General features: G+C 45.3%; 1 protein-coding gene across 3 annotated transcripts; it reads right to left on the reverse strand.

The window, feature by feature from the left end:
• Positions 1 to 8,336: 8,336 nt before the first annotated feature.
• Positions 8,337 to 117,142, reverse strand: KCNK10 (potassium two pore domain channel subfamily K member 10). Of its 3 annotated transcripts, none has more exons than XM_080683034.1 (7): positions 116,113 to 117,142; positions 73,472 to 73,806; positions 55,187 to 55,304; positions 44,761 to 44,921; positions 17,225 to 17,411; positions 11,720 to 11,862; positions 8,337 to 9,808 (listed from the first exon to the last, which is right to left on the reverse strand). In XM_080683034.1, exons 1-7 carry the CDS (start codon positions 116,153 to 116,155, stop codon positions 9,188 to 9,190), a joined length of 1,608 nt encoding a protein of 535 aa, XP_080539160.1. In that variant the 5' UTR covers positions 116,156 to 117,142; the 3' UTR covers positions 8,337 to 9,187. The 3 variants fall into 3 exon arrangements, with proteins under 3 accessions (XP_080539160.1, XP_080539161.1, XP_080539159.1); XM_080683035.1 differs by lacking the exon at positions 116,113 to 117,142 and adding an exon at positions 113,297 to 114,958 and having other exon boundaries at positions 8,344 to 9,808; XM_080683033.1 differs by lacking the exon at positions 116,113 to 117,142 and adding an exon at positions 112,427 to 112,886 and having other exon boundaries at positions 8,344 to 9,808.
• Between the last annotated feature and the right edge of the window lie 27,037 nt (positions 117,143 to 144,179).

The following is a 144,179-nucleotide window of genomic DNA, read 5'->3' on the forward strand; positions in this document are numbered from 1 at the left end:
AGAATGTTCTTTAACACGTAGGCAAATGCCCTATGTAAAATATTGAAATGCACAGCCACAAATTATGCTAGCATTATGTGCGTTTCTATTTCTTACATCTGCAACTAATGTTGTTGATTCCAGAATATTAGGGTTCTCAAAGGTTCCTTTTTCAAAGCACATTTTTATCTCACTGAACTCTTGCACTTTCTCTTTGTCTCTGGTGCTTGCAAATAATTCAAAAGAGCCATTGAACTAGGCAGTTAGTTGGTAGAGAACAACACGGATGACTATATTGGAAAATAATTTAATGGTATCATATTCCAAGTGTGCAAAACTCTTATTTATGCTGCATGATTTCACGTAATGAATGATGACCTTTAAATCTCTTTCAAATAGTGAGATTTTGACTACTTTTTGCATTTCAAACTGTGGGACATTTAAAAAAATATATATATTTTATTGATTTTTTACAGAGAGGAAGGGAGAGGGAGTGAGAGTTAGAAACATCAGTGAGAGAGAAACATTGATCAGCTGCCTCCTGCACACCTCCTACTGGGGATGTGCCCATAACCAAGGTACATGCCCTTGACCGGAATCGAACCTGGGACCTTTCAGTCCACAGGCCGACACTCTATTCACTGAGCCAAACCGGTTAGGCTCAAACTGTGGGACATTTTAAGTACTCTTCTTTTAGTCTTAGATCCTTACAGTGCATTTTAAAGTTTATTTCTAAGCACAAGTCATGCAAATTTGAAATATTTCCCACAAAGGCAATGGAAGGATGTTGACTTATTTGCCATGTCCTACAGCCATGCACACACGGGCATTTCAAAACCGGGAGAGCTCTGTGGTAAGGGTGTGTGTGCCACTTGGTGTCTGCGGTTGATGTAAGTTCACAGAAGGGGCCGGGTTCCAGTTGCCATTGGGGTCAGTATCTTGTCCCTGGAAACCTTCCAAGATACTTTCTATTTGCCTGGGTCCCTAACGACCCTCTGCCCTGGGATGCCCTCACACAGGGCCACCTTTTACCCTCCCCTGCAGCCCACCCAGATTTGGCCTCTCTTTCTCTGCTCCTACTCTCCCCCAAGGCCCTCTACTCAACACATGGTCTCAGATTTGCTGTTTGTCCAACACATATCTTTTGAGCTCCTATCATGTTCCATGCACTGGGCTAGGTCCATGAGAACGAGGAGGGAAAGAGAGCTCCCTCGAGGAGTTCTCATTATGGACAAGATGAACAGTTACCAAAATGGAGTGACTGTTGTTACCAAAAAATCATTGGGAGGCCATCTAATCATTCCTGGATGAGGGGGGGGGGGGTCCTGGAAAGCTGATCCCCATGGTGCGGTGGCCAGGAGCCAGAGCCTCCGTGAGACCCCTCAGGGCTACCTGGAGAGGAATCTGAGGAGCTGGACCACCCCAGAGCAGCTGGGCAGGGCCAGAGAAATACCGTTTTACGGCTGTTGTTAGATCCATTCCTACGAGGCCAATCAGAAAGCTCCTTCCAAGAAAAAGATCTAGGTATTCTGGGGTTCTCTACGAAATGCAGGTTCACGTACTATCATCTTGGAAAATTCTTTCCAGGGAAAGGTGTCATATGATCTTGCCTCTGTTCTCTGAGTGACTAAAGCTACTCAATTCTAAATACCGTACATACGAGAGAATGAGAGTGGAAATGCAAGTAATGTCTTAATGTTATTCTCAAAACGGTTCTGACCTCATGGATCCCATGAAAGCATCTCGGGGATTTACCAGGGTGGCTGGACCATATGTGGAGAACTACTCACCTCAACTATAGCGTTAAAATGCATTCTGAGCATGCACCTGAGTTAATGGGGAAGACATTCTGTGATTGATAAAGATACCTGCCTTGGGCACGGGAGTAAGGAGTGGTGACATGTTTGTCATACATTTGACACCCCCTTGAAGCATAATCTCATATTTCATTAAGTTCATGGACATTCAACCTCTCTATGATAATAATAATGGTTTAAAAATAAATCTTCCATTATCTATACATCAAAATGACAGTTATTCTGCAGAGCAGTGATCTTCAGGGGCTAGTTATTTCAACAACTATCACTGGGATTAAAATGTTGCAGTTATTTGTATACCCCAAATGCAAATCAAACTGATCACTTTGTAGGCAAACTTGGTTTTGACCAAGATGACACTTCGGAGCTGGATAAATTACTCCACCAGTCGTGGCTTCACATGACTTCCAATTCGTGAACAAATAAAATTGGCCTGGAAGGATGCACACACGCTATCAGTAAAGGAATTAAAATTATTTCACCAATAACCTGTGTGTCTATATTGTATCAGTTGCTGTGTTCAGAGCAGGAATGGAAAGAAAAGGCATAATTCCTGCCCTGAGGAGTTTATAATCTGCATCCGACAGACAAGGACACCAGCAGTTAAAATCCCGCATAGCACGTGTGATAGTTGAGGGGAAGGCAGCTAACTCTCTCTGAGGGGAGGGAGAGGAGTGAGCTCAACTGAAGGACTTGAATGCGTCAGGTGGCGGTGGAAAGGGGGAAGGTGGCACCTCAGTGAAGGGGGTTTTCAAAAGGGAAGTCCTGGAGGTGGAAGAACCTGGAGGCGGAAGACGAAAGCACGGGGCCATCTGCACACCTTGCTGGTAATTCAGCAACGCTGGCGGCAGAGGCTGGTGTAGGAGGCAGAAACTCACACAGGCCTGGGGGGGGGGGGGGGGCGGGGGGGGCGGTGGTCCAGAGTGCAGATTCCAACCCATCCGCTGCTGGGTTTTATCTGGAAGGCTAAGGAAATTCATGACCCGTTTGCATTTTAGAAAGATCACTCTGAGCTCCTGCCATGTGCTATGTACTGTGCCAGGTCCATAAAAACAAACAAACAAACAAACAAACAAACAAACAAACGAAGAAAATGAGCCAGATCTGTCCCTGCCCAGCCCATGGTCAGTGGTCATGCTGGGTCAGCCCCGGTGAGGCTCTTGGCTTTGACCCCTGTTAGGCCACTTGATCTGGCTCAGTCCCACAGCCAGGCATTCACTTCTGACATCAGGGCTCGCCTCTCTGACAGATAGGAAGGGAGAGACAGGGAGGACAAGTCAGAAAGCACCACGCCTGTCACCTTGACTGGAAGAGTGGGCAAAGCACACGCCCCACACAGCTGCACACCTGGTGACAGAAACTCAGCTTTGGAGCTGATTCGCGGGGGTTGGACGCTTCTGATTCCCTCTAAGCCTCAGAGTGTTCATCCACAAAGTGGAGAAGTGCAACTTGCCTCACTTGGGAGACTAACTTTACAGACTAGTCTGTAAACTGCCTAGCACAGTGCCTCTTACGTAGTAGGTGCTCAAAAATGGTGGGCGTTTTCTCTGTATGACGTGTTATTCCAAGCCCAGGGCTGGTGGACACACGGCAGAGGGCAAAACCAAATACAGCTTGGAAATGTGGGCACCCGAGGAGCTGTCCATTTTCTATTGGCAGGCTTATCACCATGTCCAAATTTAGGGTTTTGCCTAGATGGGGTGACACCATGCTGTCCAACCTCCAGGGACATCCAATCAGGATCAAATAAAACTGTGGAGGAGGTGCAAGTAACTCCAATACGGGGTTGTTTTAAGATGCTCTTTCAGGGTTGTGGCGGGCTCCTGCGCCTGCAAGACCGCGAATGTCCCTAGGCTCCGCCCGATGAACCCGTGTGAGTGCCCAGCCAGGCAAGAAGCCTGTCCCCAGGGTCGGGGGTAGGGATGGGGGGGGGGTGGGGTGGTCCAGAGTGCAGATTCCAACCCATCCGCTATCACCCGCACTTGGCCCCCACAAAAGAAAGGAAAACAGGAGAGACATTGGATTGGGTCTTCCAGAAGGTCTTTGTTGCAATTTTCTCCATCATTGAAAAAAAAAAAATTACATCATCAAATAGACAGTAGCAGCACGGCGTATTGAAATGTCACAAGCAAATTTGCTTTTGTACTTTTCCTAAGAACATTATGAAATTCCCTCCTCCCCCACCCCCACATTATTTTCTGTAAAATGCCTTTTTTTTTTTTTTTTTAAAAGCACCATGAAATCCTAGAGAGAAAAATAGGTGAAACACCTCCACTCATGGGTTTATCGTTGTCGTCTTCGTCGTCACCGGGTCCCCTGCCTGCGACTCTGGGACTGGGACGGGAAAGAGGCCTGAGGCTGGCATGTGGGTGGGTTTGCATATCTCTTCTCCCTTCAAGCTCAGGCACCTGACGCCAAAGGAGAGGTTTGTCAATTACCTGCTACAGCACAGGTCTGCGATGGAGCGGGAGTCCGCGCAAGGTTTTTTTTTTTTTTTTTTTTTTTTAAATGCACAGGGAACTACTTGAGATTTTTCTCTTAAGAACCGAGAACAGAAAGCAGATTCCAAATCTCTTAGGCACCTGTGAAAATGGTGACGATCAGTAAAATCAGAGACCCCTCTCATTTCTCCTCCATGCCACTGTGTTGGTGTCAGGTGACTTGGGGCCCGCCCTGGGGGGACTGAGGTTCACGTGGAGGGGGGACCGGTGGGTGAGGTACAGGGCAGCTGGTTTTTGGTGCCGGGACAAAGGGCAGGGCATTTTGGGCGGCCACGCCATCGGCCCGCTGCTGCCGAGTTTCCTTCTGCAGAATTAACAGAGCCTACAATGCCGAAGTCAAGTCCCCTTTGCTTCTGAGAGTTACCGTTTGTGTGTTTTTTAAGGCCATGACTAACTCGCTCTTATACCCCCAGAAACTCGCTCTGCTCACGCAGCCGCTGCTTTGCACACAATTGCATCATCACTGTGAGAAGGCATGACCCCCACTGGAAACGTGAGCGGGATGCGGAAAGCAGGGACATGAGATGCAGGACTGGCTTTTTCTCTGCTCTTTCTTCAGAGTCTCCGCAGGCTTGTTGGCTTTCCTAGGCCTTCCCTATGGGTCGAACACCGTGGCGCCCACTGGATGGTCTACATTCTTACCCCGTCCAGTGAGCAAACACCCGTCCTGCCCATTCTGGCCACACTCTCATTTATCCCCAAAGCCAAGCCCACACATAGATGAACGGCCTGGACTCAGCCAGGAAATGATACCATCTCAGAGAGAGGCAAGGGGGCGGTTGGCTAATGTCTAGCACAACTGGGGCGTTCAGTGTGAAATGGTCACCATTTCCTGTATGTGTGTGTGCACATGTGTGTGGATGTGTGAGCGAGAGCTGTCTATAGTAAATGAATTCATGAAGCAACCAAGGGGAACCTTGACTACAATTGACTGCAAATAGCAACAGCTTAAAATTCTTCAATTAGTCTTAACACCATGCAAAAAAATCCCGCATAGCATGAGCCCTCCGGGTGACAGTGTGCTGTGAGGGAGGGCAGACTGAGCCTACAACAGGGCACACTCCTAATTTGGACAGCAGGCTCTCAGATGCATCTGGTCTCCATCAATCATCCAGAACACAAATCCCAAAGAGCAGGAGATTAAGCTCTCATGTTAGCCTAAAGTGAGTGGGCCCACTAGTCAGTGTTCATAAATCCAGCTAATAAGCATGCTTAAGACATTTAAGTTGTAGACCAGGGACTGTTGGTCAGAGAACTGCAGAACTAAAAGGGACCTTGACAATGATCGTTGTTCAACTCCCCAGATGTGCTGATGAGGTAACAGAGATGTAAGCAAGGGGACAGGGGTCCCCACAAACCCAGGCTGGGTCCGGTAGAACACAACCAGATAGTCCCACTCACCTTAACTGTAGGCCAGGGACACCCCTGCCTACACACCCATTGAGGCCTGACCCCCAAAGTGATAGATTTCTGGAGTCCCAGTTGGGTTAGGACTGCGTATTGAGCTTCAGTCTCTTCGAATTACCCCTTGGCTCTCACCAGTAAACCTCCAGATTTGTTTTGGAAGAAAAATTCAGGACCTAATTACCAGGTGAAGCAAAAGACACTGCCAACTAAAGACCCTGAACAGGTGCCCTTTCTGTGTGCAGAATCAACACGTCTATTCCAGGTTTACAGTGGGGTGTGGGGTGGCGGTTGGAAGGGCAGGGCTGTGCTGCTGGGCGTTAAGACTTTGTAGCAGCTTTGCCTTATCCACCTGTTTTCTACATGCTGTTTGACCCCACCTTTGAAAAGTAACATTTGAACAACTTCCAAATAACTGGCCACCCCCCACGAAGAGGAGTCCAACCGCCTATTCCCTCTCAGTGTCTCCTTTGGAGGTCACGTTGTAGTTTGTCAAACACTTTGCCCACATGTGTTTAGTTCAAACTCCCTAGGGGAGGGCTCTTCTTTGATTTCGTTCATCAGGGTTTTGGCCTCATCTGTCCTCAGGGAGAGGGTTACATACATGGGGGATGTTCCCACTCTCAGTCAAGGGCCACTGCAATCCCTTTATCTTACTGTGATTTAGCGCAAATGGGGAAGCATCCATGCACACACCATCATCACCTGTTCCATTTGGTTAAGTGTGCACTTTAGTGCTGTGACCTGTTTATTCCTGCTGTGTGCAGAGTTTCTGCCTGGTAAGTGAGTAAAGTGCAAAAGAGTGCTTTCAAAGGGCATTTTTAACAACACAGAAAGGGTGCCACACACAGGATTCCCACGATCAAGGCCAAAAGAAGGTACACTCAACGCTGCAAGGCCAACACTTGCGGCCATTTTTACACAAAGACCATGTATGCTCTTGGTGGTAGAGATCGCCCCACCTCTGTGTGCTGTGTCCATGAAACTAGAAAGACATACACGCACAGAATGCACACACACACGCACACGAACACACACTCACAAGGGTGCATTGTAGCCAAGTCGAAAGCAGACTTTGGTCAGACAGGCTTTGAATAGCAGCTCTACCACTTCCTTGCTGTGTGCCATTGGGTAAGTTACTTAGCCTTTCTGAGCCTCTGTGTCCTCATCTCTACAAGGGGTTTGCAAACACTTCCCACAGAGCGTGGCTATGATATTGGGATGGTTCAATGTCTTTAAAGTGCCTAATCTAATGCCCGGCCCATGGAAGCCACTGGATAAATGACAGGGAAGCCTCTTTGCCAGATTTGGCTGTCGGGTCTAGAATTTTATCACACCACTCTAAAGAAAGTACCAAGTCATAGAGGGTGGATACCCAAATGAATGACATCCGCGAACAGTTGGATCAGGAAGCTTTTAACTTGACAGAATGAGCAAGTCCCAGTCATCCACCAATTTCTTAAAACACATCTCTTCAGGCGGAAATGATCCCAGGCTAAGAACCATTGCCCACACCCAGACAAACATCGCTTCCCAAGCGCCTGTTTGTTACTGTGGGGACGCAGGAGGTCACCAGTGAGCCGATGCTCCAGCCCCACGGAGGCGTTCCCCCACGCCTGCCTCGGACAGGAAGGGCCTCATCAAAGTTGATCTTACTGGGCAGCTTCCCCAGAGCGATGCCCAGCTTGAGAGCCTCCAAGCTTGGGCACGGGGCGAGGGGGCTGCCTGTGCTCCGGGCAAGGGAGAGCTGTCTCCCACGGTACCAGTGGTCAAGGACGGGGTGGGTATCATTTTCCCTGGAAGTCTCCGCTAGTCCTGGGATCTTTTGATACATGCACCTGTGTGATAGTCATGTGAATGCCCCCAAAAGGTGCCACTGAGCAGCGGAGGCCCATGACCATCCAGGTCCTGTGCTTGCCAGGTCCCAATGCTTAAGTGTGAGGCCCACATAGCTAAGTCTGAACCAGTCCAAGAACCAGCTGATCAGGGAAAAGGCTGAGGCTCTCACCGGATGGTTCCGCTTTCAGGTAAAAATCCATTTAAAGCCTTCCTCTCAAAACATATGCTAGCCATCCCCCCACTTTCCTTCACTGAGGTTCTCACCTCACGGAGCAATTAGGTATCGCGTGTTGGTTATTGTTTGCCTTGAAACAATCACCTTTGTGTTCCAATTGGTGTTGCCATAGCAGGTACTGGATAAAGAAACGAGCAAGGAAAAGGAAAGCTTTCAAAATAAAGGAATGCCCAAACATAAAGGCAAAATATTTAAAATACTTCCTTTAAGTATCATTTTTTAAAATGGCATTAATGGCACTTAAACTGCAAACAAAAACGACTCAGTTTTCTTGTACAAGGGTTGGTTGAGGGATTAGTTTTCCTCCTGTTTGGAGACAGCAAGATTGGCTCTTGTAACTACGTCTACCCTAAGACACCCAAAGGGACAAAAAGCCCTGAGATGGAATGATGCCATGGTCCCCCTTGGTATGTCTCAGACATGCAGGATGTCTATTTTTATAAAAATTTAGGATCAGCTAGACAGAAGAGCAAGCTGCTGGCATCATGCAAGGCAATAGTTTTGGTACTTTCTCCCTCCTCCTATCAAAACAGGTAACAACCGAAGTTCTACTAGAAAAGTGAACGTGAACATTTCAAAACCAGTTTATTTCACCATTGCACCCACTGAGGAAAATGCATGATTCTTTGCCTGTAACCACACAGCGGTTGAGGTTGAAGTTTCACCAAGGCCTGCAAGTCCGTTTGGACTACCTACCCCTGCGAGAAAGACCAAGTTCGGTAGGCTTCTGGCCTTGGTTGAGGTGATATCCACAGTGTGATGTTTGTGATTATTTTTCTTCTTTTGTGATGAGGAAAGCAACTGCACCTTTTAATACGTGTGCTCTGATCCATTTCCAGCAAATTGCGGGAGCTCTCAGGCCCCGCGCACACTCACTGGAGCTGAGAAGGGCTAGGGATGCACTGCGTGGCTTGGATCAGAATTCAAGCTCAGAGCAACATGCCCAAATGTCAACTCAAACCCTCCTTACCGGTCCCAGGTCACCCCCAATCCGGTCCCCTTCTGGATGTGCGTATATCACAGACGGTAGCCTCAGGAAGTGAGACTCCGTGTAAAAGACACCCCTGCTTCTCTCCGAAGGCTGGTCTAGGGAATAGCTGCCCTTGTCTATGTGCCCTCCAGGGCGGCGCTGCCCAGGGGTACAGCACCACCGGCCACTCGGCCTTGACCCTTGGTGGCCGTGACCTCCAACGCTGGCAAACACTCCCCGGGTGTCCTGCGGTTGCTCATCAGAAGCGAAGTCCTGGTTCTTTGATCCCTTTTGGCAGAGCAAACTTTCTCAGTCCTTTATGGCACAGTGAAATATATTCTCCAATGCTATGTAATTCTGGACTAAGGAGAAGTCTGTTTAAGGCACGTGTCTCGGGGTGAATATAAAAACAACGCTTCCTCCAGCCCGGTGTTCCGGACCTTTAGCTCCTGTCTTCAAGCAGCGCGTTGTTCTCGTGTTCCCTGTCTTTGGTGTCCGCGGGGACCATGCCGTTCTCCACCGCGGCGGGCGGCTGCGCGCAGTGGGTCAGCATGGCCGTGCTGGAGTGGTCCGAGTTGCATATCTTCTCCGTCTCCTCCTCTCTCTTCTCCTCGTCCAGGGAGTAGTTGCGGAAGGTCTTGTAGATCTTCTGAACGTCCTCGGGCAAGGCCTTCTTGGTTTCCTTGTTTTTCCTCTTGGTGAGCTTGGCGCTGGACCCGAACTTGTTGATGATGTTGTCCTCGGAGGCCCCCTGCCCGTGCTTGTGGAGCGGCTCGGGCCCCCGGAGGCGCAGGTTGTTGGGCCGGTTGTTGATGCTCTCCTGGGACGAGGCCTTGGCGCGGCCGGCGTCCAGGGCCGCGAACACGGAGCGCTTCTCGGGGGAGAGCATGTCCAGCGAGTGCGCGCGCTGGTCCAGGCCCAGGCGCCGGCGCTCCATGCTGCGCAGCGTGGCCGCGCGCTGCAGCTTGTCGTGGATCTCCACGCTCAGCCGCCGCCGTGTCTCCCGGAACTCGGCCGTCACGTTGGCCTTCCACTCGGCCGCGTGGGCCTTGATCTCCCCCACCTGGCGGGACACAGAAGGGCAACAGCACGCTGAGAGATCACGCCTTGTCCTGCGCCCCCCAGCGCCCACCGCCCTTGGGTATCCCCACGGGAAGGCCCAGAGGGGGCGCAGCAAACGCCCAGGGCCAGGGGTGGATGCTGCCTCTGCTCTGGTCTCTCTCGCCTAAGTACCGTCTCTAAGGGGCTCCTGGCTGATGTGGCTCAGGGAGGGGCCTGTGCTGGGGAGCAAGGGAGGCTTGGGATTTGGAGATGGGCCTGGGGGAGAGGCGGGTGGCATTGTGGGGGAAGAGCGCAGTGTGCTGAGTGAGTGAGGACAGGCGTTCAGGGTACCAGTGATGTGCCCACCGCCTTTTCACAGGATGGTCTCATTCCTCGGACATTACTGGGGTAGTCACCTCTAGCTGATGGTTTTTAGTGTTCCGTCAGAGAAAGACGTGCACCTAGCTCAGCCCTGGGCACAGAGCAGATTGATGTTCAGATGGTCCTTTGCCCTTCCCCGTCCCTCCGACGCCTCTCTGGGGAGGGTGACTAGCCTGTCCCGAGTCACCTGGGACTGTCCTGGTTTTAAAAGGGAGAGTCTTGTATCCTAGGTCCCCGCTCAGCACCGGGCAAGCTGGGACTGTGGTCGCCCTGCATCTGGGCCATGCTGTGGCCATGCGCCGTCAGGCTCATCCTGGTTTAAGAAGCCCCTCCAGGGCACCGGGTAACCAAATTTCCCTGGCGAGGGAGCAGGAAGGGGGCGAGCTCACAGTCAAGTTCTGCATGGAGCTCGTTATCAGATCTCTGGGCTCTTACTCAGCACCACTAAGAGCACAAGTCCCATGTTTTCCTAGACAGACGAGGAACTCAGATTTCAGCATTGAGGAAAGTCAGTATTTATGTGGTACTTGCTCTTTCGTGACAGCTGATTTTTAGCAGGCCGGCTAGCTACCTGGGGGGTCAGACTGCACGGAGACTGCACTGCTAGGGTTTCTGTAGGCCAGGAGAACTACATCGTGCCCAGGAGTGAGAGGGCAAGCTTCTCCACTCAGCAACCTTCTCCTGGACCCTTGCATGCAGAATGGCTGTACCTGGGAAGTACACAGCTTCCTTCAAGAGGTTGCCCTTCTTTTACTTATTTATTTTTAATTAATCTCATTTCCTTTCTTTACTTCTTCCCTTCTCCTTCCCTTGCCTCCTCCTTTCTTACTTCTTTTCCTCTCTTCCTAGAAGAACTATATGGACTTTCGTTTTTTAAACTCACAAAGAATCTACCTTTCCTTCCTAGACTTTCCCTTTCTCGCCTTTGTGTAGGCTTTCACGCACGTTTAGCTGCGGGAGTAAAGGCTGCGTGCTCTGGGATATACTTCTTTCTACCGATGGGACCGCCAGGAGGGGGTACAGGTGAAAGGAGCCCCTTGGGTCCCCTTCCCCGGGGCTGGCCACAGCTCAGTGATTTCAGTCTCACTCGGAATCAAGGCAGATTCATGATGTTCAAGTGCATTTCCATTCAGGCCCTGTGACCTGAAGGACAGGCGGGCTTTCTGAAGCTTTTTATGATTTTTCTAAGCCTCCCCATGCATTTGCTGATAGGGGGCAATTGTACACCTCCCTCGACCACAGTCTACCTCTGCTGACAATTTTTATATTTTCCTTTTCATTCCATTTTTAAAACGAAGTTGCTGTTTACTATTCTTTGCAGGATCTGTGGGCTGGTGACTGAGTCACCAGATTTTCTCACCTGCCAAAAAAGGATCCGCAAATAATTGCTATTCAATTTCACTTGGCTTTTAGGTAATGATTCCAAACAAGGAAGCCTGGTGAGCCTTCCATTTAGTAAGAAACACTCCAGCCCATAGAATAGAGGGAGGAAATTCTTGACATGAGCTCATCTGATCTCAGGAACATTCGTAGAATCTGGAAGGGGTCCTACCTCTTCTTTCGTCTTTTTGGACAGAACCCGTAGCCAATCTCCGATCATACTGAGAACCGCTGCAAAGTAGGCAAGGCCAACAAGGATCCAAAACCACACGAGGGGCTTATACCACTCCCGGTAATTGATGCCAGCATTTCCCCCTGAAAGCAACGAAACATTACTGTAAGCAGGATCCAGCACGTGGTCTTTGCAGAGCAAACATATTCTGGTCCTTGTAGCGGAGATGCCAGCCCATCACCACCTAATACTAAGACGTTAGGCCTGCTGTATAGGAGATGTGATGGGGGTTGGAAGACAAGGAAAAGATGTTCCCGTTCCTAAAGGAGCCTGACTTGTGGCTGAACCCCCTGTGATTCTTGACCACTAACTGTAGTACCCACAGCAAAAATATGCCCGTGGCCAACTTGATCCACCTATTCTCTCCCTGAGCTTGACAGTGAATGACTAGAGCTAGAGGACAGCAGATCAGGCCCAGTTGTCAATTGTTTTTCTTAAACTTCTTTAAATGCAATACAAAAAAACCCAAAAAACAACAACACACCATTAAATCATCCCTCATGGTTTGGAAGTCATGAAACTGTTTCCTTCTTAAGCGCACACGCATTTACCAAGAGCTAATTGCAAATTTAGACTTTATGGCATTCCTGACACTTTGATCCAAGCCATCGTGATTTAATGCTGAGGGCTGGTGTTTACATAATGCTAATCCAAAGGGTCAATTAAACTGAGTAATTAGAACCACCAGGCCACACTAGAACTAAGCGGGACCTCTAAGGCCAGCTAGTCAAATCCCTTTGTTATAAATAGAGATTACAGGAAAAATCCATCAACCCAAATTGGCCAGTTGCCTGATTGCATTGAATGGCTGTTGCGTTGAACTGACCAGTCATTTGTTCCAAAATAATAAGCCTATTTATTCTAGCCCTCCTGCAGGCACTGCCAAAGGTAACCGAGCAAAACAGGTTCCAAGCCCAGCCCCCTCTCTGAAAGAAGTGGGGATGTTCCATGAAATAATTGATGTCAGCCTCGTTCTCACTCTGTGAGATGTGTTACTCAATGAACCAGGCAGGTGGTGATTCCTAAGACAACCGACATTAGCAATGTGTCAGTAATTATGCTATTACATGATGAGTAATAACTAGTCTTTCCTCCTGGGTCATGGATGTAATCTCATCTAGACTGCTGAATCCATACGGAACTCTTACAGTATCAGCTGTACTTCCCAAAGGCAGCGGGCCAGGCGCTGTGGCCTGTGGTTCTTCTCAATGCAACCGAACCCACTTAAAAAATTTTTCATCCAGCCACTGTGGCTCAGTGGTTTGGTGTCGATGCCAACCCAGGAGATCATGGTTCGATTCCCGGTCAGGGCACATGTCCAGGTTGCGGGCTCCATCTCCAGTAGGGGGCATGCAGGAGGCAGCCGATTGATGATTCTCATCATTGATGTTTCTATCTCCCTCTCCCTCTCCCTTCCTCTCTCTGAAATCAATAAAAATATATTAAAAATATTTTTCCAATGGTGGCTTATTTTCAATATTATTTTGTATTGGTTTCAGGTATATAGCTTAGTGGTCAGACAATCATATACTTTACTCTGTTCCCTTCAATATTTCTAATACCCAACTGATACCCATACATAGTTATTGTAATACAAGAGGCCCGGTGCATGAAAATTCATGAACTGGAGGGAGGGGGTCCCTCAGCCCAGCCTGCCCCCTCTCACGGTCAGGGAGCCCTCAGGGGTGGGAGGCGACTCACTAATCAGGGGAAGGTGATGCCCCTATCACATCCAAGACTTGTCTGCACCTCAGGCCAGCCCTGGGCGGCTTGGCAGCCATCATCAGCGGCTTGCCTGTGCCTTGGGCTGGCCCTGGGGAGCTGGGAAGCCACCATCTGAGGACTGCCTGCACCTCGGGTGTCACTGGGCAGCCGCCATCCGAGGCTTGCCTACGCCTCTGGCATTGGCTGGGCAGCCGCCATCCAAAGCTTGCCTGTGCCTCGGGCCAGCTCTGGGCATCTGGGCAGCCGCCATCTGAGGCTTGCCTGCGCCTCGGACCGGCCCTGGGTGGCTGGGGGGCTGAGGGGACTGGGGAACTCCGGAGGTAGGCATGTGAAGCAGCCAGTCCTGCCTGGGGGCAGGCCCGGCCGTGCTGCGTGCCTGCCACTCCAGCGGGGCTGAGGGGACTGTGCTGCCATCTTGTGGCTGTGGGTGCTACCATCTTTGAGGGCGTGGCAGTCAATTAGCATATTCCCCCCTTATTGGCTGTGGGCACTGCTATCTTTGTGAGGGTGTGATGGTCAATTAGCATATTCCCTCTTTATTAGATAGGACCAGAGGCCTGGTGCACAAATTCATACATGGGTGGGGTCCTTTGGCCTAGCCCCAATCGGGGCATATCAGGTGGGCCAGTGGCAGGGGGGAGGGACTGTGGGAGGTTGGGCGGCTGCGGGGGATGGGCCATGGGAGGTTTGCTGTGGGAGCGCACTGACCACCAGAGAACAGCTCCTGCATTGAGTATCCCCTGGTGGTCAGTGCGTGTCATAGCAACTGGTTGACCGGTTGTTCCGGTCGTTCGGTCGTAAGGGTTGCTCAGGCTTTTATATATAGATTATTGACTGTATTCCCAATGCTGTACTTGACATCTCGGTGACTATTTTGTAACCACCAATTTGTTCTTAACACCTTCACCTCTTTCTCCCAGTCCCCTAACCCTCCTCCCCTCTGGCAACCCACTTTTCAATGCAGCCCATGAGATCTCAACAGCTACTGCCATTTTTTAAAATTAGAATTCCAAACATTGCTAAAGGGCTCCATGGCCAGACCCTCTGTTTGGTGGTTTGGTTTAGCTGCCTTTATTTTTACCCTTTATGTAACCCCTCCCCCCCACCCCCCCCCTCCCCGCAGCTTTCTCTAGGACGCTACTGGAGTTCAGGCAACATGAAGTGGTTTTTGAGCTTTCTCCTTGGGGCTATTATCTGAGAGCAAATATTTACCTTAGCCAGTCACCATCATCCAACAGGATTGTCACTAGGGTGTGCTATGGAGCAACACATTAATCATCCTTCTCCCTCTTTATCAGCGGCTTGTCCAGAGTTGGGAGCTTTCCCTGTGCTCCCAGTCGGAGCTGTGAAATGCTATAATGTTCTCTGTCCTAAAGTGAGTCAGCTACCCAGTAAACCAGCACTGAAAGCTGTGTGGTGATCGGTGCTCCTGTTATATTTTTAATAGAGTCGATACCTTGTTAAATCACAGCAACCATCAACTCTTGTTAGCACACCTTTGTAAACAACCGGGCATCCTTCCCCGTCACTCTGAGAGCATTGTCAAAAAGGTTGTGATAAGCTTCCAGTCTTTTAAGGCACGCATTCTTTGGACCAGTCTATGTAAGCCTGGGAACTGGAGAAGGGCCTGGCCGAATTGCAGCCAGCTCTGTGATTAGAAGAGATCCCTACCTGTGAAGACCTCAGGACACGGGAAATACGGCTCTGTACTCAGTGGTAAGGAAATTAAAACAGGACCATGTCTGTGACTACAGAGGTCACGCCCTTCCTAGGTAAGTAAAGATAAGGTCAAGTGCTGGTCTATGCTAAGTGCTTACAGTCCATGGTGCCTAACACAAATAAATACAAGTTGTAAAGTTTTAAAATCTCATGTTCCCAGGGCTCTGCTCTTTGTGCCCCCAGATGAGCAGATGGACAGATTGAACTGAACAATATTAGAGCAGGGGGTCCTCTAGCAGGCAGCCCGGGGTTAGCACGGCGCTCTGAGGCAAACTATGCTTGAGGGGAACGTAAAGATGTTTATGAAATGGTTCTAAACGCCAGCTGCCATGAGAGCCTTAATTGGAACCTCAGGTGAGTTTTCCCACAGACCAGCTCGGGAGGATGCTAAGGGATTAAGTGGACAACCGTTCCTCTTCCTTTTCTCTGCTTCTCTGTGGTTCCTCTCCAGAGCGTCAGGCCCCTCCCTAGTCAGGTGGCCCCGGGGGACTTGTCCCCCAGGGTGAGGAACTGCACAAGTGGCTGAGCACTGTGCATAAGGAAAGACGGATGGGCTCCCAGGCTTTTATACACAATGTTTAATCACTTCAGCTCTGCCATTCTTAGCCCCTAGTCAATAGAAAGGAAGACACATTGAAACTGCTATTTCTACAGCGGGGACATCAATCTTAGCCTGGCCGGTTGCAGTAGCTACAAGGTCACTGTGCTGGTTATCTGTATAACAGAACGGACCTGTTGAGGAGCCTTCACAACCCCCTCCCCAGACTCTCCTGTTCCCAGATTCCCAGGGACCAGGTCCCTGTCATCATGGGCACCATACACCATGGAGAGGCCAAGGCACAGCCAGGATCAAATGCCAAATGAAGGACAGTCGGCGGGGGAGTGCTCCCCTGAGCTGTCCAGGCTGCTGCTTACCCGGGGACTGATCAAGGCCACATAGACCACCCACCATTTTGAACTTACGATGGAGGTGTTCACTCAAAGCACTCACTTCTTGGGGTAAAAAAGGATCGGTCAATGGTCTGGCTCCCTGGAACTATCCCATTAGGAGGGAGTAGGGTGGCCTCCTCCTTCTGTTCCTGCCTTCCTACCACACTCTGGGAAAGTGGTAGGTACTTGGAAGAGGCCGGATCCCACCTCATTTTCAGCTCTCTCTGTCCCTAGAGCAGCCGTGGGCAAACTACGGCCCGCGGGCCGGATCTGGCTGTTCTATCCGGTTCTCTTGCTCTCCCCTCCGCTCCTTTACTTTGAATTTATATTAGTTCACACAAACACTCCATCCATGCTTTTGTTCCGGCCCTCCGGTCCAGTTTAAGAACCCATTGTGGCCCTCGAGTCAAAAAGTTTGCCCACCCCTGCCCTAGAGGAACGTGATGGTGGTTTTCTTTTGCTTCCATAAACCCAGCCCATGGGCATTTACGTTCACACTGAAGGCTATTGGTTCTGTACACATCCATGCAGAATCTGTTACCCTATGTTCCCTCAGGGGGCAGCTCTCAGCTCTCAGTTGCCAACTGAGTCCTGAGCCTTGTGGGCACACCCCGGACAACTTTTGCAGGTACAACGGCCCTCACCTCTGGTGTCGTAGGAAGCTTAAGCTGCAGATCATTGCAGGCTAGGCTCTGTGCTAATCTCTTCAGGGTTTCACATTTGCTGCTTGCTAATATAGCCTTTATCGATTGATCCAAGGAGCCTTAATACAATTCAGAAGCCCAAAATTCAATGAGAAATTCATTTCACTCATGCATCATTCATATGACGATAAGGGCGCTATGCATCCTGGGAGGAAGAGGCTGCCTTCCCTGTCACGGCAGAAGCCTGATGCTGCTTAGATCACAGAGGACCACAGCCTTGAAAGAGCCCGTGCACAGCGGCGGGGACACTGGGCCTTGGTCGTCTGCTCCTCTCACAGGTCCTTTTCTCATGGAGTTGGAAAGCACTGCCAACAATATCTCCACCACCCCCGGGGGCCCTGGTGACTGGGACGCCCGGGGGGCTCACCTGCCACATAGTCGCCAAAGCCCACTGTGGTGAGAGTGACCACCACAAAGTAAATGGACTCCAGGGCCGTCCACCCCTCGATGTATTTGAAAATGACGGCAGGGATCGTCACAAACACAATGCAGCCGGCCAGGATGAACAGGATGGTGGAGATGACCCGGATCTTGGTCTGACTCACTTGTTTTTTCTAGGAAGAGCAAAGGAGAAAGGCAAGTCAGTTTCATCACCCTGGAACCGGGAGACAGAGAAACAGAAGAAAATGTGTTCCGTCAGAGGCTTTTTAAAAACTGAATTTATTGGGGTGACATTGGTTAATAAAATTATAGAGGTTTCAGGTGTTCAATTCTAAAATACATCATCTGTATATTGTATTGTGGGTTCACCATCCCATCACCCTTTACTGCCCCCCCCCTTTACCCTCTTCTCCTGCTTCCCCCTCCCTCCGCCCTTACCCTGTAATAATCACCATACTGTTGTCTGTGTCTATGAGTTGTTTTTTTCTTAATCCTCTTACCTTTTTCACCCTGACCTACAACCCCTCTCCCCTCTGACAGCTGTCAGTCTGTTCTCTATGAGTCTGTTTCTGTTTTGTTAGTCAATCTTACCCTTTGTGACAGCATGGATGGACCTGGAGAGCATTATGCTAAGTGAAATAAGCCAGTCAGAGAAGGACAAGTACGATATGATGTCACTCATGTGTGGATTCTAATGAGCAAAATTGTCGGTGGCTTTTAACCTCTCTTCGGCCAGGGGCAGCTGTGAGAGAATTTGATGAAAGCCATGGACCTTCTCCTACAAAAACGCACATGCAGGTGTTTTCAGGTGTTCTGGGTGCTCCCAGGCCCCAGGAAGCCGGTTCATGGACTGAACCAAGGAACCCCGCTTGGCTCAGACCTCAGCTGCCCTCTGTGTGGCTCATGAGTGCAGCCAGACTTTGATCTCCCCTCCTCACTGGTGGAAAATGTAAGGAACTCCCAAGAGGGGCTTGCTGCCAGTTTTCATGGCGGCTGGGTTTGGGGCTCTCCACAGTGCTGGTGATGGGTGTCTCCCTGGTTTCCCTTGCATCAGAGGGATGCTGCTGCGAATCCCCCACCCACTCCAAAAAAAAAACCCCAAACAAAACACAACACCAAAAATACTGACCTGAAACAGGCCAGAATGTTTGGCTGAAGAGAAAAAACACAGCCATCCCCATCCACATTTGTGACGGACCCTAGGCAAGTCTCTGTGTGTGCTCTCACCCTCCTTCCCCTGCTGAGGTCAGACAGTTACACTTTTCCTTTAAATACACGTGTCTGAGCTGGTGCTGTGGTCATCGTGTTTGCTGCTGTATCACCCACAAGGGTCGGGACAGGAGTTGAAGTCAGGATGGCAGGGTCACTGTCTAAAATGGGTAGTAGGCAGGTCAGCTCACATCAGCATTGGAAGGCGTCAATAGTGAAGAGGTCAAAGTGCATTTGGAAGGGGAAGGACGCTGATGGAGGCCAGAGGTGGGTTAGAGGCATCAGTGGTGTTCCCCTGGAATGCACCCCGACAGCCTTGGCATTGCCTCCAAGCTGAATGACCCTGAAGGTCTCAAAGCTGCCGGAATTAGCACCGGAGACTGTCTTCGGGAGACCCTAGTATAATAACCTCACCAAAACCGTATGCCGTCATAAATACACAGTGAACACCAGAATGCATGGGCCTTGCCCCACTGCCTGGATTGATTTTCTGCAAAAGTCCACCACGTGGAGGGCAGTGGATGCAGGAAATCCTTACCAGGTGATCCTTTTTCCAGCCATTGCCCCCCGGTGAATTAGGAGGCAGACGGCTCAGAGTGCAGGGATCTGTGCACTCAGAAACCTCACTTCCAGATGCCAAAACAGAAGCTAAAAGGGGTGAAGGGGCTTGCATAGATGCTGCTGCTAATTAAGGGCAGAGCTGAGAATAGGATTCTGAGGTGATTAACTCAGTCCAGGGAGTAATGAAAGGAGTCCAGAAATAGCTTTTCAAGTCTTTCAACAACTCACTAGCTCAGACAAAGTTGCCAGAGTCGTCCCCTAACAAAAGAAACCAGACTAGCCTCCATGAGGAAGAGGCCACCCGGTTCCCTTGTGGGAAGGAAGATGGAGAATATAAAGTTGTGGCTGGACCACCTGCTCTGGAATTCCGAAGCTTCAGTCCTGGCAGAGACACCTGGACCAGGTTTTCCAGGACAGACATGGTCAAGAGGTTCTCCTACCATCGGCCACGTGGCTCCACCCCGGAAATGACAGCCAAGGAAATGACTAGGTCTCAGAGACAGGAAGGTTGCTTACGGTTCTGTGTCCCTTCCTCCCACCCCCCTCTTCCTCCCTGATTTTTTGGGAGAAACATCGGTGCTGCCTCTTCACTGGAAAGTTCCAATGAACAAGAGCTGAAGTGGTGGGGGGTGGGGGTGGGGAAGCTGCTCTCACCTGTGATGACACCCAAAAGACGCAGCCCCACTTGACCGGGGTCCTGAGTCCAGGTATAGTCAACATAGCAGAATGGAGAGGACAATGAAATGAGTAAGAACATTATCTGCACCAATATTATCTGCACCAATCTAAGTCAGCACTATTTATGCTCCAGTTCCCAGATCAATATATATTCCCTAAACATGCATAAGAAAAGCTAAAAAACGACAATCCTTCTTTATAAAAAAAGTCATGTGCTCTAACTCCCCAGAGGACACTCAGTATGTAGATCAGGGAACAATAATTGGGTTCGTGCTCTTATATAGGCCCCACCCATCCCTCAGAAAAGCCACCTGGGGGGAAAAAAAAGATATTTTATTGATATTTTAGAAACTGTATATGAAATACCATTTTTCCCCACAAATAAAAGTATCGTGTCAGGATAAATTACCTGAGAACCCCAGGGAATGTTTCACCCATTGTATAAATTTCTATATTGGCTATTATAGGAGGACTCTGTGGGGCAGCTGAGCCCCTCTGAGAATCCAGGAAGGTAGTTATGATTAGCCTCGTTTTGTTTGCAGACTTGAGCAAAAATCCAGATCCCCAAAGCGGATCGTACCAGAAGTTAAACTAATTGCCAGCAATGGGAACACTATTTCCCGCCCCACTTATAAATCGTCCTCCTCAAAAGCATAATGAAATTAAACAAATTAAATGTTTGTGAGACACCTGTTAGGTCACACATTAGGATGTGAATGCAACTGCAGATGAAATGAGGCGGAGGTCAGGGAAGGAGGACTGCAGTCTGGAGGAAGCTGGAGACACTCTCGGGCTCCAGGGGGTGGGCAGAGGGAAGGTGGCACCAGACGGGACTGGTTTGGTGGCAGACAGGGAGGTGTGTAACAAAGCCTAGACTGCCTGCTGGCGAGTTCTGAGCCAGGTACACGTGTCAGCACTGCTCACTGCCCAAGCCAACCAGTGCGTCTGTCCCTGGGCGGCTTCCTCCAGACACCTTGGGGTGATGCTCAGAGGCTTGGAGAATTTAATCACTGGGGTATTTTAGGGATTTAAGAAATCAAGTGTTGTGTGTGTGTGTGTGTGTGTGTGAAAATGTGAATACCCATACTTCAGTATAAAAGGAAGAGGTGTGGGTGTGGGGTTTTTAGCAATATATGTTATTCTAGATACTCGTGTTTTTGCTGCCCTCTAGATATTTTTTTAAAAAGTTGCTTTTATTTGAACATTTGAAACTGTGGCTTTCAGGATAGAACCACAGACTATCTTATATTTCATTCGGCGATCTTGGGCTTCTTAGTCTGGTTGGCCCTGCAACTGTCAGATATACTGTAAAGCGGTGCTTGAGGACCTGGAGTCTAGGGCCGTGGTTGGCAAACTGCGGCTCGCGAGCCACATGCGGCTCTTTGGCCCCTTGAGTGTGGCTCTTCCACAAAATACCACGGCCTGGGCGAGTCTATTTTGAAGAAGTGGCGTTTGAAGAAGTTTAGTTTAAAAAATTTGGCTCTCAAAAGACATTTCAATCGTTGTACTGTTGATATTTGGCTCTGTTGACTAATGAGTTTGCCGACCACTGGGCTAGGGGCAGACTGCCTGCCTGGACACATCCCGTCCCCACTGCTAAATAGCTGAGTGATCTCCGGCAAGTGTCTCAACTCCTCCGTGCGTCTTATCTCTGTGGAGAAAGAGAATCCATCTCATAGGACGGTTTGGAAATTACATAAGTGTGCCAACCCTTAGCACAGTGCCCGCTAAGTGCTCAATGATTGTTAATGACTGTTATTATTTTTTGTTAAACTTCACCTGAGATTATTTTTCCCATTGATTTATTTTAGGCAGAATGGAAGGGAGAGAAAGAAAGACAGAGACAGTGCGAGAGAGAGAGAGAGAGAGAGAGAGAGAGAGAGAGAGAGAGAGAGAGAATCGACATGTGAGAGACATATCGATTGGTTGCCTCCAGCACTCACCCCAACTGGGTCCGGGGATCGAATCTACAACCCAGGTACATGCCCTTGACTGGGAATCAAAACTACGACCCTTTGGTGTGTGGGCCGGCGCTCTAACCACTGATCCACCAGCCAGGGAAACTGTTTTTTATGTCAAAGTTCAAATATTTCCTTCGATGTGGATTATCCCAAACTGGATGCTGCCCTTTGCTATTGAGGCATGTTCCCTCAGGGCTGGCTTAAGATCGTCTTTGTTTAGCTTAGGAGGTCACTGTTGGTTGTCCCTTCCTGGATACATTTTCTCATGTAATTACTTAATTTTCAATAGGAGAAAAGTCTTTATTGGTTCTTCTATGCTGACTCCAGAATGAGCTGCCACACAGTTTTAGCTCACAATCTTAAAAGCATTTTTTATTTGCCTTTCAATTAATTTCCCTCTAGTTCTTGATCATTCTTCTGAAACTGCCCAGAATTGCAGATAATGTTGGTGACATCAGGAACCAGTGGCAGAGGGACCTGAGGGGTGGGCGTGGCTTTCCTTACCCCGCCCCCACCTCTCCCACCACTTAGGGAATCAAGATGCGTTTCCAAGGTGGGGTTGCTAGGCAATATCTCATTGCTTATTTACCAGTAAGCAGAGCCGCTGCAAAAACCTTGGGAGAGTCCAGATCTGACTGAGCTAATGTGTTCTTGGACTGACAAAATTGTTATCCCAGAAAAGATGGTTTGATACAATATTTGGGCAGAAGTGATGGGATTGTTGTGCGTATCTGTCCAAATCTTGTTTTCCCACTTTGTTGTTAGGCAATGTTTTCTTTCCGTCTCCTTGTGCAAACAGTAGTATACAAAACTATTTCCTGTGTTCCACTGATGTTAACTGTAGGGATTTTTGAAGTACTCGAAACCTGTCTTCTGTGGAGTTCACTTAATTCTCAAAATTACACATGCAATTATGTCAAAGAGCGAAATAAGCTTCATTAATCAGGAGGCAGGGGAGCCAGCTCTCAGAGCACCCCTTGGAGGAAGGGATGTATGCGCGGACCATTCTGGAAGTGTTGGCGTGTTTCAGACCTCCGAGGGCTGAGCCGCATGTCCAGCTCTCAGGAAGCATAACGCCCTGCCTGTGTTTGTTTACTTCCACGAGCTTATGTGAGAGGGGAAGTCTATTTCCATTCACCTGTGGGCTATTTCTTTACTTGATTTTTATCCCCTCTCCAGCGGCCATGCTTTTTTCTTCACTTTTATGTGATTTCTTAGAATTCTGAGAATAGCCACCCAAGCTGTTGTGTCTAGGTGAGAAAATGGTGCACTTGTTGTGGTTTTTAGCCAGACACTGGAGATTTTATACAGAAATAAAGATACCAGGGTGAAGGTCCTAGGACAGGAGCCAGGTGCGACCAGCTGTCCTTTACGGTTCGGGTTTGTTTTGTTGAAATGCAGACACGTTGCCAGCGTAATACAATTGAACTGAGAATAATTTTTCCAAATGGAAAGATAGTAGGAACTGCCTCACACAAGAATTGATTTTATTTTCCAAAATTGTGATGTTTTCCACAAATATTTCTTCTTAATAGGCCAGTTCTACTACTACTTTCAACATCACAACAAATATCCGTGTAGCACCACATAGATTATGAGACTTTTTACTTATTATTTATTATTATTTTTTTACATTAAAAATTAATTAATTAATTAATTAATTTAATTTAAATTCTTTATTGTTTAATGTATTATACATCATTCTCCTTTTTTTCCCATTGACCTCTTCCCGGCTGCCCCCAACTCCCAACACATGCCTTCCCCCCAATCTGTGTCCATTGGTTATGCTCATAGGCATGCATACAAGTCCTTAAGGTTGATCTCTTACCCCCTCACCTCCCGCCTTCCCTCATAGGTTGGACAGTCTGTTCGAAGCTTCTATAACTCTGGTTCTATTTTTGTTCATCAGTTTATGTTGTTCATTATATTCCACTAATGAGTGAGATCATGTGATATTTATCTTTCTCTGACTGGCTTATTTCGTTTAGCATAATGCTCTCCAGGTTCATCCATGCTGTTGCAAATGGTAAGAATTCCTTCTTTTTTTACAGCAGCATAGTATTCCATTGTATAAATGTACCATGGTTTTCTAATCCACTCATCTGTTGATGGGCACATAGGCTATATTCAAATCTTAGCTATGGTAAATTGTGCTGCTATGAACATAAGGGTACATATATCCTTTCTGATTGGTGTTTCTAGTTTCTTGGGATATATTCCTAGAAGTGGGATCACTGGGTCAAATGGGAGTTCATTTTTAATTTTTTGAGGCAATGCCATACTGTTTTCCACAGTGGCTGCACCAGTCTGCATTTCCACCAGCAGTACGAGAGGGTTCATTTTTCTTCGCATCCTCGCTAGCACTTGTCATTTGTTGATTTGTTGATGACAGCCATTCTGACAGGTGTGAGATGGTACCTCACTGTTGTTTTGATTTGCATCTCTCGGATAATTAGTGACTTTGAGCATGTTTTCATATGTTTCTTTTAACCTTCTGTATGTTGAGGAGATTTTTTAAATAATCCTTACCCGAGGATATGTTTCCATTGATTTTTAGAGAGAGGAATTGGGGGGGGGGGGAGAGGGGAGGGGAGAGAGAGAGAGAGAGAGAGAGAGAGAGAGAGAGAGAGAAATATCGATGGGTTGTGTGGGTTGTGTCCTACTTGTGCCCCAACTGGGGATTGAACCTGCAACTCTCTTGGTGAATGGGATAATGCTCCAACCAACTGAACGACCTGGGCAGGGCAAGGAGACTTTTAAAATATCATTTGCATATAATCTCCATGGTAGAGATACTGTAACCACACATTAGTGAGAATCATGCAGCAAAATCTCCGTGGAGACTATGGGAAATGTCCTACTCAAAACCTGAATACACAAATAAATAGTAGCTATTCAGAAAAATAAAGTTATAGCTAGCATCTGACTCTTTAACATTGGCCAACTCAGTATTTTGCTGGTACCATCATGCAGTTTTTGAAAACACTTTTCATAGGTGCTATTAAATTGCTTTTATCACTGAAATGCCAATATAGGTATATCTGGGATTGATAAAACCTTAAATCGACAAACAATAAAAATTCTCAGCTGTTCCATTCCAGGAACACCTCAATTAAAATCTTTGAAAGTTTTCTGTTCTCAAAGTCAGTGGCTTTTAGCATCTCTCTATATAAAAGGCTAAGTGACCGATCATACATCCGTCTGACCGTCTGACTGATCGACCAATGGACTGGCCAGTACATATGGCATGCACTGGCAATCCTATCTAATAAAGAGGAAATATGCTAATTGACCCTCACGCCATTGAAAAGATGGCGGTGCCCACAGCCAATAAGGAGGGAATATGCTAATTGACTGCCTGCCCTCAAAGATGGCAGTGCCTACAGCCAATAAGGAGGGAATATGCTAATTGACTGCCTGCCCTCAAAGATGGCAGTGCCTACAGCCAATAAGGAGGGAATATGCTAATTGACTACCCTGCCCTGAAAGATGGCGGCGCCCACAGCCACAAGATGGTGGTGCCCAGTCCCCTCAGACTTGCTGCGCACTTGCTTCTGGAGTCCCCCAGTCCCTTTAGCCCCCCAGCTGCCCAAGGCTGGCCTGAGGCGCAGGCAAGCCTTAGATGGCGGCTGCCCAGCTGATGCCCGAGGCGCAGGCAAGGCTCAGATGTCAGCTGTCCAGCTGCCCAGGGCCGGCCCGAGGTGCAGGCAAGCCTTAGATGGTGGCTGCCCAGCCGCCCAGGGCCGCCCGAGGCTCAGGTAACCAGGGCCAGCCGAGGCTTGCACTGCCTGCAGTGGCAGCAGCAAAGGTGTGATGGGGCGTCGCCTTCCCCTGATCGCTGGGTCGCCTCCCGCCCCTGAGGGCTCCCATACTGTGAGAGGAGGCAGGCCTGGCTGAGGGACCCCCTCTCCAGTGCATGAATTTTCATGCACTGGGCCTCTAGTTTAAAAATAAACATTGACTTGTGCATGCACAATACATATGAAGTTATCACTGGTGCCAATCATACGCATGTGTTGCTTTCTCTCAAGTTCAAAGAGCGTGTGATGTTAAAGTTAAAGTTGTAAATATGTTATCACAAGGGAAATTAGTCAAGCACTCTGAAAGTGTTTTTACTCTTATTGTGGTATACAGGGAGATATTAGAATAAGATTAATCAATTTATCATTCATTGTTTTTATCAATGTTCTTTTTATATCAGGTTTTTATATCATTTATTGTTATATCATGTTGTCATTATTTATTAATCAATTTATATATTATTTTCATATACATTTTACTAAATTTTTTTCATCTATGACACTTCTATTATAGAGAAAGGGCAAATAGCAATATTAAAATATTTCTTCTAATTAATTTCCTTTCAATGTGCACAAATCTGTGCACGGGGCCACTAGTTTGAAAATAATACTCTATCAACACACAAGATTTTGCATTCAAAATTCAACCAATTAATACAGCACATAGTTGCAAGGGACACACCAGTTTTTTAAAAAAGAAAAAGTTTCTTCATCCTGCACACAGTCTGTACACAAAGAGGGTGGGTAGGTGGGGGGCAGGGACATCTGAGTCTAGGGCTAAAAACGTGCTTTGTGGTGCTGTCCTTGGTGCCCAGCACTGGTCCAGCTATTGATGGCAAAGGTTAGTGCCGAATGACATACCACTGATTAGAAACATCACCTGAGAGAGAAGAAAGGAATATTCTTGCAGCTCCAGTATGTGGAACACACAAATATGCCAGTCCAATGGACGGTCATTGGATCTTTGTTAGCTAAGCATTCAGAAACTATGTCACATAAGCAATCGCACGATGTAGGAACCACCCAGATGTCACCTTGGCTGAATGGTCCTTCTCTCTCGCTGAGGTGAGAAAGGCAGACCCATGGAAAGGAGAGGGGGATGGGGCACCTCCTGATGAGCCAGATCAACAGAATAACTCCTGGCAATTCGATAGATGCCGTGCCCAGCTGCTCACCCACCCAAACCCCTAATTTATTTTACCCAGATGTCAGCAGTACTTGAACAATATCTCCACCCTAAAATGTGCCCCCCCACCACACAGACAAAATATTACTACAGTCACAGTGCTACAGACAGCTGAAAGGTACTCACTCTTCTCCCTCTGCTAGCTAACAAAGGTTCAAGGTCAGAGTTTGTTGGCCAAGCAGTCCTCAATAGTCAAGGCACAATATTCCACCAAATAGGATAAATGTTCCCTCCCACGCCTGATGTGTCTCTTCTTATGCAGGGAACCCTACCCACTATAACACACATGGACTCAGCCTCTTATTCTGGCCAAGGAACCAAGGACGGGCCTTTTTTCTCCTTCTCCTTTTGGGAGCAAGTTGCCCTCAAGAAGTGTGTGCTTCTAGTAATCGCCCGTCTAATTCTGGGCTGTATTAGGAAACCCATTTGTCCAGAGATAGACGCTCTATTCTCCAGTGTCAGAGGGACTAGAGTAATATTAGACTTCAACCACTGAGCCACACTGGCTGTGCCAGGGTGGCTATCTTGACATCCCGATAGATTGTCCTCTTTGTATCTCACTCAGGTTTCATACAAATGTCTCAAGGAAATTTCAGTTTCCAAGTGTGCATGAACTGTAGACAAATAAATGAATACGTAACCCATCTGTGTTTATTCATCTATCACTCACCTTCCATTATTAAGAGTAGCCTCGTTCTTTAATTTGATTAGAATGACTTTGATCAGAATGTGGGTTTGATTAGAATAATCAGACAGAAGCTTATTTAGATCACTGAACACACACGATGAATATCTTTGTGGTTAGTTAATTGGTACATTTTTTTTCCTCTTAAAAGAATTAACTTATATACAAACCTTTTAACGGAGCTCAATGTGATGACTAAAGTATACGTTCATCTTTCATGAAATGACCGGGCTGTTTCGCTATGCAAATGAGAGCAGGTGTGGGCATCACGTGCTCCATGAGACAAAGTAGGAAAGAGTGGTCTACCCTTAGGTAGGGTTGCATCCCTGCAGATAATATTTACTTAGAAAAGTATTCTCTTTAGAATATAGTTTTAGATGACTTTGCAGGGATGTTCATGGGCTCATTGGAAAAGTTCTCCACAGAGGACCAGAAACAAAGAGAGCAGGAAAGGACATGGAGGCCTCCTGATGCTCCCCTCAGGCTGGAGGGAAGATTAGCAAGTGGAATTGGACCAGTGCTGGTGACACGCAGCCTGGACTGCCCTGTTTGTGTCTGTCAAGGATGCTGTTTAAGGAACTATACCATCCTATTTGTCATGTTGTGAGGGAACTAAAGGAATGAGATGACTGGGCACTGTCATTTTAGAGGACACTGGTCATTCCTTTTGTCTGCCCATCATCTTAATCCCCTTCTTTGCTTTGGTGAAAGACAGAACTCTTCCCAATACAGAAGCTGAAGGATGCCCGCTACCCACTTTCTCAGCCTCCCCACTGCAAGGACACAAGCATGCCACTCAGGTTCCCCCAGCCGTGGAGACCTAAGTCAGGCTTTAAACCAAACACTAGTGCCCTGGCCAGTGTGGCTCAGTTGGCTGGAGCATCATTCCATGCACTGAAAGGTGGAGGGTTTGATTCCTGGTCAGGGCACATGCCCAAGTTGTGGGTTCGATCCCCAGTCAGGGTGTGTGGGAGGCAATTGATCAATGTTTCTCTCTCTCTCTCCTTCTTCCTCTCTCTAAAAAATATCAATAAACCAGACACTAGTGAGGCAGATGTGACAGACTTGGTCCTGAAGTATTCATCTGATGATTTTCTGTGTGTTTTCCTCTCCTTTTTTTCTCTCCTATATCCCAAGGGCCATTTCTAACTGAAGGATGGAGATTCTCAGATGCATGCCTTCAGGACCACTTTTTCCTTGCCCAGAGGGCTAGGGTGGGAGACAGACTAGCCACTCATCCTGGGAGGAAGGAACTGTGGAAGGAACTGCATCTCCTTAGGGTCTTCCAAGTGGGCCCTGCTGGCTGTGCAGACAAACACTGCGGTGGCTTCTTCCAGGACCAGCCTGTGGCATGATTTGGGTCATGGTTCTCAGCTGGCTGCTTTCCAAGTGTGGGTCTCCAATCATCCCAAGGATTTGGTAATGATCCATTATCCTTCTTAAAAGCTTTCTTTTCTGTGTAAATCGCGATAGTTGGTTTCTCTCGATTCAGCCAAGCTGCCTGCCCACAAGTGCGCCTCCTGGAGGTCAGGGGAAGCTGACTTTGGCTACTTGGAGGCAGGCAGGGTCACAGCCCCACAGTGGTCGGTTTGAAATTCTGCTCCAAGATCAGCCAGAACTGTAGCCAGATCTGATTTAACCACTTCAATGTCTTCAACATTCCTTATCTTCAGAAGAGTCTTATCAAAAATTATAGCTCATTTTGGCCGTGGTGTGGAAGGGGCTGTGTCCATTCCTGGGATGGGCAGAGGGGTCTGCCCCTGCAGGAGGAACCAGCAGCATTGCCGAGAGAAGTCAGCGGTTAGAGCAGAGACTGGCAATCCAGGGGCGTTCATGGGGAACACAGGGAATGGCCAGAACAGCCACGGGTGACATCCCCTACATGTCTAGCGGGCAGGGGACCTTGGACAGGAGAGCTGGGAGGGGCCTGCTGCAGGACCAGTGGATCAGCCGGGATTTGGGCTAAATATAGATGAACGAGAAAAAAATTCCCCAGTACAATTAGTGGCACGTTAGTGGTGGAATTCTTGGGATGATGGATTTTCAGGGGATTTTATTTGCTTCATTGTACTCTTCTGTGTTTCCCAAAGTCTCCACAATGACCACGCATTCTCTTTGTAATGTTTGTAATGGAAGACGAGGAAAAGGAGGAGGGGTGGGAGAGGAGGAGAGGAAGAGGAATAATGAAGAGAAAAGGGAAGGAGAAAACAACGAACATGCTCACAGACACCACGTGGTTCCCTCCAGAAATAGCACAATGCCCTTGAAAATCACACAATTTGTCTTCCTTTCTTTGGGAAAGGGGTGATGGCCATGTCCTTGAAGGAAAACCAGAAGAATGAGCGTAGATAGTCCCCACAGTAAAGTAAGAGAGATGGGCCTTGTCTGAGCCTTTGTAATCCCAGGGACGTTTGCCAAAGGTGGCGGTGGGAGCTGGGAGGCAGCCTTGTTCCAATTCAGTCATGGCATCCCGCTCGCTGCCAGGGCCACCTCCTCTTCCTACAGAAATCTGCACCTCCCTCCTGAGCAAAGTGCCAGGCGCCCTGCTGTTGGCAAGCTCTGGCCTTCCCTCTCCGTCTTGGTTATAATACTGGTTATTTTTGCACCTTACCCAAGGGACTGGGTCGTTTATTGGTGCCCAGATACAGCATCAGTCTATGCTTCTGTGCCTTTTTTTGTTAATCCTCACCTGAGGATATTTTTTTCCATTGATTTTTAGAGAAAGTGGAAGGGAGGGAGGGAGTGACAGAGTGAGGGAGAGAGAGAGACAGACAGACAGACAGACATCAATGTGAGAGAGACACATCAATTGGTGGCTTCTCACATGTACACCCACTGGGGCTGGGGATTGAACCTGCAACCCAGTAAGGCATCCTTGACCAGGAATTGAACCCGTAACCTTTGGTGCATTGGGTGACGCTCTAACCACTGGGAAACACCAGCCAGAGGATTCTGGGCCTTTTCAAAAGGCTGTCCTATCTGCTTGGATGTCCTTCCCCTTGCCATGCTTGCCAGACTCTTGTTTATTCCTCAAAACACAATTCCAACGTTGCCTCCTTCAGGAAGCCCTCCATCCTCTGGTTAAGTAACAGGGTCCTCCTCCCGGCTGTCTTCGTTTCTTGCATGTTCCCCTGTTGATCAACCAGCTCCTCCTAGTTTGCTGTCTACCTGCTTGTGTGTCGCACTATCTTTGCATCCTTGGGTGCCCTCCATGGCGCATTTTTCTACACCTGCTCCTTCTTATTTAGCACCCAGAGAAAATATGAGAGTAACTGTTTAAGGTCAACTGTTTTATGAAGGATATAAGACAAAGCTCTTTATCCAGCAAGAGATAAACTGCCAGGATTTTGTAACGTGGAATGCTAGGAAAAGCACAGGTGATGGAAAGGCACAGGGATGGACATCCCCACACACGCCCATGATCTGTACTTCTTGGATTGAATAGTAATACCACAGGCACTGAGTCAAGGGGAGTCTTGACTATTTGAACATGGCCATTGACACGAGAATAAAAATCACGTACGTGTATTCTGGAAAGTTACACTGGAGCTCCTGAAAGTTATTTTTTATGACCCTGTTTAGATCCTAACACCCTGGGAAGTGACGGGTCAATCTGTGAGGATGTTCGTGGTTGTCACACAATTGAAGGGACACTCCAGGCATGTAGTGGGTAGAGGTGCTGCCTGTAATACAAGACTTAGTGCCACAAATTAGAGAGTCATCCCAAATTTAGCACGAGTTATCAATGTCCCACTGACAAAATTTATGTTTATAATACCTAAGCTGAGAACTCCCTTTTATACACACACACACACACACACACACACACACACACACACACACACTCCTGTTTGGTACTGCTTCAATATAGGCTGAATTTTACAAGAATATGACTCCTACGTAAATTGCAAAAAAGCTGAATTTTGATTAGTTGGAGCCTTGCCAAGGATTGTTATATCACTCATGGGAAAGTCCCTGGTGGCATCTTAGTCATGGATTTGATGCACCTAACCAGCCTATGTTGGGAGCTATGGCATTTTACATATAGATGAAAGGGTCCCTCTGCTTCGGTAGGTCCCCTGGGGTTTCATGACTGAGCACCTATTACTGAAACATGTATTATTTATTGTAAGTGAGTTTCTTTTTTTCTTCTTCATATTGTAGCTAGAAAATAATGTTGAATTCTTCAAAATTAGCTGTGTAGGTAAGTTGCGCTATCCTATATAATAAAGAGCTAATATGCTAATTAGATTGGATGGTGGAATGACTTTCTGGAACGACCTTCCTGAACAACCTTCTGGAATGACCAGTGGGCGGGGCTGTGAGGCAGCTGTGGCTTCGAGGGCCGAGCCCCTTGCATGAATTTCATGCATTGGGCCTCTAGTCCTATATAATAAAGAGGTAATATGCAAATTTACCATCACTCCAACACACAAGATGGCCACCCCCATGTGGTCAAAGATGGCTGCCACAAGATGGCCGGCAGGGGAGGGCAGTTGTGTGCAATCAAGCCAGCAGGGGAGGGCAGTTGAGGGGGGGACCAGGCCTGCAGGGAAGGGCAGTTGGGGGGAACCAGGCTGGCAAGGGAGGGCAGTTGGGGGGGACCAGGCCTGCAGGGGAGGGCAGTTGGGGGGGACCAGGCTGGCAAGGGGGGCAGTTAGGGGTGACCGGGCCAGCAGGGGAGGGCAGTTAGAGGCAATCAGGCTGGCAGGGTGGCAGTTAGGTATCAATCAGGCTGGCAGGGGAGTGGTTAGGGGGTGATCAGGCTGGCAGGCAGAAGCGGTTAGGGGCAATCAGGCAGGCAGGCAGGCAGGCGAGTGGTTGGGAGCCAGCAGTCCTGGATTGTGAGAGGGATGTCCGACTGCCCGTTTAGGCCCAATACCACTGGGATCGGACCTAAACGGGCAGTTGGACATCCCTCGAGCGGTCCCAGATTGGAGAGGGTGCATGCTAGGTTGAGGGACACCCCCCGCCCCCCGTGCACGAATTTCATGCACTGGGCCTCTAGTATAATATAAAATTCATTTCAATGTGGTAAAAGGGCATGAAAAAGGATTGGTTACAAAAGGCAGTGTTGGATACAATACAATATAAGCATGATGTATTTTAGAATTGCACACCTGAAACCTATATAGTTTGTTAACCAATGTCACCCCAATACAATCAATAAAAATGTATTCACCAATTTTGAAAAAAGGGTGGGTATTGGGTATTACGGAGTTGAGAACCACTGGATACAATTAAACTGTGTATTGTGCTTAAGGAGCTTCTGGACGTTTTTTATAACCCTGTTGAGAAATCTATAGAATTACACTACAGGCATCGCCTAATGAGATGAAGGATCCTGAGCAGAGAAAGGCCACATGCAACAATCATTATCAGTGGACAGCTCCCCTACTGAAAAGCCCTTTCATTGAAATAATGACATTTCAAAGGTTAAGACTGTTTTTTGTTCCACTGACATTTATTTGCGTATGGTACTCCTTTTGGTCTCAAGGTCATTTTCTATATCAAAATGTCTGAGGTCATATCTACGGATGCTCATCCATTCACCAGGTCTGGGTGCCACGCCCTGACCTAGATAGACACTGCTGACCGGTCAGACAGAACCCCTTCCCACAGAACTCCCATGCTGATGGGCATAGTGGGCATCGAACACATGCTTCCAATCAGAGAGATGAATGCTGTTCTGGGTGTGCACGGTGTGCTGAAAGGGGGAAAGGTGCTGGCCACACCGAGGACTGAGTGAAACCTCCCTAAAGAACTGCCAACTACTCTGAGAGCAGGAGGCGGAGGAGGGCGGTTGGAAGCACCGCAAGCATCACCTGGGAAAGGCTGGAAGTGACGGGCTGTGACGTGTTCAGTGCACAGGCCTTTCAATTTCCCCCGCGGAAACAGATTCCTCCCCAAACACGACCCTCAAGGACCTCACTCCGGGAAAGAGTGCTAACTGTGAACACTTCTAAATGTTCGGTCAGTATGAGCGTTCCACAAAATCTGATCAGTGGGCTCATTTTCTGTTGTTTCCCTAATCAGAAGAGAGAATCTGAATTCAAGACATTTTAAAGAAAGATTATTAAAACTAAAGGCCTGTGCTAATTTCAAAAAATGGAAGCCCGGCTGGCATGGCTCAGTGGTTGAGCGTCAACCGATGAACCAGGACGTCATGGTTTGACTCCCGGTTGGGGCACATGCCCAGGTTGTGGCAGGCTCCATTCCCGGTGTGCTGGAGGCAGTCGATCAATGATTCTTGTCATTGATGTTTCTATCTCTCTTTCTCCCTCTCCCTTCCTCACTGAAAGAAAAAAAAGCAGAAAAGATGGAAAGCGTTTCCTAGGCAGAGGGCGATCGCAGCAGCCCTCTGCTCCCCGGGAGAGGCTCCCAGAAGCAGGTGGCACCTGTCTGTATGGCCATCTGGACAGGCCCCCTTCCTTCTCTCCCATGAAGAAGAGGTGGAAGCACCTCCAAAGGGTAGGCGGGAGAGAAAGAAACTTAACAGAAATGCAGAATCAAAGTGCTGAGGACAATTAAGAATTTTTAAAAGCGGAGCGGAGCAAGAAGCAAAGAGAAAAAAGAAAGCCAAAGAGAAAGTGGTAATAACTCTGCGAGAAGACCACATGGCATTTATATGCCACGCATTTCATTTTAAATGTCGCTATTTGCTTTCTCGTTAGCTTTGCTGCCAACTCTGTTACAGTACTCAGTAAAATTCATTTAAAAAAATCACACGGAAGCTTTCTCTACTCTATCCTTAAAATCAAACATAGATTCCTTTTTTTAACTGCATGATAATATATCTATATCTATATCTATATCTATATCTATATCTATATCTATATCTATCTATTTATAATTAACTCTTCAAACGAAACTGCAAAGCAGTGTTAAATTAGAAGGGAATGTCCTGATAACCGATAGGGGATGCCCAATGCATTGGTTTGTGCCAACTTGGTAGTAAAAGGGAACCTGGGGGGTGGGGGTGGATAGGTAGACGGACAATATTAATAATAATAATTTAACATGAGCCCTTTCAACCATTCCCCAGGCTCTGGTAGAAAGAGAGTTGATGTTTACAGTAAAATTCACTTCTGACAAGGAGTGGAAAAAACTAACTTAGGGGACATCGCTCCGTCTAACTGGCAGCAACGTGGCAAGAACGCAGCATCTGAACACAAGTGCAGCAAAACCCTCTTCTGAGGGTCCCCCTTGATATGTGAGGGCCAGTTTTCTTTTGGGAAGAATGTCTAGGCGCACATTAAGGCTTGATAAAAATATGAACTGGCCCAGGTGTTCAAGACCTAGTAAGAGCACCCACAGGTTGAGAGGCAACCCCCAAGCAGCTAAAATAAATTCTTTCTCATTCTCTTATCTTCCTTTTAGTAGAATAGTGGGATATCATGGACACATCTGTGTAAGCAGTTGTAGCCCATTAAGTGCAGCTGAGAAAGCGAGTACAACTTCCTCTCTTGCACAGAGGACTGGCCGGGGTACACTCAGACCTTCTGCATTCTTCTTGGCTGAGTCACGACCAATGCAACTTCTCCCAGGGCAATGACTGGTGATGGGAGTTGAGTCCCAGCCCCAAGTCCTTCCATGAGAGCAGCATCAGCAAACATCTCTTCTTCACTCGGGCTTGTCAGGGGAGCTGCACGGCCTGCACACCCTGTGTGTGTTAGAGGAATCTAGCCCATCTCTCTCTCATCCCCAATGAATTCGCAATCAATGAAGTATTTACTGAACACCTCCAAAGTGCTTGGCGCTGAGCAGGGGCACAGGGAAAGAGAGACATAGTAGGCCTTAGTTTCAAGACCCTCATGCTTTACTTAAAGAGAACAATCCATTGGCAACATAAGACAGGTGCATCACCGAAGATGTGTGCCATGTCAAATACGCAAGCTAGAATCCACAGTCCCTCCTCTGAGCTTCCACGGCTGACAGGTGCCTGTCATAGCCATGTTCACCACTTATTGAGTGCTGACCACATGCCAGGCATTGCTCATAAGCATCAGCTAAGTACCGAAAGAGGTAGCTACGGAATTTATCCTCATTTTTCAAACGAGGAAACTGAGGCACAGCCTAAGGTCACATGGCTTAGGCACTGAGGCAGTGTGACCTCAGAGGCTGCCTGCCCCAGACACGGTCTCACCAGGGACACTGGTCTTTTCTTTTCTTTTTTTTTTTTTTAATCCTTGATTTTTAGAGAGAGTGGAAGAGAGAGGGTAAGACAGGGAGAAATATCAATGTGAGAGAAACACATTGATTGGTTGCCTCCTGCACGAGCAGAGCCCTGACCAGGGAGGAACCTGCAACCAAGGTACGTGCCCTTAACTGGAATCGAACCTGGGACCCTTTGGTCCCCAGGCTGATGCTCTATCCACTGAGCCAAACCGGCTAGGGCAACATTGGTCTCTATGCATGCCTGTTTCCTTCTCGGGTGAGAAGACTGTCTCCTGATTACTGCCACATACCCCAGCGTTGCAATTGCAAAAGGTGCTATTTGATAATTGCTCATTAAATTGAGCTGGGAAGGGTATGAAGGAAAAGCTATGAGGGGGAGTTGGAGAGGGAATCATTATAAGGTAAATAAAGGGATTCCAGAGCAGTGTCAAGGCAAGGGGGACCCAGATGTCACCAGCGTGCAGAGGCCCAAGGTGGCCTGGCGTCCGCTGCCCTCCCTCCCAGTAGCTCTGCTGCAGTGCCAGAGCTGGAGCAGGATGGGAACAAGCAGGGGGCCTGGCTGGAGGTGAGGACAGGAGGGGGGCAGGTACCAGAGGAAGGCACAGCATGGGGCCCCGCCTCTTGCCTTTGCCCCCAGTGTAACAGAATGGCAGCTATCGGAGCAGCTAAAACATAAGGGACAATCAAAGAGCAAGTTAGCCAATGCTGTCTTTGTGGCCCATAGAAGCTGAAGAAGAAAAAAGAAACAGAGAAGAACAAGTGTTGGCGAGGCTGTGGAGAAATTGGCACCATTGAGCATCACTGGCAGGAATGTAACACAGTGCAGTGCTGTGGAAAACGGTATGGCAGTGCCTCAAAAAGTTAAACACAGACATACCATATGATCCAGTAATTCCACGTCTAGGTACACCCCAAAGAACTGAAAGCAAGGACCCGAACAGATTTTTCACACCCGTGTTCCTAGCAGCCTTATTCACAGTAGACAAAGGTGAAGCAACCCAAGTGTCCATCAACAGATAAATGGATAAACGAAATGTGGTTCATGTGTACAATGGAATATCATTCAGCCTTAAAAAGGAAGGAATTCTGACATGCTGCAACATGCACGAATCCTTAAAGACATTGTGCTGAGTGAAGTAAGCCAGACACAGAAGGAAAAGCACTGTGTGCAGTATCTGGGGCCGTCACATAAGTAGAACAGCGGTGACTGGGGCTGAGGGCCTGGGGAGAATAAGTTATCATTTCATGGGTACAGAATTTCAGTTTTGGAAGATAAAAAAAAATTCTGGAGATGGGTGGTGAGGATGTTTGCACGACAAGGTGAATGAACTTAATGCCACTGAACCGTATATTTTTAAACAGCTAACATGGTAAGTTTTATGTAATGTATTATTTCACCACAATAAAAAGTTAGGGATAAAGAAAAAGCTGAAGCAGGCTTTATAGCACCCCAGTAATTCCTGGGGTTACCTTAATTGAGAACCTCTTTGAAACTCTGTGACTATGGCCAGGACAAAAGCGATAATTCCACGGGGAAAAGAGCCCCCAAACAACACGGAAACGGTGCTGATGGGAAAAGCCAGCCAGCGTTGCTCTATCCCTTTGTACTCAACTTTTCCTGAGGATGGGAATCCTTTTTGAACATTAAAAAAATAAGTGCTCAATCCCCACAGAACAATAGAACCTTTGGTACTCACTGATTGTGAAAACATATCAAGAAAAAAAATATACTATCACCTTTTAAAATGAACTTAAGTGATGACAACCCCCTTCTATACATCAGGAAAAGGGCAGTACGTGTGTGAAGGAGACAGTCTTTATTCTCTCTACCAGCAATGCTAGATGCACCAAAGGGTTCTCGGGTCCTTTAAAACAGCACTTCAGGCCCCTGGGGACCCACCGCCCACAGAGGGAGAAACACAGCTCTCTACTAATGAGAGGCTAAAACTCAGCAATAAACTCCAAGACAGAGTTCAAAACCATTAGGTCAAAAATGCTGTGAAACACAAATGCAGCTCTTCTCAGAAAATAAAAAGCAAAGCATTTCCCCCCAGAATTACAGAGTGTATTTGTTCTACCTAGGCTGGATCCATGCTGGCAGGCAGCCCTCCCTTATACCAAGCCACCGGAGCCCGCTCCGCAGTGTGGCCAGGCTGTGCCCGGCAGGCTGGCACCTCCTATGGGAGCTGCCTCTTTGGGGTAAAGGTCCAAAACCCTGGCACGCCTCCCAGTAATGATGTCATCTAATAATTTTCCTTTTCCTAAAGCGAAAAGCTCTAAAGCTACTTTTTTATCAACTCCTGACATACCAGTCATTTAGAAACCTCACCCTAGTGTAAGCCTGTGGATCGTATACCAGCTCCGTGATGGGCAGACGCGACTCAACAGAGGCATCTCTCAACGTTTAGGAACCTCAGTTTCTGAAAGCTACACTAGAATGGTTTATTACTTGCTTGGCTGACACAAGTGGCATGGGGCTAGACGTAAGAGAAAAACCCGTTGTTGCTGTTTTACATTGATAAATGTAATTTTTTAAAAGTAGAGTTCTATAAGAGGGCAAAGGATTATTATTCTATGACGTCAGCGTGTCTTGCTGAGGACCCACACTGGCCTGTGAAGTGGGTGGTGAGGGGTGACGATGGGAAATTGTCCACCTAGTAAGCTGATTCTAGGATACTAACAGAAATGAGTGCTCGTAACATTCTTGCATCAAAATTGTAACCCAAAGTTTTAGAAACAGGTTACCATGTGGTGGATCAAAAGCATGTGGTGGCCCCCAAATGCAAAGATATAAGCTGCTTTAATTAATCAAACCCACGGAATCATGTCTTCAGTGGGTACAACCTTGGAGAGAACGAACCCAGGAATATTTCAGAGACTTTCCTCTAGTGGTTCTCAACCTTTCTAATGCCGTGACCCTTTAACACAGTTCCTCATGTTGTGGTGACCCCCAACCATAAAATTATTTTCGTTGCTACTTCATAACTGTAATTTTGCTACTGTTATGAATCGTAATGTAAATATCTGTGTTTTCCGATGGTCTTAGGCGACCCTGCTAGTGGTTCTTAACCTGTGGGTCATGACCCACAGGTTGAGAACGGCTGCTGTAGAGCCTACAAAAATAATTTCATGGTTGGGGGTCACCACCACATGAGGAACTGTATTAAAGGGTCGGGCGTTAGGAAGGTTGAGAACCACTGCATTGGGTGACAGCTTAGGAGGAGCTTCTCCACCACGTTCCTTGAGTTTAGGACTGAGGAAACACCCAGTGGGAATTAAAACCTTGGTGCTGACTCCCTCAAACTCCAGGTTCTCCACCCACTGAAGGAAGCTCTGAGGCAATCGGTGGGGCCCAGAAAAAGAGGTGTGGTTTTTTTTTTTTGTTTGTTTTGTTTTTTTAAAATATATTTTATTGATTTTTTTTAAAAAATATATTTTATTGATTTTTTACAGAGAGGAAGGGAGAGGGATAGAGAGCTAGAAACATCGATGAGAGAGAAACATCGATCAGCTGCCTCCTGCACACCTCCCACTGGGGATGTGCCCGCAACCAAGGTACATGCCCTTGACCGGAATCGAACCCGGGACCCTTGAGTCCGCAGGCCGACGCTCTATCCACTGAGCCAAACCGGTTTTGGCATATTTTATTGTTTTTTTACAGAGAGGAAGGGAGAGGGATAGAGAGTTAGAAACATCGATGAGAGAGAAACATCGATCAGCTGCCTCCTGCACACCTCCCACTGGGGATGTGCCCGCAACCAAGGTACGTGCCCTTGACCAAAATCAAACCTGGGACCTTACAGTCCGCAGGCTGACGCTCTATCCACTGAGCCAAACCAGTTTCGGCAAGAAGTGTGGTTTTGAGGGCATGACCAGCTGCCTGGGCTGCCCAAGGGCTTGGCTGCAAGCTGTGTTTCCTCTTACTGTCAACATGAGTGGGTTGTACAAAGTGGACAGAGTAGAGAATTCATCAATTTCTCTCTCGGAGGTGGGTCAAAACAAGTCAGCTATCGGGATAGCACAAGCCCCTTTTAGAAGCCCACCTTCACATTAGTCACATCGTGGACACGAGCAAGGAGGCATTTAAATCCTAGATTGAGCCTGGCCTTGGTGGCTGAGTGTCGACCTATGAACCCGGAGGTCACAGTTTGATTCCTGGTCAGGGCATATTCCCGGGTTGAAGGTGGCAGCCGATCAGTGATTCTCTCTCATCACTGATGTTTCTATTTCTCTCTCCCTCTCCCTTCCTTTTTGAAATTAATACAGATATATCAAAAAACTAAAAAAATAAATAAAATAAATCCTAGATGGATCTCCAGGAGTAGAGAACACCGAGAAAGAGATGTTTGCTAAGAACAACCCAGTACTGGGGAGACAGAACAGGTGCGTAGGAAAGAATCCGAGGCTATGGTCCAAGGCAACGTATCGCCAGATGACACAAGGCCAATATGAACTTGTTCTCATCTTTATCTGTCCCAGATCATACTAACCTTTCACAAAGTCTCTCCTGAATCACCAGATGCTACCCCTGCCTTACAAGAGAAAGAAGGAAGGAAGGAGAGCGGAAAGACTCAGTCTGGCTTGAAAATCCTCGCTCTGTTCCTTATGGCCTGGGTGACCTTGGTCAATGTGTACCTTCTGGTCTCATTCAATGAAGAGGGTGACATGGCCTTTCTGAGAGGGTTGTTGCACAGCTTACTCTCGGCAAAGCCCACAGCCAGCGTCTGGCATTGACTAAAACCTCGAAGCAGATTTGCATCTTATCTCTGGACTCGGAGACGGAGGTGCCATAGTATTCAGTCTGACCTCAGTCAAATCCTCTTGGACAAATGACAAATCCGAGTCTCCCTGCAAAATTCCCGACATACAGAGGTTTACGAGTGACTTCCCAGAAGTTCCACACACTTTCTGGGGCACTCGCAGCACACCGCCTGGCTTCCCCCCACACTTGTTTAGGGACAACCCTGATGTGCATAACTAATTCCTCAGGGAGCATTTCCACTACTATTAGGACTGGAACTTTGTACCCACCGAGCTGAAAATAACACCCAGTTTCCAAAACAAGGGTTTTGATCTTCCTGAAATAGTAATCTTTTAAAGTGAACCCCACTGCCGCTGGGAGCTAGCTCAGGACTCCTTGTGAGAAACAGAAGCCTCCTGCAAATGTGTCCTTCAAATCTCTCCTCCGCTCACGCCAGGCACATGGCAGAGGCCTCCAGGAGTCCTTGGCTTCCTCTGCCAGCCCCTTCCTGCCATCCAAAGTGATTGACTAGCCCACTAATTGAGCATCATTAGCAGATTGAGATCGTAGTCACCCGGTCTTAAGCACTTGGCAGGCTCCGAAGTCCCCAGGGAATCGTGGCACCAATAAACCTAGCATAATGTGTGATTATGTGTCAGCTACACCCAGGTTCCTTTGGCTTCAGAGGCAAATGAACATTTCCGCGGCGTCCTTGGGGGAAAAGGCCAAGGAAGAAAAAAGAGTCCCTTAGTTACAGAGGTAATAACAGAAAGCCTGCTGACCCGCCAGAGAAAGAGAGGCAGCTGCCTCCCACCAGAGGCCAAAGTCCGGCTCAGAGCAAGAAAACGGGATCCCGTCCAAAATCGAACCAGTTTTCCCGCAGCATCCTCTCAAGTGACAGTTGGTCTGGCCCCGCAAAGGAGCCAGCCCACAGCAGGGGACACAGAGGCTGCCCACTCCCCAAATCTGCTTTGGGACCCAAGATCAACCCTGCGGAATCCCAAATCATTATCCTTCAACCGCCAACTGCCCAGATTGCACGTGGAAACCCAGGAGGAATTATGTTTACTGTGTATGACATAAATACTTAAAAACCATCTCCAGGAATTCGAATGGTATATGCACAACACCCAAACTCCACGTTGGACTCATGGCGCGAGCTCATACCTCTGACAGTAAATATTAGTGGGCCACCTGGACGAGGAGGCAGGATTACTGGTCGGGGGCCAGGCTGCGCCCCCAACTCACTGTGTCGCTTCAGGCAAGTCACTGAACAACCCGCAGGCTCCAGTCCTCGGGTGTGAGATGAGTCTCACTGGAGTCGTGTTCCCCAAAGAGCCATCTACAGGCCGTCTGTTCTAAGTCCCAGGAATAGTCCCAGGGAACAGGCATAGGAGATTACTAGTGCTCACCAATTCCCCACCTCCGCCCCTTCCTGGAGATCAAACAAAACCTTTCAGGCCCCTTTGCAGTTGGGTGGGTCCATGTGACTAGTTCAGGCCAAAGGGCTGTGACTGGAGGCCAAAGCCCTTAAGAGCCAGTGTGCAATGCCTAGCTGCTCCCCCCTCCCCCTCTCCCCCAAACCCATTAAATCCTGGAGAGCTGACTGGGCCGCAGCAGACCCTGGCAGAGGGTGGATTCAAGGACCCCAAAGGTCACCTGATTAATGACAAATGGAGGGAGGACAGCTTCCCAGTAAGTGGCCTGTGTGGCTAGCGGCTGTGACACCTGTGGCCCATGCTGCCATTTGTTTCCCCCAACTTCTTTGCCGACAGAATTCAAATTTAGCTCATCACAGGGATGTGGTCAGCCCCAGAACTGTGACATAACAAATCCAATGGGTGTTGCTTTTTGAAGCCTCTGAATTGCTGATCATGTGCTGTACAGCAAGAGAAATCCAATGACGGGTGAGATAGTGAAAAGTCCCTCCATCACCAAAGCTAAAGCTACATCCTCTGATGAGCTTATCAGCAATAAAGTGGACATTTTAATCTCCATATGCTTGTTTCCATGTTTATTTCTCAATTAGTTCTGAGCTTCAGAGGACAAAAAGGTGTTTTCTTTTATTCACCCCAGGCTAACCCCAAGCATTTTGTCCCTCTGTAGCCAGAAGCATTCCTACATAATACAGACACCCTCAGCAACTCTTCAAAATGAGACTCAGATGTGGTAGAAGGCCCCAAATCCTGTCACTTCAGAATACAGGCAGCTGGAAGGCTGACTTTATATTTTATCTTTACTCCACGAAAAATCCTCTCTCTCCCCAAAAAACCACAACAGATGACGGGAATGGCTTAACAGTCACTGAGCAGGTGAGGAAACAAAAACAATGAGCCTTCTCCATGGGAACCAGAAATCCCCACCCCAAGTTTTGTTGTTTTCAGTTCTCAAATAATCACCTAAGAGTAACTGGCCTTTTAGATGTAGTTTAAATGAATGGCAAGACCTGGGAGATTTTCTAGCAAGGCCGCATGCAGCAAGCCAAATTGCTGTTTGTATCTCCAGGAAGTGCGCTTCTATGGCTCCTGGAACTCATCATCCCTGCCAACAGCGCCCTCCACTGGGCCGTAAATGCCTACCTTGTATGCTGCCAATTCCATAATACACCACCCTCAGCTTCCTGGAACTGAGTGGCATCAGCATAAAAATGAAATGTGAGGTTTTTGAGGCTGTCCCAGCGGCCGTTGAACTAAGCATTGAGAGGCAGCTTTCAGGGGAAGGAGAGCAGTCCTCTACTTGAAGTCCAAAATACATTAGGGGAAACAAAGTCCCCAGATTTGGTAGCTGCTGTCATCAAATGAGTGCAACCTCTTTCCTCGATTAGAATACAGTCCCTCATTTTTTTTTTAATAAAAAGAATTTCCAAAGCTCGTAGTCTAATCAGTTGTTTTACAAATAAAGACACCGTGATCTAGAGAAATTACTTAAATATAAAAATGCCGGATCTCCATTTCAATCCTGTTCGTCTGAGTGTTTGCTCCGCCAGATTTACTTTTCTGTAGCTGTGAGGGCTAAAAGGGCTCCTCTGAGAACTGTTCCTGGAGGTAAGGTTGCCCTGTCTGGTTCAGGCAGACCTGAACCTCTGAGAAGCAGAGAAACTGAGCTCTGGCGGTTTCCATGGTGACCACTGCATGCTCTAATGAGGCTGGCTGACTAGCCAGCACTTAGGGAGCAAAGGTTGTGGGGCATTCCAGGAAAAACCCACATGCCGCTGAGCTGCTCGGATGACATGTGAATGGGCGGCTACCCTGCCAACAAACACTTCGTTCAGGAGACAGATACACAGCTCGGAACTCTACGTGTCTGGCCCCATGCCAGGCTCTTTTCCATATATTAATTCATTTAATCATTACCAAACATTATAGAGCAGATTAGAATTCTATCCCCTTTTGCTAAGGAGTAAACCGAGGCAGCTCACTCAGGATCACGGAGCTTATATAAAGGTGGCTCTAAGCCTTATTCACCCACTCTGACAAACTGGAACTGTTCTAACAAAAATAAAATAGGGAACTCCCTGTATTCTTCTAAAGAAAAGCTGGTCATGATTGCTTGTCTCAGAGGGAAAAAACAAGTTCAGATTTAGAGCTAACCACTGACCTCTCTTTCCCATCATTGCTAGATTCTGAAAAAGATCTCAAAGTGTCATTTTAAAATATTAAGTCATGAGAAAAATTCCCTAAAGAAGGTTTGGAACACATAAACATTAGGTCAAACATGAGAAAAAGAGCAGAAATGACCCTACACCAAAGCAAAGCAGGTGGTCTGTGAAATCATATGAATAGGTGTGCATTAAAGGGCCTTGGGAACCCCAGTCCAATCACATCTATGTCACATAACTGTCATTGATGCCAGGAATGCCATATTTAGTAAATAAATTTTGCTTGAGTTGAGACTTTAGTCCCTTGTTTAAAGGTAAGTATTCTTAAAAGGAAAACATACGCTACGAACACAATAGCAGTCATCAGCGCCTTAGTATGAATTAGCACATCATTGTCCTATTGCTGAGGGAAGCAGCAGTGAAAGGAGAAAGAGGGAGGGGCCACGGGGAGACAGATACAAAGGTGCCGGGAAAAGACAGGCTCTGGAAGAGATCCCAGGAGCCAGGATCATCCTGAAGACACCGAGCTGGCCAATAAAATGGAAGGAAGACGTTCCAAAAACAAAATGGATGAATTTACAGTTTTCTACTTTATTGCAAATACACTAAGGACTCATCTTCATCTTTAAGAAGAAACGGAGTGTGCTTCATGTCTTCACAAAATCTGTGCTGGCAAATCCATACCTAACCCTCTGTGTTGTGATTCCAGAGATACCAACTCTACAGAAAGTAACTACCGAAGAGAAGAGTTTCGGCACAGTGCCTGTGACTACCATCCGCCACACAGGAAGTATGATCATAACATCAGACTATTCCCTTAAAAGTGGTAATGATATGACAAGACCCTGATGATCCCTCCTGGATCCCGCCGGGCTAAAGCCAATTGGATCTCAGAGGTCAGGGTTGACATAGAGGCAGTACTCACTCGAAAGACCTTCTCCACTCTTGCAATGCTTTTCCCAAAGATGGTTCCAAGTTGGTCTCCAATTCCAGCCAATAAGAAACCAAAGAGTGGAATTCCAAAGATGGCATATAAAATACAAAAGATTTTGCCTCCTTCAGTGCTCGGAGCAATATTCCCATACCCTGGTGAGAAATATTAAAAAGAGAGAGGGAGAGTGGTGAGGTAGCAGAGAAATCAGAGTACAGAACCAAAGATTCCACAGACCCTTCCAAACCTTCCTGCATCCCCACCCCCAATCTGATGAACTTTAGAAAGCAGCTCCTCATTTTAAAGGCCTGTAAACTTCAGAACACTGTCCCATGGCTTCCTTTCCTTCCTTCTTGTCAATAGTTTTAAGGAGATCCAGGTTTCCTGGATCTAATGTGTTCAGTTAGATTACTTTTTAGGAAATGTGTGGTCACCCAAAATTGCATTTCTAATGGAAAGTGGTAGTATCCATTTCAGAAACACCAAACATCCTGGACCCGTCTGGTCTAGGGACACCTGCTCACCTAGGCAGGGTTCGCCATTGTCATTTGTAGATTGGAAATGAGCCCCTCCAGACTGCGGCTGCCTTCAGCACTTGCCTTCCCAGCGTCATGGGGGCCCCGCACTAAGGAGGCTGTGTGGTTTAGCACAAATTCAGAAAGGACCCATGGGCCACACAGCCCGACCTGGGGAAGCCTGAAAACAGTCAAGAGTGCGGGAAGGACAGTGGCTCTTCTCTCTACTGGGAACCCTGCTTCATCTCTGAGTCCGGCCTATCCTCCCACCCACTTATTTTATTTTATTTTTTTAAATATATTTTATTGATTTTTTACAGAGAGGAAGGGAGAAAGAGATTTAGAAACATTGATGAGAGAGAAACATCGATCAGCTGCCTCCTGCACACCTCCCACTGGGGATGTGCCCGCAACCAAGGTACATGCCCTTGCCCGGAATCGAACCCGGGACCCTTCAGTCCATAGGCCGATGCTCTATCCACTGAGCCAAACCGGTTAGGGCAACTCCCACCCACGTCTTGCATCAAGGGATATCAAGTGCTAAAGAAATGTGTGTTGGTGGAATGGATGTTTACAGATAAAAGAAACCCTTCATAGCCAGGTCTGCTAGTATGTTTGTCAAATAATGTTTTGAAAACACCAACACCTTAAGACTGCAGCAATTACATAAGTAACTGAGGTATAGTGAATAGTGTCCTTACTCTATATGGATGGGACTAAAGACAGTGGTGTTGGAAGAAAATGGCTTATGGCAGTAGCACAGTTTGTATGGAAATCTAAATCATTGGTTATTTGTTTTCATGTCAATGAGTATCTAGGTAGTCACCTAACTATCCTCCGATATCAGGGTGACTCATGTGAGGTCTGTTTCTAAAGCCGTCAGTGGGTGAGTTATTGGGTTCATGGTTATCAGCATGTTGGGGGTGCAGCACGGTAAAGAACAGCGTTGATGATTGGTCCATCAATCCTCCTCCTATGCATGTGGTGAGCTCACTGGTGCTTTCTGCCCTTGAGCAATGAGTCACCTTGCTATTTTCCTTTTCAACTTTCCACTCGGATTCATTCAAACCTCTTATCACAAGCATCTAAATCACAGTTGCTGTTTCATCAAGGAGTGTTCAGTCAAGCCTCCTAAATCTCGCATTTCTGTGACTCACCACCATTTTGATTTAATGGTAAAAAAATCAACAACAACCAACCCTTGGAACTTTTTTCAGGTGCTTTCAGGAACTTGGACACAATCCTTTTTCTCAGCATCCCCCCTCTAGAATGATCCGATTTACACAGCATAGCCCTCTTGGAGAAGGAACAAATGTGCCTATACAGTTTCACATTATGCAGGTTTAAGGTTCCCTCTCGGAAACATTCTAGTAACTTCTGGAACATTCATTCTCTTGCTTGGCTGTCTCATAATTGCCTGACTACTATCAGGGGAATCTAGGTTTTCTTTTAATCTAATAACTCAGAAAAATATATGCTGCAGACACAGGCAAACAAACCTAGGCTTCGAACCTGCTGACTAGGCATCTTTGCAGCCCTGACCAGTGCTGTGCACCCTTCCTCTTCCTCTCAGAGAGGATCTGCCCCTACCCCTGGGTCAGGGGTCATCCAGGGTCATCAGGAGCATGAGAGAGAAGTAAGAAGACAGAGGATCCAGATCCAATTCACCTCACTCTACCCAGTTGTCCTTTGACTCCCTTAGCCACTGCAAACCCTGGTATTGGAGGGGTTCAAGGACAACATGGGGGAAAAAATCAATGAAGTGTCAAGTACCATATCAATGCAAAGTAGTATTATCATCATTGGCTCCTTATTTACTCAGTGCTTCACAGACAGGAACAATAAAATAAAATTAAAGCCAAGTTCTTAGGCGAGGGCACTAGTGAAGTGATATTTAAATACGTCTCTAAGCATACTTAAGGGCATCGTGTCATATCAGACACAAAGTAATCGCCATTCCTGAGTGACGCTGTACTTTGTGCATGGGTGTGCGCATGCGCATTTTGGTCCCCTGCCTCCAATGAACTCTCTGGGCGTGACTGCTGCAGTTTGTCAACCCTGTGACTCTAGAAACATCCTAGAACTTCCATTTTGGAACTTTGAGGAAACAGGAGGCCCACATTCCTGGATCCTTGGCTCCAGTTCTACCTGGCCTGTTAGACTGTCCTGCCCAGCCTTCTAGAATGCTTGGAAGAACTTTGAAGTGAGGGTTGAGGGTTGTACGTAGGCCCTAGAACTAGAGATAATGTGCATGCTTGTCTGGTTCTTCCGCTTACTAACTCTCGGATGTTGGCAACCTACCTAACCTTTCTGCCTCCTGCTCCTCATTTGAGAAGGGAGGCTATTTGATAGCACTCACCTCATAGCTACTAAAGGTGAAATGAGTTGCCTGTGAAGATTAAATACGTGTATGTGAAGCCTGACGCACAGGAGGCGCTCAGTAAGTATTAGCAATTATCCTCTTCTGGTTTCCAGTAGGAAGAAATCACTTCTGAGCCATATGTCTCCAGGAAAACGAAGCCCCAGGAGAAAACAGATGGTTGGCTCCTACTTTCCCTCCGGAAACTCTGCTGTTCTCCCACAGTGCCAGGACACGGGACAAAATGTACCTCCGGTGGCTGGCTCACTGACCTGGGCGGGCCCATGGCTGGATTTGGGGTGCGGGCATCTCTTGGTGCAGCAAGGGGCTGTGAAAGCTGGGAAATGAGAGGGGATACACAGCCACCAGAGTAGCAATCAATGAGGCAGACCTAGCCCAGAAGATTGGAACTGGATTTAAGTAAAACAAAAGACATCCAAGGAGCTACTCCATCAACTGGCTTCTGGTGACGTTCAAAGGAGATGAGCCCAAGTGAGGACAGTTTGCAATGTATGAAAAGGACCAAGGTGGGGCTTAGCTCCATTGACCCCAGCAAGGAAACAGTCCCATGAAGAGAAGGCCGATGTTCAGGGAGGACGTGTGCCCGGGAGCACACAGACGATGCTCCTATTTGCTATTTACGTGCCAAAGTCACACCTTTGCCAACCCACGAGCTATGCAGGCCTGGTGTGTGGTGACAAGTGTGCATTCTAAAACCAGAATGTCTTTGCACACAGGGCTGGCTTGATGGGTGTGCAACCGGTGCAAACAGAAGCCCCATTTCGAAGGGCCCCGTGCTGTGGTTAGGGCTCTGCTGTTGCCATTTTGACATTTTTACTCATTTCTGAGCAGGGGACCACATTTTCATTTTGCACCGGGCCCCGCACATTCTATAGCGGGTCCTGCTGAAGGAAGCTACTGAGCGCCATTGCTTCCTCACCGTGAGATACTGGGCAAGTTACTTAATGTCTCTGAGCCTCAGTCTTCTCATCAGTAAAATGAAGCTAATAAACAGTACCTGCCTCATGTGGTTAATGAGAGATTGGGAGAAGGCGTGTGGAGCACAGTGCCTGGAACCAGGCAACTGCTCAGTGAATGCAAGCCACAATGACTGCTATTTCCAAAATCATGGGTTAAACTTCCAATCAAGTGCTGGTTAATTAGAAATAGCTGCTCAGGTTCCTTGGCAGGCACAACTCTTAAATGAGGCCGCCAGGCAAGTAACACCGTTACTGGCTACCATCTGGAACCTGACCGCGGGCTCTCACTGATGTGGGTGGAGTCCGGTGACTCAATCCAAAAATGCCCCAACTACTAAACTCCAGTTGCACTCGAGAGCCGTTAGTCAGAATGCCATCACCTGTGGCCCTTCTGTTTGTGATGGTTTATGGGGAAGTCTCTGCACACAAGAGTGAGTGTCATGATTAGAAAAGCTAGTTACTGGGTTATCTACCAGCAGAGGCCACATTCAAGGACAGGTGGGGCTTTTTCACATCAGCATTAGTTACTGAGAAAGGGGACAGGACCTGTAACTAATGCTGTCCGACAGGTACAGGGCAACCTCAACAAAGGAGGAGCTGAGTCCATTCTTCCTCGTGGCGGGGCTCCTGGCTTGGAAAATGCCTAAATGTGTTCCCTTTGGCCATACACTTATAAATCTTTCTATATGTCTTAGTATAAGAAAAGCTTTCTACAAAAAAAAAAAAAAAAAAAGACAGCCTTGATCCATTCAGATAAAAGAGACTTCTGATTCTGAGTAGTATCAGTAGTATTGCTGCTTTTCAGAAAAGAATCTATTGTTCCTCCGATCTCTCTGCCTACATTCTAAGCAATGAACACGTTTTTGTGTGTCTGAAAAGTACATAACCTCATGAAGCCCATGAAAGTCTTTCTGGAGAGCAATTTGGTGAGCCTTTAAAAGGTCCGTGACCTTTGCCACAGCAATCCCTTGGGGATCTTTCCAAAGAAAACAACCAACGATGAAGACCACACTTCATGTACAGAAGTTTTCATGGTGATGCTAAAGGAAGAAACAGCTTCAGCCTCCAACAATATGGGGTCATAGTGTGGATGGTAGAAGCCATGGAACCCATCAAAGATTGTTTTTCAGAGAAGCTTAGTAATAGGGGGACACGTTACCAGTAGTATGTTGTATATGAACTCAAGCAAGCAGGCGAATGTTTGTGCTTCACAAACAATGAAAAGACAGCTCCTCAGCTCCAGCTTCCCCCTGCCTGCCTCCTAAACTGTGAAAAATTTCTCAGGAAAAACTAAAAGGATCAGTGAGTTCTGATTTTCCTTAGAAGCTTTGCTACCCCACATGTGATGAATGATGAAAAAACCATTATTTCCTCACCTCTTTATTCTACTAACATTGTACAATGGGTCTCTTTAGAATTCTCGAACTGTGTGACTTTATAAATATTCTCCCATTTGGAGTTAAAATTTAGCCATTTTTTAGCCAGCTAAATGGTGGCCATCTCACAATACATTACTTTTGCAATGTATTGAGAAAAAGGGACAAAATAGCCTTTTTTTCATTGAATGGAACAGGGACCCAATCTCTAGCCCTAACACCGAGCCATGAGGCTTATGGTTTGGAATTGGGTTTTATTTGTGTTTTTGTTTCATGCCTGTTTTATAGTCGTTTCTTGTTCAACATCCACCTTCCTTCAGATTTTGGGGAAAGGTCCCAAGCCTGAGCCTTGGTATGACAAAGTGTCCTGCCTCCCACTAGAGAAGCAGCACCTTCCCAAGCAGCCAGGACACAAGCACAGAAACCCAGAAGCTCATCCCATGGGATGCTCTGCCTACGACTTTAAATCTAGAGCAAGTGGCCCACAGGAGGTAGGCGATGGCAGCTGCAGTGTCCAGCAAGGTCAGGCACTGGCCAAGGAGGTCAGAGAATGCTGTCTGGCCCTCCATGATCTCTGACCCATACATGTGTATTAGTTTGTATTTTTCAGTGCTGGGTAATAGAAAACCCGATGCGGACTGGCTTAAGCAGAAAAGGAAATGCATGGAGCCTGGTAAACAGGAGATTTAACATTTATTTCTTAACACTTCACGGAAAGCTCCATCCAAAGCTCAAAAGATGTGAAAAGAAGCCTGTTTTTCACCCCCCACCCCTCGCCTTTTCTTACTCTGCTTCTTTAACTGAATTCCAGGCATAGCATTTCATCAAAGGAAGAAAATGACTGGCAGGGTCCTGGGCCTATCTCTTTCCAGATTTACCTCCAGTAAGACAGGAAGTCACTTCCTCCAAAGGTCAAGTAACAGTCCAGGAACTGAGTTTCTTATTAGGGTAATCCCAATGAGTTAAGAGATCTCAGGTCCATCTCTTAACTAAGGGTGGTGGTCACTCACGTGCAAAGTAATGGATTTCTTAGTCTAGACAAGGTGATTCTTCCCCTGAGACCTGGAGGCCAAGAGTGGGGAAGAGGACCATTGGGGAAATGGTTATCAGAATAAGTAAATGGATGCCAGGCATCAGAAACCAAGGACTACGTGTCATTTGCACAAACTCAAAGATTCTAGAATTAGCATATAAAAAGGGCAGGAAATGTTACATATCAAATGTTTCTCATTAGAAACACCATTCCTTTATCACATAAGGTCATGTGGGCCAATGAACACAGTTGTTCAAGAAACCAAGCCCCTGGTTCCTAAGGAGTGGACACAATAAGTACCATCAGCACTCATACCAGTGCAGCTGTAGTGTTTTTCAATGCATCATACAGACCCTGATTTAGCCATTTTATAAAACGAGAAAATTTGAATGTTTTTCCTGCTGGGGCTGTGAGGTTGTGGACTAATCTTGTCTGGAGAGTCTGAAAAGTCTTCTAGACCCCAGATCCTAGTGTAACGCACACCTCTAATATCTGTAATAGCTGATCTTAATAGATAAGCAGATTTGCAAGTGTGAATCTGACATATAATTAGACCAAGAGTCTTTTTAAAAAGAACAATTCTCTTTCATTCCCAATTTTCTTATGGCACATAACTTTCTTGATTGCACCAATGTAGAGACAACACAGGTCCTAAAGGCTAGGTCTAAACACAAAAACAAAATGCTGTACCTCTAAAACAACCATTAGCCTCCTAAACGTACACCAAGAAGAAGTGGATCATCAAAGCTGTGCATCCCCCAAGGGAGGCCTACCCTTAGGCACCTACTTAACATGTGGTCATGAAGGACAAGAGAGAGAAGAGCCTCCTTGATGGTGTAGCTGGTCTTGGAGAGCAGCAGATGGGAGAGCTCCTTGCAGGTGTCAATGAAGGAACCCACCCCTTGCAAGGGCAGAGGGGCCTCCCAATGCCTGCCCTTCATTTCTATGGATGGGCACTGCATTTTTATTGACTTCACTATTGTATTGGGGAAGATACCTGTCAAACTCATTTTCAGCAGAGCTGGGAGAGGGATATCATCTAGCAAGGGGATATCATCTAGCAATTCCACCATTTAGGAAAAGAAAATAAGGAGAAAAAATACAGAGAATGGCAAAAGAGCCCATCAGTTGCAAATCTCACAAAGTGCCAGCAAAAATCCAATGATGACGGCGAGGGTGTCACCTTAAACTTCGAAAGAGATGTCTTTGTTTGCAGCAGGTGTGGATATAGGTTGAAGAGGAATAGCAGCTTAAGCCTCCCCGCCCCCCACCCTCAACCCTCCCACCTTAATCTGGTCCAAAAAACAGGTGAGGCAGAACTATTCATAGAAGAACACAGATGGGCCTGCCATCGCTTTGGCAGCAGGAAAGGAGAGTCTTGGGATGAGCTACCTGAACAGCTAGCTACCTGCCTCTCCCTGCTCGCCTCTCCCCAGCCCCATTTAAAATTCAGCAGATAGCTGGTACAGGAAGATCCAGTTTGTTTGGTGTCAAGTATTTAAAAAAAACTGGCCCAGCAAAAATATTAAGCTTCCCTTTTTAAAAAGAATGTGAAAAGAGCAGCAAAACTTACCAAAGAATGGAAGACATTCAGTAGAAAAATGTCGCCCCGACCCAACAAAATTGTAACAAACTATGAAGTCATCGCCTCTGAGTATTTTCAGAGAAACCACAAAGCAGCAATGCAAGAAATGAGGAAAATAGTAGTGGGGTACCTAGTGAAGATGAAATGGGAGCTAATGGAATTCAGGAAAGGAATAGGAAGGGAAAAAATCCGCTAATGATCATGAAATGAAAATAAAATTGGAAGGAACAGATGGCAGAATAGGCACTGTGCAGAACACAAAAAAGGAATAGAGAGGATAAAATTACCAAAATGAAAACCAAATCTTAAGCGTTGAAAAGGCACAGAGGAAAATTACAGACATAAAATACAGGCAGAAAAGTGATAATATATGTGTAGTTGGGATCCCCAAAGGACAGAACTAAAACCATACAACAGAGAAAACGTTTAGAGATGACAATCAAGAAAACTTTCCTAAAATCAAAGGAACAAAACCTAGCAGTGTTATCAGATGAAAGATAACGACATAGTCTTTTGCGTAGCTGGGCAAAACATCAAGTCACTTACAAAAGGGAAAAATATTGGGCTGACATGAGATTTCTCCACAACAGCATCAACACCAGAAGAGAGTGAAAAACCTACCACACCTTGAAAAACATGTGAGCCAAGGATTTCATTTCCAGCCAAACTGCCATTCAAGGGGCAAGTTATTCTGAACAACACAAAACCCTAGGGACTATTACTCCCATGAGCCATTCTTAAGGCAACTATTTGAAGATGAATTACAGCCAATCGGGTAAGGATGAGGAGAACCGTGGCAAAAAGACTCGAGATGAATACTGAGGACATTTAACTGAGAACTACAACTAAAATAAATGTATCAGGAGAACAGACCGGAATGTAAATGATATACTCTGATGTTACAGAATGACACAGAGAGTAATAATTGATAGCGGAAGAGGCAAAGGAGGAGGATGCTAACTTCACCTTATATTATAGCTGAGAGCCAAGGGGTATCATCTAAAGAGGGAAAATCAGCTGAAGTATATTTAATAATTTAAAAGTAAACAGTAGAAGGATGGTGTCCAGAGGGCGATGTCATTGTGCATAATAGGGTGGTATTAGATATTGCTTAAAGATTAGAACACTAAGTTGTTACATATTATTATAATTATAAAGTTAATCCCTAAGATAAAAATACAAAACTCCCCAAGTATCAGAAAAGAGACACACAAATATTATACAACAAAAATTGCTGCAGGAAAGAAGTAATTATAGATCACCATATGATCAGTTGTGAAGAGCATTTATCTAGTCCAAGAAATGCAAATGTTCACTTTTGATCTAATTAAACGACAGTGGGAGGACAGGAGGATGGGCAGAGAGCAGTCTCCAGTGGAGCGGATGAAAGAGAACCAACTCCTCACCTTCCACCACAGGAAGTCAAGACATAATCCCTAAACCTGAACCTTCAGGAAGTGGCTACACAAGTGTGATATTCACAGGCATGGAGCTAAATATCGCAATAACCAAGCAAAAGAGAATAAAGTGGTTGCCCTGGGGAGGTGAAAAATTGCTGTTTTTCATAAACAAACTTTCTAGAACATTTATATGGTTCTTTCCTATATAACTTTAATAAAAAGTACAATTTTTTAAAAAGGAATTTGAGCACAACTGAGCAGTCTGAGTTCAACTGGCCTGATTCATATTTGAATTTTTTCACTTTAACCTTGTCATGAGGTCCTTTCATACTAAAGGCTTCTGAGTCTCTCACTGTTTTTTTTTTTTAAATTAAATATATTTTTATTGATTTCAGAGAGGAAGGGAGAGGGAGAGAGAGATAGAAACATTAATGATGAGAGAGAATCATTGGTCGGCTGCCTCCTGTACACCCCACCCTGGGGATTGAGCCCACAGCCTGTACACCCCACCCTGAGGATTGAGCCCACAGCCTGGGCATGTGCTTTGCCCTGGAATCAAACCCATGACTTCCTGGTGTATAGGTCTACACTCAACCACTGAGCCTTGCTGGTCAGACTGGTTTATTTTTTTAAATGATTGAGAGAGAGAGAGAGAGAGAGAGAGAACAATTTTCCCCCCACTTATTCATGCATTCATTGGTTGATTCTTTCACGTGCCCTGACTGGCCTCTGAACTGCAACCTCGGCTATCACCATGACACTCTAACCCCGTGGTCGGCAAACTGCGGCTCGCGAGCCACATGCGGCTCTTTGGCCCATTGAGTGTGGCTCTTCCACAAAATACCACGGCCTGGGCGAGTCTATTTTGAAGAAGTGGCGTTAGAAGAAGTTTAAGTTTAAAAAATTTGGCTCTCAAAAGAAATTTCAATCGTACTGTTGATATTTGGCTCTCTTGACTAATGAGTTTGCCGACCACTGCTCTAACCGACTAAGCTGCCCGGCCAGGTGCCTTTCATTGAAAGCCACGATGACCACTGTATTAATGTGACAGTGTTTCGTAAGCCTCCTTGCAGCCTTAAGCTGCCACGTATTCTGCGAGGACAGAAGTTTGACAAGCGCCATGCCTCAGGATGGCCTGCAGAGGAAGCGAGATTGGCAAGCAAACGGGTTACCTATGGTGGTGATGACAGTTCCAGCGAAGAAAAAGGCACTTCCGAGGTCCCAGTGACTGCTGTTGTTGGAGGAGTTTCCTATCGGACTCACTCCTGCGTTGTCAGCGTCAAGGGCATGCTGCAAAGAGAGTGAGAAAGCGTGAGGCTCGGTTAAAAAAGTTAAAGGAAAAGAATTTTCCTGCTCAAGAACCTGCAGTGATCCACAGGGGACTGGTTACGTGAATGAGGGTACAGTCACTAAGAGAAACACTGCACACCCACTAATTAAAACGAGAAAATGCGTTGTACATGGGGGAAAGTTAGGGTATAGTAACGGTGCCATTTGTGTAAAATTTGTAGGCACAGGTTTATGCAATCCAGCCCTGGGTTATGCAAATTGCATGCATATTGCTTTGCAAAGGCATAGAAGGGTTGTGTAAAGATTGTTACCCAAAGTGGTCATTCCTGAAAGACAGGCTTTCTGCTGCTTTTGACTCTTTTCTGTTCGTTGGAATGTCTTACACTGAGCTTGTTTCAGGAGCACAGGAGGCAAGAGCTTGGGCTACTGGCTCAGCCTACCCTGGCTCTGCCTCTTACTAACTTCAGAACCTCGCGGAAGCTACTTTAACCTCTCTAAGCCTAACTCTCCTCCTTTGAAAACTGGGGATGATTAATACCTTCCCCACACACTGGTGGGGAGGATTAAATGAAATGGTCCCACGTAACGTACTTAACTCAATGCCCTCCACCAAGTCAGGGTTAACTAACAGCCAATGTCATTTCACTGTCCCCCCCCCAACATACAGACACATATTGCTCCTTTTAAAAATAAACAGCAGTGACTCCTTACTGACCCACTGGATTTGGAATTCCATACACCTTAAAATTCCCCCCAAATTGGCCACATTGATGATACTGCTAAATCCTCCAGACCGGGCGGGACACTCCATGAGACACACCCTTACACTCCTGGACCTTTGCCCACGCCCTCCCCGAGCGTGCTCATACTTCAGGGTCTAATCGGGGTCTGCTTTTTCCGGGCGGTATGAGCAAAATAAAGTGAAAATCTCTCAGCAGCCCTTCTAAGCTGGACCTGGCCAACCCCTTTCAGGCCAGAGCAGCGGGGAGAGCAGGGAGGAAGAGCAAACAGGAGCTGGGGCGAGGAAGGGACAGGTGGGAGTTGCAGAGGGAGGTGACATAGAGTAACTTCTAGAACAACTAGAAATCCTGTTCCTGGCATAACCCAGGTGGAGCCTACAAGATGCAATTAAATATATATATATTTAATATATTTATATGTGACAGTATTACAGATGTCTCCCACTTTCTCCCTTTTTGCCCCCCTTCCACTCAACCCCCGCCCCACCCTAACCCTTCCGCAAGACACAATATTGACATGTGATTATATAGGGTGTCCTGAAAATGTATACACACACTTTGAATAATTATAAGGGCAGTGTTTATTAAAATACATTTCATTTTCAAAATTGAGCTAACAGCTATTAAAGAGGGTATACATTTTGGGGGGACACCCTGTATCTATCTTTAAATAATGCCCCTTAAGCTTTGCTAAAACAGACATGGTTGCCACTAAAACAGATCACAAGTGAAAAAGCGAATCACCCTTATATGTTGCCTTAATGAACCTGGGATATTTCAAACTCTCTAGACCAGGGATCAGCAACCGTTTTTCATAAAGCACTAGATAATAAATATTTTAGGCTTTTGGGGCATATTTATCTTTTCCTTTTACAAACCCTTAAATATGCAAAGACCATTCTTAGTTCACATGTTGCACAAAGACAGGCGTGGGCTGGACGACTGACTGGTCAATAGAAAAAAATCCCCTTTTGTTAAATCTTCAGTTGATTCTTCCCTTTCTTTAAGAACATGAAATACTGTGCTGGTCACTGTTTCTAACATTAACCCTGGCACCCCAGAATTTAAAATCCAGCTGCATGGGGTGCGTACAGGCTGTCTTTGCCAATGGTTTAAATCGGCCTAATTGACAACAATCATCAGGGGCTCTGCTCTGTTCTGCTGTAGAGAAAAGACAGATGGCGAGTCCTTTCTGCTAATAAGATATCCATTTTTCCTATGCTGTGAGTGCCGCCGGACCCAGCAACAGGCCCTAACTAGTGTTTATCTCCTCATTATCTATTCAGCGCTGATGGGCCCACCTGGGCATAATACCTCAGGAGCAGCTCTGGGTCTCAGGCACTTAGGTGATCTCACATCACGCCATCAATAACTAACATTTCCAACTTCTATGAAGCTGTAAAGAGAGCTTGGTTTCAACCAAGTCTCCCTGTGCTGAGTATTGCATACAAACATCATAAGCAGACCCCGTGCTGCATATAAAAATACAGATTTGCAGCAAAGACAAGCAGAGAGGATTGTTTCATCAAAAAAATCCAGATTCCTTTTCAGTCTCATTTTTCCCCCTGAATTATGCAATTTATAAACAAATAATTAAAGTATTTATAAATGCAATCTCTCTCTCTATATATAATCCTAATATGCAAATAGATCCAACGGTGGAACAACCGAACAACCGGTTGCTGTGACATGCGCTGACCACCACGGGGCACACGCAAAAGATGGCAGGTGTCGGCCGCACCGGGGTGGTGGAGCAGGTGAGTGAAGGCATCAGACCAAGGCGGGGTGCCGGTCGCTGTTACTGGAGCGAGCCTCTGGTGGTTACTGAAAAGTCTTTGCTCCCGTGCGCTGCGGTCCTGCCTGGCACTCGCACCCACTGCCAGCACCGGCCCCGCTTGCACCCAATGCTGACGCCAGCCCCGGTCCCGATTGTTTGGCGAGAGCAACGGCTGCCGGCCCCAATTGCCCCTGAGGGCTTCTCCACCTCTCCCTGCTCCTGATGAGTGATCGGGGCAGCAGCCGCCACTAGCACCCACTGACGGTGCCGGCCCTGCTTGCATCCACTGCTGGTGCCAGCCCCAATAGCTCCACGCTGTCAGCAGATGCGAGCGGGGCCTGTGCCTCTGTCAGCACTTGCGAGTGGTGGCGGTGGGAGCCGGGCTGCCAGCAGACAGGACTGCCGCAGAGGGAGGGGCCAGGCAGGGGCGTGGAGGATGGGCCAAGACCCGCCCCTGTGCCCACCACAGCCTCGTGGCCCACAGTTCCTTTCAAGGTGCACAAATTCGTGCACTGGGCCCCTAGTTTATAAATACTTTAAGGAAAGTATCAATTGAAAGGAAAAGAAACTAACATTTGTTGAGTGTTTGCATGGAGCCAGGTACTATAGAAGTGTGATTTCATTTTATCCTTTGCACTGTTTGTGTGTTATTCAATGTTATCCTTTCTACAACTTGCAGAAAAGTAAAATTATCTCCCACTTCAGTGGTAAAAAAACAGGCTCAGAAAAGTTAAGTAACTTAGCCCAGGTGACACAGCCAGGAAGTAGAGAAGTCAGGATTCAAAACCTGACTGGGCCAAAGCCATGGTTTTGCCTTTTCCTTTGCATGTGGTAACCAGAACACACTCCTCTCCCACAGCCATGCTGGCCTCCAGACAGAGACGAGGGGGAAGGACTGGCATCGTCTAAGAGTTTAGGCAGAAGGGACTTCTCAAGGGATCAGTTCTAATTAGATGAATTCCTTGAAGTGGAAGCACCAAACCTTATTTGGCTCTTGGAGCTGGTAACAGCTTAACTGTGTTGCATTAAAAGTTAAATTTAAAAATAAATAAAAAAAATTGGGACAGGTTGATTTTATACCCTGAGAGGGAGGGAACAGAAGAAAGAGAGAATAATCCCTGAAAGGGAGGAAGGAAAAAGAGAGAAAGGGGTGTCAATTGACATGTGGAAGGTTCCAGGTCAGTTCCAGCATTGCCCAGGACTTAATTTTTTTTTTTTTAATTTTAGAGAGAGAGAAAGGGAGAGAGAGAGACACACACAGATATGAGAAACATGGATTGGCTGCCCCTTGTACACACGTTGACTGGGGATTGAACCCCAAACCTGGGTATGTGCCCTGACTGGGAATTGAAGGCGTGACCCCTCGGTGCATGGGACAACGCTCAGCCAACTGAGCCACACCAGCCAGGGCTGCCCAGGATTTTTGCCAGTATCCAACTTTAACTATGTTGTAAATTCCTCTCTCGCTCCCCCAAGTCTTCAGTAAAGTGGGTCTACAGCCAAATGCCTTTGGGAAGCAGTTTTGTGGAAATTAAATATAAGCATTGTTATAGGCATAGTGGGGCCAGAGTGTGGTTTAGAACCAGAAGGAAGAAGGAGAAAGATAAGGCCTTCAGTGAGTCACTGAGCTCTTGCTAAGGCTTTATACAATCCCTAGGCCCAGGAATGAGGTTTGATTCTATCTAGATCTGATGAGTCAGAAAGACTCCAACAAACCACCAGCTTGAAAATGAATAAGCACACTTGGGTTATGTACATACAGGGAAAACCCAGCACGAACAACTGTTATCACTTGAATTAATAGCATCATTTTTAGTTCAATAAGAATATTCCTGATTGAGTTCATAGTTCTAACTTTAATCATCTTCTAAATGATTTTCAAATGAGCTTAATCGTTTGAACTCAAGAAAACATTTTAAAATTAAATGTATTTGCTTTTAATTTGCTTCTCCCTGCCCTGCCTCCCTCTCTGCATTCAGGCTGCAAAAGCAAAGATAAGCCAGCCCATTAGAAATGTCTGAGCACACAGATAGTGAAATGAGGTAACTGAGCTGTGTACTGTTTGGCTTAAAGATCAACCAAAACTCTCCCTCTCCATTCTCCCCCCACTACCCCTATGTTTTAGGACCACCTGGAAGGTATAACAGAAACTGCCACCTCTCCCAAGTGAGGCGGGCCTGAGGTTGATGTGAAGGAAGAGTGACAGGGGTAACAACCACTTGGACCCCCCTCTCCCTCCCAGCTGTCCCCAGTGCTGTAATCCTATAACTCGAAGCCTGGCTGCGTAAATCACTCTCCGGATGGCGTGAGACACCATCACGAGTGCTAGCTCGAAACTGAGATGAACAATGACCCACAGGGGACCACTAACTGTCTGTGGCTTTTCTCCTATGATCTGTGTACTCGGTGAGATCGTCTGTTTCCTTATGTGGCACCAAAAAGTGCTATCATCACTCAGCTTGTGTGAGACTGGCTTAAGAATGCCACCAATGGGTGCACACTGATGGCAAGGGTGATCATTTGATTTATGGCTCAGTTGAGGGTGCTTGCAGAGTACAAGTCGGCTCTGTTCATAATCATGTTGGGACCACAGGGCAGGTGCAACCCAGCATGTATGGCCACTTTCTTCATAGATCACACCATTGGGATGAAACGAAAAGACCCCTCATTGGAGGGCACAAAGGTGGCTCTGTGTGTACAGTATTCTTAGTCCCAGTCAGCAAAGGGATTTATGGAGTAGACAGCTAGCCAGGGGTTGAGGCAGGACGATGGGGTGGCTGTGAAAGTGGCTTCATAAATGTATTAAATGTGAGCATTCTTTCAGCCATTAATGGATAGAAGGAGAGCCACAGACCCTGGGAGGCAGACAAAGGCACATGCATTCAACTCAAAAATGCCACCTCAGAGGGGGCACCAAAAAAAAAAAAAAGTGCAAAACCCCTAATAATGCAAAACCCCAGCAGTATCCTTTTACCTCCTCACACACAGGGTAGGAAGGGCCTCGGGTAGGAAGTGGAAGGATGGTATTAATTTGGTTGCCACTGTTGCTTTTTATTTCTCCTGCTTCATAAGTGTTTCTCATATAAATACTTCACTGAAGCAAAAGTGAATATCCTGGTGTGGGGGGAGGGGCAATTTCACATCCACCAGCATGGTCCCGAGGAAAGTATATGATGTATGCCCTACTGTCTCTGCACTTTAAAAGGCCACATCATACTATTTCAAACAGGTTTGGTGGTAATGAACTCCTGTACTTCTTTCTTGTCTGGGAAGTTCTTTATCTGTCCTTTGATTCTAAATGATAGCTTTTGTTCATAACATCAAACCAGTATTATATAAAATGTTAAAAAGGTTTTCTTTAAGAAGATGAAAAAAAGAAAAAATATATTAACAATAAAATGGCAATGAATACTAGAAACAAAATAAGTGAACAAGCAGAACAGAAACAGATTCATAAACAGAGAACCATTTTGATGGTTGCCAAGCGGGTAAGGGGGATGGGTGAAAAGGGTGAAGGGATTAAGAAGTACAAATTGGTTGTTACAGAATAGTCATGGGGTTGTAAAGTACAGTACAGGGAATATAGCCAATAATATTGTAATAATGTATGGTGTCAGATGGGTGGGAGATTTATCGGGATGATCACTTAGTAAGTTATGTAATGTCTAATCACTGGGATGTACACCTGAAACCAATATAATAACATATGTCAGTTGTAATTAAAAACAAAAAATGATTAAAAATAATAATATTTCAATCAGCAGTGGGAGGGTGTCAGAGAGAAAGTCTGGACTCACCCCAGCAAGGCACTTCTGGGGCTGATTCCAAAAAGTCTTTGCTTCAGTGCGAAGAGGTAGAGCATGGAAGCAACTTGTGTTGAGACCATGCAAGTTACTCAACTTCTCTGAGCCTCAGTTTCCTCATCTATAAAATGAGGGACCTTCCAGCAGGGATTTTTAAAAAATGTGTATTTGATTTTGGACAGTGTGCCTTGTCATTTCATATCCTATATAATAAAAGGCCAGGGACCATAAGCGTAATGACTGGAAAGACTGCTTGACCAGTCGCCATGAGGTGCATTGACCATCTCTCGGTCCCTCTCCCACCCTCCCGCCCCTTGCTCATGGCAGTGGGCAGAGCGGCGCGTGGCTATGGGCGGGCGGGGCGGCTCGCAGCTCGGCGAGTGGGCGGGGTGGCTCGCAGCTCGTGGCGGCGGGTGGGGCGGCGAGTGGTGGCAAGCAGCGGCAAGCTACGTGTGCATGATTTCGTGCGCTGGGCCTCTAGTATAATAATATTAACAATATTACAAGAATATTTCCTGAGCCCTTACTAGTACACGGGCTTACTCAGTTAACCCTCATGATGACCCCTCGAGATGGCCATGGCTAGCATCCCCATGAGACACATGAACTTGGACTAGCGTAGTACCTTACCCGTGGTCACACAGCTTGTGGACACTATTAGAATTGTCAACAGGAAGATGGCCATCCTAAATGCTGGGAAGGCAGCTTCTCCCCACTCTCTGTGTTCTTCTTTCTCCCCATCTCAGACCCTCTGGGGAGAGCAGGCTGGCTCCCACCCAGGCTGGGCAGCTCCAGTATCTATGAGAGGTGAAGGGAGAAGAGAAAGGGCATTGATGCCCACGTGTCTTTGCCTCCCACCCAGGCAGATGACCTATGTGGTAGTCAGGCTGGGGCTGGCCAGAGTGGACTGGGCATCCTATGGCCATACCACCTCAGAGGCTCCCACAAATAAATGCTAAAAAAAATCAATCCAGGCCATAGACAAGCAAAGAGAAAGGCAACTTCAGGGCCACAATGAGTATTATGATGGTGTTTATTTTTCTGCTGTCCGAAGTATCAGTTATGTGTAAATATTAGCCTTTCATCAGGTCCCTGGGGGAGCCAGGAAGCAGGCTTTCATCAGAACTTCACAGCCTGGTTATGAGTCTATAGTAGAGCCCAGCTGCAGAGTGGACAGGATGAATAAGAAATCTGTTCGGAGAATATGAGAGGAAGAAACCCAAGGTTTCTGGATCACACATTCAGAGCCAGTGGTCTTCGACAAGCTCACTTTCCTTGTTACCACCAGGTAACTCTTTGGGGGTGAAATGTTCTAAAACTCAACTCATCAGCACCTACGCTCATGACTAATCTATCTAAACATTATCCAGCTGTATTTGGGGGAGCTCCTTCACCATCCAAATCGTGCCTAACAAGGTAAAATTAAGTTTCTCTCTCTTTGACTACGTGGAAGGATGAAAGAAGAAATTTTTAAGCCACGAAGAAATTATCAAGTCTATTATAAGGAAGTGAGAATATATGCTCTGATAGGTCAATAAACTTTCCCACTGTCACCGTTCATCCCAGTTTGGACTCAATCTCTACAGACGCCGTAACAAATTCACAGACTGATGCTGAAAAATCAGCCTGGTTCTGAGGACAGTGTATGATGTACGCCCTGCTGTCTCTGCCCTTGAGATGATTCCTATCAAAGATGAGTCTAGCCAATTTCTGGGCTACAAAAGCAGCTACAGGAATTCCTGTTCGTTGCAGCGTGGGCTAACTCAAAGATCACCATTGCTGCCATTGCTGCTGCATTAGAGAGTCTGAACTTTAATTGATTACTAAAATCTTGATTAAAAAAAGATGCTTTTGCTACCTTGTTTTATTATAGCTGTTTACTGAAACTCTTTCTTGCTCTTGAGTGTTCAATATTAATCTCAAATTAATATTTCATTTCCTCTGCACCCTTGGAGAATGTCAGCACCTACTGTCACCATCTCTCTGATGATCAATATTTGATGTGGGGGCAGACACAGAAGTGAAGACCCAGAAGCTTTAAAGAAAGTTCTAGAATTCTCTTAAAATAATCATAGTTGCCAGCATTTACAATGTGCCTTCTTATCTTAGTCAGTCCTCACAAAAACTCCCGTGATAATAAATCCTATTATTGTTCCTATTTTCTAAACGAGACAACAGAAATAGAAATCACTTGCCCACTCCTGCAGTAGTTAGTGAGCACCAGAGTGCAGCCAGAGTCCACTCTCTTAGCTCTGGCCTTCCTCTCTCTCCCACAGATATCTGTCTGCCCAGCTTTCAAACATTTTTCTAAAGCTCATCTGTTATGTCACCCTCCCGCACTTGAGAAAATGAATTTATACTTCTGGTCCTCATTTTTCAAAGAACAAAAGACAACACCCTCATTTACTCAGTGGAGTTAACCTACATCAGCAAGCTTTTCATTCCTTCTGCCCATTTTCAGCAAGAAGAAAAGAAAAGATATGCTTTCCATATAGACTGATGCAGACCTGAGTGTTCCCTCACATACTTTAGTTTTAAAGAGACTGTATTGACCCAGCCTCAACACCTGGCGTGAAGGTGAAAAGCCATGTCCCTCTAGAGCACAGCCAACAGGTAATCATTATACTCTGGTCTGGTCACAGGTGAATGGAGTTCCTTTTGGGGGTCCCACAGGTTGAATCAGACTCCTGTTCTGTGCACAGCCCCAGTCACACTGGGCTCGAACTAACCACTCAAGCCAAGTTGGTCTCCCCAAATAAGAATAGAGCCTTGTGGTTAAAAATATGGATTCTGGAACCTGAGTCCAGATCCCACTTTTACTTCTCTCTTATGCTTGGGCAGGTTATTTAGTTTGTTCCTTGGCTGCTTACCCCTACCTCAAAGGATCAATGTAAAGATTAAATGACTTAAAATGCAGATAGCATGTAGAGCAGAGCCTGGCCACAGTGAACAGCATGCAAATGTAGCTAGGGACACTATTGACACTTGACAAAAGTTCTGGGGGACAGGAAGTAGACATCTTGCACCTTTTGCTATGTTTTTCTGATTACTAGAGCCTACCATAGCACCTGCTTCAGGACAGGCATTCAGTAAATATTAGCTATCTAAATGAATACATTTGATTACAAGGAATGGAAGTAATTGTACCAGCTACACACCATCAAAATCTTGCTAAAAGAGATTCTCGCTTCACTCTAAAAAAAGGAGCAAACACGTGCACATTTATGTATAGATGTAAACACAGTAGCATTCATTTCTGGGATTTGTTTTATTTTTATGGGTGTTTTTTTTTGAACACTGAATTCTCATTTGCAAACTAATTTTTCCAGTGACATGCCAATTTCCATTAGCTCTTTAATTTCTGGCTTAAAAGCTTTAGCTCTTCTTCACTACACAGTGATGGAATCAACAACCCAAGGGATAAAAACAATAATAATAATAATGAAGTGGAAGCCTGTAGAGACAGGCAAGAAGCCACAGGCCCAGTCTTGTCCGCATTGAACAATCTTCTGCATGTCGGCTTTGCTGGAGGAAGGGCAGGCCTCTGACTTCAGGGCAATAGCTGGGAGGAGACGCTTCAACTCATCAGAGCTGCGTCCTTAGGCAGAAAGAACCCATACCTCCACTCACCAGAGGTCACCTGCCGCCTGGGCTATGGCCTAAACTTCCTGCACAAAGGCCGCTGGGAAGAGGGGATGACCCAGAACAGGAAGGAGAAAGCTTATCTGGCAAGGATTTCCACAGGCTGAAGAATGGGTGTCTCAGGTGTCACACTTTTCTTAAAATCCTTACATTTCTAACCATGTAAGCACTGAGGGATGGAGACACCAAGGGAATCTTCTCCTGCCTAAAGGAGACAGGAAGATGATTTGAAAGGAGTACTCTTGACAACCAGAGTGGAAAGAGAGGTCTTATGTTGTACAGAAACAAAATCATGTTCTGCTTGGTTTCTTGAAGGTTTGAAAGGTTTCTTGAAGGGTGCCTGGTCTCTAAAACAGATCTAGAAAGCCCCATTCATTCATTTATTCCTCAAACCTTACACATCATCCTTGAGCCAGCCACTGTGCTGGGTGTGAGGGATCTACCTATGAAAGACACAGACTCAACCTGAAAGAGCTCAAAATCACAGGAAGGAGACAGATGAGAACAATGATGATTATCCAACAGAGTCTAAAAGGTAGAGGCGAATGTAACCCATGTCCTCCCTGGTGGGCACCTCATCCTACACTGAACCCACCCCCATGAAACTCCCCTCCTGTCAATGTGGTGATTACCTGGAGAAACCACCACCATGTGACCACATGCAAAGTCTTTGAACATTTAAGAATTCACAGCGTGAGAAAGGAGATCACAGATCCCTATGCACACAGACACAAGCATTCATTCTGTCCTATCTGTCAGTGAAGCCACCTCGTGATTTTGTCTTTGAGCATTACAAAAGATGAATGTCTACTGCTTTCTCTGAGACTAGTCATGACAGAGTTTCTAAGACAACTGTATTGGGGACAGGGGAATAAGCGATTGTGGCATGGGAAAGCATCGGACAAAGAAGTTCTTGGGATGGCATGACTATCAAATCAAGTTCCCTGCAAAGGCGACCTCAAAAACAATCAGTTTACTTTATTCCACTGCCAAAGAAATGCAAGTACTCCGGGTCTGCTTATCATTGTCTATTCAGTTCTGTTCTCTGGACTTCACCTTGAAGAAGAAAGATGGAACAGGGCGAATGTTTCCTAATTGTTTCCTAAATACCAACTAAATGCCAGGCATTTTATGTGGGTTCTCTCATTCACTCCTTCCAGTATTCTGAATGAGAGGGACTATCTGGTCCCTTCATAGGTGGAGCCTGACATTCAGTGGGATAAGGGATCAGGTCCACCTGATTCTAGTGTCCCTACTTCTCCCCCTCCTGGACACCCCCTTCTTTAAAAATGCAATAGTGCACATTTGGAGTGCAATAGTACCATGTCAGAGAGCCCAGGTTTCCCTAATATCCCTCCTTCTCCCTCCAGTCTTTTCCTTGGAGTAAAAGCTTTGGGAAAAGGCCCAGGCATAGTGTCGTAAATACTCATTAGTCATACAAGTTAGAGGTATCACACAATGGTTAGACATACGGGCTCTGGAGTTCTGCCCTCAAGGCTGAAATCCCAGTTTACCCATTTAACTTGGGCAAACTGCTTAATGTCTTAGAACTTGTTTGCTCATCCATAAAATGGAACGATGAAGACATAACCTACCCATCAGCTTGTTGCAAGGGTTAAATGGGCTCAAGGACGGAAGCACTTACAACGGCCCTGGAGGAAAGTAAACCACCAATGAGTGGTAGCTACTTCTTAATATCACAACAGCTTTGTGGGATTTCCCTGTTACCGTCATCTAGATTCCTTCACTTGTCTCAGGGGTGAGATTCTAGAGATGGATGGGTCTTATGTGCCCCCTATGGGCTGACCAGCTGAGGCCCCGCTCTGATGAAGTAGCTTGCCCCAGGGCACAGACTAGAAAATCCACGTGCCTCACTGGGTTATGTGGAAGCCAGGCTCAGAGGATACAAGGCCCTTGCCCTCAGTCACACCTTGAAATCAATGGCCACCACACTGGGAGCTGCCTGAGCCTTCTGGGTCCCCAAGGTTCCTGAAACTGTGTCTCAAACCACGCAGAGAACCATCAGGAGGAACAGAGATCAATGGAGCCAGCCCAGGGTCTACCAGATAGATAGAAGGCTGAGTGTCCCCACCAAAGCTCAGCATAAAAATGATAATCTAGGTGGCCAGAGTAAGCCCTCTAAATGGAATAGAAAACTGCTAAGTGGCTTCCCTGGGCTTGAGCCATAAGACACAGCAGCTCAGAGGAAGCAGCCCAAGCCAGCACTCAGGGGAGCGATTTCTGTGAAGAGAACTTTATAGAAGCAAAATGAGGAAATTGGTCAATTAGAATATTTAGGATTTGAAGTCCCAAAGGGCATTTCAGGCACTTTCTTCTCTTTCCTCTTAGCAGAACCCCAGGATGTCACACCTCAGGGGCTTTCTGGTTGCTTTTTCTGCCTTCCCTAACAAATACCTGGTAGCAATCACATAGCTAAAAGCAATTGAGCTTTTTTTCTTTTTAATCCTCAGAGCACCCTAACAAGTGAACACTGTTATTAGGGAAGGGGAACTGAGGCCTAGGGTGACTCCCCAAGTCACAATGCCCAGGAACAGTGCAGAGATCACTGGGAAGGTTAGCTCCAGTCTGGGTGCTGACCGCCAGGCTGTGCTGCCTACGTGGCCTCTGCTTGGACAGGGACATGGAGAGCGGAGCAGGCATCCAGAAATCTTTGCTGAACAGGGAATGAGTTGTTTTCAAGTTGACTTTGTCAGATTATCTTAAATGTGGCTCTGTCTCTATCTCTTAGCATCTTTCATCTATGATGTTGCAATATCCTCCTAACTGATCGTCCTCTGATTTCTCCTTCCTCCAACCGAACTTCCCCATTGCTAAAAAAGTTATCTTTCCAACAGAAAACTTCCATCATGCCACTACTTTGCTTAAATCTTTCAGTGACTCCCCACTTCCCACAGCATAAAGCCTAAACTCCTCAGCAAGGCTCTCTAGGCACCTCCCAAATCCAGTCCCCACCCCAGTCTCCAGCCTCCAGGCCATCACTTCCCTCACCTCTCAGCTCAAGCTACACGGACCACTTGCAGACCCTTCATCGGCCCACACATGTCCTTGGGATGCCCTTCACCATGGCCTACGGAGTGAACCCCTCCCATATTCCACATTTCTCTTCAAATGTTTGGTGGTTAAGAACCTGGGATACAAGTACAGATACTGCCCAAGATCTTCCACTTACTAACCATGTGACTTTGAGCCTGTAACTTCACTTCCTGCTGCCTCAGTTTCTTCATCTATAAATAGGTACAAAAGACAATCATCACAGGAGATACACAGGCATAAAATCTCCCCTGTGTGCCTCACTGGGGCTCCAATTTTTTTTCACATACTTCAAAAAGCTCCATGCCAATTAATTCTAATGATTGGTTTATATGACTCTTCCTCCAGAATTTCTCACCCTGTTGACATGTTAGTCTGGGTAGTTCTTGGTGATGAGGGACTATGCTGTGCATTGTAGAGTGTTTGACAGCATCACTGGCCTCTGCCTCCTAGATGATATAGTACTTCCCCAGCTAGGACAACCAAAAACATCTTCAGACATAATTGTCAGATGCCCTCTGGAGGCAACCCCCTCCCCATTAAGAACCACTGCCTAAAACTCTGAGCAACTTGAATAATAATATAAATAGCAGTTGCGATAGCATCATTTTTTTAGTAGTCATCAGGTGTCAAGCACAGTTCAAAGCTCTATGCATGAATTATAGAATTTAATCCTCTCAACACCCTAAGGGTGGAGGATTTTAGGCACATTTTATTGATAAACTAGATCACACAGAGGTAAGTAACTTCCTCAAGGTATGTCTTATTCTCATCTTTTCCATCCCCAATATCTAGCATGTCACTTGATACCATAGAAGCTCAATAGCAATTTAAGGAATACATGAATGAACGATAGAAAGAACAAACGAACAAACGAATGAATGAACGAACGAATGAGATTGTCTCCTCCACTACAACAATCCATCTTTCTTCACCTTTCAGGGACAATGACCTGTCAGTCTCTTCCAGAGTCCCATGGTACCCCATAAAGTAGTTCAATTCATTGGAAAATTCCTCCCCAGCAATGACTCTTCTAAGCTATCTAGCAATTTCCTTGGGTTTATGCTATTCTGGATACTCTGTATTTGTTACTAATAGCCTAAATAACACCTTCCAGCTTGGCTTTATGAGGAGATCAATCAATCCAGACAAGAATACTGGTATTATCAGATAAATACCATTAATGTAATTTTCGACCTATCAGTCACTTCTTTCAGAACTTTAAGAGATACAATAATACAATTTTCCAGCTTAGAAAACACCACACTGAAAACCCTCCCAGATACTGTGTTTCTTATGAACACTATGTACAGTACTGCTCAGAGGAATGACATGAGAGAACGCTGCCTGGTCTATAAGAGTGGACATTTTCATCCAATGAAGTGAAGCGAAGGGCAAACCATAATGTTTGATTTTTGATTTACACAGGTTCAGCATTTAAACGTACCTAGTCTACAAAAACTGGAGAGAAACACGAGTATAAATCCTTCAGTCACAGCAAATGGAGATCTTAAAGTTCCCCTATCCAGGACTGACACTCAAAGGCTACAGAGGAAAGAACAGAGAAACGCTTCTGTTATAGAGCAAGGAACTCCAATGTTTCTTGACTCTGCTAAAATTCTAGAAAGTATTTCACCTAAAACAAATGTTTAAGAAAGTGGAACTTATGATTAAGCAAGACCTACTTAAGGGCTTGAAGACTCACCAGGAGAGGCAAGGTAGAATCACACAGACCTCACTTTAATCCCAGCTCTGCCCCATTGACAATTGAAAAGTTATCCAACCTCTTTTAGCACCAGTTTCCCCATCTGTAAAACGGGCATTGTAATACCAACTTAGAGGGTTGTTGGAAAGATTAAATAACATAATGGGTATAAGGGGCCTAACTCATGACAGGTGCCTAATAAAAGGTAGCTTTTACAATTGTCATAAAAATGATCTTAGACACACACACACACACACACCCCTCATTTCACAGAGAAACCCCTCAGCTCAAAACCTGGGATGAGTCTTAATTGGCAGCACCAGAATTAGAACCTCTACACTCCCCCGTCCTGTCCTTTATTCTGGCCTCTGAGCCTTTTCTTAGAGGATAGAGCCAAGAATTAACCCTGAAATAATAAACAAATGCATGAATAAGCTCAGATATCTTGCAACATCACTAATGTTATAGATCTAGTGTGATATCTCACTCCAAAAGCATTTCTCTATTGGGTAATACTTAGATGCAAAGCAAGGAATAGGCTCTACATGGATACAAAGATAGACATCATCCTTTTCCTCACGATCTCACTAAGGATGAAAAATTCAAGCATGAATGTAGACTCAATTCAGACCACCTTTTAGGTTATTATATGTATTGTAACTAAGTAAAAAGGATCTCACCACATATCACAACAACATGGAATTGCATTGTTAGTTGAAACTATTCCATGATTATTTCCTCCATTCTCTATGGCACCCCAGGCCTTGAATCTGGAACATGTGGTCACCACTACATTTGTTAGCATTTTCTCATGAAAGGAAAAAAACAAAAAGAGAAGACGATCTAAGAAAGAGTGACACTAAACATTGTCTTTGAATGTTAGCATCTAAAAGTTTTATTTTTTTTACATAAAAATTGTAGGGCATATGTATAATATCATATTATTCCCAGGTGGAAAATATGTATTTTTATTTATTTAAGAGTCAGGTCAGATGATCAAAACTAATTTAAAAGAATACCATTACTATGAAGATGTCAGGTCATAGTGACCTTAGAATTCCTCTCCTATCAATGCAATTTGAAATCTTACCTAATAAAAGAGAAACATGCAAATTAACCATCACTCCGCTAAGCCCACAGCCAATCAGAGCGAGTATGCAAATTAACCCAACAAAGATGGAGGTTAATTTGCATATGTAGGCGTGGAGCCGAGCTGAGTGAAGCCTGCTATGAGGGGAAGGGGGGCGGTGGAGGGAGCTACTGTAGTGGTGCTTTAGCCAGAAGCGAGGACTTGCGGCTCCAGGCGGCCCGAGAGCGAGGAGGTGCTGGCTTCCGGGCAGCCAGGGAGCAGGGACTTGCCAGCTCCTGGGCGGCTGGGAGTGAAGCCAGGGGAAGGAAGGCTTATTCTTGCACGAATATCGTGCAACGGGCCTCTAGTGGATAAATAATAAGCCAACCCAGATTTGCAAATCCTGGATTGTAGTAGCCATTAGAATTTAATGCAGATAATCCCAGAGCCAGAAGGAATCATGGAAGCTGTCCTTTAAGTTACTGTGCCTTCCAAACTTTAGACCCTCCAGAAAGATGAGAGGGTCTGCCTAGCCTCCATAAATGTCACCACCTTCCACCATGACTAACTCCTCATGGTTCAGGAGGGTGTGTAGGAGAGGAAATCAACCTTCAGCCTCAGAGGTAGCCATCCTCCCTCACCTCCAAACTGGGCTCCCAACCATTTTCATTTCCTCCTCCTGGGACTCAGTTCTCTCTTTGCTGACTTCTCCAGCCCCCTGTTTCATTTCCTCCCATCATACGACCTTAGATGACTCTGCTCTCCCACAGCCCTTCCCAGCCCAGTTCACTACTCCCAAGGTCACCTCCACCCTCTGCTCTCATCACCTTGCTTCTCTAGGTGGTAGCCCAAGTTATCTGCCTCCATTTTTAATGGATCTTTTTCCTTAATATCCAGGGTATGCAAGGGCCTTAGCACACAGTAAGTGTTCACAAACAGCAGCCTTGATTATTACTGATATCCTTATTATTTCATCCCCATAAATCCACCAAAATGGCTGCTCCACATCTGGTGGCTTTCTTCTTTGCTCCATCTTCATTGATCTTGACAGGTTAAAGCATACCAGCTTGTTCAAAACTCCTTCTTTATTAGAATACTAGAGGTCCGGTGCACGAGGTTCATGCACTCGGGGGTGGGGGGAGCCCTCAGCCCGGCCTGCACCCTCTCATAGTCCAGGAACCCTTGGGGGATGTCTGACTGCCAGCTTAGGCCTGTCCCCCTGTGGGAGCACACTGACCACCAGGGGGCAGCTCCTGCATTGAGTGTCTGCCCCCTGGTGGTCAGTGCACATCATAGTGACCGGTCATTCTGCCGTTTGGTCAATTTGCATATTAGCCTTTTATTATATAGGATATGCACCTGTATGTTCATTGCAGTGTTATTTACAATAGCCAAGATTTGGAAGCAGCCCAAGTGCCCATCAGTAGATGAATGGATAAAAAGTTGTGGTATATTTACACATAGAATACTACTAAGCCATAAAAAAGAAGAAAATCTTACCCTTTGAGATAGCATGGAGGGACCAGGAGAGTATTATGCTAAGTGTAATAAGCTGGTCAGAGAAAGACAAATACCACATGATTTCATGCATATGTGGAATCTAATGAACAAAATAAACTAACAAACAGAACAGAAACAGACTCATAGATAGAGAGCAGACAGGCAGCTGTCAGAGGGGAGGGGGATTGTGGGGTGAAAAAGGTGAAGGAATTAAGCCAAAAAACAAACAACTCATAGACACAGACAATAGCATGATGATTACCAGAGGGAAAGGGGCGGGGAGGTAGAAGAGGGTATGGTGGGATAAATGGTGATGGAAGGAGACTTGACTTGGAGTGGTGAACACACAATACAATAAATACAGATGAATTATTATAGAACTGTACACCTGAAACCTATATAATTTTATTAACGAATGTCACTCCAATAAATTCAATTAAAATGTTTTTCATTTTCAAAAAATAAAAAATAAAATGCCTTCTTTCTTTGGCTCTTAGGGCACCCTCTTACCCCAGCATCTCACGTGGACTTCAGAACCAGGAAGTTAATCAGCGCACATGGGTGGACTTGAATTTGGAAACCCACAGCCTTTTTGCCTGCTGTTGCTTCTGGTCACCACATCCAAAAACAGGCGGTGCAGGTCACAGCCTGCTCCTACATCAGGGCCATTGCGTATAGCCCCTCTGCCCCCACATTGTCACATGTCTTATTCTCCGGTTTCTCTGAGGTCTCGGCTCAAATGTCACCTCCCCAGAGAGGTCCTCTCCGACCATTAGGAGCATCATAACCAAAGGCAGGTAATCCCAGAACCAGAAAGACAAAATCGGTGCTGTCCTCTGTCCCCACAGGTGGCTCTGTGGTTGACTCCCGCCCTGCTCACCTGGATCAATGTCTCCAGCTCCTGTGGGCTCACACAGATGTGGTCCCGCAGGAACTCTGCCTTTTCCAAGGCGATGGTATTCTTCTGGCTGCTCTCAAAGGGCTGCTCCAGAGCCCGGAAGACGAGACCACCCGTGACAAGGTAGACCACCACCACCACGAAGATGGCAACCACGGTTTTCCACTTCATGACGGTCTGCAGGCCCCCCTGGGAGGTGCCTTCCATCCTGGCTACCACCGTGGCTCGGGAGGAGATGGACAGGCGTGGGGCCGGGTAGTGCCCGTTAGTGGCACCCTTGGGCTGGCACACTGGGGGCGCTGCTGCGGGAACGGCCACTGGGAAACAGGGAGAGGAGAGGGAAAGAGAGTTTGTTTATAAACACAGAACACAAAACTGCTCAGAAATTAAGCACAGATGTCTTCCTCAGGCCAGCTTTTAAGTGTGAGAAGTAAAATGGTTCACCAAGGCGCATTTAGGGAACCTGATCAGTCCTAGTTTTTTTTTTTTTTTTTTTTTTTTTTTTTTTTTTTTAAGTTATTCATTGCATTTGAAATGCTTCTATTTTTCTACAAGGGTCCAAATTTGGAGCCCGGTCCCCATTATTATTCATCTCCTCTCTCCTTGTTCAAACAATATGTAAGATACACAGCAAATCACCATATTGGAAAAACAGACATTGTTCCATGTGGACAGGAAATAAATGAGAGATGGATACCCAGCTACTCTGTCCAAGTACTGAGGGCTTGGTGATACCAAAAAGCAGAGAGGAGGTGAACGACCAGCAAGTTTAACAATCCCTGTTAGCCAGGGCTGTGGTCACAAAACAAAGAAAAAAAGGGTAAGCTGGCTACAAGGGTGATGAGTCAATAATGAGACACAGTCAAGAAAGTTTGGTTTCTGAAGACTACTAAAGGCGAAGAAAAAGAAAGGTGGCCATAGTGAAAGAAGAAAGCAATGGGTGATGTTAATGCCAATTAACTTTGTTTCCTGAAAAATATAAGAATACTAAAATGCCTCTTAAACATACCTCTCAACAGAAAATGTGATGACTCAGATGTAATCACTCCTGACCTATTAATAATAAAAGTTTTCTTCTATTTTCCTCTAATAAGAAGCCACTGAGAAGAAAATTTCCCTCGGTTTTCTGAACACATGGAATTCTCCAAGGTCCCTCATCTCTGTGAGAGCAATTTCATTACCTTGGAAATAAACGTGCGAAGCTGGGGTCTTTTCTGTAACGGCAGGAAGTTGAGGGTGGTGTTGCACACGCAATGCTATTTCAGAAAACAGCCATTTCCCTTTGGGTTTGTCCTCCCTTTCTTGTACTAATGCTTATTATGGTCTCTGTCATGGTGCAGCCTGACCTTTGTGTAAATAAGGTATTAGGAGATGACAAACCTCATTACCTAAGTGCAGCAAACAACCTTACTTCTGAGAGCTAAACTGCTCAGTTTCTGCCTTGGGAAATCACCAGTGACCCTGACAACACCTGGTTGGAAGGATTGCCACCTCGGGGAATCTAGGTTCGTAAATCAGCCTTTCCTCCCAGAGCCTCAAAACCCACTCTTCTCTTTGGAAACCAACCTGAGCATCCGCCTTTATTATATACTAGAGGCCTGGTGCATGAATTTGTGCACTGGAGGGGTCCCTCGACCTGGTCTGTACCCTCTCGCAATCCAGGACCCCTTGGGGGATGCTGGAGAGCCGGTTTTGGCCCAATCCCTGCAGGCCAGGCCAAAGGACCCCACCAGTGCATGAATCCAATCACTGGGCCTCTAGTATGCATATAAGATCTTTGGTTAATCTCTTCCCGCCCTCCCCACTCCCACCTTCCCTCTGAGATTCATCAGTCTGTTCCATGTTTCCATGCCTGTGGTTTCTGCTCCTGCATTGAGCATCTGCCCCCCTGGTGGTCAGTGCCTGTCATAGCTACCAGCTTAGGCTTTTATATATATAGATTATTCGATCAAATGAAGTCATTACATGTTACATTTCCTTCTAAGTTACATGAACATAAAACTCTGGAATATCTGATTGAGAAATTCAAGAATCACCACCATCCTCTGTAACAAGCATTCATTTAGTACTACATGGGCATGAGGAGCTGTATGGTGGTGGGGCTAAGTCTCTGTCCCTCCAGCGTGGGGGTGGAGACAATCTACTTAAGGAACACAGTCCACAGCCTTAGGTAGCAACTATCAGGATGGAGCCCCACTGGGTGAGAAATGATGGGCCTGAGCATGGAGGCCAGCTGCTGGGTCCCCTTTACTGACTCCCGCACGGATGATTCCAGGGTTTCTAGGACCCCGAAGCTGGGCAGAACTGGGCTTGAGAAAGGTCTTCCCAGGCCAGTTCATGGTGCCAATTTGCTAAGAGACTGTCCCTGGGAACAGAGTTAGAACAGAATCCACCAAACCCTGAGTTTCCAAAGCTCCAGGAGCAAAAATCAGAGTTCCAGTCCCAAACCTGTGAGCATCTGGGTGACCTTGAAACCACCTCTTAGTTTCTGTTTCCTTATCTGCAAAATAGGAATAATAATGGCCAATTCTTTGTAACCTCCACAGGGTTCTCAGGAACAGCAAATGAGGTGCCCTGGTTTAATGACTGGAGCATAGTGGAACTTCATTTCTCGAACTTAATTCATTCTGGAAGGCTGTTCTAGAAGCGATTTGTTCAAAAACAGAATAATTTTTTTCCCATTAGAAATCATGTAAATTGAATTAATCCGTTCCAGACCGCCAAATGATTCCCTGTCATAGCACATGTCTAATGTACTGCTTAATTTATAAATAAATATTTCTTTTCTTAAATTTATAGAACTACCCCCTATCAGCCTTAAAGGAATTTTTCATATATCACTGCCTACAAAATGCTATCATCAGCTGTTTTTCCTTTATCCAAACAACAAGTTTTTCCACTTATTCAATTGCCAGCCATTGCTGTTTTGTGAGCACTTTCACACCCTTAGCAACATTAGCACTCTTGATGGCCTCTTTATGTTTTAAAATTGTGCTAATCCTCAATTTCATGAGCAACAAAAGCATTCTCTCCTTTGCTTGTTGCCTTGGAGAAGCTTTTTGTCCTGTTGGGGTATCAGCATGAAAGGGCTGTCAGGTGGAAAACTGAAGTTTTGGTCAACAAGCAAGACATTTTTTTTTGTGAACAACTTGGTCAAAAATCGAATTGTTTGAGATGGGAGACTTTCAAGAAATGAGGCTTGACCATATATTTATAGACACCAGGGGCACTGGCAGGAACCTCTGAATATTACAAATCTTTTGTGTAATGGACTGAAAATGGAGTTGGTTGCCTTAGCAAAGGTGGCTGCACATTTCATTGGCTGGAAAAGGACTTAGTTTGTGCCTTTTACTTTAACTGGATACGTTTTTAAAGGGTGTTTTAATTAATCCATTTCTTCTCCTCAGGAGCCATAGTGGCTCTTGCTCTAATACAAAGTTGCCGTGTGACCTGGGATGCTGCTGGAGCTTGCTGTGCCTGAAGCCAGCAAAGAAGCAAACTGGCCATGTGATGATGAAGGTTACAGGATGTCCTATCACTTCCTTTGTGCCCGTCACTCTAATAAACTCTTTTCTTTCATTGTTGCATTTGGTCCTCAGCATGAGGTATGATTGCCCTGTGTGATTCCAGGTCTTCCCAGAAACGGGCACCAAGACGGGATTTTGTGCATGGATTATATTAGGGGAAATGCATGTGTGAGAGAAAATGGGAGTCCTTCCGGGGCTAGCGTAGCCAGCAGACACACTGTGAGTCTGGTCCCCAGTAAAGGAGAGAAGGAGGAAGGATGGACAAGAGCATTCAAGAGCCCCTGCAGCCTAGGGGAGGTTCAGCATGGCAATTGAGGAGTTCTTGAGCCAAAGTTGGCCATCTGAGGAGTCGTGTGTCTCCCCGGAAGACACCAGCCTTAGGGCCCTGCAGCACTCAGTCCCCAGCTGGGAGATGTGCCCACAAGGCAAGCCCATGCGGGTTCCACAGCAGCAGCTCAAGCTCTTGGTCAATTATGCTCCCTCGCTCCCTCTTGCTCCCTCAGGGTGTTGGAGGCCTGCAATGCATATGCTTTCTCATGGCCACCACCCACCCCTACTTCACAGATGAAGAAACTGAGACTCAGTGAGGTTCAATGACTCAACTGAGGCCAAGAGGGGCGAGAGTGGTGGGGCCGTGATTAAAATGAGAGGAATCTGACTTCAAAGTCAAGTCTCCTATGAAGCATAGATACAGAAAACTAGGAAACAAAGAAATTCCAGGTGGAAAAGGCCCCTTTATCCAAAACTCAGAAAGGCATGGGTCTCTGACAGGCCTTTTATATATTTCCCCGTCTATAAGATTGACCACTGTAGTTTCCTGGAGGTGATGAAGGTTTGTCTATTTAATGAATCAATAGCGGGTGGGTCACATCAGTAACAGCCTATGCTGCCCATGACTCCAACTGACAAGAGAGGAAGGGCTGGAAGACACATTCCTCTGTTGACGCTCATTTTAAAACGTTTCCTCACAACATTAGCCCATTCATTTTCACCTAAATGTGGGTAGATAGGAGGGCTCATGTGGAGATCCACTTCTTCTTGGTTGAACGAGTTCTTAGTAATTTTACATGATTCAGGGTTTCCCATGTCCTGTACACTTCACTGCAGTATCCATTCATGCATTCAATCAACAAACATTTGGGTTTGCTGGGCAACAGGCCTGGTGCTGGGGATATACAAGTAAATAAACACATCCCTGCCTTCGGAGTTGGTGGGAGAGTTGACAAAGATCTTATCATGTGGGAACCTAGTTTATCTTCACAAAAGGGTGGTGGTCATTATCTATCTCCCTTTGGTGGAAGGGGACACTGACTAGTGTATCACAACCTGGATCCATCTTCAGACACTGCACCCCGAGTGCCTCCACTCCTCCCACTCCACCCGGAACAAATATCACCCACAGACGCAGGGTCTCTTGGAAACCTGAAATGCAGTCACTTCAGAGGTGCCACTGTCGCCCGGCAACGTGACTCTGCCTATTGACCCAGGCAGAGTACAACTGTGACCACAACACACCAGCGAGAGGCAGAGAACACCTGCCCCCTCCACCCACCCTTCCACCCCCGCTTCCCCCCAGGCCTCCTCAGGTCTGGAATTGTTCCAGGGCCACCTGCAAGGCAGCTCAGAGCTTTCACAGAGCCCCAGGTTACAGCTGTGTCTGGAATCCCCAAAGGCTGCCCAGGGCCTGGGCTGGTGCTGGGCCGGGTGTGGAAGCGGGGGAGGGGGGAGGCGTTGGGAAGAGGAAAGGAGCAATGAGGAGCAGACAATTCCAGCCCCACCTGCCTGCGCTGTCACAGCACCTGGTGTCAGCCATGACCTGTCTCTGCGAAGAGCAGAAAGAACGTATGTGCTCCCTCTGATTCTAAACCTTGTTTTTCCTGTTTCCAGGGCACAGCTGTATCTTAAAGGTGATCAAGCTGGTCCTGGTAAGAGTTCAGTGGCAGCTCAGTCTTCATACAGTAAAGGAGCAAGCCATGTCCTCTTACCAGCCCCCAAATGCCACCACGGAAAAGGCTCTCCCCTTGGGTTTCATCACTGCTCTCTCCTCACCCTCTTTAAGACCCCACCCAGGCTTTGTTTCCAGACGGAAAAGACCAAGGTATCATGACATTTCTGGGAAGCTTTAGAGACAGCCAACCAAGAGGAGAGGAAACGAGGCTGAAAGGGGAGGCAGGGGGAGCTGAGAAGATGCTGCCACCTTGGTTTACATCTGTGCAGACCCTGGTCTCACCTGGAGCACCGAGACAACCTCCTTTAAGTCCATCCTCCACCACACAGCCAGGCGGCAATCTCTCAGGTGTGAATCTGATCACATCCACGTGGTCCTTAAGCTCCCCTGGGGGCACCACGGAGACTCAGAATAAGTGCTGGCTCCGTGCTTGCACCGGACTCCCTTCCAGACCCTGGCGCCTGCCTGTCTCCCCAGCCTCTACTGCTGCCACGCCCTCACACTCAACCTTCGCCCCAGCCAAACCCAGCAGCACCCAGGTCCTTGCGTGCTGAGCGCAGAGGAGTGGGTCTTGTTTCCCAGATTCCTTTCTCCTCCCCACTCTTTAGCTGCCAACTCCTCCTCATACTTTAAACCTCACTTCCTATGTCACCATCTCCAAGAAGTCCTCCCTGACTGCCCCCTCCCACCCCCAGTGGGATCAGTGCTCTTCCTCTATGCTTTCTCTGTGTCTCATTGTGGAGCGTAGCATAGTGCCTACACCTGGAAGGCTCCTAGTTCCAATTTGTTCCACTCCTGAATCCATTCACACATCCCTTCATACATCTGCCTGGAGCTGGCATTTAGGATAGCAAGTTCACACACCTGCCCCAAAGAACATGTAACTGCAGAGTGCTCTGAGTATGAAGATATGAGCACCCTGGTACTATTGTGTGTGATTTTTTTTTTTAATTCCACAGACAGACATCCTGAGCCAAGGTGTCAAGTTCTCAGAAAGTCAATAGTCCAAGTGGAGCTCTTCATGGTTCCATTGTCAATTGCTAGGGAAGACCAGAAAGGAGACAGAGAAGTAATTCACTTCCCGGTGCTCCAAACACTCTGAGCTTTCTTGTTCTCTTCACAAAGGGCTAGAAGATTACGTTTTACTCATGGGTACAAAATATTCCTTAGGTTGGAAAAAAAAAATCTATTGAAGGGCATGAATCACCCTCGGTGAGTCACCTCCCCGGGGCCAACCAGGCAGAATTCCCCTCCAGTCCGCTTTCCTGGGGTCTCTCTGACCAGGACCAAACAGCATGATTTGGAGTTGAGGACACCAAAGGCTGAAGCCCTGCCTCCTCCTTGCACCCCCACCCCACCCCACCCCGGGCACTCCCACCCATCCTGGGGAGAGTGCAAAAGTTGCTGGTTCATCTGGGGCTCAAAGGACCAGGGACTTCCTTCTCAGTACTAGTAAGCAAATGGTTTCTCCTGACCTCCCCCAAATCTCGTGTATTTATGCACCTGGGGCTTAGCACACAGTCAGGGTCCTTCACCAGCACAAGGGCCCAGAGAATGAGGATCTTAGGATTTGGGCCTCAACTTAGGCAGTAGCAGAAGAGGTGAAGAGGGGTCAGAGACAAGGGCTGGAAAGCCTCCATGAGAAGTGTACGGAGGGCATGGTCTGGGATGACACTCAGGCACCTGGCTTGGAAGAGCGTGGTGTTCTCCAAGACAGAAGAGGCAGGAGACTTAGGTCTGCAGTGCACCCAGGTGGAGATATCCAGTAGACATTAGGCACAAGGGACTGGGACCCAGGGGTGGGGGTCAATCTAGCTGGGGCCTGGGTTTGAGAGCCACGAGAATAGAAGTGGAATGGAAACCACAGAGCTGGATGAATTGGTCCAGAGGGAGATGGAGAATGAGAAGATACTAAAGGCTGGTGCTCCAAGGAGCAGCATTCAAGGAACAGCAGAGGGGAGAAACGCTCACAGAAGAAGCAGGATTTGGCATCCTGGGCATCAGGGAGGGCAGCTCTTATTCCACCTCCCTATTTACAGCATCGTTCACAAGACCTGGCCTGGGAGATTGCCGGCACATAGCATTATGTTGCTGCTCATTCATGGCTATCTCATTGACCATTTTCTCTCCCTGCCAGGAAGCTCTCTTCAAAAGAAAGCCTGTTCCAGAATTTCTGGATATTGTAGGTAACTCCTGAATCAGGTGGGATGCCTTTAGGGCTACAATGAAAGGGGCCCTCACCCACCCACATGAGCACCAAGAGCCCAGAACCAGAGTTAGTCCTGATGCGTGCTGAGCTGGTCAGAACAGCCCTGGCATTTCCCACTGGACTGCTCATCTTTTGGGATCCAGGGCTGCCTACCTTGTGGTTCTCCCAACAGACCTCAGACCCATTTGTCTTGACTCCATGGTCAAGGCCTACAGGTGCACAGCCACAGCTGGGGTTCTTTCTCCTTGTCCCCAAAGGCTACATGAACACCATATTTTGTCTCTTGCCCTAAAGCTTTTCCTCCACAATTTAAATTAACCAGAACATTTTTTAAAAGGAAAGACATGCCCACCACCCCCCTGCCCTGGCGCCATCCCTTTTGGATTAAAATTAATATAAGCAACCGCAGCTCCCAAATAGATCACCTTTACCTTCGAGCCAAGTGCATTACATCCTACTCTCAGGGCCCATTCCTTCCAGGGAGAGGTTTGCCTTTCCCAGGTCTTGCTAAAGCAGTTACCTCTCCTCACTGGGCTCCACGCAGAGCATGCCCCACAACCAGGCTGGAGCAGGTGATCCTCCTAAAATCCCAGTCTTGCACCTGCTTTCAACCCCACAGTTACTCCCATGGCTCTGCACATGGCCGCCAATGTACCATGTACTCAGGGCCCGGCTTGCTTCTTCAGCCCTACCTCAGCCTCCCCACGCTTTCCTCCAATCCCAACAAACTCCCATCAATATCAGCAGTCACAAATGCGTGTGTGGTCATACCGAGCTAACCAATTCTTTTAAAAGATCCACAGTAGAAAGCAAAACTGAAAAATGTGTTAACGCCTTAGGGAGACAGGTCCTATGACGAAGTACATAAACTTGGCTATTGTCTAATTCCCTAACCTTAGGAGCTCTGTTTATTGCATCCCACCTAAGGATGGTGAAAGTAGCTCGAGGTACTTCAATAAGTTCCAAGGTTTTCTAAAAGTTCCATATTTATCAGAGCATAAAATATATAGAAGTGAGAGGAGAAGGCATTTAGAAATTTGTTGTGTCATGCATCCGCTTACTCAGCTAGTACATGCCAACTATGTGCAGGGGACAGTACCAACCTCCACACTGTGTCCAGGCTGCCAAGCTGCCATCCACCTGGAAACCGGAGGAACCAATGCTTTTGAGAAGTGTGAGGCCAGTGAAGCCACAGAATGTAAGCTCCCCTATGGACTCATTTCCTCCCCGTAGCCTTGATCCCTCTTCCACTCTCTGCTTCCTCTGCTCTGATGCAACCTTTCTCCCCATCCCAAGCCTTTTCAAAACATCTCAGGACCCCCAGTTACCAAAGAGCACCCCTATTTCCTCAGCCTTTTCAGGGAGCCTTCCTCCACTTTGTTCCCTGACATCTGGACTTCCCCTGAGGGCACTGTCCTCTGCGTGTGGCATTCAGGTAGAGGTTGTTCAATCTCCCTGACCCACAACATCAGGACCATCCTATTCCAGGAAACCAACAGTTTACACTCTGTGTCAAACTCCTTGTTCTTTTGAGACCCAGCCCTCTGGCTCTTCCACTTCCTCCTTTCCCTCATGGCTGCTGGTGGAGACCCCGCTTCTCTCCTAGATTCCTTGAAGCCTTCTACCCAAATCCTGCTTTCCTCCTGGGTGATTGCCCTATGGACAATCCATCCAACACCTGCACTCCCATTGCCTCGATTGCATCACCATTATCAGCATCTCCATTCCACTTCAACCAGTGACTTAGATCAGATTCCTAAGTAGATCCGTGGATAGATCCTGAAATGAGCATTGGTTTGCAAGCGATTTATTTAGGAAGTGCTTCCGGGAGAAGGCCATGAGGGAGTGGGGACACAGGGATGTAAAGGGCAGGAACCATGCAAGGGTGTGATTCCAGGTAAGGCCCCATCTCTGCCTGAGCTCTTGGGGAGCCCTGCAGCACACATGATGTCTCCGAGTTCATCCCACCTTGAAGTAAGGGGGCTAAACATTCATCCTTTTATCCAGTCAGTCACTGGCTTCAAACCACCCCCTGGGAATATAAACGCCAGGACCAGCCTGGAAGAGGTGCTAGCAGACCCAGGAGAGCCCTCTGACAAGGCTGTAGGGAAGCACTGCAGGGAAGCTCACAGACTCTGGAGTCGGGTGCACAGGTCCAGGAAATCCATCAGCTAGAGCTGGGAACACCGCCGGTATGCCCTGCAAACACCTCCTCTTCCGTGGCCACATCACTGCAAGAAATGGCCCTGCCTCTAACATGCCCCATTAAGAAGACCACTCTGGACTTGAGCATCCTCTCCTTCCAGCTCTCACCCTCAGTTACTCACCCTCCGTCCTGCCTTCCGCACGTCATTCCCTTTCTTCCTTCCCCACCCGGCTCAGATTCCATGCTCAATACTTCACTCTTCAGGTAACAGACTTAACTTCCTTTGTCCTTTCCTGGAAACTGTTATTCTTTCTTTCTGCTCAGGGTCACATCCTGGCTGTGGCAGAGAAATCGAACAGCCAGGGGGATTGCTGCTACTCTAGAGCCATGGTTTCTTCCTCAACTGCCCTGGATGCCACGCTGCAAGCCTGCCCTGCTTCCCTGCTCAGAGCCAGCAGTCAGGACACGTCATGAAGATATTAAGGTGGATTCTACTATAAGCAAACCTGAAATCGTATGTGGAAATCCCTCTGCAACCTAGATATTTACTTCGCACAAGAATTTTCTGCAGAACTGGTTTAAACAGACATTTCTGTGTGCATGTAAAATGGGCTGTGGCTTATATCTCTATAGTTTTAAGAACAAACCATTGGTATAGAATGAGGTGTACCCTTGCTTTGTCCTTCTTCTGGGGTCACTGAGATCGAATCTCAATGCTCCAGTGTACGCTGCTCAGCAAGCAGTATCAGCGGCTTCATCACTCAGCACTGCTGGACCATTTCATAGCCACCAAAACCTCCTACAAAAAAACTCAGTTGGGGGAAAACATGTTTTTTAGGTGGTCTTCCTTTGCTGTGCCTACTAAGTTGCAAAAAGGAATGAGATCCGTCTAAGAGAGAAAACAGTGTCTACCGAATACCCTAGAAAACAGCCTCGCCTTTCAGCATCACCCTCCAGGATCATTCCCTCCAAGGTGGCTCCTCTAATGCAGCATCACGGCTGCTGACATCAGCACTTCCAATTTACTGCAAATGCAGCTCCGAGGCTGGCATTGAGTGCGGTGAGTGCTGAACCGAACAGGGAAAAGAATCCCCACATTGTTCCTCTGGAGGCTGGGAAGAGAATACTGCAGAAAACGGACCAGCCCATTTCTCTGAAGACTGAGAAGTGTTTTTAAACCATTATCAATAGCTTTAATCAGTGAAGTCTTCAAGGAATCAAGAGACTTACTGAAAAATTGGGGAAGTGAATGTCAAAAGGTGGGAAGGGAAGCTTCCCTAAACCAGCTCCATGTATTTCCAGCAACACCTGGGTCTGGGGGATGGAAGGAGGTGGGATGAAGGTGAGTCAGTGCTGCCAGGGGAACTGCAGGGGAATTTTTCACGCCAGAGAGCTGCTGAATGTAGGATACACCTTCTGGCTAAATCAACACCTCACCCTACCCTCCAAATAGCTGCAGTCCTGTCTCACTAGTAATTCCTATGGCTAGAAGGTCAATTCTTCTGCATGCCCCTTGAACATGGTCCCTTTGTCCCAACCCCAGTGTACAGCCTACAAGAGAAACTCAATTAACGTTCACAGAATGGATTCGACAAGTGTCCGTCAAATATCTATTGTGCCTCAGGCACCAGGGGACACAAAAGTGATGGAGCAGTATACCCACTGTCCAGGAACTCAGGGTTGGGTGAATTGGGGTGGGAGATGCCTACAGAAAAGACCCAGCACTCAAGGATCTAGAGCATGCCTCCAACATCTCAGAAAGTAGATAGCTCCTTATATGGATCGCATGGGAATCTGCCAAGCTGCTGTGCTGGTCCTTAAGCTGCTCCCCAAGAAACAGGGCATAAAGCAAGGGTATACTGTCATTCATTTTCAAGGCTTAAATCCCTCTTCCACACGACCACCCTCAGACCCAAATCTGTTACTTGGGCAAACTCACTATGTGATGGGTTAGTCACAATTAAGCAGCCACCATAAGCAGAATCCCTTTCAAGGAACTGCCCAGTTATAAGAACCATGGGACATTATTTGAAAATCTAATTTGCTCAAAAGACAAATTAGATACTGAATACTGGCACACAGTAGGGCTCAATCAACCAGTGTAGAAAGCAAATATGGCGTTCAGCTTGCCATACAAACGAACATTAACTGTGGATGCAAGCTTCTTGTAAATAGCAAAGCTCAGGAAAAAAACCACAAGAGAACAAAACCATTTTCATAGATAGTTAAATCTAAGCTTTGGGTTTCTCAGGTTTTAACCAAGGAATATTATCTTCATAGAAAGTCCTAGCTGGTATGTAATTTGTCCTACATTTCAGATTCAATTAATTGCTTTGAAATTGCCTCTGAAGGTGTCATTGGAAATAGTCTTGTGGCTATGGCTCCTGCACCTCAAAGAACGGGGGAGAAAGGAAGGCAGAGAAATTGCTGTATCCAATTAAACTAGCGAATGACTCTGACTGGCTGTCTTGGAATTTGTGGGCATTTCCAAGAGTTCCCTGCCTTTCAAAGATTTTTAATGGCCTCTCTAAAGCCAGCTGCATTTAAGCTATAATTGGGATGTCCAGAATTCAGCAAAACCATTTGCTCCAGGGCCACAGGGCTGAAATAGGTGTGTCCCGGAGTAAGTACTCGGTGCCCCCAGCGCCACATGACTTAATTCCCTGAGAACATCTCTGAGGCCCATCCCATGGAGTCCTCTAAGTAGTGTCACAGGTATTGAGGAGCTCCTTTTCATTCAAGTATCACTAATTTTCCATTAAACCAGCTTTTGATAAGTGCCTACTATGTGCTTCACACTCTGTGTGGTGCCCTAAGGGACCTGAATAGAAGCATTAGTTATTCCCAGAAATAACATCCCTTGAGGTTGGCTTCCTTACTGGCCCTAGTGGCTCAACCCAGAAGCAGAGCGTGTGGTCGCCTATGTGACAGTCTAGTTAGGGTAGGGTTGTGATATTTGTGAGTGTGCTAAAGTTCACACAATATAAAATCCATGATTTCTACCATTTTAAAGTGTACAATGAAATGTGGGTTGCCAGACTCAGAAAAAAAGGAAAAAGGACAGCCAGTTAAATTTGAATTTCAGATTTAAACAACAACAACAAATTTTTTAAGGTAAGTATGTCCCATGCAATATTTGGGACATACTTACATTTTCCCCCTGAACTTCACATTTAATTGTTTGTCCTGTGTTTTATCTGGCAACCCAAAACCAGGTAGACAGAAGAAGCACAGCCACCAATCACTCGACACAACCAGCCAAAATGTAGGAAGGACTATACTGGGTGAGGTCACCCAACTGCTTCTCGAAGGATCTCTACTCTCTCCCGTTGTCAAGTGCAAAGGACACCATCATGGTCACGTTTGACTTGGCCACTCAGCAGCACTTCACACAGAAGGCCTTGCTCCTGCTTAAAATGCTCCCACTCTTGACACTTCTGTGACACCAAACTCTCAAGATTTTCCTTCACTCTCTCTGGATGTGCCTAAATTCCCTCTGTGGAGTCCTCGTCCTAAAAATTAATAAATATTGGACTTGTATTCTGTCCCTGAGTGACCTCTTCTAGGCCATGGTTTTAAACCCCGCCGACTTGTTGATGACTCCCAGATCTTTATGCCCAGCGAAGCCACAGGCAGAGTCCAGAAGAAGAAAACTTGGGGATCTGGGTGTAAAAGGTGCAGGAGCTCCAGGGGTGCTGTGTCCCCAGGCTCTGACTAGGTGCTAAGCCAGGCTGACATTGCAGGTGTCCATACCATTCTGCTGCTGAATGATGAGGGAGCTCAGCTGGCTATTAGTTACAGGAATCCAGATGCCAGATCACCACAGCCATCACCAGTAACATCTGGTTGTGTAATGAAGACAATCTCAAACGCATCCTCATGGACTGCATGGAAGGCCATGCAGCCTTCACCCAAGTGGCCAACCTTCCAAGGACATATGGGCTTTGGAATGCTCAGGGCCAAGGCCTAGCCTTGGGGTGGTACCTGGAGAAGCCCCTCACCCAAAGAACGTCATTGCAATGGGCATTGGTGGAAGTTGAGGTCAGAAGAGAGAGATGGCCAAATACAGTATAATATATATATATATAATGTAACATATCTCAAAGGCTATTGAGAATTTTTGTTGGAATTTAGAGTAGGAGTCCAGAATCCTATGAGCTTTGCCTCCCTCGTAATCTTTGTACTGGGTCCCAAGACCCTCTTAGGACCTGGATGATTCATGGAACACTATTAGAAAGCAGGAGTCTGGAGAAAAGAACACCAAAGAGAAAATCCAGAACTTGGAGTCTTGTTCTAGCTTTGCACACATACACTGGGAGAGCAGAAGACCCAGGTACAAATGCCACTCTGGCTCACTTAACCTCTCTATTAATCTCTCCCTTCTCTATAAAATTGATACATTGGATTACATTGAAAATTAAATGATATCATACTTGTAGGGTTAGTATATTGAATGGCTATAGTAATTACTTAATAATTGCCAGTTATAATAATAATTAATTTGGTAAATCTATAGAATAAGAAATATATTTCTGAACATGGAGTACAATTCTAACTGAGTAAATTTCCATTAAACTCACCTTGTGTTTTGTGTTGAGTACTTTTATTGTAATTATCATTAGGGATGTCAATATCCTTCTTCCTCTCTAGAGTGTAGTTAATTGAAAATCAACTATACTGGTCTTCCTTTGAGCTTGTTGACTTCTTGTGGTATCTCATTTTGCCCCCACAGCTATTAGCACAGATCTTGCACAAAGTAAGTATTGCATCAGTGTTTCTTAAATGAATGAGTGCTTACCAGTTCTAATGAGTCAACCTTTGAACTCTAATACAAGTTAGGTCAAGAGCAGTCAAGTTCTTTAATAAATAAAAAAGACCCTGATGTCAGGACATGTTCAAAATTTAGAAGTAATTGAGTCCTTTAAGCCAATTAGTCTCATAAATAGTCTCCTCGTTAAGCTTCATGCTAGACTATACGTTTCCCAAACTGGCCATAACCTCTCCCGTCCAGCATGCTCTTCTCACTATGTAACTGCTGTTCCTCCCGTGTAAATGTGAGATCTATGCTCCTTCTCATTGAATCTGGACAGGCTGTGATTAAGGCAGTAGTGACACTATGTGACCTCCAAGCTGTCATAAAAGTCCTGGCTCTTTTGAGACATTCATTCTTGGAATCCAGCTGTCATGTCATGCTGTGAGAAAGCCCAAATTAAGCCATGAGATCCCATGGAGAGTTCATATGTAGGTGTTTCAGCCAACAGCCAAGCTAAGATCTCAGCTGAGAGACAGTGTTAACTGCCAATCACAGGAACAAAGATGTCTTGAGGCGATTCTAGCTCCCCTTCCCTCCATCCCATCAACATTTGCAGTCTTCAAATCTTCCCAGGTACAGCCCCAGACATCCCTGCTGAGTCCTGCCTAAAGTCCTAAACCACAGAATCTATGAGCACAATGAAATGCTTGTTTCCCACCAGTAAGTTTAGATGGTTTGTTATACAACAATAGGAACACAAACAAGTTTTAATCTACATTATACTAGACGTGATGGAGAGACCCACAGAGGGAATCGGCTATGGCTATGGAAACGTTTTTGCCTTATCACCTCTGCCTGCCACCTGACTCTGGAAGAACCAGAAGCCACAAAGCAATCAGGGAAGGAATTTGAACAAGGAGAGAAAGAACAAATGGGCTTCCCTTCCGCCTGCTGGTCTGCAGTATCTCAGGCCCCGCCTGACCTACAGGGGAAGGAGAGCTTCAAATCGGATGAGAGGTCATTTGGATTTAGATTGCACTGGACTTTTGAAGACCTTAAAATAATTATTTTCATTTCTATTCTATTTTTGTTTTGTTTTAAAAGTACCCTGAAATGCTGTGGGAGACTCCTGGGAAATCATCCAAAGTTGGCCTAACAGAACAAGTGTGAAGGTAGAAGTTGAAATTTCCACTCAGATATCTGACAGGCTTTGCAAATTCCCACCAAGCCAGAATAGGTTGACTAAAATAATAATAAAAAAATTAAAGTAAAAACCTTTAGGCTTCCTATCTCAAAAAACTGGTACCACCGTTCTTCCAAGTTGTTCCATCCACAAACCTAGGCGTCATTTCTAAGCACCCCCCCCCTCTTTTTTACCACCTTTAGCACATATCGAATCAGCAAACCCTGTGGATTCCATCTACAAAATATAAATCAAATCTGTCAACCCCTTTCCATCTCAATGCCACTCCCTTTATCCAAACCACCATGAGTTCTTGACTGGACTTCAAAAATCGCCCAACTAGTATCCCCTTTTCCCATTTTCACTTGCCCTGCCTCTCTACCCCTTCCATTTGCTCAGCATCAATGATGAGCCATGTTGCAGCAACAGCACCCTGATTTTATTTAGGGAAACCACTCTCAGCCCCACTCCCATTCCTTGTAATTACCTTCACTCCAGAGCGCCAGGAATGAAGCACATGGCCCAGACTAAGCCAATCAGCATGTTGGATCCCACTCGCCCACCATGATTGGATAAAAGATGAGTATCTGACCTTAGACAGGCCAATCAGGACTAAGACAACTGAACTGCAAGACTTTTGTTTGAGCCTTAGAAAATTTAGCTTTATTTTCCCTGAAGGATGTGAATCTGGAAGGATGAAACCCTGGAGCTATTGGCAGCATCTTAGAACCACCAGGAAGGAACATGCCTAGAACAGAACAATGCAGAGAAGAATCAAGAAATGAAGAATTGGCCCTGGGCCATGCTGCTCAGTGGTTACAATGTTGACCTGTGCACTGAAGGGTCTCAGGTTTGATTCCCAGTCAAGGGCACATACCTAGGTCGCAGGTTTGATCCTCGCCAGGTCAACCAATTGATATATTTCTCACATCAATGTTTCTTTCTCTTTCTCTCTCTCTCCCTTCCTCTTTTCCACTCTCTCTAAAAATAAATGGGGAAAAATATCCTCGGGTGAGGATTTTAAAAAAATAAATGAATTGTAATAATGATATATGGTGTCAGGTAGGTACTAGACTTATCGGAGGGATGGTTTCATAAGTTATCTAAGTGTCTAACCACTATGAGGTACACCTGAAACTAATGTAATGCTGAATGGCATCTGTAATTGAAAAATAAAACAATTCAAAAAGCAAAAATAAAAATAAAGGAAAAAATGAAAAAATACTCGGTCCTTGATGTATTTAGTCCTGAGTTCTAGAACGGGCTGGATCCCACTTGGGCTGGGCTCTCTGTCACCTGCAGTAGAAACCATCTTAACAGATACATTGGCTGATCCAGTGCCCACGTTTATGTCTAGAAGGCTCAGGTCTCAATTAATCCTTAGACACAAATGGCCTCACACTGCAAAGGCTCACACAAAGCTCTGATGGGTCTTCAGGTCACCAGTTTCAGCAGCAGAGTTGCCATTAGGATCAATTCCCAACCTGAAAATACCAGCTTTCTCTTTCTCCACCTAAATTTAACATGCAACTTCAAGGATACTGTCCCAACCTTCCCTTCTTGGTGCATTATAATGTTGCTTTTAACTTTTAGAAAACACTTAACCACAGTCACCTATGACCCATGTTTAGGTTATACATTTCTCATTGTGCATTCAGAATACTCTAATTCTCTTCAATATATTTCTTATATGTATTTCTCCATATGTTTGTTCTTATGTTGGAAACTCTAAAAGACAGGGAACGAGTCTCTCTGTGGGACACCTTGCACAAGGCAATGAGTAGTTAGGTACTCAACAAATGCTTATTGATGACAAACAGTGGTGACAAGGGTGACATTGGTTGTGTTGCATCATTAGAAAGACAGCTTTTCTGACCATTCATTGGAGGTGGTTCTTCTGAATTAATATAATAATGTCACCTTTGTAAGAATAAATTAGTTGTTAGGTGAACAACTTAAAATTCTTCCTAGTTCTCAGATTTGAATAGCTACTTTTGGTGTGTGTTTTTTAAAAATATACTTTTATTAATTTCAGAGAGGGAGGGAGAGGGAGAGAAAAACATCAATGATGAGAGAGTATCATTGATCGGCTGCCTCCTGCATGCCCCCTACTGGGGATCGAACCTGCAAACAGGGCATGTTCCCTTGACTGGAATTGAACCTGGGACCCTTCAGTCTGCAGGCTGACACTCTATCCACTGAGCCAAACCAGCTAGGGCTATTTTTGGTGTTTGAAAGCTTGGACTCTTTCTTATAATTTATAAAATTCTTCTTAGCTATTCAATAACTCTAAGTAAAATAAAATAGTGATTTAAAATAATGAACCAAAACATTTTAAATTTCCTTGAAATCTGCAAAGGATCAAAATCTAAAAGAAATCTATTGAGGGCAGAACATCCTTACAAATATTAGAAACATAATTAAAATTATTCATCAGTTTTCAGCTACAGACTGTAAGCTCATCTCTACAGCAAGCTCCTCTTGGGATCATGAGCTTTATTAAAATAACCACCACTGAGTTCTAGAATCCTAGTGACAAGAGCACATCCACTCTTTGGGAGTCTGATTGGAGTAAAGTACAAATTTTTGAACCTCAGCACTTAACTCACCTGGCTACCAGGTACTTCCCTGGGCCTTCTGGGCACTCGCCCCCTCCCAATCTGGTCCATTCCATGTACCTGTGCCACAGCACACAGGGAAGTTACTCAAGACATTGGTGGACTTCTGCTCAGTGGCCCTAATTTTGGATTCTGATGCTACTATAAGTACTTGTCCATGAACTTCTCTGAGACCTCTCATGATTGGACATAGGGTCACTGTATGATCTGTGACTTTGTTTTTTGTTTTTTTTTTAACCCTCACATGGGGATATTTTTCCATTGATTTTTAGAGAGGGGGAAGAGAGAGAGAAAGACAGAGAGAAACATTGATGTGAGAGAAACACATTGACTGGTTGTCTCCTGCATATGCCCTGACCAGGGCCTGGGCCAAGGAGCAGCCTGCAACTGAGATACATGCCCTTGACCAGAATCAAACCTGGGACTCTTGGGTCTGCAGGCTGATGCTCTATCCACTGAGCCAAACCAGCTCGGGCTGATCTGAGACTTTGGATGTGTGTAGCATGTTGGAAGTGGAGTGGACTTTGATGCTCCATAATCCAAAGCCTGCATCCTGGTGCAAGGACTGACTGACTATACGATGCTGGGCCAGTCACACCCTCTCTGAGCCCCAATTCCACACACGAAACCAGGATAATACTGGCACTCTATAAATACCTATCTTATAGGCTTGTTATTTAAAAAAACAACACCAGTGCATTTGATTAAAAACCACAATGAGATAGCACCTCACCCTGTTAGGATGACTATTATAAAAAAGACAAGAGCTAACAGATGCTATAGAGGATGTTGAGAAAAGGGAAGCCTGGTGCACTGTTGGAGGGAATGTAAATTGGTACAGGCACTATGGAAAACAGTATGAAGATTTCACAAGAAAGTGAAAATAGAATTGCCATATGATTCAGTAATCCCACTTTTGGGTATATATCCAAAGGAAATGAAGTCAGTATCCTGATGAGATATCTGGACTCCCATGTTCATTGTAGCATTATTCACAATAGCCAAAGTGTGGAAGCAACTTAAGTGTCCATCAACGGAAGGGTTAAAAAATGTTACACACACACACACACACACACACACACACACACACACACACGCTCTGGAATATTATTCAACCTTAAAAGAGAAGGAAATCCTACCATTTGCAACAACATGGATGAACCTGGAGGACATTATGCTAAGTGAAATAGGTCAGACAGGGCAAGAAAAAAACTTCATGATATATAGAATCTAAAAAAAAAAAAAAAAAAAAAAAAAGTTGAACCCACAGAAAGAGAGTAGAATGCTGGCTGCCAGGGGCTGGGGGATGGAGGAAACAGGGAGAAGCTGTTCAAAAGCTACACACTTACAGCTATAAGATGGCTAAGGTCTCAGGATCTAATGACTAACGTGGTGACTATATTTGATATCATTGGAATTTCCTAAGAGAGTTGAACTTAAGTGTTCTCACAAAAAAGGGCAACTATGTGAAGAGATGGATGCGTTAATTAACTCAATGGGGGGGATCCTTTCGTAATGTGTACGTATATCAAATCATCACATTATGCACTTTAAGTACATTGCAGTTTATTTGTCAATTTTACCTCGATGAGCTAAAAATAATGGTGTATTTGAAATGAATAATAACAGCGCACGCGATAAAGGAATGTCGCTACTATCATTGTCACTTAGCTTTTCACTTTACACACGGACTCTAGCCTTCCATCACCCACGCTGCAGCCCTGAGTGCCATTTCCCATTCCTCCCGCTCCGTTCTGGTGACTGGCAGAGTCTGACCGCAATGAACTTATGCGGCAGCCCAAAGAGGGAGCGAAGAGGCAGAGACTCCAGGCATGGAGACTTTCTCTACTGTGCAGCCTGAACAGCTGGCTCTCTATCACCTTCTGACTCTTTCCTAACCTGGGCATCCTGACACCCAAATTCTGACATCCCTGGACCAACTACAATACCTAAAACTAGAGGCCTAAGGTTAGTCCTAAACCCCAAATGGGGTCATATATTGGTTGTGCAAATATCTCCTATCAAATCTAACATATCATCGGGTACAAAATGCATCCTTATTTTTTTGTACTTCTAATAAATTAATGATGCCAACTGAATGATTATATACCATTGGTAGTGAGACACAGTCTGATTTCAGAAACATTATATAATGAAAATGATGCATCTTAGAATTAATACAATAGAACAGTTTTTCTTGGAGGAACATTAAAAAATACAAAACATGGCTCTTATTCTTGTTTTCAAGAGTACCGCACAGAGCCTGGCAGACGGTAAATGAATATTTGTTAAATGAATAAGTGTATGCATGAATGAATGCACTTCCTAACAGCCGCATTAGGAGGTTCTGCTATTTAAAAAGAAAATGTGATGCAACAGGCAAATCATGTTAAAACTTAAACACGTCATTTCACCAAACCTTCCACTTGAATTCATTTATAAAATAAACTTCACTCTGAACAGTTTGTTGCGTCCTTAGCAAAAGGGAGACCTAGATACAGTAATTGATTCAAAAGTCTAACAGGGGTCCTCAAACTACGGCCCGCAGGTCACATGCGTCCCGCCGAGGACATTTATCCGGCCCGCTGGGTGCCGCTGCCTGTCCTGCTTAGCAGCCGACTCGTCCCGGGCCCGCAGTGCGCATAGGAATTTGTTCATAGGTTTTTTTTTAAACTATAGTCCGGCCCTCCAACGGTCTGAGGGACAGTGAACTGGCCCCCTGTTTAAAAAGTTTGAGGACCCCTGGTCTACCTAATGGCCTGTTTGAAGGTAGACCCTATTGTTAAGTGTGCGGTATCTGGGAGCATAAAACATAAGGTGCCTATTCAGACTCGTCTGGCAGCTTCTTCAGGGCCCACTTTGGGTTCCTATCAGCTAGGACACAGCATTGCCGTCTTTGATAACCGGGAAAACAGACCCCTTTAACAGTGCCTTCTCCTTTCTCTTGTACCACTAAATTGGCTATAGGCTGCCTGGCACCCAGCCAATCCCTGCCCGGTGATGGGGATGAAGGCGAGTGAGTCACAGTCGTCAAAGATGCTTCTGTTAGAAGAATTTGGCATCTGCTTCCTGCCAGAGCAGCTCCCAAGAGTTGCTTTGCCCTATTCATTGCCATTAAAATTAATGCATTTCTCCCTGGCCAGTGTGGCTCAGTTGGTTAGAGCATTGTCCTGTACATGGAAGGGTCACAAGTTTGATTCCCAGTCAGGGTGCATACCCAGGATGTGGGTTTGATACCCGGTCAGGGTGAGTGCAGGAGGCAGCCAATCGATGTTTTTCTCTTCTCTCTCTCTTTAAAAATCAATTTTAAAAAATTAAAAAATTAGTGCATTTTACTTCATGGGCTACAGAGATAGGCATTATATAAAATAGATGAAAAGAAATATAGATGGATGTTGGAGATTCATAAATGTAGAAGGTTCTCTGGGAAAACTTCTGGTGACAGGTGCCACCAGCATCAGAGGACCACTCTTCTCTTTGCTCTGAATTTCAGTCCCTGCTCTGGCTAAACCTTAGTCTGCTCTTTGTTTGAATGCATTCACTCTAGACTTTTCTCTGTGTTGAGGGAGGATTGCATTTGCAGCCATAGGAAGTCAGATCCCTTGCAGGTGAAACACAGGCATTGGAATAGAGGAATCCTGCCCATAAGTGTTCCGATGTGCAGGGAGATTGCAGGGGAAATGACTACTTTAGGGATCACAACCAGTCACTCAAATGACTTTTCACGGAGACTGTGGACCAGTTTCCCAAGACATGCTACCCTTGTGCAAGTCAAAAGCAATGATGTCCATTCTCAGTGTGACCTAAATGACTCTAGAGTAGAAAAGCCTGCATAGCCATGATGCAGCTATTTATCCTTGTGGCTACATAGAGACAAAATTAAAGGAATCCACAGACGGACTGCCTGCCTCTGTTCTTTCACAGCGAAGAATTATCCACCGGATGCCACCTCCCCTTCACCCATCCTCATCTTCTTTCCCTATATAATCATGTCCCCCAATATTCCATACCTCATGGATGACACTGCTTTCCTTGTAGTTTAAGAGAAAGAATTGACTCCACTATGCTGGTGGCCAGTAGATCCCTAGACCTTGCTTCTTCACTCCCCCAGTGGTCCCTCTAGCCCAGACCTCTGATAGGATCTCAATATTTTTCACCCAGTTACTGCAGTTTCTCCCCAATAGTCTCTGGCTTGCCTTTATTCCTGCCTCCAAGGCACATCTCATCTCCTATCATAGTTTTAACCCCTCGTACCATCAGAATGGAAACTCCTTAAGGGCAGAGAGCATCTAATGATCATCTCAGAATCAATCGCCGAGCCTGGCACACGTGTTTGATAAACATTCCAAATCGAAATGGAGTCCCAATGTACTGGGGTTAAAAAAAAAAAAAAGTAAACCCATATTACTCGCAGACTCTAGATTTGCAAATCCCCCTTGCTAAAATTCATCTGTAATCCCAAATCAATACTGATGGCACTTTTGCAGATATTTTCAGAGCAACAAAATGCTTGAGTTGTTCAACATACGTGTTCCCAGGTGCAGTCGAATATGGCAATGTGCTGCCTTCTTGCATCAGCTCTCATGCTGTGTCTATTTAGTACCACACTTTTCACAATTTTTTTTTGCCATTTAATTGTTTAAAACTGCACTAAGCACAGTGCTGAAGTTCTGTCTAGAGTTTCTGAGCGCTGGGTTTTGATGCCTATGAAGAAAATATATGTACCAGGTGGGTCCCATCATGCTCAAGTTACAGTGTGCTGTTGCCATGAGGTCGATGTTAATGCATCAACAACGCACATCACATAAGGTGCCTTCAAACAGAAACACACAGAAAACAAGGTTATGTACTGATCAGCTGATGAAAACGTGGTGACCAGAGGCTTGCAGGAACCTACCCCTATATCTTCCCTAGAAGCAGTGGTTGGTGTTCAGTAACTCAGTAATCGCAGCCGCTTTACAGAACACAGCTCCTGCAAATAACAAGAATCAACTGTGCTTCCTTTTGCCATCTTCTCAGGAGGAGGATTATGGGAGCAACGGTTTGATGAGGCTGAGATGAGTCTCATCAAGCCTTAACCTCTCTTTTCATGCTTTATGGATTACTCAGCAGCACAGGATTTGTGCTGAAAATGTCTTAGGGAGAAAGATGCTACTTAGCTGTAGACGGCATGCCCCTGAGAGCCATTAGCCTGCCTGGGCAGCATCTGGGGCACCGTACCCTGTCCTCTCCCTGGAAGCTAGCTGGCTGGGGAATCAGGCAGAGAAGCCAGGGAAGAAGAAAGTCTTACCCTAGGTCTTAATGTGGGTTCCCCTAAAAGCTGATCCAAGATAAGGACTTGAGCACAGTAGTTGTTTGGGAGGTGAAGAAGCACCCTAGGGGAGTAGAAAAGAGAGGGGATTGGAAAGCAGCCAAGAAAACCAATAAAAGGTGAGCATCCAGCTAGCTATCACTGTGGGAGAATGGAAGTTTTCCCCGCGGGGAAACGGGGATCTCACGTAAAATGTATTTCTGAGTTCTCCTGCCATAGCTGAGGGAATTGGGGTGTTTTTACACCATCTCCCATCGGTCATTGGTCGAGGGCAGCTCTGGGGGTGCACTAAGTCCCCTGCACTTTCTGCCTGCCCTGGGAGCAGCAGAGAAAAAGGCAAAACAGGCAAGACTTGGCCCTCAGAAGTCAGCCAGTTTTCCCTGAGTGGCAAGAGCCAAGGGATAAGGAGGGGCGCAGCTGTGACATCATCCGGGGCTGACGTTGAAAGTCACATAAACCAAGAGGAGGAACGAGGCCACTTCCATGAGAAAGCTCCAAAATAAGCACATCCCTGCTTCCTAAATCCTGGGGTCTTCATGTACTTTCAGCTAGCTAGCTAATGCAAAGTCCAATTCCCACCCGTTTTAAGTCAAAGTAAAGTTGAATGGTGTTGCCAGAGGACCTGTGAGGTACATCTGGTTATTTACCTTCTTCTTTGGTAGAAGATGGAGGTTCATTTGCTTTTTAATGATCCAATGGGGCCTTTTCCCTGGACTAGCATGAGGGAGAAGAGCAGGACAGAAGCAGTTATTGGAAAACATGGGGAATCCAGCTCTTCAGAGGATGGGCAGTGTTACCATCAGAGACTAGCTAGTTCCCTGATGCACATCCAAGGAAGACACACTTCCCTGCCCAAGAGCCAGCTGGTGCTAGGCCTTTCCTGTCCACAAACACTGGCATGGGGGTGACAGAGCTGGGGGACAAACACACCTCCTCATCACACGCCCTTCACCTCCATCGCAGAATGGCCATTGTTACTACTGTTAGCACCACCAGGCAGGGTTCCCCTCATTGCTACGACCGGTTTAAAATAGAGCAGAAACCTCTGGTAGCTGCTGGCTGGATTGCTTCTACAGTCTCTCCCAGCCACTCAGCTGAGAATCCTAGCAGTGAAGTGTGTCCTTACCTCCACAGTGCTGCAAATTCCCGGCAATATTCTCACAGCTCCCTGGATTTGTAGTGGCCACCCCAGCCAGTCCCTCCCTGGATTGGTAGTGGTCACCCCAGCCAGTCCCTCCCTGGATTGGTAGTGGTCACCCCCCCAGTCCCTCCCTGGATTGGTAGTGGTCACCCTAGCCAGTCCCTCCCTGGATTGGTAGTGGCCACCCCAGCCAGTCCCTCCCTGGATTGGTAGTGGTCACCCCAGCCAGTCCCTCCCTGGATTGGTAGTGGTCACTCTGACCAACTGCTGCCTCCTTAAGCCCTCATGACCCAGGCTGGCATATTGGAGTCACTGTTGACCTGTCTGCCCCAGCACCCCATATGTAGCAAGGAGACTACCAGGCTCATAACTAACAGGAGCCCCAATTTCCCCCTGTTCAGAAGACGTTTCAATTAGACACTTTGGAAGACACATGTACCAGAAAGTTCTCATCTGCCAGAAAGAGAGAGAGAGAGAGAGAGAGAGAGAGAGAGAGAGCGAGCTTTTAAGTAGCTAACATTTGGGCCTCCTGCAATTCCTAGGAGATTAATTTCCATGTCATAATTCTGAGGAGACTCAAACTCGTCACATCCCAGCGATATGTGCACAAGCCACACGGTACTAATTAACAAAGGTTCTTCATAAAATGTCAACACAATCGAGGCAGTTCTGAGGCCTTTGAAATTCTGAATTTTCTAACAGAATACTGCTGCCTTCATCAGGATCAACCTTCCTTTCCTACTCAATTATCAAATGAAACTTTTTTATTTTTTTGCAGAGCATTATAACATCATAATGGCCTTATTTTCATCCTCGTTATTACATTTTTTTCAACCCCTTTACTCGTGCCTGACGGATTTCTCGAATGCAGAGGAAGTGGTCTGAGTGGCTGTGAGAGCAGCTGAGCTACGGCCAGGTGGCAAGTTTCAGGAGGCAGGGACTGTGCTGTCTGTCCATCTCTGTGTCACCAGGCATGGGGCAGCGCTGGGCACAAGACAGGTGCTCCGTAGATATTCACTGATGCCCAGGTCGTGTGGCTCAGTGATTGAGCATCAGCCTATGAGCCAGGAGGTCATGGTTCAATTCCCGATCAGGGCACATGCACAGGCTGTGGGCTCAATCCCCAGTAGGGGGTGTGCAGGAAGCAGCTGATCAATGATTCTCTCTCATCACTGATGTTTCTATCTCTCTCTCCCTTCTCCCTTCCATTCTGAAATCAATAAAAGTATATTTAAAAATATTCACTAAGTAGGTGAATGGATGTCTTCTCCAAAAGGCTGAATATACACTGAGTGGCCTGCTTATTATGATCTCTGAACATATAATAATCTGGCCACTCAGTGTATATCCTATATAATAAAAGGCTAATATGCAAGTTGTCCCCTCAACCAGGAGTGTGACCAGCAGGCAGGCTGGCCAACCGCCCATGTCCCCTCCCCCTGGCCAGGCTGGCTGGACCCCATCCATGCACAAATTCATGCACCGGGCCTCTACTATATATATATATATATATATATATATATATATATATATATATACACACACACACACACACACACACACACACACTGAGTGGCCAGATTATTATGCGTTCAGAGATCATAAGTATCTGGCCACTCAGTGTATATTCACATCCATACTTGTTGTAGACTTACAGAGAACAAGAACAATCTCAGAGCTAATACACTGCAGGCTCTAGTACAGCTATAGCTCTTTGTGAATTCTTCCCAAAGGAAGGGGACGGGAAAAACAGGCCCCGGCACCTGTCAGCTTTACCATGAGAGGTGATGTAGAATAATGGAGGTTAGCAGATAAGGGCTCAAAGATGTGCTCTGTCCCCTCTGCCGCCTGGGCAGGGGCCAGCCACTTGACCTTTCTAGACTTCAGTGTGATCCTTTGAGAAGCCTCAGAGGGTTTAGGTGTCTCAAAGTCCCTTCCAGTTTCTGAAGTGAGTTCAATGTAAACTGGGCAGCATTTACACGAGTGACAGGTTGCTGTCAGTGCCCTTCTCCTCTATCGCGCAACCTCTACCTCTGCTCGCCTCCATCCCACCTGCCCCCATCACACAACCGTACAAGTAGCCAGGGCCCTCGCTCGGCTCCCTACACAGCACCTCCCCAAGCCTGTCTTCCATGCTCTTGACTTTTCCCTTCCCACTTTATCCCAACCCATCAATATGTTTTTAGCCCTGGGTTCTATCCCCTCTTGGCCCCGCTCTCTCATAGAAATTTGATTAACATAGCTGTCCCCATGGGTAATGGAGAGCTCATATGTTATCCAGAAGAAATATATTTGCATTTTAACCAGATGCGTTCTGGAGATGATGCTTTAATCCACATCTCTATCAGTGCATTGATCGTGCTGTATGGTAACACTTGTTTATGCACCTGTCTGGGTGGCTAACTGTCACTTCTCTGGGTGTAAAAACCTCAGTTCCTTTTCATCTTTCTCTGTCTAGTGCCTAGCTCAATTTCTGTGGGTACTCACTCAGTAAATGTTTATGGAATAACCACATGGATGAATGAAAGGTTGATGAATAGAGTAACTGATGGATTTTAGGCAATCTGATAGTCATGGGAAAGAGTGATGTGGGTCACTTGTAGACAGGGACTGATACGCTTTAATCCCACCCCCTGTGGCTGTCGGCTCAACCTGTCTTTAGACTGAGTCTGAATGCAGAGCATTGCCTGCCGAGCAGGCATTCATGCTGCTATAGAAGCTGTGTTCTCACTCCGCCAGAGAAAGGGACCAGGCCACCTTAGCCTCTCATTAATTCAGGCTTCAGGGCTGGCTTCTGAGCTGAGGCCACAAGGACTCAACTAGCAGGGGGCCCCATTGTAGTCAAAAGAGAAATACCCCAATGTCATAGTGCCTCCCGACACACCAGTAACAAAGTGACAGAGGGTATGGAGGGGATGTTGGCAATTTCTATGAGGCCCATTATGCTGAATGCTTCCAAAAGGCATTCAAAGTACAATAAAATATGGGTGCACCATGGTTTTTGGTTTATTGCTGGTTGACTGCAGATATGTAAATTATCACAAAATCAAAGGCCATGTAACAAAGCTAGGGAAAAAGTAATTTTAATGAACAGAAACTGAAAACGTGGGGGCCCATTGCTTTAAGATACACCTCCCATTTGCAACCAGTATTTTGCAACCAAAGACATCAAAAAAAGCTACTTTCCTGTCTAAATATTTTTAAAAAATTCCTATGATTTCTTATAAGAAAACTGAATCCCCCAGATGAGTCCTGCCCCCAGCACCATGCCTGACACATAGTAAGTCCTCCATAAACATTTGCTGAAACAATCATTTGATTTATGAGTGGTGTAAATAAATTTTTTTGAAATATATTTTTATTGATTTCAAAGAGAAAGGAAGGGGGAGAGATAGAATCATCAATGATGAGAGAGAATCATTGATTAGCTGCTTCCTGCACACCCCCTACTGGGGATTGAGCCCACAACCTGTACACGTGCCCTGACCAGGAATGGAACCCTGACCTCCTGGTTCATAGGTTGATGCTCAACCACTGAGCCATGCTGGCTGGGCAGTATAAATAATTTTAAAAATATAAATCTGATTGTGTCATCTTCCTGCTTCAAACCATTCAATGCCTTCCCACTATTCTCAGAAAAAAAAATTCCTTTACAATGCCTACTCTACCTGCATAATCTGGCTACCACCCACCTCCCCACCTTCATGTCACCATGACATACCTCAGTCTCCAGCCAGTACCAAACTCCAGATCTCCTGGCCAGAGACCTTACTGTCCCTTGTTGCTTTTCTTTGTTCTTTTATAACACATCTGAAACTCCTGAGATCTAAACCAGACTGTAAATGTAGGAGTGTTATTTGAAACAAGGAGTGCCACGAGCCACCAATATTATGCACAGCTACATTTAAATCTGAAGTATGTACGCTACATGACTTAAGTTCAATTTTTCATAGTAGAAATTGAAACACTAAGGAATCACATGCATGTGGCTTAGACTGGGTCATAATGAACCAGTTGTAGGTCCAAGAATTGAAAATGAAGAATCAGTGGGAAGTTCAATCACCAGTGTAGAAACCACCCTGAAAGCCAGTCACTGTATGGGGCCAGGGGGCAGACTAGGGAGGAAAGGTACAGGGAGTGAGAATAGTTTCTGGACAAAGGAATTGAGGGGAAAACAACAGAACCAGAGGTGGGTACAATGGTTTAGCCACATCCGGACAATTTTTCAGCCCATGGTTACTATGGTTACAGATGCCATGAGAGCTGGCTCAGGCAGCTTCATTCAACCCACTCTCCCTGTGCCCTGGGGCTTGCCTCTTTTTGCCATTTTGTGCATGGACAGTGACATAGTCAACAAAGCCCATGGTGGCAGTGAAAAAAACTGTCTGCATTCTCCTCTGCCCAAGACACCGAAGCTCCAACACCATCCGAAGAATATGAAACTGCCTCAGAAATAAGCCAGGCATTCAATGTTTGGCAGCATGGGGACCTCGAAGCTACCAAATGCATCCTACTTCCTGGAAATCATTTTCTCTTTCAGAATGCAAAGCAAAAGCTACAAGGTAGTAAAAAGATGTTTACTGGGCCCTGGCTGGTGTGGCTCAGTTGGTTTGAGCATTGTTTCATATATTGAAGGTTGTGGGTTTGATTCCGGGTGGGGCACATACTTAGGTTGCTGGTTCCATCCCTGGTGGGGGCATGTATGGAAGGCAACTCATCGATGTTCACTCTCACATCGATGTTTCTCTCTCTCTCTCTCTAATCAATAAGCATATCATCAGATGAGGATTAAAAAATATATATATCCTATCTAATAAAGAGGGAATATGCTAATTGGACCTCATACCATCACAAAGATGGTGGCGCCCACAGCCAATAAGGAGGGAATATGCTAATTGACTGCCCCACCCTCAAAGATGGTGGCACCCACAGCCAATAAGGAGGAATATGCTAATTGACTGCCCCACCCTCAAAGATGGTGGCGCCCACAGCCAATAAGGAGAGAATATGCTAATTGACTGTCACTCCCTCAAAAATGGTGGTGCCCATAGCCACAAGATGGCGGCGCCCAGTACCCTCAGCCCCCCAGCCACTCAGGGCTGGCCCAAGGTGCAGGCAAGCCTCAGATGGCAGCTGCCTAGCTGCCCAGGGCCACCCAAGGCTCAGGTAACCAGGGCCAGCCAAGGCTTGCGCTGCCAGCAGTGGCAGCAGCAGAGGTGTGATGGGGTGTCGCCTTCCCCTGATTGCCAGATCGCCTCTCACCCCTGAGGGCTCCCGGACTGTGAGAGGGGACAGGCCGGGCTGAGGGATACCCCCTCCAGTGCATGAAATTTCATGCACCGGGCCTCTAGTATACACACACACACACACACACACACACACACACACACACACATATATATATATATATATATATATATATATATACACACACACACACACACACTAGAGGCCTGGTGCACGAAATTTGTGCCCAGCCTGCACTCTCTCCATTCTGGGACCCCTCGAGGGATGTCCGACTGCCTGTTTAGGCCCGATCCCAGTAGGATCGGGCCTAAACAGGCAGTCGGACATCCCTCTCACAATCCAGGACTGCTGGTTCCCAACTGCTCACCTGCCTGCCTTCCCGATTGCCCCTAACCGCTTCTGCCTGCCAGCCTGATCACCCCCTAACCACTCACCTGCCAGCCTGATTGATGCCTAACTGCTTCCCTGCCAGCCTATTTGCCCCTAACTGCCCTCCCCTGCAGGCCTGGTCACCCCCAACTGCCCTCCCTTGCAGGCCTGGTCCCTCCCAACTGCCTTCCCCTGCTGGCCTGATCGCCCACAACTGCCCTCCCTTGCAGACCTGGTCCCTCCCAACTGCCCTCCCCTGCTGGCCAACTTGTGGCAGCATCTTGTGTCCACATGGGGGCATCCATCTTTGACCACATGGGGGCAGCCATCTTGTGTGTTGGAGTGATGGTCAATTTGCATATTACTCTTTTATTAGATAGGATTTACTGGAAATAGGACAAGGAGGGCTAATAGTCCTTTACCAGTGGCTTCTGCTTGTGTATGTGACATCACTCCCAGGCATATTGTCCCTGTCATCTTGGCTACACTCTCACTTGTCCTTAGATCACACCACACAGACAGGAGGGCTGCTGCAGACACACAGCAGACACCCACTCCTGACCTTTCTGCTGCTCAGCCTGAAAGATGTCCTGTTCTTCTGGCTTTATCCAAGGAGGCTAGGTTTTCAGTCACGAGTATGTAAAGGAAGGGTGTTGTCAAAGAAGGGGACTCAGGTGCATGAGATGTCACTCTCAACCTCTCGATTCATAGTGAGAAGAAACAGATTACATCGTGTGGTCATTTTTGGGTGAATGTTTTACAGATCTACACATAGCATGGGTCTCAATGGATGCTTTCTGTATTTGAATAATCTGCTTAGAATGGAAGGTATACTGTTATAAGACTGTATATTTACATTTTACATAAATCCTCCTCCTACTCACTGTCTTTCTAATATCCCATCTCGGGCACTGGGCAATTGGAGGGGTAAATGGAGTTCAATGAACCATGGCTCTGTGGGTAACTGGGAAAGCAGGGTTAAATGAAATCAACCAGGTTTCTTTTCTGCAGGATTATCAGGGGAGGGGTACAAGTTAGAGACGAGAGTGACAGCATTAGCTGACACCCAGGTTCAAGTCACAGAGCTACAAGGTAACTTGGGACATGTTGCTTAAGCTCTGGGATAATAATTTCACTTGCTTCTTTGGCCTAGAAAAAGTAGTATAGGAGATAATGACTACAGGGCTCTTATCAAAGTGCCATGTACTTTGTATGTATTCAATAATAGGGGGAAATGCTTATGGTGATTTTAAAATGTGCTCGAATTCTTTCCTCCCTTCCAGAGCGAGCCTACTCCACCTCCCTTCCCCAAGCGCGAACTAAACTTAAGGACTCTCATCTAATGAAAAGAATGTGGTGGGAAATCCATTTGCAACAACATGGATGGACCTTGAGGGCATTATGCTAAGTGAAATAAGTCAGACAGAGAAAGGCAAATACCATATGATTTCACTTATATGTGGATTCTAAGACAACCAAATTCATAGAGACAGAGAACAGATTGGTGGTTACCAGAGGCAGGGGGTTGGGAGTGGGTAAAATGGGTGAAGGTGGTGGAAACATTAAAGTGAGGATTAGAAAGTCAGACTTCATTTTCAGTTCATACTGGTCAGTTTTAGACACTTGCCAGGGAAAAATGAATCTCACACTTTGCAAACCACAAATAAGTGTTCTTAAGTAAACATGAGGTTTCTGTTTCTCCATTCTGGCTAACAGTCATGAACCTGACGTAGAAAAAAACAGTAGTTCCCACTGAGAGTACCGCTCAGACCAGAGCCAAAAAGAGGAAGGTCCCTTTGACCTCCTTAAAGAAAAAGGATGTTCCAAAGACTGTCTGAGCCATGATTTGGTTTAGGTTTCTTTCCCAGTGGTGTCAGGGGAGCGTCATCATCCTTCTGAATCCCAGTGATTGCAGGGTAGACTTAAGACTGGGCAGGCTGACGGGAAACATCTTTCCTCCAGAAGAAATCTGCCATGTGGGTGTCACCAGCATGGTGCTGGTGCCATGTTTAGGGCGATTCTGAAACCAAGTCTGAGCCCCTAACCAACTCTAACCCTGTCTGGTCACCCAGTCAGTGTCCTTTAGAATAGAATCTGAGTGCAGCAAAATTCAGCCCTGGTATGCACCCTCCTGCTTCAGCCAAAGAGGCTGTGCAAACCTCTTAATTGACTATCAATACAATTGTTTCATTCTGTTCATCATTAAACACACTCTCTCTAATTCCCTACGGAAATTAGAAAGTAAAAGGAATCCACTAGCCAAGAAGAACATGCTTCTTGCTGACAGTGGATCCCTAGCTCTGTGCCTCTATTAGATACACTTTATCCCACATCTCAGTTGTGGTTGAAGTCTCCCAAATTTGGGGCAAGATGTGGATTGTTTTTTAAATGTATCTGATTTAAGATGATACTCATATAGAGACTGTTATGGACTGAATCATGTCCCCCCAAAAATTCATGTTGAAAACTTAACCCCAATGTGACTGTAATAGAAATGAGGCCTTTAGGAGGTAATTAAGGTTAAATGAAGTCATAAGGGTGGGGATGTAATTCATAGGGCTTGTGCCCTTTAAGAAGAGGAAGAGACAACAGAGCTATCTCTTTCCACCATGTGAGGGCACGGTGAGAAGGTGGCCATATGTAACCCATGAGGAGAGCCCTCACCAGACATCAACCCTGTTAGCCCTTGATCTTGGACTTCCAGTTTCCAGAACTGTGAGAAAAGAAATTTCTATTGTTTAAGCTTCCCTGTCTATTGTATTTTGTTATGACAGTCTGAGCAGACTAATACAGAGCCAAAGCACAGATGTTTTGGAAATGGGTGAAATAACAAAGTCAATCTAGCTGGTCTTAATTCTACCAAAAAATCACTGGGATTGGCAAAGGATGACGACGCTCCCTTAGATACCCCTGGAATAGAAGCCTGGACGAAACCTTGGCTCAGACAGTCTTTGGAACATCTTTCCTCTCTACTTTCTAGGATAATTGTGGTGATTTTGGCACATTATTAATCCCATTTGGAAAGCTGATCTCTTGAAAGTTGGATATTAAATCAAAACAGATTATTTTCTTTCCAGAAAATCCAAGCTACACAAATGAGTTTGGAAACACATTAATGAAGATGGCAGCCGAGCGGCCCTGCAAGTTGAGCATGGCCCACATTCACAAGAGACCAGAGTCTCTTTTTAGCCAGGAGAGAAGTGGGATCCAGAGACTTGAATTGGATTCTTGGGATGAAGTGCAACCAGTGCAAACCCAACCTGCAGAGAACAGCCATCGACTGGGAATTCGCTGATCAACCAAGAGCCTTTTTTCTCTAAATCCTTCAGAGCAACCTTTGAATACATTTTTGGACAAGAAGAAACAGGAGAGTGTAGAAGGGAGGAAAGCTTGAGAGAAATTGCCCTGGACATAAGCATCCAAAGGCCTGGGTTGGCCCCAGCTCTACCTGTTTGCAGTCCTGGACCCCCACCCTCACCCCGCCGAACAAGTCATCACTCTTTCTACTGCAAACAGTAAATCTAGATCCAATATTGACAAAAAGAGGGCTGCTTAAAGAACAAGTGAGATAATTTGTAAAAAGTGTTCTGTAAACTGAAAAAAGCTACACACATACAATACAGGCCTCTCTGGAATTTTGCATTAAAATATGCACTAAAAATGCAGGTGTTTTTGTTTTGTTTTGTTTTGTTTTAATCTTCAGCTCTGCAACTTTGATTTAAATACTTCACAAGCGTTATACACCAATGGCCAATATGAGCCAAATTATTCACTGGACACCAAGCAGATCTGTGTCAGCTCACTTAGCCATCCCCACCTCATGCCCGATCTGCCTTTCACTCCTGGTGAACAGAAGAACAGAAGGAATCAGTCTGCTGGAGGTGTGAGAGAGCTGGGAGCCTGCAAGGAAGAGGTGATATTGCTGTCCTTTCTGATACTCCATTATTTAGAGACATACTTCCCTTCTCCTTTGTGTACTTTGCCTTTTGTAGCTTGGGGAAGTCCTGGAATTTCCATCCTGCATGAAGCCTGAGAGATCCTCTCCAATCCATTCTTCCACGCATCCATCCATTCAGCAAAAGGGAACCGAGTTAGTGACTACTGTGTGCCAGGCACTTCCCTGGGCACCGGGGTTATGACAGGGAAAGTTCCTGCTCTTGGAGCTCACATGAGTAAGCAGGATGGCTTCAGATCAGGACAAGTGCCAGGAGGACAGCTGAACAGTTGACATAAGTGACAGGGCTAGGGAAGGAGAGGAGAGGTCTTCAGAGGGGACGGGGAAGTCCTCTGCTAATGAGTTGGCATTTGAGCTGAGACTCAAAGGGCGGAAAGCAGTCAGTCATGCAAACACGCATTATAAGCTTTGGGAAGTGCAAGTGCCCAAGCCCCGAGACAGGAACAAGTGTCCTCTATTTGAGGAACAAAAGGAAGCCAAGGGGTCCAAAGGTCAGATCCAGGGGGCAAGTTGAAGAGGTGGGTCAAAGAGGCCAATGGGGCCAATGTCTCCCTTGCGCATGGCAGGAAAGTGAAACCCAAAAGCAGCCCACAGTCTAACAGCTTACTGCGAAGCTACTTCTAGCAACTCATTCTTTTGCCCCCAAATCAAGAGTTTTTTAAGCCATATTTATCAGCTTCTCTCAAACTGTGGGAATATGGTTTGCTGATTTTATTGTGTTTTTTTTTTAAAGCCCTTAACATACATAAAGCCAGCACACCGATCCCAATTTTCAGCAGAAAAATTATCAAGCGACCCCAGCAATTTAAAATACACCTAAGTTCTGCTATGGAAGCTGAGATTTAGTGTCCATCTACTTTGGTATAGGTCCTACACAAACAGGAGCTATTTGTTAAAGGTTTAGCTTTACAAATAGGAGGGAGGCCAGAGCTCACTAGAGAATAATCATTTCACCTTTAGATCTTAATTTGACACCTAAACCTCTTGATGGTGCTTTGCGTAATTCACCCAAGAGCAATCAAAACCAATCTGTTCTCAATCCACCTTCATTTTGAACGATTAAATTGTCAGGTAACGGTGCTGTAAGCAAAACATCATAATTACAACTTTCCTCCACAATCTGTTGAGCGCCTCCACCTGAAGGTTCAAATCTGTGAATACTCAAATCCTATAGTGCATTTAATGTGAATTGCCCCTGTGCTTCTCTGATATAATTCTAGGTTCCCTTTTATCTTTGTCCTGCTAAACTCACTTGCCCTGTGTAGATGCAAACCTCCAAAGAACAGACCCAAAGTCTGTCCAGTGACCAGTGACTGGTCCACCAGAGGAAGACGCAGAGATGCTATCTGGCTGGAGGGGTTAGTGGGAAAGGCTCATTCACTGCCTGCCTCCCTCCTCCTCCTCCTCTCCTTTCCCTTTCCCCTCCTCCAGTTTCTCCCCTTCCCTCTCTTCCTCCCCTCTTTTTCTTTTTCTCCTTGACACAAGCTTCTCCAGTCCCTGAACTCTGGGAGCCTCACAAGGCAAGAGCCAGAGGTCCCAACAACTTAAGAGATAGACTTAAAGTGTACTTAAGGGCCTATAGTATAGTCCATCCCCACCACCATTATCTCTATAACCTTGGGCAAGTTACTCAACCTCTCTGTTCCTCATTTCCCTCAACTGTAAAATAAGGACAGTATCTTCCTCCTGAGATTAAATAAAGAAGATTAAATAAATTAATCATCTAATTGTGTAATTAATTTTAATAATTTATTTATTTAATGCATGTAAAACTATACGACGTCTGGCACATAGTTCTATACAGTGTGAAATATGTCACCCTCACTCCCACTCTTCTTCTGCCTCCACCCTCTTGGCTAGGGAAAACTATTGTGACCCCAGCTTCAGGAACAGTTGTGCTACTAGCACCTTACTAGTAGCAGCTCAGGGGTGTCCTAATGCAATCCAGTGTCAAAGGGGAATAATAACACTTATATCATCAGATAAGCATTATGAGAATGATTATCCTATATAATAAAAGGCTAATATGCAAATTGTCCCCTCGACCAGAGTTCGACCCGGAGTTTGACCAGGGGCTGGGGCCAGCTGGCCAACTGCCCGCGGCCCCTCTGCCAAGGCCGGCCAGATGGCCAGATTGGGGTGGGCTGGCCAGATCCCACCCATGCATGAATTCGTGCACCAGGCCTCTAGTATGAAATAATGTACAGAACACATCTGGCATGCAATGATTGCTCATCAAATGCTGTTATTTTTATTAGGGTCTTTTCACTTTTAGCATCAGTGGTTGTGATTGTAGATGCTACTTGCTTGCTTCTTCACTGTGTCAGGCTCTAACATGTGGGATTCATCTGTGGGATTCATCTGTGTTTATCACTGTGGCATAAATATCTAGAGAATGATAGTCATATAGAAATGTAGTTTAAAAGCCAAGGCAAGCTTCATGGAGGCAGCCCCACAGTCTTCCCTATCAGAGCTCCTTGAAGATCCTGACCTGACTCTTTAGACAACTGCCCACTTGACACACCTCTTGATGGACACAGGGACATCTCTCACTCAGCAGGTCCTGAACTAAACTCATGAGCTTTCCCTCAAGACTGGTCCTGCCCTGGCTGCTGCCTCAGTCATTCCAATTCCTCCACTTCCACAAATTCTTCACTCGAAGCCTGTAGATTTCATGTCCCTGATAGCCCCCTACTCCATCCACTTCTCCTTCCCTAGCCCTTGACACCATGGTATCTGGTCCCTCACATCCACAAGAGCTACACAGCACTTGTTTTGAAACTTGAAACCCTTCAGTGACTTAAGATAATGACTATGGTCCTCCTGCATGCCACAATCACACCCTTCCTGCAAGAACAGGTGGCTTCGAGGTCTGATCCTGCAGATCCCCCAGCCACACCTCGAAACACACACTCCCTGCTTTCTGCTCAAGCCATAGAAACTTCCTTTCAGTTCCTCAAATACACATCTGCCTCGGGGCCTTTGCACTTGCTGTTTCCTCTTCCCCAACAGTCCTCCTCATTAGTCATTTAATCCCTACATAGCCTCCAGGTCTCAATACAAGTGTCTGAATGCATTCCCTGAGCACCTGCCTCCCTGATTCTTGTCAACCTTTCTATCAGACACTTTCTTAAAACACTGCTGCTCTCCTTCATGAACATACATAAGCTTGTAATTGCGCATTCCTCAGTGCAATGATTGGTTTAGGTCTGTCTCCCTCACTATAAATTCTAAGAAGGCAGAGCTGTTGTCTGTGTTATTCTAACTGTATTTCCAGTACCTGGGATAGCAGTTGTTACACAGCAGGTATTCAATGAATATGCTTTGCAGGGAATTGGAAAAACAAACAAACAAAAACAAAAACAAAACCAAGGCACACTTCCATATTCCCAAAGATCTAGAGACAAAAGAGAAGGTGTAGGTCATATTTAAGGTGTAACAGCCTCAGGGTTAAAAATTGGCACTATCTCTCCACTCTTCAATAGCCAGTCAATCCATAAGACATTTACTTAAGGAATGAGTGGGTTTCCTCCTTTCTAGTCTGGAGAAAAGAAAAAAAGTACTCATAAAGAACACTAAACACACTCTCACACACGTGCACACACACATCTAAAAAAGAAATTTCAACCCCAATGTATGCAGAGGTGTGTCCAAGCCAGAATCAGCCTTTAGATAAGAGACATGTTAAATACAGCATTCTTGTCAAAACTGGACACTAGCTTTCAACTTATCCTGCTCCCATATGATCTCAAGAGGAGCCTTAGCATCTGTATGCTAATTACAGACACAGTGGCCAGCGCCAGGCGCAGCAGATCTGACTTAGTCGCTTGCGTGGAGGAAACATTGTCCAACATTCTTAGCTTGTAAATGACACTACTGCTGGGGCTGCCGCCTCTCCAGCCCTTTCCAGCCCCACCCTGTTCACAATCCACTCCCTTCTCCTCCTTCTACTCAGGTCAGAGCCAAACTAGCTGCCTGGTTTGGCAATAAGATTGAGGAAAGACTCAGAAGGCCCCGGGGGCTCCATTATTACGCACGCCCTACAAGAAGGGCCACCTCCAGGGACTGTTGTTGCAAATCTGAGCTCCACTTGCTGCCAGGAAACCTTTCCCATTGAGGACACCCTGGGCAGGCAGCACAGCCCCAGGTCCAGGGGGAGGCACCCCACCCATCTGCCAGAGAGACAAAGATCACCAGAAACAAAGGACACACACACAGACCCGCACACACCAAGTCAAAAGCAAATACCGACACTTGGTGCAATTTCAAGCCAAACAGCCAGCTTGATGTATTTTTAAATAGATTTTGAAACAATCCAGGAGGGACAATGACTATATGATAATGACCCGCACTATCTGGGTTTGGAACCCACGCTGCCTCCACCCTCCTCCCACCCTTACTGCTGTTCCAGGCGCATTTTTCTGCCTCAGGACACACGCTGCCGGGAGCAAGAGTGTTTCCACTCACGGAGGCGCGCACACGCTGGCGGTGGAGGCAGGGCGAGGGCGGCCAAAAGTAGGAGATACCAACCTTTAGGATCCCAGTTAACCTGTTTTCTTGGAGTCTCGATTGGAAATTTCATTGCTCCGTTGCCCAGATGGGGAGGAAAGGGAAAGAATCAAAATGATAAAGTCCTCAAGCTCTAAACACCTCGGCACAGCAGTCCAACAAAAACAATTTCCAAGGATGGGAGAGCCCTGGACTGGCTCGCGGAGGAACCCCAGAGAAAGACAAATGGAAAATACTGGCTTAGGAGAGAACTGGAGACGCCTGGGATGTTTGCACCGGTTGAGGGGTGCCTGGCAGCAACCCCCTGGGTACAAGGAAAAGTGAGGTCCGCGAGGGGAGGATGAAGGAGGCTCGGGAAGATGAAAACGCCAAGCTTCATACACGCGTGTGGGCAGGTCGGGGCTGAGCCGCCGGAGGGCCTGCGGAGGGAGAAGCCCACTGCAGTGTCACTCCAGCCCCCAAGGCGTGTGCACACACTCCTGCACACACACTAGCCCGGCGCGCGCTTCGGCGGCGGGCACGTCAGCCTGGCTCGATGGTGCAGAGCGCACGCCCCACCCCAGCAGTGGCTCCTCGCCGGCAGGCGACGCCCCCCACTCTCCACCCCCCAAAAGCCATTGGACAGAGGGGTGGCGCGGCGCTCAGGGAGCTCGCAGCGAGGGCGGGCGACCCTCCCTGCTTGCGCTTTGCTCTGCAGAAGCCGCGCCAAGACTGGAGAGACCGAGGAGGGTGGAGATGCCTGGCCAGGGCTCTGCCCCTGGCTCCCGGCCTGCGGCGGCAGCGGCAGCTGCGGACTTGCCCGCTGTGCATGCGGTGCAGGCAGCTGGAGGCTGCGGGTCGGGAAGCCGCGGTGTGGGGGGGGGTGCAGGCGGCGGGCGCACAGCTACTTACTGGTGCCGCGGGCGGGCCGGCGGGCGTGGAGGCAGCAGCGGCTCTTGGTGGAGTTGCCGCCGGAGACACGCTTGGCTGCCTGGAAGGCGCTGCAGGAGGTGGAAGAAGAGTCGAGGTGGCCCTGCCGCAGACCTGTGCTTCAGGGGTCACCTCTTGTCACCACTCCCACCCTGGGCGCACCCCGCTTCTTTTCTCACTTCATTTTTTACTCTGGTGTCCTCCCGCGCCAGGTACTGCCACCTGCGCCCCGAATCTACATCCCCGGCGCGCTCGGAGGAGGCAGGTGCCAGCCATGAGCCTTTTGTTCTGGGACCGTTCAGCATCAGCTTTGCTCTCCCGCCCGGGGAAGCTCGCTCCCCAGGCACAGCCCCGTTTCTTCTCCAGCTACCTGCAGGCGGCTGAGGCCGCTGGTTGGAGGCCGGGGGGGAAAAGGGTGGAGAGAGACGCGGCGGCCCCAGAGGAAAGCAGAGTTGCCAAGACCTGGCAGCTCCTGGAAGCAGGGGCCCCAGGAGTCAGTCCCAGGGCCCAGTGGGTACAGGTGCGCAGGGCTCCAGACACGTTCAGCGCCCCCCCCCGCCCCCCCCCCCCCCGCCTTCCTCTTTCCGCCTGAAACTACACAAGAGCTTGTGGTGGGACCTCAGTCTCCAAAAGAACCTAGTGGGCTGATATGGTCCTGAATGGGCCGCTGGAAGCACCACTCTGAACGTTTAGAAATGACTTTGGATGCCAACATCGGAGCCTTGCCTAGTACATGCTGGAGAAATACTTGCTAAACAAAGGCATGAACTGCATACAGCCGTGTTGGCGAGGAAGTAGTTTAAGTTACTGTCCATTCACTGTCCATGCCACACCTATCTGGAACCCCTTCTATGTGCCATCACTGCGCTAGGTGCTGGTGATATGGCAAAGAACAAGATAGGCATGGACCTGGCCGCCCATGCCATGAGGTGCAGTTAGACTGTCATTGCCTTCACTTAAGAACGAGAAAGTGACTTCTGGGCTCATTCCCACGCCTGCCAGCTATGGCCGTAAACCCTACACTGAGTTTTGCTCTCTGAACTGCTTCAGGCTTCTGAGGAGCCTTGTGTCAGCAGCATCCTTTTCATCATCTATTCTCCATGGTCCCATCTATTCTCCACGGTTTCTGAGTTCCAAAGGCAAGATCCACAGAGGGCCACTCTCATCCGTGGCACGGGTTGGTAAGTGCTTTGTCACTGGCCCTATAGGCCGCTATGGCTAGAGCCAGAGTTCTCTGCAAACCTTGTTCGGAAAAAACTGGTACCAATCTGACCGTGCCACCCGAGCGCACAGATCCTTCGGGCTGGTTCCCCAGGCACGTCAGAGCCACTCTCTCGTGGACTCTGTTTCCACACTTGGCTTCCTTCTACTAGAAGGCTTGAGAGCATGGATGAGATGGAAACGAGACAAACAAGGAATTTCTGCTCCCCCAGCCATGCCACCAGAGACATCGGTATGTATGTGGATTCTGTTCCCAAGCCCAAAGGGAACTGCTGGTGAGCTCCCCAGAAAGCCTGCAGAGTCCCCCTCTGCCCGCTCCTCAAGTGCTCAGGGCCAGAGGGCTCCAGGCCACTCACCGCAATGCCATGTTTCACCTGCATCCGCGTCAGAGAGGTGTTCCCAGACAAAGATACCCTCTGGCCTGAATCCTCTGAGGACGGGATGTCAGACTAACGTTTATCAAATGCACCCCTCACCTTCTCACACTTCTCTCTGTCCAGCTTCCCTACATCTTCCCTCTGAGGAAGCCCTAACGGGGCCCATTTTACAGGTGAGAAGATCAAAGCTCAGAGAGATGAAAAAACACACACAAAACTACACAACCCCCCTCCCCCCCCAAAAAAAAAACATCAACAACACCCCACAACGCTTTCAAGGTCACAACACGGATATTCAAACCCAAGTGAGCTCATCTGGTCCCTGACCCATGAATCTGACCCTGAAGCTTTCTCATGGGTTCTTTTGGGTAATGATGATCTACAGACCATATTATCCAAGACGCCAGCCTCTCCATTGCAAAACGAGTTGCGTTAACCTTGTGCCCCAGGGTCTACATCAGGGAATTAGCTCACTGTCCAAGGCAAATTCCTAAGGCACAAAATACAGCCTTAGTCGGCATCGTTCAGCCAATCAATGAACAAATATCGAGCATCCCCTGTGTACAAGATGGTTTGCAGTTTTTCTTAAAAGTTATATTGGGACCTGGAGAACCTGCCCCAGAAAAGTATCAGCAGGACGATCGATGGGTTGTTTGGAGGCTGGGGAGGTTTGGGATGGACCTACCGGGGTGCAGGAGCAGGACCAGGACCAGGGCTGTGGAGCCCTCTTGCTGTTAAAGACTTGCACTAGTCTTTGGCCCTTATGATCATCTCTCTGCTAAATCACTTGGTGCCTTCCCACCACCATCACCACTACCACCACCACCACCACCACCACCACCACCACCACCACCAAGAACAACCTCTGGGGCTTTTTCTCATCTCTGCTTTCATAGAAGAATGTAGACAAAGACAACGTTGTGTGTGTGTGTGTGTGGGGGGGCAAGTTCAGCAAAAATTAACCAATTAATTAATGAATCCCAGCACCCCCTCCCCTAACTGGCCTAAATCAAGTCCAACTCCTAACTTGTTTAGTATTTGGAATGGACAGCTGGGGACTGGGGGTGGGGTGTAAGGGATAAGCCCCTCCCTCCAGCCCCAAGTAAAACAACTTAGCACATTAACCCTTTGTGCTACTGCCATCCCCTTCCATCAGCTTCCATTCTATGCCTTCGTTATTGCAAACTAGATTGCACTTACCCCAAACAGGAGGGAAGAAGGGGTCTGTGTAGAGGGAAAGCATCCAAAAGAGACGCCTCGCCAAGCGGTTCCCACTCGTTTTGTGCCGCCCCAACTTCCATGGCTATTGCTGACGGCGGGCGAAGTTTGGGGGGAAGAGACCGCCTCGGGCTCCTGCGGCAGGAAAACAGAGCATCCTGGTGCAAAGTGGCTCAGCTTCCCGCCTGCCGGCAGCGGCCTCCCCTGGGCTTTCGGTGGGACGCAGGTCCTTGCCGGGAGGCGTGGCTGCAGGTCCCCGGGTCTCCGCAGCTCAGAACCTGCAATCCTTGCGGCACCACTTTACTGACCGCCCTGTGGCCCGGCGTGGCGTGGGAGGGCCGGCTGGGGCAGCGCAGAGACCCCAGTCATCTCCCGCGAGGAAGTTTTCCGCGAGTTGGCTCGCTTACTTCCTCCCCACTGCGCAACCCGGACCGGTGTGAGAGCAGAGGGGAGCTGACCGCTTCGTGTGGGGTCTCGGAGTGGCTGGCCATGCACGGCTCAGTCTTAGAATTGCTGAACGCGGATCCCGGGGTGCGGCAGGAAAGAGTCCTTGTTGAACAGGGATTCCGGGGCGCGGCGGGAGAAGAGTCCGGACAGGGAGAGATGAAGCAGCTTGGGGAATCTTGCTTAGTGCTGGTTCCACAAACGGAAGGAGAAGGGGAACAGATCTGATTAGAATCAACTTCAATTCACGAATATCAGGATGCATTCATTCATCTGCCTCGGGTTGTTTCCCCTTGAGGTCCAGAAGAAACCCCAATCTTCCAAGATCTCCCCCATTCCCAAGACACCTCCAAGCCCTCTTCCCAAAAAGAACCACGTCATTTTGTGAAGAGAACCCCATACAAACCCTGTGTAGAGTCACTGGCGTAAAATTGATGGGGTCATTCTGCAGGAAAGTTAACTTGAACTTCTTCTACCAGAAATGTTATATTTCCCTAGTGAGGTTGCCACTGTGTTCTCGGCATTTAAGCACTCCTACATTTGTCTTCGTGTCCCAATCAGAATCTGCAGAATCACCTTTTATTGCTCTAATCTTGGGCTCTGCTGTTTTGGGAAAGGCTGGAGGCATGCGGGCAGCTCTAGGGCAGAGGGTGTCAGATGTCAGACTGCTCCACCACAAACCCCGGGTGTGTAAATCCTGCAGCTTATTGCCTTGACTCAAACCTCTGATTGGGGGTTAATGAAGACAACATACTCTGAACTCCAAAGAAGTTGTAATTAAAACATCCAGTTGATGAACATGTTTCATAACCAAGAACCATATCCTCTCCCTCTGTGAGTTTCTTTGTTTTAAATTTTAGCCCTTGGGAAAATATAATTTAAGCACCCATAAAGCATTGTGCCAAGCATTTAATCAAAATGTACAGAGTTTCTTATAAAAAAAGTTTTAAGGTGATTCCCTCTCTGAGTTATTAGCAAAACATAATCCCAGGGGGAAAAAAAATTTTTTTTTTTTTTTGAGAGCTAGAGCTGGAATTGTTTTGGTTTTTCCCTTCAATTTTTTTCTTATTTTGAAAAAATTTCGAACAATCAAAAATGTTATGCTCACTTAGTGAAAAACAGGATCCAATCAAAGTTTGCACCTGTTCTATATATTTAGTGCATTTTATTCTAGAAAATTTCCTCAATCTTTTTTGTTTGTTTGTTTGTTAATCCTCACAGAGGATTTTTTTTTCCTTTCCATTGCTTTTCAGAGAGACTAGAAGGGAGGGAGAAAGAGGAAAAGAAAGGGAGCAGGCAGGGGGTAGGGGAGAGAGAGAGAGGGGGGGGGGAAAGGTGGGAGAGACACATCAATTGGTTGCCTCCCAAACACACCCAGATCTGGGGCAAATTTTTAACCCAGGTATGTGCCCTTCACCAGGAATGAACCTGTTACCTTTAGTGCGTGCCAACACTCTAGCCACTGAGCTCACCGGCCAGGGCCTCGCTCTTTTTATTTAAAAAAAATATATATTTTATTGAATTTTTTACAGAGAGGAAGGGAGAGGGATAGTTAGAAACATCGATCAGCTGCCTCCTGCACACTCCCCACTGGGGATGTGCCCACAACCAAGGTACATGCCCTTGACTGGAATCGAACCTGGGACCCTTCAGTCCGCAGGCCGATGCTCTATCCACTGAGCCAAACCGGTTAGGGCCCTTTTTATTTTTTAATGCCATTGATTTTTTTAAGAGTCCAAATTCATTTGCTGTCTGATAATGTTTAATGTCATGATGTAGCTAAAGATCAGTTGAATCAAAGGGGGGAAAAACGCACGATTTCCTGACCATAGCAGGACATTAAAATAACTCAAGGCCTTCTATAAATGTGTGCATGCCAGGATCCATGAAACAGAAAGTAGTTAGTTATATTCCTGCTCATTCAAGCTTCTCTTCAGAATTAGCCCCAGCCTTAGTCAGAGTAGTTCTTTGTTTCTTATTCATCAAACGGCCCTGTCTCAGGGATGGATGAGCATTTTCACACATACGCATCAAGTTGACAGGCACATATGGTATTTTACTGAATTTAAAAACAAGAATTCAGCAAGGTTACACACCATAATGAGTGAGCTCTGGTTTTCATGTCATTCTAGGAAGGTTTTAATTTGAACCAAAATTTTAAGGCTTGTAGAAGGCATTCATGTTTTCAACAACCTATTTATTTATGAGCAATCCTTAGTCCCAGAGTCTTCTGGCAAAGAGTAGAGAATCTTTTTGAAGGCACCCACTATCCTGCCATATTGACAAACGCTCCTCCCAGTCAGCCAATGAAAGACTTGGGATAGTCTGAACAGTGGAAGAGGTTTTGTTCAGGAGGAGGAGGGACATAATCTCGGTGTCCAATGGGAATGTTCGAAATAAATTAATTTCATTTTTGCTGCTTTTGAAGAAAATATATGTTTGGTTGAAAATGATTGGACCAAATGGAATGTTACAGCTTCCTTTCCTACCACTAAGTCATCTAAAAGTCTGCTGAATCATGCAACCAGATTTGGAAAGAGGTCACATCAAGATACTTCTTGGCTCAGCTTTTGATCTCTAAAGAGCATTCTAATTTATATGACCATCTAATATTTCTAAATATATCTAGTGGAAGAGATTCCAAACTTGGTATTGATAGGCTTTCCAAATTTTGAGGAACTTTGATTAGGCCAAATATTTTCTTATTTCCAGTCTCCATCTTCCTTCTTTAATTTTCCAATACCTAAGTGAAGATAAAGACCAACAAGACCCTTACAATAACTTTTATCTGTTGGAGATTAAATTGTCCAACATCCTCTTCTTCATGACAAGTAACTCTTTTTACCCCTTTTCCAAAACATACATGCATTTTGTCAACACACTTTTTTTAAAAAAAAATATATTTTTTTATTTCAGAGAGGAAGGGAGAGGGAGAGAGAGTAGAAACATCAATGATGAGAGAGAATTGTTGATGGATTGCCTCTTGCACACCCCACCTGGGGGATCAAGCCCGCAACCAGGGCATGTGCTCTGACTGGGAATTGAACTGTGACCTTCTGGTTCACAGGTTGATGCTCAACCACTAAGCCACACCGGCTGGCAACACATACTTTTTAAAAAAAACATCTTTTCACTAAATGTTTCAGAAAATAAAATAAAAACCTCTCTAGGCCTTACTGAGTTTCTCCATCTATAAAATAGGGAGAAGTAATAAGTACAAAGTATTTGGCTAACTTACCCACATGTTAGCCTGCCATCCTCTTCAGTAGAAAGTATATCCAAGCAAGTGAATTGTGCCAAGCCTCACTCAGTTTCTTCATCTATAAAATGAGATACTACATACCTGGCTAGTTCTACCTACAGGGTTGCTTAAGAAGATAATAGATGTGAAAGTACTTTTAAAGGATCATTCTTATAATTACTTGCTTCATAAGATTTTTCTTATTCTTTGCCAGGTACAGAGCAAGCATATTAAGATTACCCCATTTATTTCTCATAACAATCCAAGAATAACTCCTTATCCATGTACATATTGAGGAGGGAATTGGAGCTAGGAGAGGCTAGTGACTTCTCCAAGTAAATGTAGATGGTTAGGGATGGAAGTAGAAATCAAACCAGATCCCCACTCATCTGTGAATAAAGCAGTTATATAACCAGAAAGTTTAGTTATCTGAAACTCCTTGTTTCAGATGCATTATGGTTAAATAAGCATTTATGACACCCTTGTCCTTTCTTTACTGAGCACATTCCTCCAACATTTTCTCTGATTGGTCTCATGCGCTTGATTACGGTTTATGGGTCTCCCTTGGTAACTTTGCGCCAATCATTACCCGAATCATTCATGTTTCTTGATCAGTACTTTTCTTCTTAAAACTTGTATCAAATAAGACATGTCTCCCTTGTTGACTTTATATGGCACAGTTACTCCCCACACCATTCAATTTATCATCCTTTCATTTTTAAAAAATTTATCTTTATTGTTGAAAGTCTTATAGATGTCCCCATTTTCCCCTCATTGACCTCCTCTACCCTGCACCCTCCCCAGGCCTTCACCACACTATTGTCTGGGTCCATGGATTATGCATACATGCATATAAAGTCTTTGGTTAATCTCTCCCTTCCCCTCCCCCCCCCTTCCCTCTGAAATTCATCAGTCTGTTCCATACTTCCGTGTCTCTGGATCTATTTTGTTCCTTAGATTCCACATATAAGTGAGATCATGGGATACTTGTCTTCCTCTGAAGACATTTTCATTTTATTGCTCTATTTCTCTAATCCTGTGTGTCTAACTTTAATTCATTCTTGTTTATACGAATGCTAAGTGTTTGCATATGAGACAGGTGTTATAGAGTGGAAAGACCACCATGACAGAGATTGGAACTACTAATTTCTAGTCCCAACTCTGTCACTAATAAACTGTGTGACTCTAAGCAAGTCACTTAGCTTTTCTGAGCCTCTGTTGCTCAATGAAAGGGTTAAACTCTGAGATTTGGAGTCCCTTCTTTCTAAAGGTCTGCCTTATCTCTTCAAGGAAGGAAGGAAAGGAGAAAGGGAGAGGGAAGGATGGAGGGTGGCAAGGAGGAGAGAAGGAGAAAAGGAGGGCGAGAGGAAGAGAGGGTGGGCAAGAGGGAGGGACCATCTTTTCTAACTTATTTTTCTTTTCACACGGAGCCTATTTCACAAAGCTACATACAGTGCTCACTCAGTAAATGCTGACACTTCCCTCATTGGTCTAATTTGACTTTTCTTCTATCACAGATGGTGTATGAGCCACACATATCTGATTACAGCTGACCTTTGTTTTGGTAAAGACTAAAATAGTATTAACTGTGTGTCTTTCCAGTGGCATTATCCTTGCCCATGAAACTGCACGTCCTATTCCTTAGGCCTCCACATTTGCCATTAAAACCAAACATTATTTTCTCATGTCCCTTTTATCTGACAGGTTCTTTTGAATTTCAATTATAGCATTCCTAATTTGGGGGTATATTGTATTATTTACTCATATCCCCAATGATCTGGTCTATTCACCTCTTTCTTCAGAATTTTTATTTCCAATTAGCTGTCTGGTTTGGTTCATGTTGGTTTATTGTTTTGCTTTTTTTTTTTTAGAAGATACTTGGTCTCACAATCACAACCATAAGCACATTTATTTGTTTTGGTTTTCTTTTTGTATGTAGCTCTTAAAACATATGGCACTTTATCACATATAAAATCGCTATATTCACCCAATTTATCCACACTTAAATGCACTAACTTTAAATAAACATACAATAAAGATAACATAAAAAGTATGGAATGATAGGAAGTCAGTCAAAGTTCAAAATAATACTAAACATTGTAGAATTAAAATGTGCACGTTTTCAGGACCTTGGACAGTTAAAAATGTACTCTTGCTGTAATCCCTGGTAAAACCACATAAGCAAGCTTGTGGTACATTTGAAAATCTATAGGGATATGATACCTTAAAATATCTTGCTGTCTTTTTTCTTTCAGATGAAGCAGCATAAATGAATGAATTCCAGTATTAGGTACTGTTTCCCAACACTTTGTTCTGAACTTCTTCCTAAAATTAATACAACAGGAAAAATCGTTACTGAATATTCCGACACAGAATATTACTTGAACTCTGGATTGAAACCTGAAGATGATCAAATGCCAGACAGTGGCAAGTCGAAATTGTTGGCCCAGAGGCTGAAGCTCAGTTTCTAAAGCTATAATTCTTGTTTCCCCATATGGATTTCCAGAAAATATAATCAAGAAGCTTTTAAATGAATTGTGGACAATTTTCTATGAGCCACATCTTACAAGGAGAGAATAAAGACTTCCCCAGTCAGGGATATGAAGCCCAGGCTATATGCTCAGATACAGGGGATAAACAGCTCAAGGCATTGATGGAATCTATGGAGGTAGAGGTGGCAGGGTCGCTGCAAGGCTGTGCTGAGCAGTATGCACACTCTTCCTTAGCTGGTTTGCTATTTCTTTAAAATGTAGCCCGGCCAGCATGGCTCAGTGGTTGAGCATCAACCTATGAACCAAGAGGTCATGGTTCGATTCCCAGTTAGGGCACATGCCTGGGTTGCAGGCTTGATCCTCAGGAGGAGGTGTGCAGGAGGCAGCCGATCAATGATTCTCTCTCATCATTGATGTTTCTATCTCTCTCTCTCTCCCTTTCTCTCTGAAATCAATAAAAATATTAAAAAAGAAACAAAACATAAGCTAACACTTTAGAATACACAATCATAAGAACTACAGGTGAGCAGTATCAGAAGCAGAAAACGTGCCACCTTACTGCCATCCAAGAAATGCAAATTGAAAGAACAATGGGATGCTGTTCTTCATCTCTCAGGTCGGCAAAGATTAGAAAGATTCCCAGGGATGTAGGGAAACGAGCACAGTCATGCCCTCCCTGCTGGTGGGAATGCAAATTGGCGCAAGTCTGGGAACAGGGTGACTATGAAATGTGGATCAAAAGCCTAAACAATAATGAAGAAGCTCTATATGTAATAACATGAAAACAGATCCTCAGTTCATTGTTAAGTAGAAAAGGTAGGTTACCGAGTTCTATCATCACATTTTTATGATATTTAGACATACATTCTGAAAGGACATCAACCAAAATGGCATCATACTAGAGGATAGGATGGTTGGGAGGCAGGGGAGCATATTTCATTTGTTTACATGTTTTTGGATGTGTCTGCATTCAACATGAATTGCTGTTCCCACTTTAAAAACAATTTATGTATCAATAGAATTCTAATGGTAATGACTGACTGGTTTCCTTTTTGGGGGGTAGGGAGGGAAATCTACATATGGTGGAATTGGATTTGGCTGGACAGTTAAAGTTAGGCAAGGTGATGGCCCCAAATAATAGTCAAATAGCCAAGGAATGAATTATGCCTGGCCTTGATCATGGCAAAGAGTTTAGATTTTATTTGGAAGCAATGGACCACTGTTTCAGGGACAGTGCAAGAAAAAAAGCAATGATTAGATCTGTGATTTTTTGTTTTCTTTTGTTATTAATTACTCTGGCTTCTGTGTGGAGAATGGTAGGGAGTGAAGCAAGATTAGAAGCCAGGAAGATGGGTGAGATGACCATTGTGGAATGTGGTAGATGAAATTAAGGCACTGAGAGTATGGATGGAAAGAAACAAAGATTTGATTTCAATTTTAGAAGTTAAAATGATGGAGCTTGCCTATGCTCTTAGGTAGAAAAGAAGAAATCAAGGATATCTCACACATTGAAATTAGGGATAACTCTAAGTTATTCCTTAGTATCAAATTTAGAAAGGCTAAACTACTCCTTTATTATATTAGTTTTCAGATCTTTTTATTGAAGTATATCATTGCAGTGGGTTGAATGGTGGCCCCCAAAATGATATGTCTATGTCTTAATCCTAGGAACTTGTGAATGTTACCTTATTTGGAAAAGGGGTGTTACAGATATAATTTCAATTAAGGGTCATAAAAGGAGATTATCCAAGATTATCTGGTGGGCCCTACATCTAATGATGTAAGTCCTTATAAAAGTGAGGTGGAGAGAGATTATAGACACAAGAGAAGTTAATGGGACCCCAGAGACAAAAGATGGGGGTGAGGCAGCTACAGGTTAATCAATGCAGCAGCCATTGGAAGCTGGAAGAGTCCAGAATGGATTTTCTCTTAGAGCTCCTGGAGGGAGCAGAAGTTTGGACTTCTAGACTCCAGAACTGTGAGAGAATACATTTCTGTTTTCATCCACTCAGTTCCTGGTAATTTGTTATGGCAACCACAAGAAACTAATAAAGACATAGATACAAAAAACCTGTACAAACCATAAGAGTGCGGTTTAATTATCGTAAATTGTTTATTACTCTTGCCTGTTAAAAAACAACAACAATACTTAATTGTGGAAATTTTCAAACATGCACAAAAACTGAAATTAGGGATAACTCTAAGTAACACAATGAACCTTTATGTTCCCCAAACCCAGCTTCAGCAATCCTCAATACACTGCCAATCTAGTCTCCTCTATATTTCCATACACCCCCTGCCACATGTTATTATTCGATCTAAAAATACTTTAGGAGATAGCTCTAAAAGATAATGACTCCTTTTTAACATAATAAAAATGTGATAGAACACCTAAAATTATCAAAATGTTCTTAATAATATCAGATATTTCTATACAGTATTTAAAATTTCCCAAATATGGCAAATGTGGTTTCTTTTTTCAGTTGGTTTGTTTGAAACAGGACCCAAGGGAGAGTGACATTCTATGTTTGGCTCATATGCCTCTTAAGTCTCTTAACCATGAGTTCCTCTCCTTCTTTTTCCTTCTAATTCATTCCTTGAAGAAACCAGGTCAGGCCATTGGCACAGTACAAGTCCCTGGATTTTAATCCATCTGAGTGTCTTCAGCATTTCCTATCTCCTGGGTTTCCTGTACACTAGAAATTGAATCTTGAGCAAATCCAGCTTCAATAGTTTTGGAGAGAATACTTCAAGAGCGGGGGGTGCGTTGTGCTTGCATCACATCACATTCATGCCTGGCTCTCTTTCTGTGTGATGCTGAGACTGATGAGTGGTTGCAGGTGTTGTCTGCCTCACCTATGCATTATCAAAACCCTAATTGTTTTACATGCATTTGTGCTCATTACTCAGAGCCATTATTTGGGGCTGCAAAATGATAATATTCTAATTCTACCGCCCCTTCTGCATTTAGTAGCTGGGTCTGTTATTAAAGAAAAACTTACCCTCATAAACAATTTTTTAAAAAAAATCTCACCCGAGGATATGTTTAGAGAAAGGAAGGGAAAGAGTGAGAAACATCGATGTCGATCAGTTGCCTCCCATACACGCCCCAAACAGGAATTAAACCTGCAAGCATTTTTGGTGTACAGGATGACGCTCCCACCAATTGAGCCACCCGGCCATGGCCCCTCATAGATAGATTACCTTGATGTACAGTCCATAGAGAAAAGACAGGATAGATGCCCAATTCTTTCTCTATAGGTACCAGTTTTCAGAATAAGGAGTTGGTTCCTTAAGCCTCCTCCAAAGATGACAAATAAATGAGGGTGGTGTGGTGGTTTTTTTTGTTTGTTTGTTTTCTGTTATTAGGAAATCATGAATTTTGCTTTTCTTGTTATTTTATTTCTTTTTTGGGGGGTTCTGGTCAGAAGCCACGAGTGCACTATCTCCTTGGCTGTGCCTCTGGGCAGCCACTGCTCATAAGCGAATCCTAGACCCACTCACCCATTTCTCTGTGTGCATCCGTGGTTAAACGGAGGGCCAGGTGTCCTGGCAACATGCCGAAGTAACTCACCTGGTTAGTAGCAGGACGCAGGTGAGATCCCAGGCCCATGCTTTTCCACTGGAAGGTAAATAAGAGAGCTAAGCTATTTAGGTTGGTGAATATTGCTCTGCCAGATGCAGAGGAAGCACAATAATTACATAGTCGACACATTCATTTGGCAAACAGGAAGTAAAATTTGAGCATCTTGTGGTTATATGTAAGACTTGTTATTGTGGTTTGTTAAGGTCAGTAAATGGCAATTTGTGCACAAAAAAATAAAATAAAATAATAAAGGGGGGGTGGGATTTGAGTCAATTGTGAAACCAAAGTACTTGAGTTTGGTTAAGAGAAAAGCTTTTGTCTATGTTGATACTGAGAAGAATCTGCTTTGCTTGCATTTTAAAGCAGAACACGAAACAGCAAAACTAGACAGTTCCCACACTTTATTCTCCCCAGCTTTGTTTTAATTTAATGCTACTTTAATTTTTAAAAATAGTATTTCAGTATTAAATACAATATAATATGCGAGTCTTAAGTTTCAGATTCACAGCTCCATGGATTCCGATAGAATAGGGCTCCAATCATGTGCCCCTCCCTCCTCAGATATAACTGGTGATGGTCAAGTGCAATGTCATACTCCTGGAGCTGCAAGGGAAGGGCCAGCTCTTCTTCCTGGTACCAGACTTACCAAGTAAGTGATGTTAATAATGACTTATTGGTATCTGTTCTCTCATTTAATAACTGAGCCTGGAGGCTTTTCACATATGAAACTGTATTGAAGTCAACATGTCTTTAAATTAAATCTTTATGTTTTAGTGTATATGGTGTGAATGGCAATAGGGTTGAAGGAACTAGAAATTTTTAACTTGAAGAAGACGAATAATTGCTAGCTTTCCCCCCCCCCCCCCCCCATCTATTGTACCAACAGCTAACCATACAATGGAGCTGATACCCTCTTTCTGGCTCCCTACGAAAACCAGTGTGTGTGAAGTACAATAACATCTACAGAGAAGTCTGGGACCTCCTTCTTTTCATTTTTCTTCCTCATAATTAAAGCATCCAGGGAGGGAACAGGAATACTAGTACACCTGAGCTTTCCCAAATCAATTTATTTTTATGTATAGGAAGCTCTGATTCCTTAAAGATAACATTAACATAACGTCTTTTTTTCCCTGCCCCCACCTCAGCAGTCTTCAGTCTTTTAGCAGTTACATTGCTTGAATGGCCTGTCTGCATCTCGCTCTCCCTTCTCTAAGTTTTCTCTCCTACCCAGTTTCTTCCGTTGCCTGGCTCAGAATTCCCAGAGGAAGGTACACAGGAGGTATCAGTGTCCCAGGGCTGGGTGGGTGTGGGTAAATCCTGGAATCAAGCACTGGTTCCCCAATCTTGGAGTTTGTTTACTATTGCAGATTCTAGACACCATCCCACAGTTAGTGATTCTGATCTTGAGGAGTGGGTCCCTGAGATGTGTATTTGTAACAAGCTTCCCAAGGAATTCTGATAGAACGGGTCTAGGACAGGTATCTGGGGACCACTCTCGTGAAGCACAGTGATTTTTCATGACCATAGAAAGGGGCACACATTTCTCTCTTCGCATCTACCCCCACCAGATGAACTCTAACCAACTGCTATCACGATAGGAAACATTTAACTCCATACACAAGTCCTTAAGAAACTTTGCTTAAACTCATATCATTCCTTACTTTGTTTATCCCACGTAATGTTGAGAACCCCACCTGGGCCAGGTATTTGCATCGACTAAGGCACTTTAGGTCTCAAGTGTCAGAAAAATCAATCCAAGCAGACAGGGACTTTGCTGGCTCACATTCCTGAAAAAGTCCAGATAGTATGGGCTTCAATCATGGCTTGGTCCACAGGGCTCAAAATGTTATTCCAATTCCATTTCTCTCTGTCTGCGTCTCAGCTTCACTTCTGGGCTGGCTCTGTTTACAACAGAATTTCCTCTCCAGTGTGCAAAGCGGTCTCAGGAGTCCCACATTACATCCTCCTCAAGTCAAGTCCAACCAGGGAGGCTTCCTCTCCCTCTGGATTTCCAGCACAAGTGTTGTTACATATCATTGGTTCTCACTGGTCACATGACCATCCTTGAACCAATGACTGTGACCCAAGGGATATGATGCTTAATTGTCCAGGTCTGAATCAGTGGCAGCTGCTCTCTGCTGGAGCTGACGGTAGATTCGACACATAGGGACCAGCTGTGATCAGGGTGGCTCTCCAAAAGATACAGGGTACTATTACTAAAATGAACAGACTGGACAGACGAAGTGGCATGATCTCAAGTGTATTTTGACCAAGAAGCACTAGCAAGCTGCAAAACCGAAATCCAAACCAGTATTTTTAACTTTTTCTGAATTTCACGATAGATACTTCCCAAAATGAGAGACTTCATGATCTATTTTAACAAGTTTAAAGGAGATCGTTATCCCCTCCCGTTGATTACTTTGTGCATGTAAAATGGCATTGAATAGTGATGATGTATATTATGGTAGCTGGTTGCAGGCAGCACTCTGATTCTGGAATACGGTTATTTTTCTTTCTAAATGTTGTTAGAAGCGTTTCCGACCTGAATGTACAGTAGCCTAAGGTGCATAGTAAACAGAGTAACTGAAAACATAAAACATACCTAGCATAAATCTAAACACTTAAAATCACATTGCGCCAAAGAAGGTGAAGAGAATATCCAGCATATATAAAGAACTCCTATAACCCAATAAGAAAAAGGTAGACATTCAAGAGAAAAGTGGGCACAATCACTGAAAAGACACTTCACTAAAGAAGCTATGCAAATGACCAATCCATATGTGAAAAGGTGCTCAACTTGCTTAGTTATCTAGGAAATGCAACTTAAAAGCATAATGTGATACCACTTACCTTCCCCCCCCCCAAGAAAATAACAAGAGTTGGCAGGTATATACAGTGATCTTATCCACTACTGTTGAGAGTGTAAATTGGTACAACCATTTGACAGTACCTATTCACGTGGACATGTGCTTATTTTATGACATAGTAATTTTACTCTTAAATATATACCCAAAAGACATGACCAAGAATGTTCATTAGAAGCACAGTTTGTAGCAGTCAAAACCAAAACACTACCCAAATGCCCATGAGTAGTGGAATGGATCCATGTTGCACAATCTAATACTCTGCAGCTGAATGAACAAACAACAATTACAAAAAAACAACAACAAAAAATAAAGTTAAATGAAAGAAACCAACCCAAAAAGAGCACCTATTGCATCATTCCATTTGTGTAAAATGGAAGACAGACTAAACCAATCTATGCAATTAGAAGACAAGACACCAGGCGACCTTGGAAGGTCAGTGACTGGAAGATTTAGGGAGTTTGGGTAAGATTCTGTCTCTTGATATGAGCGCCAAGGAAACAAGTGCGTTTAGTTTGTGAAAATTCAGTGAGCTGACACTTATGTGCATTTCTCTGAATACATATTATACTTTAAAGGTTAAAAATAAAAAGGAAGGAATCAACCTGTCACTTCCAGCCTATCATTTCCTACCGTTACCAATTCCCTTGCTGTTTTATAAGGCTGCCTTTCAGTGTTAAAATACTTGCTCTGTTTTAACAAGGGGTGGGCGGTTGATGTGATTGCGCTATAAATAGTTTGTAGAGCGGTTTTGGGAAGCATACTATAAATGCCAGTTTTAAGCCTTCGGGGGTGTGCACAGTATTTTTCTCAGAGGGATCACATTATGAAGTCATAGTACTTTTACTCAGTGTTATACTTTATCTGTGAGCGCTGCACCCAGAAGCCCTCATGATTTCCAGCTGTGGATTATAGAACAATTGATCCCTATGAAGACCACAGCTATAAGGGACATTAAATTAAAGCAAGCATCAGATAAAGCCTTCATTGTTGATCCTGAGAGCTTGTTTGAAATAGTGAAGAAAGTCTGAGAAGATTTGCTGTCCTTTTTCAATATTACTGTTATTTCCCACTAGTAGCTTATATGTAGCAGATTAGAATAACCAGGTGTTAATAAAAAAAATCTCTGTTTTGGAGCCCATTCACCTTCCTCCACGTGAGCCCACCCGTCTTTGATCCAACCAGAGATCTTCTAAGTGTTGCAACTTCCTCTGTAAATAAAAGAGAAGAGATAATTAATAGGTAAATACAGATAGAAGCTGGACTAACATTGAGAATAAACAAGTTATCCTTATGAGCAGCATCCTGTTATTCCGAATAACAGAGTTTATGGACCATGCACAGCCATAAAAAATCCAAAAGAATATAAAAACCTTCATATTATGAAACGATGAGTTAATGTGTAGACATTTGTAAACAGACAAAATAGCAAAGGGGATGCATTGGGCAATAAATCATTTTATTTTCAGACGACTCACACAATGTCCCCTGATGTCAAATACCGGGAAAACCAAAGCTACCATTTTCCTAACCCCTAATGTTGAAAATAATAACATCTATCTTTTGTAAGCTATTATAGTTTATTTTTGTGGGTACAACATGGAGTCTTCAAGCTTCTAAAATTTTCTTATGGCATTATATTTTGAGATTTCTCAGAACCATAGCCTGGCTTTTAAAATTAAATGAGAATTAAAGTTGATTTAAACCAATGGTCCTTAGATTGTGCTCTAGGGAGCCCTGGGACTCCTACTTGGTCTGTCCTGGGGGTGGGGGTGCAGGGATTGGTTAGAGAAGGACCAAGAAAGCAATACCCCAAACCCTCCCCAACCCCAGACTAGCATTGACAAGTGGAACTCTACTTCTTCTTTCTTCATTAGGGGCTTCCACATGTTTTTGTTTGCAGAAAGCATTAAAAAAAATAAGAAATACGAATTTTTTTAATTAAAAATTTTTGATGTTGGCATGATTGCTGGTGTCCCCTTTTCCCCCTCCCTTTGCTGCCCTCCATCCACCTCCACCCCCCTCCCTTGTTCATGTCCATGGCGTATGCATACATGTTCTTTAATAACATTTTTAAAGTAGACTAACTCATCTGGTCCAAGTATTCTCAAGCCATAAGAGTTGACGATCAAGGAAACTGGGTCCCAAGCCGGTTAAGGGACTTGCCCCAAACCCCAGAGCTAGCCTGGGCCAAGACTCCAACTGGAGCTTTTGTTTCTTGATTCTGATTCGGATGGGCTTTCCAGACCACCAGATGCCCATCGTGGAGCCTCTGAAGTTTCCAAAAAGAGGGGGTGGAAGTCTTGAGCTGAAACAATTATAACCTTATTTATTTATTTATTTTTAAAATATATTTTTATTGATTTCAGAGAGGGAAAGAGAGATAAAAACAACAGTGATGAGAGAGAATCATTGATTGGCTGCCTCCTGCACGCCCCCTACTGGGCATTGAGCCCACATCCCGGCATGTGCCCTTGACTGAATCAAACGAGGGAGCCTTCAATCCAGAGGCCAGCACTCTATCCACTGAGCCAAACCGGCTAGGGCTATAACCTTATTTATACAGCCTTTATATGTTACCTTATCTTCCATGTTAAAGCCCTAGAGACAGAGACCACCTGCATTTTTTTTAGAAATATGCATGGCATGCTACATAAAATAACACGGTTAACAGAACTAAGGACAAACTATAAAGAGTCCACTGCCTGTTTGCTCCAAAGTGCTATTTGCAAATGGAAACAGAAATTTGCTGCAAAGAACATGAAATTGATTGCAATCTGGAATTTTTCAATGGAGTAAAGCTGCCATGGGAACTGACTAGCTGATTTTAAAGCTTAACAAGCCTTTAAAATATATACATATATTTCAGGTTTTAAAAAATACATCAGGCCCTGGCCGGTTTGGCTCAGTGGATAGAGCGTTGGCCTGCGGACTGAAAGGTCCCAGGTTCGATTCCGGTCAAGGTCATGTACCTTGGTTGCGGGCACGTCCCCAGTGGGGGGTGTGCAGGAGGCAGCTAATCGATGTTACTCTCTCATCGATGTTTCTGACTCTCTACCCCTCTCCCTTGCTCTCTGTAAAAAATCAATAAAATATATTTAAAAAAAATACATCAGGATGTTGGTTTTAAAATGATATATAATTAGACACCAGCTTTCTCTCTGTCATACTAGCTTTGTTTTCTAAAAAGAATCTACTGCAATTAATTTATTTATCCAACTTGGTAGCCAAATGGTTAATTAAAGTTAGAGACCTCTATTTTTAACTGTTACTATAGCCCACCTCCCACTTAATCTAAAAACAGCCATGCCCTTTGCACCATTTTTAAGCCTGCAAAGCCGAGACTCATGCCTGTCCAAATTAAGGATGAGCTTAAATAGCACATCCTCAGGCAAAACCATGGCAACCACTCCACAGCACACATCCTGCATCTTGCCCGGTAGTCCTTAACGTTCTTTAATCACAAGACAGGAAATCTGTTTGGTTTCGTTGTCATTTAAGGAGAGATTTACACTCTAGGATGGTCAACCATCTGCTTTTATTTAGGGAAGAAATGGACTTATGATAGTATAAGCTGTACAATTAGGGAGAGACAGGAATAATTTTATTTATGTATGAATGTGTTTATTAACTCATTGCCTTACTTCAAAAAGAGTTCTGTGGTAAGTCCCAGAAACTCCAAATAGAGGAGATGGAGAAAGTGACAAGAATGATTGGAGTGTGGGCTTTGTACATTTATGACCATGTAAACAACTGGTTTGGCAGTCAGGTTAAATAATAAAGATAAAATTGGATTCTGTCCAGCAACACCGCCCAAGTATCAGTATTAAATTGGGAAACATAAAGGGATTTTTATTTTTCTGACTTTTTTCAAATTGAAAATATCTTTATGATTTTTTTCTGATTATAAAGTGAATACACACTCAAGTAGTTAATACATTTAAAACTGACCTTTATTGTTAAAAGTATTATATATGTTCCTCTTTTTCCCCCATTGACCCTGTCTAGCTGGCACACACCCCCACCCCCACGCCCTAGGCCTTCACCACACTATTGTCTATGTCTATGGGTTTTGTATAAATGCATGCAAGTTCTTTGGTTGACCTGTTCTCACCCACTCATCCCCTCCTTCCCTCTGAGATTATACAGTCTGTTCCATGTTTCTATGTCTCTGGATCTATTTTTTTTTAAAATTTCTTTATTGATTAAGGTTTACATATGTATCCTTATTCCCCCATTACCCCCATCTCCCATTCATGACCCCACCCCCCTGTTGTCTGTGTCCATTGGTTATGCTTATATGCATGCATATAAGTCCTTTGGTTGATCTCTCCCCCTTACCCCCATCCCTCCCCTACCTCCCCTGAGGTTTGACGTTCTGATTGATGTTTCTCTGTCTCTGAATCTATTTTTGTTCATCAGTTTATGTTGTTCATTATATTCCACAAATGAGTGAGATCATGTGATATTTATCTTTCTCCGCCTGGCTTATTTCACTTAGCATAATGCTCTCCATCTCCATCCATGTTGTTGCAAATGGTAAGAACTCCTTCTTTTTTACTGCAGCGTAGTATTCCATTGTGTAGATGTACCACAGTTTTTTAATCCACTCATCTGCTGATGGGCACTTAGGCTGTTTCCAAATCTTAGCTATGGTGAATTGTGATGCTATGAACATAGGGGTGCAAATATCCTTTCTGATTCATGTTTCTAGTTTCTTGGGATATATTCATAGAAGTGGGATCACTGGGTCAAATGGGAGTTCCATTTTTAGGTTTTTGAGGAAACTCCATACTGTTCTCCACAGTGGCTGCACCAGTCTGCATTCCCACCAGCAGTGCACGAGGGTTCCTTTTTCTCCGCATCCTCGCCAGCACTTGTCGTTTGTTGATTTGTTGATAATAGCCATTCTGACAGGTGTGAGATGGTACCACATTGTTGTTTTGATTTGCATCTCTCTGATGATTAGTGACTTTGAGCAGGTTTTCATATGTCTCTTGGCCTTCCTTCTGTCTTCTTTCGAAAAGTGTCTATTTAGATCAGTTGCCCATTTTTTGATTGGGTTGTTTATCTTCTTTTTGTTAAGCTGCATGAGTTCCCAGTAAATGTTGGAGACTAAACCCTTATCGTTGATATCATTGGCAAATATGTTCTCCCATGCAGTGGGCTTTCTTGTTGTTTTATTGATGGTCTCCTTTGCTGTGCAAAAGCTTTTTTTATTTTGATATAGTCCCATTTGTTTATCTTCTCTTTAGTTTCCATTGCCCTAGGAGCAGTATCAGTGAAGAAATTGCTTTGGCATATGTCAGAGATTTTTCTGGCTGTGGATTCCTTTAGTATTTTTATGGTTTCTCGTCATATGTTTAAGTCCTTGATCTATTTTGAGTTTATTTTTGTGTATGGTGTAAGTTGGTAGTCTAGTTTCATTTTTTTTGCATGCATCTGTCCAATTTTCCCAACACCATTTATTGAAGAGACTGTCTTGACTCCACTGTATGTTCATGCCTCCTTTGTCAAATATTAATTGAGGATAGTGATTTGGGTCAATTTCTGGGTTCTCTTCTATTCCATTGATCTATATGTCTGTTCTTATGCCAGTACCAGGCAGTTTTGAGAACAGTGGCTTTGTAATACAGCTTGAAATCTGGTATTGAGATCCCACCTACTTTGTTCTTCTTTCTCAGGATTGCTGTGGCTATTCAGGGTCTTTTTTTATTCCAGATGAATTTTTGGAGAGATCTTTCTAGGTCTGTGAAATATGCCATTGGTATTTTAATGGGGAGTGCATTGTATCTATAGATTGCTTTGGGTAGTATAGACATTTTAATGATGTTGATTTTCCCAATCCATGAACATGGTATGTTCTTCCATCTGTTTATGTCTTCCTCTATCTCTTTTTTCAGTGTCATATAGTTTTTTGTGTATAGGTCTTTTACCTTCTTAGTTAAGTTTATTCCTAGGTATCTTAATTTTTTTGGTGCGATGGTAAATGGGATTGCTTTTTTAGTATCTCTTTCTGTAAGTTCACTATTGGTATATAGAAATGCCATAGATTTCTTGGCGTTAATTTTGTATCCTGCTACATTGCTAAATTCATTTATTAAGTCTATTAGTTTTTTGATGGAGTCTTTTGGGTTTTTTATGTACAATATCATGTCATCCGCAAATAAGGACAGCTTTACTTCTTCTTTTCCAATTTGGATGCCTTTTATTTCTTCTTCTTGTCTAATTGCCATGGCTAATACTTCCAGTACTATGTCAAACAGGAGTGGTGAGAGTGGGCATCCCTGTCTTGTTCCTGTTCTTAGGGGAAATGGTTTTAGTTTTTGCCCATTGAGTATGATGTTAACTGTGGGTTTATCATATATAGCTTTTATTATGTTGAGGTATGATCCTTCTATTCCCACCTTGTTGAGAGTTTTTATCAAGAAAGGGTGTTGGATTTTGTCAAATGCTTTTTCTGCATCAATTGATATGACTATGTGATTTTTATCTCTCAATTTGTTTATGTGATGTATCACGTTTATTGATTTGCGGATATTGTACCATCCTTGCATTCCTGGGATAAATCCTACTTGGTCATGGTGTGTGATCTTTCTGATGTAGTGCTGGATCTGATTTGCTAGAATTTTGTTGAGGATTTTGGCATCTACATTCATGAGGGATATTGGCCTGTAATTCTCCTTCATTGTGTTGTCTTTGTCTGGTTTTGGTATTAGGGTGATGCTGGCTTCATAGAATGAGCTTGGAAGTGTTCCTTCCTCTTGAATTTTTTGGAGTAGTCTGAGGAAGATAGGTTTTAGTTCTTCCTTGAATGTTTGGTAAAACTCCCCTGTGTAGCCGTCTGGTCCCGGGCTTTTGTTTGCTGGAAGCTTTTTGATGACTGCTTCAATTTCTTCCATAGTTATTGGCCTATTGAGATGTTTAGATTCTTCCTGATTGAGTTTTGGAAGGTTATATTTTTCTAGGAATATGTCCATTTCCTCCAGGTTGTCCAGTTTGTTGGAATAGAGTTGTTCATAGTATTTTTTAACAATCCTTTGTATTTCGGTGGGGTCTGCTGTTATTTCACCTCTTTCATTTCTGATTTTGTTTATTTGGGTCCTCTCTCTTTGCTTCTTGGTGAGCCTGGCTAGAGGTTCATCAATCTTGTTTATCCTTTCAAAGAACCAGCTCTTAGTTTTGTTGATCTTTTGTATTATTTTTTTGGTCTCAATGTCGTTTATCTCCGATCTGATCTTTATTATTTCCTTTCTTCTGCTTACACTGGGCTTTTCTTGTTGCTCTCTTTCTAACTCTTTGAGTTGCAGAGTTAGGTAATTTATTACCATTGTTTCTTGTTTTGTGCAGTAGGCTTGTTGAGCTATGAACTTCCCTCTCAAGACTGCTTTCACTGTGTCCCATAGATTTTGGATTGTTGTGTTTTCATTGTCATTTGTTGCCATGATGTTTTTTATTTCTTTCTTGATCTCTCTGGTAACCCAGTCATTGTTTAATAGCATGCTATTTAGTCTCCATGTGTTTGACTTTTTTGGATTGTTTTTATTGTAGTTGATTTCCAGTTTTATGCCACTGTGATCCGAGAAGATGCTTGATATGATTTCTATCTTCCTGAATTTGAAGAGACTTTGCCTATGACCCAACATATGGTCTATCTTTGAAAATGACCCACATGCACTTGAGAATACTGTATATTCTGTGGCTTTGGGGTGAAATGTTCTGAAGATGTCAATTAAGTCTATCTGGTCTAGTGAGTCATTTAGGATTGATGTTTCTTTGCTGATTTTTTGTTTAGAGGATTTGTCCAATGGTGATAGTGGGGTATTAAAATCTCCTACTATGATTGTATTGCTGTCAATCTCTCCTTTGATATCATCCAGGAGATTTTTTATGTATTTGGGTGCTCCTGTATTGGGTGCGTATATATTTACCAGAGTTATTTCTTCTTGTTGATTGCTCCCTTTAGTATTATGAAGTGGCTTTCCTTATCTCTTGTTATGTCCTTCACTTTGAGATCTAATTTGTCAGATATAAGTATTGCTACCCCAGCTTTTTTTTTTCATTTCCATTCACTTGAAAATCCTTTTTCATTCCTTCACCCTCAGTCTGTGTGCATCTTTTTTCTAAGGTGGGTTTCTTGTAGACAGCAGATATATGGGTCATGTTTTCTTATCCAATCTGTTACCCTATGTTTTTTGATTGGGGCATTTAATCCATTTACATTTAAAGTTATTATTGATAGGTACTTATTTGTTGCCATTTTTATTCTTTACCCCTGTGTTCCTTCTTCGTTTCCTATTTCTGTGTTCTTTTTTGTTGTTGTTGTTGTTGTTTTTTTGTTTTTTGTTTTTTTTTACAGCAGACCCTTTAGCATTTCTTGCATTGCTGGTTTGGTGGTAATAAATTCCCTTAGTCCTTTTTTGTCTGTGAAGCTCCTGATTTCACCTTCAATTTTGATTGATAGCCTTGCTGGGTACAGTATTCTTGGATTCAGACCTTCCTTTGCATGACTTTGTATATTTCATTCCATTCCCTTCTGGCCTGATGATTTTCTGTTGAGAAATCAGTTGCTAGTCTGATGGGGGTTCCTTTGTAGGTAACTTTCTGTCTCTCTCTGACCGCTTTTAAGATTCTTACTTTGTCGTTGGTGTTTGCCAATTTAATTATAATGTGCCTTGGCGTCGGTCTTTTGGGGTTCATTTTGCTTGGGACTCTGTGAACTTCTTGGATTTGTGTGGGTTTTGTCTTCCCTATATCAGGGAAGTTTTCTGTCATTATTTCTTCAAACAGGTTTTCTATTCCTTGCTCAGTTTCCTCTCCTTCTGGATGCCCTATTATACGGATGTTGTTTTGTTTCGTGTTGTCCCAAAGTTCCCTTAGGCTCTCCTCCTGCTTTTTATTTTATTTTTTCTAGAAGCTGCTCTACTTGGGTACTTTTTCCTACCTTGTCTTCTAGCTCACTGATGCAGTCCTCTGCTTCTTCTAGTCTACTCTTGATGCTTTCTATTGAGTTCTTTACAGCAGCGATGTCATTTTTCATTTCTTCTTGGTTCTTCTTCATTTCCTCTTGGTTCTTACTCATATTGTCGAATTTGTCTTCCATTCTTTTCAGCCACCTTATGACCATTTCTCTGAATTCTTTCTCTGACAGGTTGCTTTCCTCCATTCCTTTTCTGGTGATGCCTGCTTTTCTTTCATATGTGGGCTATTTCTTTGTCTCCCCATGGTCTCTCTTCTCCGGGTGTCTGGTTATGTAGTTCTCTCTCTCCTTATCCCAGGCGAAATCTGACCTTTCCGTGGTGGAGTGTAGAGCTCCTCTGAATCTGCATGTTTGCGCCAATTGGGGACTGGTGCTCTGGGGTTCGCAGCTGTTCAGTGGGTGCCACAGTTGTAGATTTTCAGGCTTCCGATAACATCCACTTTCCCCTTCAAGATGGCACGGTCTCCGTGTCCATCCGAGCCATCTCTGGATCTATTTTGTTTATCAGTTTATTTTGGTCTTTAGATTCTACATATGAGTGAGATCATGTGATGCTTTTCTTTCTCTGACTAGCTTATTTCACTTAGCATAATACTCTCCAGGTCCCTCCATGTTGTCTCAAAGGGTAAGAGATCCTTCCTTTTTACTGTTGCATAGTATTCTATGGTGTAAATGTACCACAGCTTTTTAAACCACTCATTTACTGATAGGCACTTGGGTTGTTTCCAGATCTTAGCTATTATAAATTGTGCTGCTATGAACATAGGAGTGCATATATTCTTTCTGATTGGTGTTTCAGGTTTCTTAGGGTATATTCCTAGAAACTGGGTCAAATAGTGGCTCCATATTTAACTTTTTGAGGAAATTCCATACTGTTTTCCATAATGGCTGCACCAATTTGCATTCCCACCAGCAGTGTAGTAGGGTTCCCTTTTCTCCACATCCTCACCAGCACCTCATTGTACTTTTAATTTGTGTGTCTCTGATGATTAGTGACTTTGACATTTTCTCAATGTCTCTTGGTCATCTGTATGTTTACTTTGGAGAAGTGTCTATTTAGGTCTTTTGCCCATTTTTTTTTTATTGGATTGTTGTCTTCCTTTTTAGTTGTATGAGTTCCTTATATTTTTGGATATTAACCCCTTATTGGATGTATCATTGGCAAATATGTTCTCCCATATGGTGGGCTCCCTTTTCATTTTGTTGATGGTTTCTTTTGCTGTGAAGAAGCTTTTTATTTTGAAGTAGTCCAATTTATTTATTTTCTCCTTTGTTTCCCTTGCCCTAGGTCATGTATGGGCAAACATATTGCTAGGAAAGATGTCTGAGATTTTGCTGCCTATCTTTTCTTCTAGGATTTTTATGGTTTCACAACTTACATTTAAGTCTTTTATCCATTTTGAGTTTATTCTTGTGCATGGTGTAAGTTGGTGGTCTAGTTTTATTTTTTTGTATGTACCTGTCCAATTTCTCTGCACCATTTATTGAAGAGACATTTATCCCATTGTATGCTCTTGCCTCCTTTGTCAGGTAGCTAATCTATGCATTTTAGAAGAGTATAAATTGAGAAACATAAAAGGATTTTTATTTTTCTGACTTTTTCAAATTGAGAATATCTTTATGATTAGGGAGAGACATGTGTGCCTTACTAAAAGCATAGAAATAAAGTGCTGCTCAGCACCATGTTTTGTGATCTGCTTTTCCCATTCAATTCATTGTGAAGACTTTCTCTACCAATTAATATAGATTAATCATACACTCTACTGCATAGATGTACCAATAATTTATTTAAAAACCCCCTACTTAAGAACATTAAGAGTGTTTCCAGCATTTTGCTATTATGAGCAACACTACAATAAAGATTTATTTGCATACATATCTTGGTGCAATTGGTCAATCATCCAGACTGTACCCTGGGAAAATTGAGTCAATCTATATAGGGTGCCCCCAAAAATGTGTACACACACTTTGAATAATTATAAAGGCAGTGTTTATGAAAATACATTTCATTTTCAAAATTGAGCGATCAGCTGTTAAAGTGTAAATACATGTTTTTGGGACACCTGTGAGGCTTGTTAGGCATGTGAATAAAGTCTCTCTACATCCTCACCAATATTTGGTATCTCATTCTTTTTTTATCTTTTCCCATTTACTAGACAAGATGTCATCATGTTTTGATGGTAGCATCTCTTCTCCCATCAATTCATAACTCAAAGAAAAGAAAAAATATAATTAAATTCAATGCGATAGTTGAACTTGATGATTTTGAAAGGCTTTCCCAGTTGTAACATTCTACAATTCTACAAAATATCCTTAATTCATTTCTCTACCAAGCATCTATTATCAGCAAGTTCCCAGAGGAAGAGAAGCTAACCTTAGGCATCTAATGTGTGTAAAAACAACCCTTTGAAGTCATTGCTTTTATGCTTATTATATAGAGGGAAAACATGGGGCTCAGAAGAGGTGAAATGCAGCAGAACCAGGGCAGGCTGATCTGACCAGAAAGCTGAGCTATTTTCCCCATACTCTGAGTTTTTCCTCATACCGTGCTGTATCTCTTTGAAGTTCCTGTCCTTCAGGAATACACAGACTATTGAGGCAAGTGTGGGAGTTGCAAGAGACACTATACTCACATTAAATAATTCAAGTCACATCTGCTGATTTCTAAGGTCAGGCCCACATCTTCCCCCTTACCCCTACTGACATTCCACTTTGTGCCATTTTTCTAGGCATTCAATATGGCATTTCACATATAGCAGATGCTCAATAAATACTATCCATGCTCCTCCCTAACTGCTTGACTACCTCGCTGACGGAGTAAAATTTTCTCATTTTGGATAAGATGGTTTTACTCACTGTACCATCCAATGGTTGCCTGGTAGCTAGAAAGCAACCAGCCTCGGACTGGTCTTTTTTTTTTTTTAATATATTTTATTTATTTTTTACAGAGAGGAAGGGGGAGGGATAGAGAGCTAGAAACATCGATGAGAGAGAAACATCGATCAGCTGCTTCTTGCACACCTCCTACTGGGGTTGTGCCCGCAACCAAGGTACATGCCCTTGACCGGAATCGAACCTGGGACCTTTCAGTCCGCAGGCCGATGCTCTATCCACTGAGCCAAACCAGTTAGGGCCAGACTGGTCTTACCATCCAGCTGGGAGTCCCTCCCCTCCCCAGCCTGACCAGGCTTGGAGCCACAAGCCCAGAGGAACAGAGTAAGCTCCACTGATGGAAAGACACTCAGCTCCAGGGTGCAAGTGAGGCACTTGTACTCTTTCAAACTTCTGCTTTTACTTGATGAAATTATTATTATATTGCATACCTTTGAGGTTTTTTCTCTAGCCCTTTGACTCTTTGAGAGTGTCTTTAGACTCTATCAAGATTATTATCATACTTATCATTATTGATCCACCCTAACCATGGGTAACTTGCATTTTCTATGGTTCAGTGGTTTAAAATGGCACATCTCCACTACTGCTAGTCAACATACAGCGTGAGCAATGGCATAGGCCTCCAAAGTTACTGAATTCTAATCAGTTACCATCACTTGTGGTCAACAGCTACAACATTACGGCTGATGTGCACTCACAGTGGGGAAGGAACTAGACTCTGTGTGACCAGTCTTGCAAAGGAATCACATAGTCCATGCGTTTTATATTTCACATATTACAAAAAGTGTTTTAATTTGAATATATGTCAAGCTGCCATCCAATGGTTTCTGCAGGTGAACTATCCTCAAAAAAACAGCGGGGAAGACATGCACATTTGCGTCGTAGACTTCATGTAAACCTCACCTAGGGCACAAAGCTCGGCAGTGACTAAGTGTTCCATGTGCTTCCGTTAAGCTGAGAAAATGTTTTCTTCTTTTTGTTGTTTTTCTTTCCTTCGTCTTATTTTCATTGTTTACATTATTACAGATGTCCCCATTTCCTCTCCTTCCCTCCTTTTGCCCACCTTCACCTGGCCCTCACCCCCTCTCTCTATCCCTATGGCCATCACCACACTGCTGTCTGTGTCTCTGGGTTATGCATATACGTTCTTTGGCTAAGAAATGTTGGTTTGGATCGATGCCTGTGGTTTTCCCAGGATCTTGAATACAACAAGCCCTCCATTGTGAGATTAGCCTCTCTATAGGAGAGACAATGGCCATGGGCGAGGATATTTGGGCTATAATGACAGCCCACCCCTCAAAGAAGAGCAGCCCTATTATATTTGGGGTAATGGACTCATGCTGTCTTTTCTACATTGCCATCTTCTATCCCCCGCCCCCCAAACAAATGTGTTTTATTCAACAACAACAAAGGGTCTGACAAGAAGCCTCAGAGCTCTTCCTACAGAGCAACATAAAAGCAGGAGATGATGAATGCTAAGTGCGTTGCAGCTTGATTTGGTTTAAAGAGATCACTTCCAAGAAACATTGGGATCAGAACTTGAGGAATTAGAGGTGCATCCAGACAGCTGAGGTTTATTGGAACAAGGCTGGCTTTGTTCTCTTTGATGTCCATTTGTGCTGCATTTGTCGTCAGTAACTGCTCATGCAGAGGGCAGAGCAGAGATGACACAGAGCCACAGCAAAGAAGTGAGAGGTTCTCTCTGACTAACACAGAGGAGGAGTTCTATTTTTAGTAGCTGTTGCTAGGACTTCTAGAGTGCGGAGTCCAGCCTGTCCCTACAAATGATTTCATGTTTGAGCATCAATATGCACATACACAACCAGACCCATAACCTGCTCTTCCTGTACTCACAGCTAGACTCCACTTCTCCACCTCCCTTGAGAATAGAACTAATAGGATGTGAGCAGAAGTGATGTGGGCCACTTCTGGGCCTGGCCCATAAAAATTTCCGTGGGTAATCCTCTGCTCCGCGCCCCCCTCTCCCCGTCCCCCCCCCGCCCCCCGGCAACACCCCATCTGCCAGCTGGATGCCCAGGTAACCATGCAGTCATGTTCAAAGAGTAAGCCAGATCCTTCAATGTGTATGAAGCTCAGCTCACCCACACCAAAGCCTCTGTCAATAGATTGGAAGCAAATACATCAAAAACTTAGCTTTCTGAAGGAATTGCTTTGCCAAAAAAATTAAAAATTTGATTTAAAAAACACACACCTCAACCAGTTTGTTAACTAAAACAACCCCTGCATCCAAATCTTCACAACCAGAAAAGAGTTTTCAGAGGCTATAACCTCCCTCCCAAAGGGACATGCTTGTCAACACTCAGGTCAGGTGTGCCCAAGGGGAACAAAGATGAGAGTTCCTAAAGAGAAAAGGGCCACAGAGAACAATAGCCAGAGGCAGAATCAGGGCCCAATCTAGGAATTTTCCCTGCCCCCAAGGGTGGGACCCCTCCCAGTACCCAAGGTTTCAAAATTGCTACAGGGCAGTGATTGCTACAGGTTTGCCGTTCAACTTTTTTGATAGAAGTTCATTTGGTCTTTAAGCTACCCTTGTATTTTGGTATTTATGCAACTGAAGATTTTTTGTTCTTATTTCATAAATTTCCAGACTAAGAGGGTAAGAACCAATAGAGATTATTGCTTTGGCTTCAGTGGTTAGGTGGTTAGATGGGGCAGACTTAGCAGACATAATGCTAGATGTTTCCCTCTCCATTTCTTTCTCCTTAGGAAGACTACATGTCCCAACCCCCCCTGCTAGGTCTGTGGATCTTATGGCTGAGCTCTGGCTAATGGGAGGTAGGAAGAGATGATGTAAACCATCATAATATTTTAGTGTTACAGATTACCGTTTTAAAATAAACTATATTGTTGGATTATTGAGGACACTTGGTCTGGATATTTTAGTTGTCACTGAATTTCAATATAACTTTGGGTAAATTAGAGAAATACGTGTGCTTTATTGTTATGAACAATACTTCTCTCTGGATTGCAGAAAGGAATGAGTTGCTAGAAGAAGGTTTGTTCATGCATTTATTAGAAACTTACTTTCCTTCCTTGAAATCTATTTAGATAATTTTATTCAATATTCATCATCATTTCATAAGAAAATACAATATCTTCAGCCACTTAAAAGATTAATTTGTGTTCTATTACCAAAATGTTTATTAGCCTGATAAAGATATATAAAATTTCTCTTTCCTTTATACCTTATCTTTAGAGAAAATGGCCAAGCAAAGCCCACCAGTACTTATGCAGGAAGATAGAATATGCCTTACATATGCAGTGGGTCTCGTCTTAAATACTATGCTTCCAACGCTTTATTAGTCTATCTCCTTTTAGTAGTAGAACACTATCATACCCTCCTACTGTGCATCCCTTCCTAACTTTGCATTCACTGATGTCATATTGACAGCTTGAATCCTGGTGGGAGTTTTTATGTCCTAGACATTGATAAACACTATAAGTCAGGTCTTTTATTTATTTTGTTGATTGTGTAGACCAGAGCTTGGCAAACTATAGCCTGTGGGCCTGAAATCTGTTTTTGTAAATT

Source organism: Plecotus auritus, assembly GCF_963455305.1.
Source record: "Plecotus auritus genome assembly, chromosome: 1".
In the NCBI taxonomy this organism is placed as follows: Eukaryota; Metazoa; Chordata; class Mammalia; order Chiroptera; family Vespertilionidae; genus Plecotus; species Plecotus auritus.

Excerpts from the sequence above, each read along its gene's own strand:
- KCNK10 (XM_080683033.1), bottom strand. The coding sequence starts at position 112,478 with ATGAAATTTCCAATCGAGACTCCAAGAAAACAGGTTAACTGGGATCCT. Across the intron at positions 55,305-73,471 it reads AGCTGGAGACATTGATCCAG|CATGCCCTTGACGCTGACAA; the intron begins GTGAGCAGGGCG and ends CTCTCTTTGCAG. Across the intron at positions 11,863-17,224 it reads CTTTGGCGACTATGTGGCAG|GGGGAAATGCTGGCATCAAT; the intron begins GTGAGCCCCCCG and ends CGTTGCTTTCAG.